The 131,006-nt window shown below is 35.7% G+C and overlaps 4 protein-coding genes across 20 annotated transcripts in view; 3 read left to right on the forward strand and 1 right to left on the reverse strand.

Moving 5' to 3' along the window:
- Positions 1–4,217, reverse strand: part of LOC125648344 (PHD finger protein 21A-like) — a 24,334-nt gene extending 20,117 nt beyond the window's left edge. Inside the window, exons 1-4 of the mRNA XM_048875350.2 lie at positions 4,018–4,217; positions 3,634–3,666; positions 2,877–2,942; positions 2,554–2,760 (exon numbers count right to left, since the gene is read on the reverse strand). Coding sequence (XP_048731307.1) covers positions 2,554–2,760; positions 2,877–2,942; positions 3,634–3,666; positions 4,018–4,083 — 372 coding nt within the window. The 5' untranslated portion in view covers positions 4,084–4,217. The remainder of the gene's footprint in view (positions 1–2,553; positions 2,761–2,876; positions 2,943–3,633; positions 3,667–4,017) is intronic.
- A 415-nt stretch (positions 4,218–4,632) lies between these two features.
- LOC125646846 (procathepsin L-like) lies at positions 4,633–14,581 on the forward strand. Its single transcript, XM_048873403.2, has 5 exons — positions 4,633–4,922; positions 12,155–12,329; positions 13,257–13,456; positions 13,863–14,094; positions 14,274–14,581. Exons 1-5 carry the CDS (start codon positions 4,698–4,700, stop codon positions 14,369–14,371), a joined length of 930 nt encoding a protein of 309 aa, XP_048729360.2. The 5' UTR covers positions 4,633–4,697; the 3' UTR covers positions 14,372–14,581.
- Positions 14,582–30,200: 15,619 nt separating this feature from the next.
- Positions 30,201–107,461, forward strand: LOC125683208 (liprin-beta-1-like). 17 transcript variants are annotated; one of them, XM_048924087.2, is made up of 23 exons: positions 30,201–30,293; positions 34,324–34,535; positions 45,818–46,000; positions 77,952–78,083; positions 83,197–83,305; positions 88,697–88,758; positions 89,166–89,250; positions 90,237–90,331; positions 90,647–90,701; positions 90,794–90,912; positions 91,163–91,343; positions 93,435–93,540; positions 93,675–93,794; positions 94,835–94,849; positions 95,706–95,850; positions 98,533–98,644; positions 100,778–100,866; positions 101,517–101,642; positions 101,909–102,040; positions 102,264–102,452; positions 103,294–103,407; positions 105,242–105,301; positions 105,406–107,461. In XM_048924087.2, the coding sequence occupies exons 1-23, from the start codon at positions 30,221–30,223 to the stop codon at positions 105,457–105,459; spliced, it is 2,568 nt and encodes an 855-aa protein (XP_048780044.2). In that variant the 5' UTR covers positions 30,201–30,220; the 3' UTR covers positions 105,460–107,461. The 17 variants fall into 17 exon arrangements, with proteins under 17 accessions (XP_048780044.2, XP_048780046.1, XP_048780045.2 ...); XM_048924089.2 differs by lacking the exons at positions 30,201–30,293; positions 34,324–34,535 and adding an exon at positions 37,494–37,711; XM_048924088.2 differs by lacking the exons at positions 30,201–30,293; positions 34,324–34,535 and adding an exon at positions 39,683–40,377.
- Positions 107,462–114,153: 6,692 nt separating this feature from the next.
- On the forward strand, positions 114,154–119,893 carry LOC130046962 (toll-like receptor 4). The gene has a single exon (XM_056140829.1). It carries the CDS (start codon positions 114,729–114,731, stop codon positions 116,847–116,849), a length of 2,121 nt encoding a protein of 706 aa, XP_055996804.1. The 5' UTR covers positions 114,154–114,728; the 3' UTR covers positions 116,850–119,893.
- Positions 119,894–131,006: the final 11,113 nt, after the last annotated feature.

The raw sequence follows: 131,006 nt of genomic DNA on the forward strand, positions 1-131,006 counted from the left end.
GTCTCGTCAATATGGACACTATCGAATTGTGTTGATGTCATATCAATGTTGAATCATGACTATTGAGATTATTGTTGATATAGACATCATATCGTGTTGATATATTTTTTCCTGTCAATATAGACCATATCATCTTCATATCGAATCATAATCTTAGTGACCATTACCATCGTGTGTGCCATGCATGTTTAGTTTGAGTCATCCCTTCCTATGTTGTGAATAGAATACAAAATTTGATACTGTTCAAGGAGTGATTACCGGTAAAAGTTTCAAGTACTGGTGCCATATAATGGAACACTGCTAGTGTGCTGGTCCCCATAAATATGGCGCCATCAGAGTAAGGTGGTCCCCATAAATATACCGTCTAACCTTAACCCTAAACATAACATTATATCATTGTCATATATGACCTTTGAAAACAGTCTTGTATATGGTATTTTATAATGTTGTCAATTGACGATATGGAAGTAATACTGTCGATATCAACTTTGTACTTGGTCATTGGAAAACAGTGTGTAGATGGTAAACAATAAGTTTGTTAGATGACGATATCGATACAATATTATCATGTTAATCGACATCACACTTCAATGGTCATGGGAAAACAATGTTGTATATGGAAAACAATAACTTCGTCAGATGATGATATCAACATGATATCGTCATGCTATTGTTGATATTATACATTTATTGCATGATAGTGAGGGAGATATGAAGATTTATTCACCCAAGAAAAATCATATTCCCCAAATCTCTCAAACATTCATGCAATAAATTGTTTATTATACCGAAACAAACTATAAATATGCATTTGAAATTGGAGTCTGCTCATCTATACATTGCATGTAGCTGAGATCGCCCTAACGGTAACACCGCGCCGTTAACGTACGGTATAAGGTACAAACAACGAAATACAGTAATATAATAACCAATTTTTTTGTAGTTCCATTCTCCTTGAATGCTGATTTACTTGCTTGTCTTTGTATCAACCAAAACCAGGCGATTTAACTGTGTATCAGAGACCCGCATATTTTGTGCCTTATGAACTATGAAAGTACAATGACTCTAACTCATTGTGACGCTACAATAAACTACGTCTACCTTGCCGTAAAATATATGGAAAATGAACGAGGTTGCCCAAGAGGTATATATGATGGGGAGATATGATGTTTGAGAGGGAGATATGAAGTTTTGTCATCCCTGGCACGTGACTGTCTAGACCAATCAGATTACGCGTTGCATAGAATTCTCATACTGAGGTATAATAACATCGATATCAACATTGCATATGGTCCTTGAAAACAGTTATGTATATGATAAATTATAATTTTGCAAAATGGTGAGATTGGCACGACATCGTCATGCTATTGTCAATATCGACATCGTATTTGTTCTTGGACATGTATTGGCCTTTCTACTCGATTAACCCTTAATTCAGCTCAAATGGTAGAGCACTGGACTGTCGCGCCAGAGGTCCCAGATTTGATCCTCAGCTGAGGCATATACTTTACTCTTATAGACACCGGGTGGAAAATAACAAGGATGACTTCAATGTTGTGGGTTTCATTGACTCTTTAATGTACCGTAGATCACATTCTATTTGCAAAAACAATTATCTACATGTAATTTTGTGAAACTAACCATTCGTGAAAATTCAGTGCGTGTGAATACACTTTTACACATAAGAGACTTAATATATAATCATTCACAAAAGTTATGTCTCTTGAATAAATACATCATTGTATCCTTGCAAATAAAACTGATCTACAGTATTTCCAGGCATCATTACCATTACTATAAATAATTGTCAAAATTGTCACAATCAGGAGTTCAAAAATTTTTCAAGTGAAGTCTGAAAATTGTACAGAAAATAGCCATATGTGATTGATGAATGAAAGTAAAGATGACTGTATTCCAGAAAAAATATTTGAACATGTTTTGAATTTCATAAACTTCACAATTTCTGTTTTATTCATGCAAACGTCGAAATAGATTGCCGAAGACGCCAATTTGGATTTCTACATTACACTCTATTACAAACCATGATTTCAAACATATGTATGTTTCCGATTTAATGGTGGCGTTAAAATGAGTCTATAAAACTTTGGATTTACAGCTCAACAATTGAAGATCAGATGAAAACAAAGACAATTAGTAAGAGAACAAGAGTGTTTCTCAAACATTAGTGAGACGATCGTCCGTGGTTAGTCTTTAGTAAAACTGTCACTGTGTAATGATGATGAATGTGTATTAAAGAAATAAAAGATTGAAAATTTAAATACTGGTTTTTATGTAGCCATTTGATAATGTAAAATAACAATAATAAATTCTCAAATTCAACCTGGACTTTGATATATCTCAGTGAGACAGGGCAAAAAATGTCCCCTCAAGTCCTGGACTCAGCAGGTGAAAATTTTTTCAACCCCTGCACAATAAAGAAATGATGAAACCCACAAAACCAGAGTCTATCTTGTTATCTTCCACCTACTTTTTTTATTATTTTTGGATTTCCACTTATGTTGTCTGTAAAAAGTGTTTTGAACTTTTTCTTACCTGAATAGCTTGCACAGGCTGCCTCAGAACAATGGGTTGTAAAGGTGGGGCAGGCTGGATTGGGCGGGGCTGAATTGGGCGGGGCATGATGTGAGCTGGCTGAGGCTGAGATTCTTGAGATTTGGTAAGAGTGTTTCTCTGCACTGGGGCCTGTTGGTTCGGCTGTCTGTTCACTATGTCTGATCGCAGTCTCTGGACTATGCCTCTCTGATAAGTAATGAAATTATCCAATAGTAGCAAGATTTCAGAAAGTCAACACTGAAGTATTAGAAGAATGTTTGCAGTTGTATGAAGTAAATCAAAACCATGAACAGAGTACTTACTTGTTTCTCACTTAAAATGAATATTTCTTTCTGTAACTCATGGAGTTTCTTCTTCAATTCCGCATTCTGTAAAAGGTTTATATTCATATCCTTTAAAGAATAACTAGGAAGAAACATGAATTAATACTCATAATAGATTTTCCGATTAATTATAATGCACGTGTATATTGCAGTCAAGAAATATCTAGTATTATAAGAATAAACATCAGAACAGGGATGTTCTCTAGGCCCCTTTGAAGTGGAAGCAAACAACCCAGAATGACAGAGGGTTGGGTTGGGGGGGGGGGGGGGGGGGGGGGGGGGGCACGTCTAGGCCATATCATTATGATATATGTTATACTAGGCTAATAATAATTATTCATGTATTTTCCTGTTTTTATTTTGTTTCGTTTATTTTGAAATAATATCGAAGAGTTTGTGTTAATGCTTGGCTTTATACCCCTATTAGAGATCTAAACATTTGCCATGCAAGTGTCATACAGATATCAAGGAAATGTTCAGAATGAAATGCATTCCAGGTGTATATGCAGGCTGTAAAAGTTTATATGACACATTAGGAATAAGAAAAGAATATTCCCAGATTTAAAGAAATGCTTCAAAAATAAAAATTGAGTATTCATCAGTGTGTTTGTTCATTGATTTTTTCTCTTGATATAGACTCTATGAGTGCTGAAATGTTCCCAACAAAAATCAATACGGGCAAGTTAACAGTTGTGCTATACCATACACAATGGACATCCTAATTTGACCCGCTCACCTGTGGTTCGTTTTTCATGGACGTGACTAGAGCCTAGAAATAACAAAGAAAAATGCAATTTACAATTTCAAAGAATTTATGAATAACAATGAAACATTTAAGATTTTAATAACTCCGAGTTATATAGCAATATCTATTATACGTATGTACTTTGTCAAACAGCCAATCGCTGTGGCGATTTCATCAACTGAACGAACTATTTTAATAAACGCAGATATTCATCAAATCCTGTTGAATAAAATGAAATTTATAAAGAAAGCATATATCTATATGTAATCTATTCTAAATATATTCTAGTTAGCCATTTTAGTATTTTTTGATAATATTTTCTGAAGTGCGGCAAAGTACCAAAAATAGCCAAAAAAGTTGACATGGTTCACTTACCTGATGGTTCTGAATAGAAATTTTCAGCTGCACCTGTATCGAATCTAAATCATTACGGGACATCATTGCAACAGTAAAAAACAATTTCCGACGTAAATTCTATTTTTTCTCAATTAAAATTGTAATTCCATGATCTATTTCATTTGTTTTCCCTATTTCGGCCCATGCGCCGTTGCACAAGGGACGTGTTCTTCCGCTTTTAGCGAACGAATATAATTTTGTTAAATTAAACTTCATGTCTTTTCATAAATATTTGAAATTAATGTAGGAAACAGAAATACCATCATAACCTTTTTAGTCAAAGTTCGAGCGGTATATGTATTTGGTTGCATATGTAAAGTAAATTACTTTGTGTTTTGACAAAATAGTGCAAAAGGCGGATCAAAAAATTTTCCGACAATAGTATGCTTGAAAAAAAAAACAATATTTAATCATGTCGTGTTTTAGGGGCCAAAGGACTACGAAGAACTAAATAGACATTTTTCAACCTGAATAGTTCTTCAGATGCCCTTAATTTAAGGCTTAAATCAAAATGAAAGAAGATGCTTTTATATGATGAAGGGCAGTAACTCTCATTATATCAAAATGTATGCATACTGATACTATCACCAGTCACGAGTAAACTTTCACGTGCCAATCTAGTAAATCTACTAATCTCTCCCAACATCGAACACACAAGCATGATGACGTATTCTAGCTTTCTGTTTTTAATATTTATTGCTCCATTTGTTCTTAGTTCTGGCGATTTTCAAAGATGGAAACTGAGATTCAGAAGGCAGTACAATAGCTCGGATGAGGAGAGGTACAGGTATGAGATCTGGAAGACAAACTTGAACATAGTGGATCGTCACAATAAAGCCAGTGATTCCAGCTTCCAACTGGGAATGAACCGGTTTGCAGATCAGGTCAGCTTTTTTTTTTTCCTCTGAAGGTGAAGTTTTGCTCATATAGGCCTAATTAAGATATATTGGGTGCCAGTCAATGAATATTGGAAGAGAGAGAGAGAAAGAGAGAGAGAGAGAGAGAGAGAGAGTGATGTATAAATTATATATGTTATATAACGTTTGTATTAGAAGACACTGAATTATTTCAAATGTATCAAATAAGTGAAATGATCGAGAATTCAAATTAAAAAAAGACCAGACTAACAACGAATCTGCGGGAATATGCAATATGAGCGAGAAGATGGTTTTTAAAAAAATGGGGGAGCTGTATAGGCCTATATAATGACTCGGACTGACTTTAGATCCATTGAGAATAAAGTAGAAAATGTTACCTTGGAACCTCGTACATACTATATATTCAGTGACAAGTGAAGAAGGAAGTGGATATCAGGAATACACTGACTGTGGTTCTCGAGAGGAGCATTCTACCTGTGCCAAATATACGGAGAACTAAAAGCATCGGTTGCAAGACTAAAATCAAGCTGTTCACAGCACTAGTATGGCTGATGCTACTATGTGGATATGAAGCCTGGAAAATGACAAGGACTGAATATAAAGTGAGATGGGTAGCTTCCTTTTCACGTATCCGAGAAAAACAATAGAGACATGATGGTCGCAACAATTGGAAGAAAAAAAAACAACCCACGATAGGATAGAATAGTTGATGGACATGAACAAGATCAGTGACGATATCTGGATAAAATTGAATTGATCTACGACACGGTTAGGATATCCAGCCCATAGAGCAATTTAAAACCATGAAGTTGCGGGTAGACGATGTGGATACGTGAAGGACCGGAAAACGGAACAGATATGACCAAGACTTGAACAAAAGAAGAGAGAGAGAGAGAGAGAGAGAGAGAGAGAGAGAGAGAGAGAGATCTGAAAAAATGCAACACAGAGCGATTTACCTGTGAAATGTACCTGTAAAACCACTGTTTAACCTCCCCCCCCCCCCCCAATGTATAGATATAAAGAAAGTAAAACATGCGGTGGAGAATCGAAATGTGTGGTGATTTAAGGTATTCAATGTATAACGTCACGATCATATTTCATATCTATTAAATGGATGGTTTTTTGTGATCATGGTATCATTTTGAAGGGTTCATCAAATGGAAATGATCTACCATAGGAATTTTCAAAATTTTGATCGCTGCTTGATTTGTTTCACCTAGAATTTTACATTGTTCAAAGTCTGTGGGAAGAGCTCATTGAATACCAGGTTAAATTCTGGGTAGGGGAATTCAAACGCGATAGAACGTCTTTGGAAGATGAAGCCAGGTCTGGACGCCCACTGGATGCCACCGACGAAGAAATGTGCAAGAAAGGTCGGGATTAGGTATACTCTGATAGGCGAATTCAGGTGGAAGAAATAGCACAGGCATTAGGCATTTCACATGGTAGCATTTCCACAATCTTACATAATCGTTTAGGTATGCGCAAGCTAACAGTCCGTTGGGTCCCCAAATCCCTTAGCGATGAGCAAATGACAACCAGAGCATCAATATGCTGTGTCTTGTTGAAGCGTTTTGGGTATTTTCTTTTGCGTCTGGTGACTGTGGATGAGACTTGGGGTTCATTATTATGAGCCAGAGAATAAAGCCCAGAGTCGTCAGTGGGTAGGGCCTGGGTCCCCGAGGTCAAAGAAGTTCAAGACACAACCATCTGCTGGCAAGGTGATGGCCACAGTATTTTGGTACGCAAAAGGCGTTATTATGTTGGGCCTTTTACCCAAAAGAAGTACAGTAACTTAAGTGTACTATGCAAACTTGTTATACCAACTAAGAACCGTCACCCGTGAAAAACGCCGAGGTAAACTCTCTAAAGGTGTTTTACTGCAACAGGACAACGCGAGAGTCCACACTTGCAAAGTTGCAATGGATGCTGTAAAGCGAAACAGGTATGAATTAATACCACATCCTGCCTATTCGCCTGACCTAGCTTCCAACGACTTCTTCCTATTCCCAAACTTGAAAAAGGATATCCGTGGACGTCATTTCCGGTCTGACGAAGAAGTCGTGACGGCAGTTGAGGAGTAGGTCAATGGAAAGGACCCTGACTTTTTCAGTTTTGGGCTGATGACACTTGAACACCGTTGGTCTAAGTGCATCACACTAGAGGGAATTTACATCGAAAAAAAAGAAGTGGATCTCAACCGGAAATAAGTTAGGCTGGTTACTTATTGACTCGCCCTCGTATGTTCTCAATTGTACAAACAGTAATATGCCAAAACAGCACATTCATTAATTTTAGAATTCCATACCAAATATATGATCTTGTATATGTAAAGCAACAAATACGTATTTAAAAAGAAACAGTGATGAGTAGACCAGTACCAGAAGATTGCGAATTGTATGACTATGGCATAATCTCAAACAAAGATACCACCAAGTGCTGCTGGATCATGCAAAATCTAGCTGTCACAACTCTTCAATTAGTATCTCATAGGAATACGTGGTGGTTAGACGGGTTCGATCGCTAGTGACCATAGAGCACCTGACTAGAGATTTAGGGGGCCCTGTTTCAAATCCAGGTTTGATCCGTTGCGTTTTCTCCCTTCCTGTTACATTTGGTGCCGAAGACCAGGTCCTAGAACTGACAGGTGAAAATGTCTCCCGGGGGATAAATATCCTGGGTTGATATCTTCAAAGTGTGAAGACATTCAAGGAGGAAGGGATGTGGTGGTCAGACGTTTTCGATTTTCGCTGCTGTTCTCTTGCAATGGGTTAATCAGGGTACTGTCAACTCTTCCAGGATTAATGTCTCTTGTTGAGTTTATCACCCCGTGGGGATACGGGTTAGAATAGGTCCCCAGTAACCCTTGCTTGTCGTAAGAGGCAACTAAATGGCCCCGTGTCACAGCAGATGTTGCACGATAAAGATCCCTCCCTCCTCAAAGGCCGTTAGCGCCGAGCATGGGCCTAAATGTTGTAGTCTTTCGCCAGCAATGATGACTTCTCCATATGAGTGAAACATTCTCGAGAGGGATGTTAGACAATATACAATTGAGTTAATCACTGTTTCACTGAACTAAAATTACATCTAAACATTCTTTCAATACTTCACTCGTGAGCTCCTTCGTCCTTGTTGACAAACTGACTATGATGTCCTTGATGAATTTCAACCCATCTTCGATCTTGTGGACAGTGGTGTTGTATGCAGACTATGACTTCCTGTATTTTTGATTACTTTTGCATCTCCTTTCTCAGCATGTGAAATCCTCAATTCTATTACTATAGCATGCAAGGTGAAGATAACGAACAGTGATCAATCTCATAACTCCTACAAGCAATACAAAATAGATAGTTGGGCAAACACGGACCCCCTGGACACACCAGAGGTGGAATCAGGTGCCTAGGAGGAGTAAGCATCCCATGTGCTTCGAATTCTTAATGTATCTTCGTAAAGTTTTACCAACTCTCCAATCCACATGATCTTCTATTTTTAGATATATAACAGTTAGTTATATCTACCCAGACGTTATACATCTAAGCAACCTCTTTCGTCTTTTGCTCACCCCTCGCTCACTTGGTTGTCAACTCCCGTCGTATTTTTAGCGTTTTACCTGGCAACCTTTCTAACTCTACATGGTTCATGACGCCAACTCCAATACGTCAAGTTTGCTATATCGGTTATTTTGCTATTGCCTGAGTTTCCTGTGTTTGAATTCCATTTCACTGTCCCTTGTAGTGCTGGACATCGCGACCATCGGACCGGTATGTTTTATTGTCGCTATGTGATAAACTACCTGATGGCATCTAAGGTTACCCGGTCTCGCTTTATAGGATTCTGCTGCTGTAATAAAACAATTTTGGTAACTGTACTGTATCCTGACCTATTAATACCAGTCATTTTGTTGATGGTTCACCATGAAGAAATCTCGGTTTTCTTTTTTGTAGCTGATTACTATTGGATGGGACTCGTCTGGGAAACGTTAGTGCCCCATTGTCAGTCCTTTTGATTATCTAATTTGGCAACAAAAGGGATATGGTTACTTGAGACAGAGTCAAGTATGCATTTGGCGGAGTCGATCATTTACGATGTTGTTTTCCGCACATTTGTAAGAAGGAGGAAAACTGGGTAATTTGCTCTCGATCATTAGGTTATTGTTCCTGTCGCCTGCATTGAAAACTTTCTTCCATTCCACAATTGTTGCAAACTGAATGGAAGTTGATATTTTCCTTTAAACAGCCGTTTAGTATTCTAGATTTACTTCATTATCAGATTTCCATTAAAAGAATACGGGGAAGTTATACCAAACACGTTTGTTATACCCCAAATCGTCGCCTGTCCCAAATCGTCACCGATTTGGGATTTCCTATGTAACGATTTGGGCATAACCTCACACCCCATATTGTCGTCCCCTTGCTCCAACTATTTGGAAACATCATTTATATACAAACTGGCCCTGTTTGTTAACTCCTTCTCTCATCCTTCTTCTTATTCATCCTCATAAACGTGATCTAGAACATGTGAAAGATGCAGATACAAAATATTAGATAGTGAGGACAAGTGGTGTGGGAACATGTTCTCAATAATATTCTCTCTCAAAACTATTTTTTCACAATTCAGAAGAGAGTATTAAAAGAAACTGTTATAGGTATCCCTATAGCCACACCTAATACACTACATTTTTGCCTTTACAATAACATATCCATGTATTCTCTTCTAGACATTATGAGGACGTCCTCACGAAACAGGTTTCATCGTCGGTCGATCGAGAGAGAGAGAGAGGGAGGATGACAATAAATCATTTTGCTTTTGTAGTAGGGTCATTCTGCTCATCATGGGGTTGTTAGGTCTTGTGCACCGCAGATTTGTTAATAACCTCAGATTTCGCCTGTTAGCCGCCGTTTGGACACTCTCCCGCCGTTTGAACACTCGTGAAAACCTCGAGAAACATCCACCCTTCCTCTTTATTTTTCAATATTTTTAGTGTAACGGGAAAGGAGAAAATGCAACGGACCAGATCGGGATTCGAACCCGGGGCCCCTGAATCTCTAGTCAGGTGCTCTACCAACTGAGCTATCTGGCCACCGGCGATCGAACCCGACTGACTGCTACATTTGTTTGTTTAACTTCTTGCGCTCTCTCTCTCTCTCTTTAAATAAGTAAATGAACGAACAAGCAAACAAACAAATAAATGAAATCTCTGTGCTTAGTCCCATATAACCTGCATACAAAATTTCAGCTCAATCGGTTCACAAACACCAGAGTGATAGTCGAAAATAGTTCCTTATGATTACAGCTCGCGGTGCATTGAGCTCGCGATCAAGAGATTTCATGTTAATGGAAGCACATGCCAGGGACACATGAAACCCAAATATCGGTTCACAAATACCAGAGATACTGCAGAGTTGCTGAAAATTGTGCAAAGCTCGCGGCGCTTTAAGCTCGCATTCCAGAATTCTCATTTTGGGAGAGTCATGTCAGAGGGTGACTTGTAATCTACATAAAAAAAAAATTCAACCCGGTCGACAAATCGACCAGTGAAACCTATGTACCCCCATATAAGAGGGGGTGCAATAAAATAACCTCTGTGTTATCTATCCTAAAAACGTCAATAAAATAATGACGGGCGACGATTTAGGACGGGCGACGATTTGGGGTTTACTATAGTACATCCCAAATCGTCGCCCTTAATGATAGTGCAATCTTGTCCTAGGCGACGATTTGGAGTGAAATGCCATCCCAAATCGTCGCCGGCGATTTGGGGTGTAACACATGTCCAAGATCCATTCATTTATCTGCATTTTACAGCTTGGAAACTTAAATCATTTGTGTTGGGTGAGGTGTTGCATTTAGTTACCTGTGACCTCTTACCTCACATTTATTTCGCTCAAAGTAGTTACCTCCTCCATAAAGATATTAGATCAATCAAAATACAAAACATTGACTCCAAAGATTCTTCTAAGGCAGAATTTATTCAAAAGCTTCTACATGAGAGGGGAAATAAACTCTTGCTGTGGCCTTCAACTCGACATTTAAATATATCGACAACGTTTTTATCTATTAACAATAATCATTTTCATTCATATGTCGATTCAATATTTCCCAGTGAACTCGAAATAAAAGACACCACAAAGTTTTCCACATCTGCTTCATACTTCGATATTTCATTGAACAGTTATGTTAACGGCAAACTAACAACTCAATTTTTGACAAACGGGATGATTTCAACTTCTCCATCGTCAACTTCCCATATCTATGTAGCAATATTCCATTGATATTACCACCTGCATATGGTGATTATTTCTCTCAACTGGTGTTTAGGTCTCGACTGATTCGATACACAAGAGCTTGTTCTGCGTATGATCAGTTTTTAAATCGAGGCAGGCTACTGACAAATAAGTTGATGTTACGGGGGTTTCAACAGTCTCGTTTAGAGTCAGTAATTTAGCAAATTATATGGTCGTTATAATGATCTAATTTACTAATACAATCTGTCATTGGGTAAAATGCTGTCTGACATGTTTCACACCAATGCAATACGCCAGTTTCGAGATTAGAGCTCTTCTGTGTAGGAGGTGCATTTAGTGGAACTTTGAATGCCCAAGTGGGACAGAGTGGACCTAAATCAGTGAGGAAGACGATAAAATATATTTAAAATGGCTTCTCTTTAAATATTTGAATATAGGAATTACAAAATACTATCAAAAGAAATATTTTACTAAAGTGGAAATTTAAAAACAATGTCATATTTGCATGTAATATCCTGGATATGATACATACGAGCAACAAAAAACGTAATATAAGAATTCCATGTATTTTAATAATTATTATGAACGAGAGTTCTCCAAAGGAAATAACTCTGACGTATCTCGACATCGGCGTGTAGAGGTCGTTCTTTGCACACTGATTTTGACTACGGATTACTCCATTTACCTGATCGAGATATATCATGGGGCTCTCGGTGTGACCGGTCGATAGGGGATGCTTTCTTCTCGTAGTCACCTGGCCGCACTTCTTGAGTGTCCAGGGGTCTGTGTTTGCCGTAATCTTAAGTATTCTATAGGAGTTACATGTATGAGATTGATCACGGTTCTTTTTCTTCACCTTTTCATGTAGCCAAACCTCTGTATGCAATCGCTGCCGTTCATTTGAAATAATCCTAAATTATATATTAATATACATTTTGTTTAATTCATGCATTTCTTATATTAAATGTCTTGATACTTTTCTCGTTTTGGAAGGTTCGTGTGGGGAACAGGGAACGCATTCTCCACGACAGAGCGGTGTTGTCATTCGCCTGGGAAACGCCATTTGTTGAAGATGTTCCCGATTCATTTGATTGGCGCACAAAGGGTGCAGTATCTCCAGTAAAAAATCAGGGACGTATTGGAAGCGCCTCAGCTTTTGCTACACTGGGTGTGTATAACCATATCGTGTGAATGATAGTAGAAATTTTACGAATTATCTTAAGTTCTCCGAATACATATTGGACTCTTCACGAATCTGATGTAGAAACGCTTATATTCCTATAACACAAAATGCAGGCATTAAGAATTCTTTTCCTTTCCTTAAACTTACAAAAAAATGACAACCTCTATTGTTTTCCAGTTGAATTAGATATGATTTTTCTGTAGTGGATTATCCTGAACTAGCGGAAATTTTACAGGGTACAATGATTTTGAGTTGCTCGTCGTTATTATGCATGTAAATCATGTATTTATCCACACCGAATTGCTGTTTGGACGACCATTCACTTCTTTTGACCTTAAAAAGAAGTTTGAATTCATACATGTATAACCCTAATAGGTAATCTGTACGATTATTCATATGTCAGTTTTTAAATCGAGGCAAGCTACTGACAAACAAGTTCATGGTACAGGGGTTTCAACAATCTCAATTAAAGTCAGCATTTCGCAAATTGTATGGTCGTTATAACGATCTAGTTTGTCAATACAACCTACCATTGGGTCAAATGCTGTCTGACATGTTTCATACACCGATTGTAGACCGTTCTTGGCACACTGATTTTGACTACGGATAACTCCGTTTACCTGACCAAGATATAGGGCTCACGGCGGGTGTGACAGGTCGACAGGGGATGCTTACTCATTCTAGGCACCTGATCCCACCTCTGGTGTGTCCAGGGGTCCGTGTTTGCCCAACTATCTATTTTGTATTGCTTGTAGGAGTTATGAGATTGATCACTGTTACCTTCACCTTTCATGTATGAGTCTCTATTCACATAGTACACTGTCCAATATGGAAGATGTAGGTAATTGTATGTGGTGTTGGAATGCCTTTTTATTTAGTTGGTACGGCTAATACATTATCGTTTTATTTTAGACTCTATTGAAAGCATGCATTTTATCAAGACTGGAAAACTTGTTGAACTCAGCATTAATGAATTGACACAGTGTTGTAATTCTTCACTTCTAAATGAAGAATTTGCGTGTGTACAGAAACTTGGAGGTCTTTGCGATGCTGCTAGCTATCCAAGTTCATTTGCATCTTGTCAGAGCAGTAAATGTACGCCCGTGGCAAAGGTAAAGCAGTTGGCATGTATTAAATCAATTTAATATTTTTCGTAAAACCTCAATGACATTGATCTTGAAATTTTTGTAGAATCAACAAATTCCCGAATTTTGTAATATTAATCAACTCTGCTATATTAGTGAACAAATACAGGAGTTTATATGAATTATTGAGAATTGTTAGACGGACAGTGTAAAGGGGAGGGGAAGGAAAGGGGCAGGGAGAGAAAAAGCGGGAATAGAAGGGAGGGAAGCGGCTGGAGGAGGGGGAGGAGGAGAGATAGTGGGAGAAAGAAGGGAATTAGACGAAACAGGTAGCTCCCCCTTATGAAATGGTCTTCATAAATATAGCTGATATCTAAGAAAAGTTTGTTAAATTTGTGAATAAAAAAAATTTTTGGTATCGAATTCTTTCAAGGTGGTAGACGTGAAGAAGACAAAACGGGGAGATGAAGAGGCATTGAAGGTAGCGGTGTACAGGCAGCCTGTTCTGGCAGCTATAGACGCCAGCCACAGCTCATTCCAGCTGTACAGGAACGGTGTATACTACGAGAAGAGCTGCTCGTCACAAAGACTAGACCACGCCGTCCTAGTAGTAGGCTATGGATCCCAAGGGGGCAACGATTTTTGGATTGTCAAAAATTCTTGGGGTTTGTTTATTTCCTTACTTCAAGAACTTGATTGCATAAAATTTCGGGGACATTAAATTGCTTCTTACCATGTGAGACTGATATTTTAATAGATTTATATCCAAATGGAAAGAATTTGAAAGTAAAATAAACTTTGAACTTTCATTTTTACGTAAGAACACGCTTTCTACTTTTTTTAGGGGTTGAATGGGGCATGAAGGGATACATACTTATGAGCAGAAATAGGAATAACAACTGTGGCATTGCTACAAGTGCAATGTGTCCAGTCGGCACATAAGGGAAGCGACTCTTGTCGTCGAAACAAATGTACGCTGGTGTGCTTTATGTACTGAAATTACTCGTTATCCATAGGCATTTATTTTTTGATAACTGAATATTTTTGTTTTGCGTATGTAATGGCCAGGAGGGAAAATATATAACATTTGATGAGAAACTATGTACTAATTTCAGTATGTAAATTCACACTCTTATTCATGTTAGTGCGAAACAGACAGAGAGAGAGAGAGAGAGAGAGAGAGAGAGAGAGATACCTACTCTGTTATAAATAATGAACTATAACGGCTACTTAAAATGGATGACTTTGCCTGCAGCACAGTGATCTGGTGATGTAGTGCGTCACAGTATTTAATTAATTCAATTAAAGCATCATGACGTATAGCTATGTTAATGCAGAATTCCTTTGAAGATCATTCAATGATATTAGTTTGCCAATTAATGAATATAACTACACCTGTACTTGTACACTTCTTATTGAATATTGCAAATAAATATTCCCAGAAAGTACTTTTTTAGTATGCATGTTAAATACTTTTTATATTCGATTTACATATATTGTAACACTCATAAAATGTTACCAGTTGGCAAAATTTTATACTCACCTGAGTCACCTTGTTCATTCAATAACACTGACAAATGGTTAATCAACAACAAGCCAACATCTGTTGGACAACTTTATAAACATCTCAGAACGCCTGGATACTGAATGTGCTGCTACTATTGAAATCGTTGGAGCCCCAGTAGCTGTAGACCTCATATTTGCACAGGGAGTCATAATTCAACAAATTTGTATTTATCCTGACAACTCAACTGTATGACAAACGGGATGATTTCAGCTTCTCCATCGTCAACTTCCCACATTTATGTAGCAATATTCCATTATCACCTGCATATGGTGTTTATATATCTCAACTGATTCGATATGCAAGAGCTTGTTCTGGGTATAGTCAGTTTTTAAATCGAGGTAAGCTACTGACAAACAAGTTGATGGTACAGGGATTTCAACAGTCTCGATTGAAGTCAGCATTTCGCAAATTCTATGGTCGTTATAACGATCTAGTTTGTCAATACGACCTCGCATTGGGTCAAATGCTGTCTGACGTGTTTCATACCGATTGTTAGGCCGTTCTTGGCACACTGATTTTGACTGCGGATAACTCCGTTTACCTGATGAGGATATGGGGCTCACGGCGGGTGTGACCGGTCAACAGGGGATGCTTACTCCTCCTAGGCACCTGATCCCACCTCTGGTGTGTCCAGGGGTCCGTGTTTGCCCAACTATCTATTTTGTATTGCTTGTAGGAGTTATGAGATTGATCACTGTTCGTTATCTTCACCTTGCATTTATAACCTTGAAAATATTTTCCCCAAGTACATGTCTCTCTGGTGTTCAATTATTCTCATCCAGGAATTTCTTTTCCATATAATAAACTGGTATTTATATTCTCACAACTTTTCTTCTGTTTGTTTTAATTGTATGTACATGTAATTTATAGACGATCATAGCATCTTGGTGTTCAAAGCAAAAGACATTTAGCTCATTCATAGAGAACGAAGTAGGGGATTGGATCTTATCAGGTGCAATTTTTTTCAATGCAACAGCATATTTTTTTTTTTAAAGTTTGACCTGTACCTTTTGAAAAGTTTATGCATACCACAGGACACGATGTGACACCCCTGTGAATATGTGATGTTACAGTGACACACAGGACACGATGTGACACCCCTGTTAATATGTGATGTTACAGTGACACACAGGACACGATGTGACACCCCTGTGAATATGTGATGTTACAGTGACACACAGGACACGATGTGACACCCCTGTGAATATGTGATGTTACAGTGACACCCGTGTTAGACAGTGTCGTTATTGTGCCATCATTGTGCCTTTGCCTCCCGTGGGGGTCCGGGTTAGAATATAGGTCCTCAGTATCCCTTGCGTGTCCTAAGAGGCGACCACATGGGGCAGTCCTTCGGATGAGACCGCAAAAACCGAGGTCCCATATCACAATAGGTGTGGCACGATAAAGATCCCTCGCTGCTTAAAGGCCGTAAGCGCCGAGCATAGGCCTAAATTTTGCAGCCGTTCAACAGCAATGGTGACGTCTCCATATGAGTGAAAAATTCTCGAGAGGGACGTTAAACAATATACAACCAATTCATCGAATATTCGAGTTGTGACGTAACAGTGTCTTTGTCAGACAGTGTCTTTATTGTGCCATCTTTGACAAAATACATGTAGTGTCTTTACCGCACTCAGTCGCACATTATCGAGTCTTCTAACAAGCGGAAAGAATAACTTGAATGCATTACGATAGAGGATTAATTTACAATGAAGATTTGCTAGAAACGATGAAGATTTCCCATAGTAAGTTTAAAAACATGTTAATATTATGAGAATTAGTGACCTAAACGGTTGGAAGCATCCATTTTACACAAAGAACTAAGCTCGTTAACTCAGGATTCCCGCCTACATTTTTAACTCGTATATCTTAAAAAGCTTTGCAATTTTGCTAATTAGATTTTTTTTATGCAAATAGAATTCATTAGTAATTGATTATTAACTTTGATAGCAGTGTTCATTAATAAATTGCTCTTAATTACAACTCCTTTTGATTATGGGTAGAAAAATCTGTTCCTTGAAATAAGGCTTTAAAACGTCATATATTTTAAAATGCTTATTGATATATGTAAATAGCCATTTAATTGATCAAATTACCTTATATCATTGAGTAAACATTGCTTAATCTTCAAATTTTTAAAAAAGTTTATTTGATAACCTAAAAAAGGCGAGTGAACATTTTCGCCGTGTTTTGGTCTGTAAACATATGTTCCCCCAGGGAAACAACAAAAGTTTTGATTTAAATCTGCTAAAGGACAATTTATAATACCTGTATAAAGGAATTTGTGTTTCACGGGGAGGGGATGTTTTAAAAACATTTTCCGTTTTCCATTGATTTCTACATGTTATATAGTGAGATACGTTATTTTAATACAAATTATAGTTATCTTTCTTTGTTTTGCAAAATAAATCAACACTTTTATGAAAATTCATATCAGTGTCTTTATTGTCTTAAAAATCATTTTTAAAATGATGACTTTTAAAATTTGACCAGAAGGTAGGTGGCGCAGCAATGCTATCGTTCGTAGTTCTTTTGTACTTCCGGTGAACGTAATACATTCGAGGAGCCTTCCCCCAATTTCATTAAAATCAGATCCTTTGATCCGCTACAGTAACACCTCTATCAGACAGTCTCTCTTTGGTTACTGAGGTTCATGTTGCATTGTTAACTTTTTTATTGAGTCCATAATTGAAAGATCTTTTTTGATAATAGATATTTTTTCTGGATATTGAGAATCCCCGGAGTCTCTTTTTGCAGATGTATAAGATTACTGTTTTATCTATCAGATCGCCTGTACACGAATAAAAAATGGGGGTGTTTTCATTTATGCTTTATTCACCGAAATTTCAACAAAAATCCGCATCAAACAAAACTTAGATTTAGTTTTCAAAATAATGTTGACGATAATTTGAGGGAAAACTAAAATGATGACAATGAATTAATTAATGAATTAATAAAACAAACATAATTGCACGTAGATACATCTATTTTCATCACGTTCTATAATTTTCCATATGTTAAACGTTGTAGTTACTTCTGCAGTTTTATATGAATACTGAGAGGATCTGTGTATGACTGAACTTTCCTGATCTCTGCAAATAACACTTGTGGATGGAGCAAGCCTACATCCGGGGCGAGTGTGTGGGTGGGGGTCATTCGATATGAATATGGACACTTTCTCATCCCTTGTTGTGTGTCAAAACATGTTCTGCATCCGTCTGTAGACAGACATACATGTATGCTCTCAAACGTTTATACAAGGTACAAATAAAACCGTATCGTCTGGCATCACCAAACTTACACGCAATTTTCACGTTTTCGGCATTCAAGGGAATACATGTACACATGTGATATTGACCATTTCCCCCTCTACATGCGCGATGGCTTAGTGGTTAGAGGGTTCCCTTCGTGACTAGAGGTCGTGGGTTCGAGTTCCGTTTGTGTCTTGGCCGCTTCAGACCTGCTCCCGCCTCTGGTGTGTCAGGCGTCCGTGTTGCTCCTAATTTTAATTTTGTAAACTTTATAGGGTTTATAAGATTGATCACTGTTCTGACTTAACTTTTTCACCCAAGATGTAAAAATAGATGATAATTGCTTCTCCACCAAGCGCTCGGCAGAAGTCAGAATTGCGAATATTATGGATGAGATCTTTTTCACTAACCGAGGTCCTGTGTCTCGGAAGGAGTTGGCACGTTAAGAACCAGCACTGTTACGGATCTGTGTACCACGCATGGTATAAATTTGTTGCCCTTCACCTACAGCTGGTAACACCTCTGTAAGAGTAAAAAATCTCGAATTGGACATCAAAGAATATGAAATTTACGATGGCCTATTCATATCATTATAACCTAGCGGAAAAATAGATTGTACGTTTTAACAAATCGTACAAACGATTTTAGAAGTCGTTTATTTAAATACGATTTTTAAAATCTATTGTATGATTTAAAAAAAATTTTTGTACAATTTAGAAATATGGTTTGTACGATTTAATACCGAATATTTTTGTTAGGCCCAGAGGGTCTTATGGTTGAGAATGTTAGCTATCAATTTTGTGACATCATGCAGCTATAACTTAATGGAGGCATCCTTTCAAAAAAGCCTAAGTGTTCTCAAGCCAGAAATAAAAGTATGGAATTAATGTAGAAACTAGGGAAAAACCTTCAATCAGAGTGACTGAAGAACTCAGAAATTCCTGCCAAGCTAGGACATCTGAAAATTTACCAGAAGAAACACGATGAACATTTGATGACTGATTATCTTTTAGTTTATCTGGATGTTCCCGAAAAGACCAATGCTGCTTGTCATGTATGTTATAGTGAGTAACGCCTACCAAACAGCATCCTAATCTAAATCCTTTAAAACTACACTGCTTAAAAACATGTGTGCAGTACATACTGGACAATGGCATCATTGAGCAAAGTAATAGTGATTGCAGCTCACCTTGCATTCTCGAACCAAAACTTGATGGTATATGAAAGGTGAAGATAACGAACAGTGATCTATCTCATAACTCCAATAAGGAATACAAAATAGAGAGTCTGGATATACCATAGGTGGGCCCGGTGCCTAGGAGGGGTAAGTATCCCTGTCGACCGGTCACACCCACTTTGAGCCATATAGCTTGATCAGGTAAATGGAGTAATCAGTTTACTAAGAACAATCAGTATGAAACACGTCAGGCAGCTTTTGACCCAAAGGTAGATTGTATTCGCAAACTAGATCATTATGTCGACCATAGATATCTGCGAAATGCTGACTTTAAACGATACTGTTGAAACCCCTGTAACATCAACTTGTTTGCCAGTAGCGTGCCTCGATTCAAAAACTGATCAGACCCAGAACAAGCTCTTGTGTATCATAAATGCAATGGATACGTGCTATAAGTCATTTGAAAAGAGTAAAAACTCAATTATAATGTGCACATATCCACAATTAAATTAATGGAATTGTTACTCCTTATATAAAATCGTTGTGAATAATCAAAGTTATCTTCAATTAAATGAAAGAGATCAAAGAATCATTTATACTGACCTCCAAATTAAATTTTGCGAGCAATAATCCACCATATAGAAGCGCGCATCAATTGAATTGATGAGAGCACTGATTGAATTGATGCGCGCATCAAATCAATTATTGCTCTCATCGATTCAATTGATGTACGCAATAATTCAATAATTGCGCACAATTTGATGCGAGTATGGAGCTGTTACCTACATTATCTGGCCATCATTATAGATATGAAATTTAAAGAGCATCAATTCAATTATTGTGCGCAATTATTGAATTGATGATCTCTTTAAATAATTTAAGACGTCTTCAGTTAGTTTATGTTAATTTGGCGCTCCATGTTGTTTTTAATCTTGAAATTAGTGTATGGATGTTGCCCGTGGTTTCATTATTTTCGACTTTCATTCGATTAGATCACAGTCCTTTCTTTTACTGTATACTTTACCACGCCTACTAATCGATCAATTGCATAACAAGAGATAAACATGTATAGAAATCAAAAGAGATCGATTTCCGGTTATGCAATCGATACCCAAATTTCACATGCATAGATGGTAAGTTGTCTCGATGCAAGCAATTGCTGAGATTTTAATTAAAATGTAAGAATGTGATTCGATGAGTAATTCTATTTTCTATTGTTTTACACTCTTATAAAATGCAAGGGTGATCGATTAGCGACGATTTTTGTTCTGAAGCGAGGGTCGGTAGAGCGAAAACGCTGTCAGAAAATCGTATTTACCGACAGGAATTTGTGTTTATTTGATTTTAAACATAATTGTCAATGCTCACCATTAGTTCGCAATATTTGCGACCTTTGCAGCAAAATTTGGACTTTGATATATGTATTATTGAGCAAATATACGATGAAAATGATGTCGCCTATGCAAGAGATCCAAAAGTTATGAAGGAGAATTTAGGTTATGCATGAGAGTAAGAAAAAAAAGTTTCAAAAGTAATGATTTAAGTTCTTTAAAAGTAACTGTTAATGTTTTTATGAATTAACCTTCAGAGATATTTTTAAAATCAAAGTACAAGAAATTGATATGCGAGTTGAACTTGTGAAAAATTGAAAGAAAAAGAAGATTCATCAATTATTGAAGTAATTCCGCTTTTATTGTGTGTACTTTTTCAGTCCATCGGTTCCAAGTATACTGTGTACAATGAAGGCAACATACTTTATTCATTTACTTTTTACTTCATAAACTGTATTTATTTTTGGTAAAGAACCCTATGAATTCTCGGGCATGGTATGCAGTTAGTCTTAGCCTTTAACCTCTCTGATCATCATTAACGGTCCAGGTAGTAATAGCATGTCAAAGAAAGAAAAAAGATCGCGATCACGATGCACATAAAAGGTGAAAAAACTTAAACTTCGATTATATGAAACTTTTAACTACAAATTGTCGAATGAAAAAGAAATATTATGTGGTGCTAAGATGTGAATCTACTAGGTTATAAGCAATACAAAATCCTTTTGCGGTTTCTACATGTTGGGCTGAGCAGATCAACTCTAAACAATTGTACTGTTAAATTTTGTTACAGGAAAAGTTTAAAATTAAAGAAATCTGACTGTCTATAACAATAAAGATTGTTATAAAGTTTAAAATTCTTAAATTTAGCAGTATGATTTACATCCCCCCATCTTAGTACTAGTATTACAGCAACAAAGGAAACCTGATTTTTAGGAAACTTAATGTAGTCACACATAAAAATGAAATGAAGAAGCATGATTAATGAATGTTGTATTTGTAATCAGAGTAAGTATAATTATACGCAAGAATGAATATTGCCAATATCTGTTAAGGTTTCAAAATCCACAGACCTTATATTTCAAACATCATTTATATAAGTATCAATATATCGATTAGGATGCGATATATCAACATCACTACATATATAGTAATACCTACTTAAAGTATATTTCACTTAGATTATCTTTACTAGCCAAAGTATATTTAAGAACAAAAGACAACTTACTTTGAAGTGTCATAAATGATGAAAATCCTTTATATACATTGTAGAAGTATTGAGTGTAAAATAATATGGAATTTTAGTTTCATTCACTAGACTTTTTGACATCATAGACAGTTGAAATAAAAAATATACTAGAGTTCCTCATTGACAATATCTTCGTGGTCTTCGGTGATCAGGTCTTCCAACAGTCTGTTGAAATTCCCATGGGCACGAATTGTGCTCCTTTGTTAGCTGATATGTTTCTATATTCATATGAAGCAGAATTTATTCAAAACCTTATACGCGAGAGTAAGAAATATCTTGCTATGGCCTCCAATTCGACATTTAGATATATCGACGACGTTTTGTCTATTAACAATGATAACTTTCATTCATATGTTGATTCGATATATCCCTGTGAGCTCGAAATTAAAGACACCACAGAGTCGTTCACTTCTGCTTCATACTTAGATATTTTATTGAAAGTAGACATTAACGGCAAACTGACAACTCAACTGTATGACAAACGGGATGATTTCAGCTTCTCCATCGTCAACTTCCCATATTTATATAGCAATATTCCATTATCACCTGCATATTTTGTTTATATCTCTCAACTGATTCGATACACAAGAGCTTGTTCTGCGTATAGTCATGATCAGTTTTTAAATCGAAGCAAGCTACTGACAAACAAGTTGATGGCACGGGGGTTTCAACAATCTCGATTGAAGTCAGCATTTCGCAAATTCTATAGTCGTTATAACGATCTAGTTCGTCAATACAACCTATCATTGGTCAAATGCTGTCTGACATGTTTCATACCGATTGCTAGGCCGTTCTTGGCACACTGATTTTGACTACGAATAACTTCGTTTGCCTGATTGGGATATAGGGCTCACGGCGGGTGTGACCGGTCGACAGGGGATGCTTACTCCTCCTAGGCACCTGATCCCACCTCTGGTGTGTCCAGGGGTCCGTGTTTGCCCAACTATCTATTGTGTATTGCTTGTAGGAGTTATGGGATTGATCACTGTTGGCGGAATGTGGTTACAAATATGAACTGAAGCAAATACTAGAAAAAGTAATTGCCAAGAGTTAGATAGTCTCAGAAATGATTTATGTATATGACATAAAACTTTTTTTCTTACTCTCATGCTTAACATAAATTATCCTTCACAACTTTTGGATCACTTGCATATGAGACGTCATTTTCATCGTATATTTGCTCAATAATACACATATCAAAGTCAAACTTTTGCTGCAAAGGTCGCAAATATTGCGAACTAATGGTGGGCATTGACAATTATGTTTAAAATCAAATAAACACAAATTCCTGTCGGTAAATACGATTTTCTGACAGCGTTTTCGCTCTACCGACCCTCGCTTCAGAACAAAAATTGTCGCTAATCGATCACCCTTGCATTTTATAAGAGTGTAAAACAATAGAAAATAGAATTACTCTTCGAATCACATTCTTACATTTTAATTAAAATCTCAACGAGACAACTTACCATCTATGCATGTGAAATTTGGGTATCGATTGCACAACCGGAAATCGATCTCTTTTGATTTCTATACATATCTCTTGCTAATCCTATGCAATTGATCGATTAGCAGGCGTGTTTACACCTTTATGTTTTTATTACTCATTACAAAGACAATACCCTGTAAGCACATGGCCCAGTGCAGATAGTGGTTGTGTGCGAGAACAAAATATATGTAATGTGTTGGTCCACAGCACTTAAATCATTCTAGCTTCTGGGAATGTTGTTCTGGACATAAGTAGAATAAACATCATAATCTATTTACTGTCAATTAACAAATGATTCATCGGTAAACCACAGTATAAAGGGTAGAGAAATATGTTAATTTTTTCCTTTCATTCCGAGAGAATTCAATTTGAAATAATGGTATAATTCTACAACGCCAACAACTTCTTACACATTGAATTTGCTACATGATACTCACACAATAAAAATGGATTTGGTTTTAAAATATGATGCTAGCGTTCTGTATTTAAACATTAATTCAGACTTCGTGTCGTCTTTACGTGCTGTTGCTCTTTGGGTATGGTAGTTCTAATTGGTGTCACGACATTAATTAATGATGAGATTTGCGTGTATCCTTTATAATTTACTAACTAACTACAGACGATATACTTTCGTCCCCTTGAAAAAAGAAGAAGAATATGATCAAAAGTGCAAACTCCCAATTAGTCTTGCCAAACTATGCTTTCAGTAAGAATGCAGTAACTTTTTAAGTTGGATACGTGTTTATTCAAAGAACCGCTAACCTGTTAAAATATGATGATTCTGATAATTAAAAGCCCTCATGGGGAGTTGTATCCGCAAGTATCTTATTGAAGTGCGCTAAAGGTGAAACAGACGATACACGGTATTATATATAAACACGAGTGATCTGGTTCAGCATCGAATTTATACAAGAGGTGCCCTAAGATACAGCGGATATCAAGCAATGGTTATTTTTTTATGCAAGACAGAGTTCACTGCAGTACGCATTAACATCGCCTCCCTCTGACGCCCCTTCGAATGGTATAATGGTTTCGAAAATGAACGGTATTTCAACTTATCTTTTCTTATCCTGTCAAAAATTTGTAACACCCCGTGGAAGGCCCCTGCTTGGGGAATAATCACTAATCTACGAATAAAATATTGTTTATCAAAGTATGTTTTTTTCTGAATACACCATTTTCTAGGCCGCTTTATCATTTATTTGTAGGAATAAAAACTGTGTAAAATAGCGTAAGTATTGGTTACGGTTATTATGAGATTATTACTAATAGCGTAGACATAATTATCCTGTTAACAGACTTTGAGAAAATTTACATTCGTGTCCAATTCCAGAATTATTGTGGTCCGTGGACATACCATTCTACCTCTTTCTTTTATTAGTGCATATATTTGTAAATTGAAATTTATAACCTAATCATTAAGTTTGACCTACATTTTCCTTTACATCTATTTCAACATCAACTCGAGTTTGTCTAAATATTAGAAAAATGAACTAAAAAAATTTTAGGACCACAGTAATGGTTAAAAATTTCAAAATATCTGAAATTTTGTGAAAGAAAAGTTGGGAAATTATGAATTCTTGTACAAATACCCTCATTTAGTGGAGACCCTTGTGTTCACATGTGGTCCCAGGGATCAGAATGGGACATTGGGAGTGGAATGAGAAAGCATAGAGTAGGGGTCCATAGTTTAAACTACGCCAGTAAGCAGGGAAACTTTCCGTTAAAAATAAACAACATTTTTATAATTTGAATTTTATTACAACCGTGGTCCTTGGGAAATGTCTGGAAAGCAGTGTAAAGGAATAAAATATCTTTAAGAACTTCTAAGAAATAGTTAATCTTTTAAAATATGTCAAATCATCATATATGCATGTATATATTCAAAGTGACTCGGGTTGTTGTTAATTTCTCTGTGATCCACACATAATCTTTCAGACATTTGAATTTTATGCAGATTTCTCGGGTAAAGGATCAATTTAGAGTAAAACAGACCTGTAGGGGAGAAAAATTTTCCGGAAAAAGTCACATTGTTATTATTACTTATATCAAGTTTTTTAAAGTCATTTTCTGTCGTACATATAAATATGAATTTTTCATTTTGAACCTATAACTTATTATCTACAATGTTGAAATTAACCTTCGAAGTTGGCGTAAACATCATTTTCCCCATTTAAGCACTGATTTTGACATGAATTTGGTTTAGAAGTCCTTCAAGGCAGGCCTGTCCCTTAAGCCCCTTTCACACATTCACGGATCAGGAGACGATCAACACCGGATGCAAAATTCTAGTCATCCGGGGTGACCCGGCGTCTTTGGTTTCTGTGACGTCGTAATGCCAGTGTCATCCAGGGCTGCGTTCTAGATCGTAGCAGCTAGCCTAGATATCTAGGTCTATTGAACGCCTAGCTGTTAGGCTAGATATCTAGGTCTATTGAACGCCTAGCTGCTAGGCTAGAAATCTAGGTCTATTGAACGCACTATATGAATTAACGCTTGTTATTCCTACGTAGCCCTGGGCCGCGTTCAAGATCGGAGATACGCGGATGCCCACGGATTATCACGGTCTTTCTCCCCTGCGTTTATCGTGACTGTCCGTGTAGTTACCGGAGCTGCGTTCAAGATCGTAGCGGCTAGTCTAGCTGCTAGGCTAGATATCTAGGTCTATTGAACGCACTGTATTAAATAGCCTAGCACATCGTTCAAGATCGTAGAGCTACCGAGACATACGTAGCCGCTACGATCTTGAACGCAGCCCGGGAACAATCCGTGTACAAACTTCTATTTTGATTTACTTTTAAATGGAACTGTAAATATTTTTGATTGTATATTGCTTAACGCCTCACTCAAGAATTTTTCACTCATATGGAGACGTCACCATTTCTTGTGAAGGGCTGCAAAATTTAGGCCTATGCTCGGCACTTACGGCCTTTGAGCAGGGAGGGATCTTTATCGCGCCACACCTGCTGTGACACGGGGCCTCGGTTTTTACGATCTCATCCGCAGGACTGCCCCATAATTTAGTTGCCTCTTACGACAAGCAAGGGGTACTGAGGACCTATTCTAACCCGGATCCCCACGGGAATAAGAGAATGGAGGTTTATACACTTTTATACTGGAAGTAGAGTATATAATGCTTAAATATTCTTTTTCTCTTCTGGTGTTCAATGAAAGATGAATACACTTAGAGGAGAGGATACAGCTGTCTACCAAAATTACAAATATTTCGGAGGGGGGGGGGGCGCAATTTAATAAGGGCTGATTTAAATGCTTCAAACTTCATATGTCCTTCTGTTGTAATTGAATGGGAATTGTATGCATATTTAGAAAGATCACAAAGCTGTGCACAAACCGAGGCTTAATGCACATTTGAGACTCCCTAACAGGAGCTATGAATGGGCTATAGTACTCAGGTGACCGTTAAGGTCTGTGAGCCTCTTGTTCCGCATTTTTTGTATGAACATTTTATCCACTTGTGCTATATAATGATATACGTACCAGATAATGATATATTTACACTCCAAACGTTTTGGTGTCAATGTTTTAATTAATGATAGTTTCTTATAAACATTTCACACCAAATAATTTTGGCAAGCCGTTTTACTATTTATTTTAAAAAAAAGGGGGGGGGGAGGAGACATATCTTTTGATCTTAGAGAGATGTCTCTTTAATGAAGTAAGGTATCTCTGAAGTGTAAGGAGATATCTCTTTAATGAAGTAAGGTATCTCTCAAGCGTAAGGAGACGTCTCTTTAATGAAGTAAGGTATCTCTCAAGCATAAGGAGATATATCTTTAATGAAGTAAGGTATCTCTGAAGTGTAAGGAGATATCTCTTTAATGAAGTAAGGTATCTCTCAAACGTAAGGAGATGTCTCTTTAATAGTTGTAAAAGAGAGATATCTCAAAAATAAAATAAAAAACCAAACATATCTCTTACAGATTGTCACAGAGATATCTCTGAAAGGTAAAAAAAAAATTATTTTTTCCCTACTACATTGATGTCTCCAATACATGACCTTTGCTATTTATGTGACGTAATTTACTAATTAATGCAAAAAGTGTCGGGAAAGTTTGAAGAGGTCGTGGGGACGGCACTAACCAGTTGCCGCTAGGCTGAGCCAGTGAGTTGTATAACAATGTACATGATCAGAAATTGAATTCCTTTGATAGTTTTAGGAACTGATAGAAACTTACATTTAGATATATTTCATACACATGTATTGTTATCTCCCATACCCCTTGTTAAAAAGGGAAATTAAGCATATATTCAAAAAGAAAGAAATTATCTTTTGTACTTGAATATATTTATGAATATTGCAGGGGCTTCAAATGTGCCTGTAGATGCATCAAATTGTACTTCAGCATGATCCATTTTGAATCACCATAATTTAAAATTAACAGTAACTGCCTCTCTGACTAATGATATAGTGTCAATTTTAACATGCGTTCATATGACGCTTTGAGGAGCATTCGACCAGAATTAAAATACAAATGTACTAGATTGAGAGAAAGAGAGAATTTCTCTTTTTAAAACCTAGAAAGATGTCTCTTTTTGATTGAAAGATATCTCTTTTAGACACTTGAAAAGATATACATGTATCTTTTGTTTTTAAAGATATATTTCGTGCAAATTCTTATATACTTCAAGTTAAAGAGATATCTTTATAACTTAAAGAGATATTTCTCTAGGTGATATATCTCTCAAAGTAAAAGATATCTCTCTGAGTAAAAGATATGTTTCTAATGTAAAAGAGATATCTCTCTAAGTGAAAGAGATATTTCTGTCTTAGAGAGCCATCTTTTTAAAATAGGAGGTGTCATTAAATCAGCTTTTCATAAATGATTTGCAGAGAGAGTCTATCAAGTTTCATGTCAAAACAAGCTGCAGCACAATAAAGGATTACTTTGGACGCAAATTTTAAGTTGAAAATGCCATTAATGTTGTGTAATATTATCTACAAATAATATAATTTGATATAATTCTATTCTTACAATTATGCTTCTTTCTAACAACAATAACTCGCTAAGAGAACAATATTTTGAACATGTTAACAAATTTAAGAATATGAATAATACCAAGTTCATTTGTACAATTTATTTTATTGAAATTTAAGTTTTGTTTCAATATGCGAGATCCAGGTACATTTAGCTCATCTGAGCTGAAAACTCAAGTGGAATTTTCTGATCACCCGTTGTCCGTCGTCTGTCTGTAAACTTTTCATACTTTCGACTTCTTCTCCAGAACCACAAGGCCAATTTCAACCAAACTTGGTACAAATCATCCTTGGATTCAAATTCTTCAAATGAAGGACCATGCCCCCTTCATAGGGGAGATAATCACAAAAATGCTTAAAAAAAGAGTGGGGTCTTTTAAAAATCTTCTCAAGAGCTGAAATTTACACGAAAGCTTCCTGACATAGTTCAGATTGCAATATCCCCGGGGTTAGGTTAGGACCACAATAGGGATCAAATTTTTATATGCAAATATATAGGGAAAATCTTTTAAAGTGTTCTCAAGAACCACTAGGCCAGAAAACTGGAAATTTTCATTAAAGCTTCCTGATTAGATCCAAGTTTGTGCAAATCATTGGGCCAGAGAAGTTTACATTTACACGAAAGCTTCCTCAGATGGTGCAGATTCAAGTTTGTTAAAATCAAGTCCCCCCCCCCCCCCCCCCCCCCCCCCCCCGGATGTAGGTTGGGACCACAATAGGGGATCTAAGTTTTAAACACAAATATTTGGGGGAAATCTTTAAAAATCTTCTTATTAAGAACCACGGGACCAGAAAGGTTTACATTTATATGAAAGCTTCCTGACATAGTGCAGATTCAAGTTTGTTAAAATCATGGCCCCCGGGGGTAAGTTGGGTCACAAAGAGATCAAAGTTTTACATACGAATATATAGGAAAAATCTTTAAATGTGGGCCAAGGTGATTCATTTGAGCGATGTGGCCCATGAGCCTCTTGTTTGAGTTTTATTTTATTGGAGATGATTGATTTTGGCACCCGGAAACAAACGACAACAGACTTTTCGAGGAAATGTGGCTTGATTTAAACAATAACAGTGGACTTAGTACAATTAATCACAGGACTCTGAAGTTTTATCAATTAAATAAAAATAAAAATCCGGTAAAACAAATCCAATCCGGAAAAAAATTATCAGAAGACGGTGGATATTTTTTCCGGATTGGATCCCCCGCCTCCCCCCCCCCCCCCCCCCCCCCGATTTTTATTTTTATTTAATTGATAAAACTTCAGAATCCTGTGAATGTCTGTGTGCCCTAACAATGTTATTCAACCTATGTATTTCTATCTTTTAACATTTTGGGAACAACGAAAATCCCCGAATAACGACTTTTAAGCTCTAATGCACAACTCAAGTTGGAAAGTTTCCATTCTATCTGTTGGGTATTCAATTGGCCTAGTTCGACCATCAACCATAGTAGATGTCTAGTTGACTTCCGAAACTTAATTGCGCATGCCTAGCTTGCTTCCAGACATTCAGTGCGCACGTCTGGTTCCTAAAGTTTATCCATTCTGTAAGCATAGGTTGCTGTTTGGTAGACCAGACATGCGCAGTAACACCTTCCGGTTTCGACCAAAGGCAGGTAAATCGTACTATGGTTCAACTCTAGCTACTATAGTTGATGATCAAACTAAGCCCATACATTACATTCACCTCAATGTCGACATGTCTTTTTCAGGGTCTCGGTTGGCTAGATTTCTTTCCATGGCGACCCACTCTAAAGATGCCAGCGACATTTTGTCTGAGGCTCTTCTACAGCTAGACAGTGTCCTCAATGGTAGATGTCATTTATGATCAAAAGCACGCAGACCTACACACAATGCATGCAGCTTCACTTTAATCTCTTTATAACATAATCCTTGTAAGGTTCTTTTGCCAGAAGCTTCTGGTGACGTCAACGAAATTTAAAAACATTTCTCAAAGACACTGCTTCTGACGAAGTCAATGGCGTTTAGTGACGATTCTCCCAAATACTGTTTCTAGTCAAGACACAGAAAACGATTGTTTCAAGCATTATTACTCGACATTACTCCCAAATACCGCTTACTGTGACAACAGCGGCGTTACTTCTAAATAATATCAGAGGGGCCTAGCGACATTACTACCAACACTGCTCCTCACCTTGTGGAGTCAGAGGCATTTACATGACTACGGAAGCCCATTTAGGACCTATCAAAAATATATTTCTAATTTGAAATAACGAATTTCAGAATTCGTTATTTCGATTTTAATTCGTTATTTCAAATATCAAAATTCGTTTTAACGGATTAAATTCGTTATAATGAATTTATAAACTTCGTAATAACGGATTTCAAAATTTGAAATAACGAATTCAATTTGAAATAACGAATTCCGAAATTCGTTTTATCAAATTGCATAATTCGTTACAACAAATTTTTAAAAACTTGTACTGATGAAAAGGTGAAAATTACGAACAATCTCATAACTCCTATAAAAAATACAAAATTAAGAGTTGAGCAAACACGGACCCCTGAATATACCAGAGGTGGGATCAGGTGTCTGATCTTGCGACATCTTCATCCAACTACGTTTTATTAACTACTCATTGTAACAAATTGTATTAATTTGTTTTAATGAATCAAAATCCGATAATCTTTAATTTCAAATTATTTAATATATTCTTACTAATTTTGCAATTCGTTATCACGAAACGGAATTATTTACTAATTTGATATTAACGATTTTATAAATCGTTATATCGAATTTGACAATTTGATATAACCATTTCTAAAATTCGTGTTTTCAAATTTAATTCGTTAATATAAATTTTGAAATTTGTTGTAACAAATTTAACAAATTTGTTATAACAAATTTAATCCGTTATAACGAATTTAAAAGTTTGAAATAACAAATTAAATCTGTAATAACGAATTTTGGAATTCGTTTTTTCAAATTCAAAAATATTTTTGATAGGTCCTAAATGGGCTTCCGTACATGACAAACAGTGCTTCGTTTAAAATCCGTGACACTTGCACAATAGCGAATCACGTGACTTTGGAACGTGACCTATAACATATGTACCCGGAAAATGACGACGAAAGAATTCAAACGAATAAGTAACATCAATAACGAATTGTCACATCACTTATATCTACATTTGAAGAACATTGCCATAGTTTTGGCGGTCGGAAAGTTTTTGACTGAAAACAAAAAACTGTGTCAATGTTCTCTGCTTCTATCGCACGTAGTGCTACCATTTTAGTATAGATTTGTTCCTAATAAAATCCTTCAAACATTGATATAAGTTATGTGACAATTCCTTTTTGATAAAGGCGTTACTTATTCGTTTGAATTTTCCCATGTATTGACTTTTGTCGTCATTTTTCCAGATAATAGGTCATGCCAAAGTCACGTGATTCGCCACCGTGATTTGGCGACATCTCAACCGAAGAATGCTTATTTATGTTGTAAAGTCAGCAGCATTTTACGACATTTTCCAAAAACTGCTCCTTGTAAAGTCGGCTACATCGGACGAGCTCTCTCTCAAATCACTGCTTGTAAATCCAGCGGCATTTAACGACATTTCTCCCAAAGGGTCGGAGGCATAATTCGGTGCATGACCTTTCTCCAAGACAATATAAAGTCAATCACAACTGGCAATATTGCTTCGGGTAAAGTCAGCTATGTTAAAATCAACATTTCTCCAAGACACTGTTTTACCAGGCATTATGAATCGAACTCATGTACCTGTGTAGTGTGTATGTATGAGAGAGAGAGAGAGAGAGAGAGAGAGAGAGAGAGAGAGAGAGAGAGAGAGAGAGAGAGAGAGAGAAAGAAAGAGAGAGAGAGAGAGAGAGAGAGAGAGAGAGAGACATTAATAAGCTGTGTTTGGAGGAGTGTCGCGAAATACCAAGACTTACCAGGAATAGTACTAATAAGAAGAATGGTCGCGAAATACTGCTTACTTCAACAGATTAAGATGTCGCAAAATGTCGCTGACTCTACCAGACGTAGTGTTCGTGAAAAACCTTGCTATTTGAGAAATAAATATTATAAATGTTACTGATTTCTTTATGAACATTGTCTGCACAGTGTTCGGGACATGATGCTGACTTTACTATGAACAGTGTTGTGAGCAGTGTTCGGGACATGTCGCTGACTTTACTATGAGCAGTGTTGTGAGCAGTGTTAGGGACATGTCGCTGACTTTACTATGAGCGGTTTTTGGGACATATCGCTGACTTTACTATGAGCGGTGTTTGGGACATATCGCTAACTTTACTATGAGCGGTGTTTGGGACATGTCGCTAACTTTACTATGAGCAGTGTTAGGTACATGTCGCTGACTTTACTATGAGCAGTGTTGTGAGCAGTATTAGGGACATGTCGCTAGTTTTACTATGAGCAGTGTTGTGAGAAGTATTCGGGACATGATGCTGATTTTACTATGAGCAGTGTTGTGAGCAGTATTTGGGACATGCTGCTTACCTTACTATGAACAGTGCTGTGAGCAGTGTTCGGGACATGTCGCTGACTTTACTATGAGCAGTGTTCGGGATATGTCGCTGAATTTACTATGAACAGTGTTTTAAGCAGTATTCGGGACATGTCGTTGACTTTATTATGAGCAATATTGTGAGCAGAATTCGGAACATGTCGCTGATTTTACTATGAGCAGTGTTGTGAGCAGTAGTAGGGACATGTCGCTGACTTTACTATGAGCGGTGTTTGGGACATGTCGCTGACTTTACTATGAGCGGTGTTTGGGACATATCGCTAACTTTACTATGAGCAGTGTTAGGTACATGTCGCTGATTTTACTACGACAGTGTTGTGAGCAGTATTAGGGACATGTCGCTAGTTTTACTATGAGTGGTGTTTGGGACATATCGCTAACTTTACTATGAGCAGTGTTAGGTACATATCACTGACTTTACTACGAGGACAGTGTTGTGAGCAGTATTAGGGACATATCGCTAGTTTTACTATGAGCAGTGTTGTGAGAAGTATTCGGGACATGATGCTGACTTTATGAGCAGTGTTTGGGATATGATGCTTACCTTACTATGAACAGTGTTGTGAGCAGTGTTAGGGACATTTCGTTGATTTTACTATGAGCAGTTTTGTGAGCTGTGTTCCGAATATGTCGCTGGACATGTCGCTGACTTTACTATGAGCAATGCTGTGAACTGTGTTCCGGACATGTCGCTGACTTTACTATGAGCAATGCTGTGAGCAGTGTTCGGGACATGTCGCTGACTTTACTATGAGCAATGCTGTGAGCAGTGTTCGGGACATGTCGCTGACTTTACTATGAACAGTTTGTGAGCAGTGTTCGGGACATGTCGCTGACTTTGCTATGAGCAGTGTTGTGAGCAGTGTTCGGGACATGTCGCTGACTTTATTATGAGCAGTGTTGTGAGCAGTGTTCGGGACATGTCGCTGACTTTATTATGAGCAGTGTTGTGAGCAGTATTCGGGACATGATGCTGACTTTACTATGAGCAGTGTTAGGGACATGTCGCTGACTTTACTATGAACAGTGTTTAAGAAGTGTTTAAGCAATTTTGAATTGTTATAAATTACTTGCAGTATAACTTTTACTTAAAACATTTTGCCTAAGAAGAGGCACTATTGTACTATGATAATCTGCATACAACACGCAGCCAACAATACAAAATATTACATATAGACGTGGAGGTATGTTTAAAAAAAACCCAAGAATTTATAAAATGGAGATTTTATTAAGAAATTCAAAAATTTCAGAACGACAAGCTGTATAACTTCTCCATGAAAATTTCTGTTGATTGGTATAAGTTACATTTCACAAAACTAATATTTTCCAGCTTCACGTATTCACAATCCTCATGCCAGCCATATTAGGTCTCGTAGCTTGCCGTCCACCATCCCTAATGTCGCCAGTTTGATGACAGACCTCCATGCTGCTCTGCAGAAGTGTGACGATAAAGAGGGTATGAAGAAGACAATTCCACATGACGTCATAGCTGGAATACAACAATGGCTTCATGCATCTGTTGAAGATTATCGAAGTTCAAAGGTTAGATTAGTAATTATGAACCAATGAATATATTTTGTGACATATCAAAGAAATTTCCGACACGAGTCTGTCCTTCATTTATGGTCACCTAAACTGACGTAATTATACATCTATCTCTAAATATTGGATCAATACGCCGCTTTCTAGATACGTCCGAGTTATTTCCCTTTGGAGAACTCTCGTTTATAATAAGGCGCGAAACAACTTGTTTACATGGGGGAGTAGGGCAAATAGGAAGTTTCTCATATCGAATTTCATCAACCGAATTCGAATGATACAAGTATAATTAAGTAAGTGATAAGTAATCAGGGAGTAATTAAATACATGTACTTATTATATCACGTTATTTTGTTGCTCGTGCATATCATGCCCTAATCTCGGTTGAGATTCGGCTCGGCTGAATATTTGGACTGACGCCTTCACCGAATCTTGGAGCAGTCCTTCATAATTCATGTATGGAAATTTACTTTCAGCTTCGACCGGTTCTAGCAATTAATGCGCACTTTGATGACACTGCTGTTCGCTTCAAAAAAGAGATTTGACTATCAAACTAACTGTCTATCACTGTTAATTCTAGATTACTTACCGTCTAGGTATAAAAATCCCAAAAATCATAATAGGCACTAAATTTTCTGTTCAAATGAAGACTTCCACTGCACAATATTTTATCTCCTGAAATTGAAAAGTTCCTATAGTCTGCTTTATTTAGTTAATGATACTTTATATCTCTATATACCTACTTGCATTTTGCTAATTTAAAAACAAACTATAGGAACTCTTCAATTTTGGGAGATAAAATATTGCGCCATAGAAGTCTTCATTTGAACGGGAAAATTAGTGATGGTTTATTTTATGGAATTTACATACTTATACGGTAAGTAATACAGCATTAATAGTGATACAGATTTGGTTTAATAGTCAAATAACTTATTTGAAGCGAACAGCAGTGTCACCTAAGCGCACATTAATTGCTAGAACCGGTCGAAGCTGAAAGTAAATTTCCAGACATGAATTATGAAGGACTGCTCCGAGATTCGGCGAAGGCGTCAGTCCAAATATTTAGCATAGCCGAACCTCAGCTGAGATTAATCATGCCCAGGATATTACTTACAAATATGACATATGACATTGTTTTTATGTTTCCATTTTAGTAAAACATTTCTTTCGATAATATTTTGTATTTCCTACATTTGAACAAAAGCCATTTTAATATATTTTATCGTCTTCCTCACTGACTGTATGTCCACTCTGTGACAGTCTGTCCCACGTAGGCTATCAAAGTTCTACTAAATGCACCTTCTACACAGAAGAGCTCTTATCTCGAAACTTAAGGATGTATGTTACACCAGAGAATTTTGATATGGATGAAAAGTGGAGGATATGTACAACAATATTTTGAAAATGAAAACTTTCAAATTTACTTTATTTAGTCAAAAAATGCAGTTTTAGTTGAAAGCAATCTGAGAAAAATGTAAAACCCCTGCGGGACTCGAATACGCAATCTACAGTTCAGCAGTCGACGTGCTAACCTACTGATCTACTTAGCTAGGCGAGAATTTTTTAAATGAATAGACAAATATTGCTGATATTTATACTTTCATCCATCTTTTAAAAGGAAGTCAGCCATTATGACGATGTAGAGTACCTCCTTAAATATATTTCATGTCTCGTTGAAACACCTCGTATGAAGTATGATTTTCACCATCGAAAGAGTGATACAAACTCTCAGTTTTATCATATGATTTTTTTCCCGAAATGATAAAAAAAGGTGTTTTGTTTGCAAATAAAAGATTAGAGATTTTTGAAAATATTAGTCTAATATTTTTTTTTTCCAAATGGCATGTTTCTCGAAGATTTTAGTCGTAGATTTAAAAAAAAAAATGCACCCCCCTTCCCCCAAAAAAACACGTTATGATTTTATAGATATTTTTTATTTCAAAATTTATAACATTCGCTGGTTTTATTAGATATTTGTATCATGCGTCAAATAAAATCGAAGTTTGGATTTTAAAATCTCTTATTTGCAAACAAAACGCCTTTTTTATAATTCCGGAAAAAAATCATTCAATAAAATCTTAGTGCAATGAGCCACCTTAATTTGTTGCATTATAAGACTGAGAAGTAAATATATATGTAAATTCATAAACAGATAAAAACATATAAATAGATTAACCAGTGAAATGTTGACATACTTACTATGATATATATTTTGCCTCATTTCCCGACATTGATTTATTTATGGACGTAAGAATGTTTAGTGCATCAACTTTATCACAGAATTGGCACCTTTCCCCAGTATCTTATAGATTAAGAAAACAAAGATTCTCAGATATTTTGCTTATCTGCTGCAATGCTTAATTCTTCATGTGCACTCTTGAGACGACTGAGAACGTTTATTCAGTAATATAAAATCCATTTATCTGCTTCACGCGCCTTCTTGTTGTCGGCCTTGTTGCAGGTACAAGTTGCCAACTCCGTGGTCGGTTGAGTTAAAGGCTAAATGTCGAAGCTTACATATTAATTAAAATCTCTTCCCTTTGAATTCACAACTCTTACGCCTCTCTAAGTATTTATACACCTCTATAGCTTTCCTTTCTACTGTATTTCCTTTGATGTGTTGATATACTATATATATATATATATATATATATATATATACCTTGAACATGTTGAATACACCACCTATCGCCCTAACTTGTAATCCATACATTTTTCATTGAAAAGTAGTCTGAATTTCACTCATAAGAAATGAATTTGTATGATCGCAATAAACAATGAATGGAGCATTTTTCGTATGGTTGATTTTCTGATATGGACCACATGGCGGGAAATTTCATGAGGTCTTACTCGATGAATTAGACCTGCTTCCATTGTTTACTCACCAGTAATCAAATGTCAAGGAAAGTATATTCCCCTACCCTTCCTGACGTAAGGTGCTAATTCCCTGGTTTTCCGGAGTATCTCGACTTGACACGTCTGCTGTTGAGCCTAATAAAGCTGGACGTGCCGGTGTTGGTAGGAGCTCGGACATTCTCGGCGATGCCAAAAACTTATTTCGACTTTCGAATTTACTTTATTTCTGGGGGATATAAATACAAACGTGTGTCATGATGGAGTATGACATGTATCTAAGAGATGTGTATTTTCAAACTTTGCCCAGGCGGCGATTAAGAAGGGTGAGTGTGTTTCTTCCTCCATCCATCTTTTTCGATGTTAAAAATAAAAATACATTGTTGAAACAATTTTGCTAAAGAGAATGTCTTTTTCTCGGATAAGAATTGGTTATGTGTTTCGAAAGTCTGATTTCTAAAACACGAATTGCTCGAGAGAAATATTCACTGACAACACGCTGAAGCAGCGATCTATAATACTATTGTATATTGCATCTTGGATTTACTGACAGGGTGTAAAACAAAATCTGCAATCTGAAAATTTGGCTGAGTGTATATTCATTTCCAATTGGACTTAAAGAAAAGAAGGAAATTTCTAAGGCGCTCAGTTAGGTACCTAGTGATTTCTACAATACCGTAGAAGGGTGAAAGTAGTAGAAACAGGTGTAAGTGCGCCTATATCCTGCTTTTCCTTACATACTACACTTTGTGATTGTGGTTCAGATCTCTTGGTCCATTTCATCTACCTCTAAGGAGGAAGGATTGGTAGTTGATACTTTCTTGTTAGTTTTCTCTCGCATACTTTAATATTACTGGTCAAGATAAAATGCATCCAATACCAAATGCGCATTAACAGTCGGCCCCTATACACTATTTTGATATAGTCTTATTGGAATGTTTGGTGCAGTAAAATTTTAGCGTGGCATACATATTTTGACTTAAGCAAAACTAATTGACCAAAACGAAGTACTATCCATGATAGCTATTTTTGAGGTTAGATTTTGATATCCATAACATGCTATATGTGAAAAGCGAGACCACGATACAACAGTCACACTCATTTCAAAATTGAGATGAATGAGCTTTTTATACAAATCGTTAGCCTTGAGTGTGTGTAGCATGAACTTCTTTCTCTGTTCCTGGTTTCAATTCCTTACGAGAATCTATGCGTGAAAATCAATTAAAGCTAATAGGTGCAATTTGAAATCAGACCTCGAGATCTATGCATTCTTTTAAGAGTCTTTACAGTATTCATTTCATTGCACGCAAGAGGTATATTTTTGTGATTAATACACGGGTGTTTCTCCAACTTGAGTTTATTTTCTTTTTCAATCTTTTAATTTATGAAATTAATTGGTAGCTCAGTGGCGAAGCGTTCGCTTCGTAACCGGGAGGTCGTGAATTCGAGCCCCACTCGTGCCATGACCACATCAAACCTAAGATGTTAACATAGGGATTGGTTCATGTTTTTTGAAGAAAAAAGTTTTTTTTTATTTTTTATTTTAAACTTTAAAAAGATAACTCATCTAATGTTGACAGCCAAAATTTTGACCTTCTGAATGCAAGGATAAGAGCAATATTTTAGCCTTAACTCTGTGGTATGTAAACAAAGACTCTGGTCTTTTTATAAAGCATCCTATTTTTGCACAGTCACCTTAGCTTTTAGATGACAAATTTTACCTAAAGAATACTTGTAATGTGATAGATATAATAAACTTAGATCGATATTCATTTCTTTGGAAAACTTCGTAAACAATAACATACCACAATCTTTGTTTACAAAACAAATAATAAACTCTTTAAAATGATCTGTGATTTTTTTGTGAAACATTTTAAGCACATTAGATCCTGTGTCGCGGCAGGCGTTTGCACGTTGTTACAGAACCCTCACTGCTACGGCCCTGAGCGCTAAGCATATCGCTTATGGTACTTACGAGTGAAAAATTCTCGACGGAACGTAAAACAATTATTTGTGTGTGTGTGTGTGTGAGGAAGGGAGGGGGTGTGTGTTCTTAGATAGTTATTTTGCAAATCGTGCTAATCAGAAATGATGTTTAAGGTAATATACATACACTGTAACAGTTGGTAAATGTTTACATTCTTAACTCTCGGCATGATGGGTACTCGACCATATGTTCTCCGGTGTGTTATATATTGTGTCTACAAATAAAGCTATGCAAAAACTGGAGCCATGTAAAAAAATTAAGATTATAAATTACAAGAAATCCGCGTATGTTCGAACTGACTGAGGGAGCTGAGATTTTTCTCTAGACTTTGGACAATAAATCAGGGAGGCTTGATAAGTTAATCTTGTCAAATCTTAGTTTCCTGACTCATTGCAGTTGAATTTTATCGTCATTTCACGCATGTTTGACCGACTTTGTTTCCATGTATATTTGTTTTTCGATTGGAGTGAAAACTTTTTTCTAAAGAGATGCTCAAATTCTGAAAGAGAAAACCGTTGTATGTTCTGTGTTTCGTCGTCCTTCGGAGAGATTTATGATAACCCTGTGCTTTATTCGTTGTACCTGAAGGATACAAGTAGTCGAACAGGGGGTCGTTAATTAATGATAAGGGCTGGCGGAAACCTGCAGAGTGCTCACCTATGCTTTGTATTCTCGTGATTTTGACAGCTGAACATCCATAATGGCGTAGAATCAGCATCTACTGCGCCGGATTGCATTAAATTGCGCTGATCTGTGAAAAAAATAAAAATTAGTTTCCATGGCGCTTTATTAAAAGTGAGCATTTGAAAGGCTAATAGATTAGATAATAAAGCGTGAGGAATGCAGAATTCTGGCATACGTGGGGATGTTGTCAATATTACGATATTCTGTTGTATAGCAGAACATGTGTATGAATGGGAGAGGAGGGTCACACACCAAACCTTACAGGAACCGGACATTAACGCTGATCCCCATAGCTTAATGGACTTTAGATGGAGGTCGGAGGTAAATTTGAATTTGTTAGTTATACATTTATCCAGTGTCTGTCGTTACACTGCATAAAACTGTGTATATGTGTACTAATTGTTTTTCTTTGTTTAATTTGTTTTTACGTCCCTACAAGTACTATTTTTTACTCGTATTGAGACTTCACCAGTGCTATAGCCCACGTAAAGCGCTTGGTGTTTTCTTTTTCCAATCGTGCCAACGAATGCCGCGACACAGGATCTCGGGATTTTTAAAAAATATCATCCGAATGACCCGTAACTCTCACTTTTGGGTGTTAATGGGAATTTAACGCGGCCAAAGGGGCTTAAACCCCCGGCCTCCTGGCCATGAAGCGAATCCCCTTTAGAATCACTGAGTCCCCATATAAAATATGACGAGGCTGAAGCTAGCAGCATGCGCTCCTTTTGTTTTTCTTGCACAATGTTACACTGAGAAAGTGTAAAATCGAAAGTAGTTTTATTAGATTGTTGTCAAGACTGTTTGAACTCCTCTCTGTTATCAAATGATACTACCGAGGGGTAATTATAGAACCACTTAAACAATACACACCTTTTCAAACCCCTTTGCTTCTTGAATTACACAAAGATATTTGAAAACGCAATCTGAATGATATACAGTGTCGCATCCGAACGCTTCATATACCAATATACTACTAGTAACTGTTTCTGATCCGACCTATAACACTTTCTTATATATATATACCACGGTGACCAGACACCCTGGTTGTTATTCTTTTTTGAGTTAATAACAAAGCCTGCAACATGTAATCCGCTGGAAAAGTGTTTAGCTAGTTTTGTAGTGTGGCTTTAGTGCTTATTGTTAATTATATTTGCGTATTCTCCATAATGTAATCCTTTCACGTCCTGACGAAGGGACAGGTTGTCCCGAAAATTTGACAATTCCAATTGTTCATGTCGTTGGTCATTCTAGTGCTTTATATGTATATATATATATATATATATATATATATATATATATATATATATATATATATATACAAAAGCACAAAAACCCAACAACACCCTACTTTCTTAAAGTGTCGGATCTGAGAAGATGCAAGGCCAGTAAAGAAATTTATAAAAGCACTGAAAAGGCCACGACACTGTTGAGTTCCTTGTTTAGCCATAGCGAGGATTCCCAGGATTGCGATTGTTGTTTGACCTTCAATACTTCCTAATTATGTTAGAACATCATAAGAAATCATTACAATTATGAAATTTTATAGCTCTTTCTCTCTCTCTCTCTCTCTCTCTCTCTCTCTCTCATTTTTAAAATTTTAAAATAAAAAAAGGGGGGATGATAATAAGGAAAAAATGTATTGACCTTGAAGACTAGTATTTTATTAATATATCATCTTAAGACCTCTAAACTATGGTAAAACATTATTCTAAATCAACATAAATTCAGATTCGCATAGCTCTTTATGTTGGGATATCAGAATTTCTAGAATGCGGCTTCAATTTGTCTGACCTTGAACAATATATTACCTTGAAAAATAAAAATATTATTGAATCTTTTTCCTTAGACTTCTCTCCCATTCACCTATTCGATTGTTGATTTTAATGCTAGATCAGTGTCCTTTGATTGACTTTGTTTGTTGTTTAATCGTGTTCTTCTGGCAATCATTATTTTTCGCTGTTCACCATATCCGAATCATCAATGGTACGGACTACCTAATATTGTTTTGAACTTAATCACTCCATATCATTATCTTCCCACCATTTTATTCCATAATCACATTGTTTTGTAAGATTTCCCTCTAAATTTTTCTGATTTTTGTAATTTTTCAAGAATAATTTTATTTTCATCCCGACCCGACCATGGTACAAACTCTCTAAACCATAGTCAGTAAACACGCTTTACAACGTAACCACCACCATTTTTATCACTCAGTACAACAGTGTATCACTCTTCTCACCAATGTAGTTTATCGATACTTGTCGTTTTTGTGTGTTATTTGTTTATGTAATTTATGTCTCTTGATAAAGACGCGGGTTGCGTCGAAAATTTGAGTTTTAAATAACCAACAGTGTCGTGGCCTTTTCAGTGTTTTTATATATATGTATATATACATGTGTGTGTGTATACATTGCACTAGTACATATACATATACATGTACGTAGATTATCACTGATTGTACACATGTACGTAGATTATCACTGATTGTACACATGTACGTAGATTATCCCTGATTGTATAAGATGTTTTATGGTCGGCATTATATTGTACCATTAGTTAGGTCACTCTGACACATATTTTATTGGTACTGAACAAAGCTATACATGCTCTACCCTAAATGCTAGACTACTGAATAATGCCAAAATACTTGTGTTTACAATGATTCTTATATTTTCAATCGACTGCAATGCAGTTCATTGTCGTAAGAAATTTCTACTTTGCAGTGATAAGAAAGTTCTATTAATATACAAAAGCAATGAATTATCAAATAAAAAGACCTTGCTTCTAGGAGTCAAGAATAATAAATCTTCCGTTTGGCATTTTTACGTGTTTCACGCTGACGCTTTTACCAAGCTCGATCAAACTGTTCCCATTTCTCCTGCCTTTATATATAATACCTATCTTGATAAGCAAAGCCTGAAGTATGATTTTCAAAGGAATACCTAATCCGAAATTCCCCCGATTGAAATCTATTCTCAATTTTTTTCGGTCTTCAAGATGAAGAAGATGAACGGTTGATCCACTACGGTTGTTATCTGCAATGGCGTAATGAAAAGCATCACATCTGCCACGCCGACCTACCTGAAAAGCTTCTTCATAACCAAGATCAACAACACGATTAGATTTAATATTTTCGAGTAAAAACAACAACATATTCTTGGTAGTATATCGTATTAATGCTATTGTCATGACTTAGTTCAATGATCCCTGTTCTATAACCGTCAAAACACCGAGTAGGTAATATCCGGGTCTGGAATACTGATGTTCTGTAACCGTCAAAACACCTAGCAGGTAATATCCGGGTGTTCTGTAACCGTCAAAACACCGAGTGGGTAATATCCGGGTCTGGAATACTGATGTTCTGTAACCGTCAAAACACCGAGTGGGTAATATCCGGGTCTGGAATACTGATGTTGTGTAACCGTCAAAACACCCAGTTGATAATATTCGGATCGGGTCTGGAATACTGATGTTCTGTAATCGTCAAAACACCCAGTTGATAATATTCGGATCGGGTCTGGAATACTGATGTTCTGTAATCGTCAAACACCCAGTTGATAATATTCGGGTCTGGAATACTGATGTAGGGAATGAAACCTCTTTCAAATAAAGGTTTATATTTAGTTATGTTGGTGTTAAAGGTCAGGTGTAAAAGGTCATGGTCCCTGAAAGGGAAATTTCTAGAAGCACCTTTGATACATATGGCTCTGAGTCAAGTTTCTACCAAATGTAGAAATCTTGGTTGTTGTTGGTTTTAACAGTAAGGGACAAGGTCTCAGGAAGCACTTTTGAAATATGTCATGTTTATGGAGCGCCAAATTAACATAAACTCAAATAATTGAAGATATCTTCAATTATTTGAAGATATCTTCAATTCAATTATTGCTCTCTTTAATTGAATTAATGCGCGCATTAGATAAATTATTGCTCTCATCAAATGAATTAATGCGCGCTTCAATTCAATTATTGCTCTCATCAATTGAATTAATGCGCGCATCAATTGAATTAATGAGAGCAATAATTGATTTAATGCGCGCATTAATTCAAATATTGCTCTCTTCAATTCAATTGATGAGAGCATTAATTTCGTAGAAATATTGCTCACAATAATTGATTTAGAGCTCGGTTTAAATAATTTGATGATCTCTTTAATTCAATTGAAGATATCTTTAATTATTTACAATGCTTTTGTATAAGGAATTAATGCGCGCATCAATTCTTTTAAAGAGAGCAACAATTCAATTAAAGAGATCATTAATTCAATTGTGGATATGTTGAATTGAATATATCTTTAATTATTTAGTTGATCTCTCTAAAAGAATTATTGCTCTCTTCAAATGAATTAAAGATATCATTAATTCAATTGAAGAGAGCAATAATTGAATTAATGCGCGCATTAAATCCATTATTGCTCTCATCAAATGAATTAATGCGCGCATCAATTCAATTATTGCTCTCATCAATTGATTTAATGCGCGCATTATATCAATTATTGCTCTCTTCAATTGAATTGTAGCGCGCATCAATTCAATTGTTGATATCATTAATTCATTTGAAGAGATCATTAATTCAATTGTTGCGCGCATCAATTCAGCAGAAGAATTAATGCTATCATCAATTCATTTAATGCGCGCAATAATTCAGAATTGAAGATGACATTAATTATTTGAAGAGATCTTTAATTAAATTGTTGCGCTCATCAAATGAGTTGATGATATCTTCAAATAATTGAAGATATCTTCAATTATTTGAGTTTATGTTAATTTGGCGCTCCATACATGTTGCGAGGGGATGTCTCGTTTTGCGGACCCCCCTGTTGTTCGTTTACCTTATTACCATGAGAATGCTGTAATGAGCACACAAGTAGCCTCTGTATCACCGGGCAGTAGACAGCTTGTCTGAATTCCTGTATTCCAGCATGTATCACTACATCAGTGCATTATTAGACAGAAATGTACTTGATTATCATTTAAAGCTACATATCCGAATTTGTTCTTTGCTTTCGTCCATTTGACTAATTTGGGTAATGCCAATAATGTGAGTAATTTGCTTCCCTTAATACTGCATGATTAATTTCAACCGGAGATCACTGAATGCAGCAGATTTAATGAAATTACTCTAATGCATGGTTTGTCTCAAATATACTCTTAATTACAAATAAAGCATTCTCGGTTAAAAGGATTTGCTTTCTTTTTACCCGGAGAACACTACATGTTTATAAGCACTGCAAATTTACGCGGGGATTATCGATTGTAAAATTAGCGTTGACTTCGAGGAAAACCACCTGCAGTCGGAAAACATATTTGTATTGTACTTTTTCTCGAGCACTTTAAATTCGGATCTGTTTTGCATTACTGTCAAACTCCCTGTAATACAAAGAGCGGTGATAACCGTATCTCACATTGTGTACTATACCTTGTAATTAATTGAATTGTATTTCATGAAGCGGACTCACACCAAGAGCACTTCAATGAGTTTTGATCATTGTTGTATATTAACGAAATATCGCTTAATTACCCCTTTAGAACTGACTTGCACTATTTGACCTAAAATTGCCTTCTGAAAAATTCGATATACACTGAAAAAAATCAAATATTTGTGTGTTTTATCTGTGTATTCACGAGATGATTTCATTCCATACCTGAGATAAATCAGCAAATGTTTGCATAGTTCAATAAAGAATGGTTTAATCGAGGAGAAATTGATTGGAATTGTTTGGCTTCCGTTAATGGTGGGGATATACTCTGTGTCGTTACAGGATACGGTCAGGGACAACGGCTGTGCCATTCAGCGCCTGGAGAAAGACAAGCAAAGCTTGGCGCTTCAAGTTTCGGTGCTGTCGGATCAGGTCGAGGCACAAGGGGAGAAAATTCGAGAACTTGAGTACAACAACAACGAACGCCGCCTTAGGCTGCAGGCAGCAGAGGAAATGCTGGAATCAGTAGGTTCCCCTTTTCAAATTTTTAATTTAATTCAAAATTTTTACAGTAGCTGCAAATGGGCCCTAAATATAAAAATATTCAGGAAAAATAGCTAAATTATTGTTTCTCCTTTGTATGGTATCGCATGAACCCATTTCAACTTTACTTTTGTATTCGATTATTTTAAACCAGAATACTCAACCAAAGTCGGCAGCAATTAATCAGTAGTAATTAGTCTATGGAGTGCAGTTGTACTATTTATCGCTTATTTCCTGATATTGATAAATACAGTTGTAGTTTTTGATATCAAGAATTTGAATCCCTGATATCTAGAATTAACATATCATCTTCTAAAAAAAAATAGATGGAATACAAACTTTTAATGGGGTTGGTAAGATAGTTAAGCTTTGTTATTTCACTGAAAACAATATTTTTGCTTTAATTGAATCAATGGAATGTATGATTATGTAAAAATGTTTCAATGTCATTTGATATTGTGTTCTGCCTATATCTGTCGTGTATGAATTTGGCGGAACAAAGTGAGGGGCTGACTTGTTTTCCCTATATTCTCTCTTGAATTATTGATATTAAACTTAGATTTCTTTCTATCAAAATACCTTTATATATCAATAAACTGGGTTTTTCATTTCAATAATCGAGATATCAAAATCTGAAAATCAGTAATTCAATAAATATCAACCACTTTCATATTAAGAAATCGATTGATATAAAAAATTAAGATTGTATTCTTCATTTCAAGAATTTTCTATATCAACAATCGATGTTTTATATTTTGTAAGAATTCGCATTATTCACATTGATAAATGTGAAGGAAAATTTGATCAACTATTAGAATTCCCAACATCAAGAATTATTTATTGATATAAATAAATAATGATCAATAAATAGACCATGCTAGAATCCATATCATATTATATCAGCCCGAGTGGCCTATATCTGATCGCCCGAGGGCTGGAATGACACGGTATGGAATTTAGCATCTAATCTATTTATCACATACTTAAATAATACATATACACACACACAGCTCATACATGTATAGTATAGTGCTTTCGCTTGATCAAGTAAACTCTGTTCAAATATTCATCAAACATATGGGATCCGCACCTTCTGCACAAATATGATCCTATGGTAAATCGTTTTACTATATTCATTCAAAAAGATGCATGTATGTATATTTGACTTAGAGAGATATCTATTCAACCTAAAGAGACACCCTTGATTAAGTGTAAAGTTAGACATATATTAACCTAGAGAGATATCTCTCTCCTAACCTTTAGAAATTTCTAAATATCTCTTTGCGGTAGGGAGATATCTTTATCGATGTAAAAGAGATGACTTTCAAAATTAAAGGAATATCTCTTTAAAAAATTTCCGAAAGATATATTTCTCTATCTTTGAGAGACATCTCTTAGAGCTAAAGAGATATATTTTTCCATTTGACTACAATGATGTCTCCCAAACATGGCCTTCACCACTTTTGTGACGTAATAAGCAAATGCAAAAATTGCGAGAAGGATCGAGGAGGTTGTTGGAACCACAGACACCTGAAGTACATTCTCTCACCAGAGGGCGCCTTACGCAAGCTTCACATAGAGAATGACCTGAAGTATGGACACTACACCCCCCCCCCTTCTGTTTTTTGTTTTGCAGCGATAGTATCTCCAAAATGTGTGGATTCTCTATCCCATTCCAATTTCGATTCATGTAATCGTTTTATGCTTTTTGTAAGCTTTAGAGATTGGTCTTCTATATCCGCATAATAAAAATACGCATATCGATAGAAAGCCAATCTCTAAAGCTACAAAAAGCGTGAAACGAAATACATAAATCGAAATTTGGATGGGATAGATATGGAGTCCAGACATTTCGGAGAAATAATCGCCCATAAAAAAATCAGAAGGGGGGGGGGGTAGTAGTGTCCCTACTTCAGGTGCCTGTGTTTGGGACGGCATTAACCGCCTAGCGAGTTGAATGATTATTACTTCAGAATTTTGATTCCCTTGATAATTTAGGAATTGATAGGAAATTAAACTTACATTTAGATATATTCATATTTTTATACCCCATGTAACTCGACAAAAAACGGGAATATATTCAAAAATAAATTTAACAAAGGTAAGCATCAATTATCAGCTAAAATTTCAGATATCTTAAACCATTTTTGAAGAAACGCACGGAAATTGTATATGAAATATTTCATTTAAAAATCGAAACAAAATTATGAAACAATTCTATTTGAATATTCACTTAAAAACCCATTAATAATACATGTACTACCAGTTATGTAAGATCACTTTGAAAGAGTTTATTAAAAAAAACTATGTGTATGAAATATTGTTTTTTAGGGTTCGGTATTCAATGTTTCCGGTTAAAATGCAGCAGAACTTAGAATAAATCATTTTAAAATCAGCAGGTGCGCCTCAAAAGATCTTAAACTTACAAGTGCTACAACATGTATATCGAGGAAGTTCAGAGAAAAGATAAAAAAAGACGGACGTCACCCAAGTCTGTCAATGAAAGAGATGCTAGACACATGAAGCCATCAGCGTTATCAAACAGGATTGGATGAAGTTTAAAAACTGAAACATTACTCATCCCAAATTAAATTGCAGCATGTGTACTCAAAGATTCTATTAGCTTTACACCAGATTTCATTTTTGAAATATAGTTAACACGGGACGTTCCGGGGGCTTCGCCCACTGGACCCCCATCAGGGCGAACTGGGGACCTACAGCGACCAACATCCTTGTCTCTCGGATTTTTTTTTTCCACACTCCTCTAATCCGCCCATTATGTCAGCAATATTTCTCTATTCCATTTATATCTAAATGCATAGTCCAGCTGAGTAGCGCAATGGTTTAGCGTGTCAACTGTTGATCTGTAGAGCACTGGTTCGAGACCAGCAGGTGTTTTAATTTTTTCTTCTCCAGATTACTTTCTATTAGAATTGCGGGTTTTTGGTTGTTTGTTGTTTTTTACCACATAAAGTATTTGAAGGTTTTCAATTTCAAAATATTGTTGTACATATCCTCCACTTTTCACCTAGCATTTCTCTGGTGTAGTGTTCCTCCTTTATGATTTATAAAATGATGAAGTGCCATCATGATGGTATGTAAATGAAGCAAACATGAATATTATTAGATTCTGAGTTTCTACCATGTTTCAGAAATGCACGTACATGTATTTGTGTCATAGTTCATCCACTTATGTCACGTGATGATGACGATATTATTTGCTGGACTGATTATACTGTACCTGTCTGTCACGTGATAATGACGATATCATTTGCTGGACTGATTATACTGTACCTGTCTGTCACGTGATGATGACGATGTCATTTGCTGGACTGATTATACTGTACATGTCTGTCACGTGATGATGACGATATTATTTGCTGGACTGGCTATACTGTACATGTCTGTCACGTGATGATGACGATATCATTTGCTGGACTGATTATACTGTACATGTCTGTCACGTGATGATGACGATATCATTTGCTGGACTGGCTATACTGTACATGTCTGTCACGTGATGATGACGATATCATTTGCTGGACTGATTATACTGTACATGTCTGTCACGTGATGATGACGATATTATTTGCTGGACTGATTATACTGTACATGTCTGTCACGTGATGATGACGATATCATTTGCTGGACTGATTATACTGTACATGTCTGTCACGTGATGATGACGATATTATTTGCTGGACTGGCTATACTGTACATGTCTGTCACGTGATGATGACGATATCATTTGCTGGACTGATTATACTGTACATGTCTGTCACGTGATAATGACGATATCATTTGCTGGACTGGCTATACTGTACATGTCTGTCACGTGATGATGACGATATTATTTGCTGGACTGATTATACTGTACATGTCTGTCACGTGATGATGACGATATTATTTGCTGGACTGGCTATACTGTACATGTCTGTCACGTGATGATGACGATATCATTTGTTGGACTGATTATACTGTACACGTCTGTAACTCTCATTTGCGCGTCACGGATTTTAGACAAATCAACAATAAAAATATAAATATTTATAAACATTTGTAGCTGTAGCATACTCAAACTGAAATAACTTTTGTTTTTATCTATTCGTTTATTTGATTAATATCCGGAAACCCATAATGAATTGCTTCAATAGCTTACACACTGCCATATCGGGGAGTATATACTTGTAGTAAAAACTTCTGATAGAATCATAAATTCATAATATTTATTTAATGATGAATAAAAATTAAACATTAATTACAGTAATCAAGACTTATATTTATATATTTTTAGAAATATTTCATTCAGAACCTTTATACATATTATTGATAATATATAAGGAATTATTATACCGAAATAATAGAAAAAGATACCTCCTTTCCCTATGCACACTCTCTAACACAACTACAAATAGATCGAATACGCCTGCAGTCGATGATAAATTATCTATTGTATTTAAATATATCTAACGTCAAATGTGTCTGTAGATGCACATCAAGTGGTACTTTAGCAATATCCATTTTGAATTACGGACACTATATCTAAACTTAGGAATAATTGCTTCCCTGACTAGTAGTACAATGTCAACTTTAGCAGGGCTCATATAATACCTGTATTTGTAGGGGTAGCAGGGCTCATATAATACCTGTATTTGTAGGGGTAGCAGGGCTCATATAATACCTGTATTTGTAGATTCCCCTGTCTCTGAATCTTTGTACGATTTTGGCGGGTTTTCGTTTTGGGGAGCATTCCATGTGCATTCGACCAGAATAAAAATAATCGAGAAATATCTCTTTATTAACTTAGACAGATATCTCTTTTTGTTGAGAGATAGATATCTCCTTTGAACGCTTAAAGAGATATCTCTTGTTTTTTAAAGCTATCACTCATTCAAATTCTCTTGAAGATATTTCTTGGAGATACCTCTCTAAGAGAAAGAGATATGTCTCTACATGAAAGATATATCCCTCTGAATAAAAGAAATATATTTCCAAGTGAAAGACATACATCTCTAAGTGAAAGACAACCTCTCTAAGTGAAAGACATACCTCTCTAAGTGAAAGACATACCTCTCTAAGTGAAAGACAACCTCTCTAAGTGAAAGACATACCTCTCTAAGTGAAAGACAACCTCTCTAAGTGAAAGACAACCTCTCTAAGTGAAAGAGATACATCTGTATAACTTAAAAGAGAGATATCTCTTTAGAATAAGAAATATTTTCAATGAGAGATATTTTATTTTCCGAATAGATAGTTTTAAGGCCTTGTCATATGACCCTTTAAACTTTGAGATATCTTATAATGCATACGAAATTTCTAATATGTTTTATAAGATATCTTGTAAAAGTAAATTTATATGATATTTTATAAAGTTTATAAGATATCTTATGAAAATTCATATATGAGATATCTTATAAGATATATAAGGTATATTAATAAACTTTATGAGATATCTTATAAAACATATGATATCTTATATGTTTTATAAGATATCTTATAAAACATGCGAGATACCTTATAAAAGTTATAAAATATCTTATAAAAGCCCTTAAGGTATAAGATATTGTGTAAAGCTTATGAAATATCTTATATCAAAATCGATAATAAGATATGTTATAAAGTTAATAAGATATGTTATAAAGTTAATAAGATATGTTATAAAGTTAATAAGATATCTTATATACTACATTAGTATCTCATATATTTAATAAGATATCTTAAAAAGAAAAATATATAAGATATCTCATATCTTTTATAAGATATCTTATAACAGATATAAGATATCTTATAGAATTCATGAGATGTCTTGAAAGAGGAATAAATGTAAAATCAGCGTGCCATATTTATAGCTGTGAAATTGTACATGTAAGCATGAAAATGTCCAAAGAACACGATAACAAATAAATTACGTATTCGCTTGTTTAAGTTTTTACCATGGTAAATCAATGTATCAAGGTTTTACTGTATAAATCAATGTATCAAGGTTTTACTGTATAAATCAATGTATCAAGGTTTTACCATAGTTAATCAACGTTTTTACCGTTATTGTAATTCAATGAAACGATATGATAGATTTTGTTTATGATAGTAAATATTTACCATAGTGAATCAATGTGTCAGAGTTTCAATGTCTCAAGATTTATACCATAGAAATGAACTGGCCTTCGACCCTCGGGCTGATTTAGGGGCTCTCGGCTGATATGGGGCCTCTCGGCTGATATGGGGCCTCCGATATGGGGCCTCTCGGCTGATGTGGGGCCTCTCAGCTGATATGACATGTGATATGGATTTTAGCATGTGATATTCTCTATCTAATGCGCTCTATTTGGTTTTTTGTACACCGTTCCGTGTTAGTATTAATTGTGCAATAGATGTCAAAAATAATCAATCAATGCTTTTAAAGTCAACGGCGCCCCATAAAAATCTTGCCCAATCGCACTATAGAGCATGTCTATTTATATAGTAAAATGAAGATTTTTCTGATACATTGCAAATGTTCACAAACATTTTCTGTTGTGCATCTTTTAAAATCTATAAATTGTTAATAATTTGAAAAGTGCACTCCAATACTTCGCTATCCATGTTGACCATCACCTGCCGTGTTCATTTAGGAGAGACACTGCGAAAATGATTTCTAGTCCTCAAGTCAAAGTTCTTTAATTTAGGATGATGATACATTCTAACTGTAACGACAATGATCGGAGAAAGATCCTGACTGTCGTGACTGTGTTAGAGAGATCCTGACTGTCGTGACTGGATTAGAAAAATCCTGACTGCCGTGACTGCATTAGAGAGATCCTGACTGTCGTGACTGTGTTATAGAGATCCTGACTGTCGTGACTGGATTAGAAAGATCCTGACTGTCGTGACTGGATTAGAGAAGTCCTGACTGTCGTGACTGGATTAAAAAGATCCTGACTGCCGTGACTGGGTTAGAAAGATCCTGACTGTCGTGACTGTGTTATAGAGATCCTGGCTGTCGTGACTGGATTAGAAAGATCCTGACTGTTGTAACTGGATTAGAAAGATCCTGACTGCCGTGACTGGATTAGAAAGATCCTGACTGTCGTGACTGTGTTATAGAGATCCTGACTGTCGTGACTGGATTAGAAAGATCCTGACTGTCGTGACTGGGTTGTAGAGATCCTGACTGTCGTGACTGGATTAGAAAGATCCTGACTGTCGTGACTGGGTTATAGAGATCCTGACTGTCGTGACTGGATTAGAAAGATCCTGACTGCCGTGATTGGGTTAGAACGATCCTGACTGTCGTGATTGGATTAGAAAGATCCTGACTGTCGTGACTGGATTAGAAAGATCCTGACTGTCGTGACTGGGTTATAGAGATCCTGACTGCCGTGACTGGATTAGAAAGATCCTGACTGCCGTGACTGGATTAGAGAGATTCTGACTGTCGTGACTGGGTTATAGAGATCCTGACTGCCGTGACTGTGTTATAGAGATCCTGACTGCCGTGACTGTGTTATAGAGATCCTGACTGCCGTGACTGTGTTATAGAGATCCTGACTGCCGTGACTGTGTTATAGAGATCCTGACTGCCGTGACTGTGTTATAGAGATCCTGACTGCCGTGACTGGATTAGAAAGATCCCTGACTGTCGTGACTGGATTAGAAAGATCCTGACTGCCGTGACTGGATTAGAAAGATCCTGACTGTCGTGACTGGATTAGAAAGATCCTGACTGTTGTAACTGGATTAGAAAGATCCTGACTGCCGTGGCTGGATTAGAGAGATCCTGACTGTCGTGATTGGATTAGAAAGATCCTGACTGTCGTGACTGGATTAGAAAGATCCTGACTGTCGTGACTGGATTAGAAAGATCCTGACTGTCGTGACTGGGTCATAAAGATCCTGACTGTCGTGACTGTGTTATAGAGATCCTGACTGTCGTGACTGTGTTATAGAGATCCTGACTGTCGTGACTGGATTAGAAAGATCCTGACTGCCGTGACTGGATTAGAAAGATCCTGACTGCCGTGACTGGGTTAGAAGTCAGTTGGTCTAAGGTTAACAGCACAAGAAGGAGTACAAGTACACCCAGTTTGATGGACCTCGCGAAAAATAATGGGAGAGGGGATCTGTTTGTCGTCATCGATTATCAACTTACCTTTCAAAGTATCATACAGATACAAGTAACTGTAAGCTGCAAAACTGTAGCTCTCTGGTAAAAAAAAAGAAAAAAGGAAGAGATAAAACACCCCCACCCGATCATCTCCACCCTTCCCCCACCCCCAAGGTACAGCTCTACAGTTAGGCACAAATATTCCTTTAGTGGTCCCGAGTTGTTACGCTGTAGAACAATTTGAATTACACACTGCCATGGTTTCGAATCACTAGAAATTGAATTTTTCTTGAGAACAATTCTGTGCCTGTTACAAATTTGATGGTCTAAATTATGGCGCGATTACCAGTGATGCCATAGTTTTGACTGACCGACAAAAATTCCGTATTTTTCTCAGAACCACTGCTTGTTGAGTTTTGTTAAAGGGACATGGACACGATTTGAGCTGAAAATTTTCAAATTTTATATTTCCATTTTTAATGTTTATAATGCTTAACTAAGGTATCTCTAATGGTTAGCAAAAATTTGAATGTCAGTTGTCAAGATACATGGGAGATACAGAGCTCACAACTCTTTGTTAGGTAAACAAGGCTCGTGTCATGTTTCTGTTAACATAGATTAAATATACTAGTAAAAGTTGGTTTAAGCAGATTTTTCAATTTACAATTCGTAACATAATTAAATAGTTTCTAGCGTTTAGCACACCTCATTTTGTTTTAAACAGACTTATTTTCAATTAAGCAATCTATTTGTAAACAGAAACATGGCACGAGCATTGTTGACATAACAAGGAATTGTGAGTGCTGTATCTTACTTGTAACTCAAAAACTGATATTAAAATTTTGGTTGACCATTAGAAATACTTTAGTTAAGCATTGTAAACAATAGAAATGGAAAAATAAAATTTTCAACTCAAACGTGTCCATGCCGCTTTAAGTTAATCGACCCAATTGAGCGACTAGGCTCTTGAGGACCTCATTTGTATTTTCATTATCTAATATTTACATAATTTACTCCAATGTTTCTGTCTTTGATAGAGCATGTTCTCCGTACGATTAATTTTTTTTCAATCAAGGCAGGCAGACTTGTTGATGTTACAAGGGATTCAACAGTCTCGTTTAAAGTCAGCATTTCGCAAATTCTATGGTCGTTGCAATGGTCTAATTTTCGGGGAAAAAAAGCTATCGCTGAGTCGATTGCTGTTTGACGTTTTTCATACCAATCGTTAGGTCATTCTTTACATACTAATTATGCATCGAAGATCGGGGGAATATTGTTTTTGTCCTGTCTGTCATTTTGTAATTCTGTCATTCTGTCTGAAACTTTAACCTTGTTAATAACATTTGAACAGTAAGTGCTAGAGCTTTGGTATTTCACATGAGTATTCCCTGTGACAAGACATTTCCGTGGGTACCAACATTCCCTGTGACCTTGACCTTGGTGTTTGACCTACTTTTTGAAAACTTTAACCTTGCTAATAACTTTTGAACAGTAAGTGCTACAGCTTTGACATTTCACATAAGTGTTTCTTGTGACCTTTCCTCGGGTACCAAAATGTTTGACCCCGTGATCTTGACCTTGGAGTTTGACCTACTTTTTAAAAAAATTGACATTGACCTTGGCGTTTGACCTACTTTTTGAAAACTTTAACCTTGCTAATAACTTTTGAACAGTGAGTGCTACAGCTTTGATATTTCACATAAGTTTTTCTTGTGACAAGACCTTTCCTCGGGTACCAAAATGTTTGACCCCGTGATCTTGACCTTGGAGTTTGACCTACTTTTATTTTATTTTTAATTGACCTTGACCTTGGCGTTTGACCTACATTTTGAAAACTTTAACCTTGCTATTAACTTTTGAATAGTAAGTGCTAGAGGTTTGATATTTCACATAAGTATTTCTTGTGACAAGACCTTTCCTTGGGTACCAAAATGTTTGACCCCGTGATTTTGACCTTGGAGTTTGACCTACTTTTTACAAAAAATGACATTGGTCATAACTTCTAAATGGTAAATTTATATTGGAGCATGGGCATTTCTTGTGACAAGATCTTTCTACTAGTACCAAGATATTTGTCCTTGTGACATTGGCCATCTTTGGAATTGGCCATTATCGGGGGCATTTGTGTTTCACAAACACATCTTGTTTTTACTATGGATTACTCCGTTTACCTGATCAAGATATAGGGCTCATGGCGGGTGTGACTGGTCAACATGGGATGCTTACTCCTCCCAGGTACCTGATCCCACCTCTGCTATGTCCAGGGGTTCATGTTTGTTCTTCCATTAGTTCTTTATTCTTTATAGGATTCATCTGTATTTATTATCTTCACTTGTTTATCTCTACAAATTGTAATGAGAGCCATTTCCTCATGATTGCGTTGCAGTTGTGAACAATGTGCGCTTGAATCTTGATTTATATAGTACATCTGCTTTAGGAGCAGGGTATTCCGACAGATAAGAAAGTAGATTTTGAATTTCATTTTTGAAAAATACGTGAGAGTATGAACTGTAACGCAGAAGCGTCGCATCTACATGTATACTCTCATACATTTTGAACTCTTATAACAACAATGCAAATACGCAATAAGTGCATGTGTCGTCTGATAATACTACTAATTCATTTTTAATTGGTATGTTGGGGCTTTTTTTACATAGTGAAACAGTACATGGAAAGAAATAATGATAAATAATAGGCTAGGCTGGCCATTTAGAGAAATTTATTATCCGACCTCGCGGTGAGGGGACGATTATCAAAACCGGCGTTTCAGTAGGTGTAGAGCAAGTGTACATGTTTTCTTTAGCTGAGACCTAGGTGCTGATTAGTGTTATTCAGACATTGTCCACTGGATATTAACATTGACAGATTGATCGTTCTTCTGCTGCACAATTTGCGTGTTGGAGATGTACCAGCGTGATCTTTAAGGCGCATTTTCCAATACAGCTGTCTCCACGACACCTTCTAAATAATCGTGCCCTGTTAACATCCTAGATTGAGTCTGTCCTGTCTTCTAAAGAAGGATTCAAAACTGCAATGTTGCATTCCTCCATCTTACCTGGCTTGACTTTCAAGTTTATCCTGAGTGGCAAATATTACCAAAAGGGCTGCGAGATGTACGAATAGACTGGTCCCCCCGGTGCTTTTTGTCTATAAAACCGTATTCTTAGCTTCCTATATTGTTGCCGTTACCATTCTCGTCTGTATACGAGGATTATCCGTGGATGCTGCGTAATAATCGTACACTGCATGCAGGAGTCTGTGTTAGAAGTCGTGGTCTGTTCCAGAGAGCAGGTTTGTCTGCGAGGGTCACTTTGCTAAGTTGTGTCCATACGTACAAACCCATAGTTTGTGAACATCCTGCCAGCTTATGTCGTTAACATTCTCTATCTTCATGTCTACCTGACGCTTGGAAAGTTCCATATAACAAGGTTGTAAGTTTGACTTTTAATTTGCTTTCATCAAATCAATTTTTTTTTTGGTATAAAAGAAAATAGTTCATATGTTTTATATTATTCTTGTGTTTTATATTATTCCCATATTATTCTCCATGTTTTAATTCGTGTAGAATTTAATCTTTATCTGAGATGTTCATTTGATATTAATATATAATTATGCAATTGTGTTCTGGGAGCTCACTGTCATTAAAACGTCTTCTACATAAATGTCACTACAATATTTATGAATAAAAGTATATATTCTTTATGGATATGGCATCTCTTTTGTTTGACATTCTTATACTGGTAGGTCTTTTGAATTTTGATCGACAATTTATGTTTGTAATTTTAATAATTCTGGTAAAATATGCTCTCCGAACAAAATGTACCTACACCATACATGTATATGCACAGAGTGTTGATAACCGATTCTATAGCTAATGAAATTGTTTTTCTTAGCTGGTTTAAACATAGCAAACAAACAAAAAGTGCCCTTGGGGCCGTAACGCTCACATGACCTTTAAGAAGGATTGAATTTCATAAAACTTAATATCTTTTCCTGCGGTTCAACTCTGGTGTTAAGGGTCGCGGTTTAAAAAGCTTCCACTGTGCGCTACATAAAAATGTCGACATGTTGTTCTGATGAAGAAGAATTTTAGAGGGCTAGCTTCCTTAATAATTTAATACCCCCAGAGTCCTCTCTGATTCTTCGGGCATGACTTCAAAACTAGAATCTCTTTAATGTAAATAGAAGTTTTGTACAGCGATGTTTTATTGACCACAGAATATTACTGTTAACCCTTTATTGAATACTTTGTGGCATGTCGGTTTGCGAATATGGTTCTTTAGAAGAGAGTGTGTTCGTTCAGAAAAGCTCATTTTCAAGAGCCTTTGGCTCGGATGAGAGAAAATGTACATTTGTTGTGCTGAGTTTTGAAAATATATATGTTTATACCATTTTCAGGGTTGGCGCTTTGTGCGTTTTATGTCCTAGTTAAAACATTGATTCTCAGGTTTAAAAAAAAATTCTATATGGAATGAGAGTACCAAACCCCCGTATGCGTAACCCGGACGGAGTTTACCCAAGATTGAGCGGAGATATAAATGTCTAGGTGTTGCGTGATTGGCTAATATCAAGAGTGAAATTATTTGGAATTGAAAGAAATATTATAGAGGTTCAAATTAATTGTCAGGATGAAAAATTATCGTACAAAATCGAGAAATGACTGAGGAAATTACCATGGTAGGGGTGTGCTTAAAATGAAGTGTGTAATTTACTGCAGATTGCTATGTGTTTTAAAAAAGTACAAATATGGCCTATAAAAGGCACGGGACCCTATATATTTTTTGTCATTTTTTATCAACACTTGGAATGAACATTGAAATGTTTGTGGTCATTTATTTAAAATCGATATAGTTAATTAGTGAGAGGGCCAAAGGTTAACATTGAGGTCTATGGGAAATGAATTGGTACTCTTTTCCCATATACATGCATGTTTGAAATTTATCCCTCCGTCCATGGTCAAAGAACGGTAATTCTTTTAACCATGATGATAATCAACGAGTAATCCCTACAAGTTCTTAAAGATTATACGGGGTTAGCGATTGCTAGATAAAAAAAAGGACAACAAATGATTTAGGGTTTAAAACTATTTACAATGTGAGACATAAATCAGTATTGATGAGGTGAAGCTGAAAATGCTGCTTTGAACGACTCATCTGAGTCGCTCATTATCAGCAGTGTCAAAAGGGAAATGACTCCACTTTTTTTTTTATAAAGTGCGTTGGAAGAATTAATTTTGCCTACTATAGTAAATTGAGTTCAACAAGATGGAATTTGGAATGAGAGTGTTTGCATGTTGCGTGGTAGTCTGAGATGGGGAATGGGTCTGTTTTATGTTTGGCCACTAATTCTTGGACTATTTTATGTAACATGGTAAGTCGTGTGTCTGTTCGTCTGTCTCCTAGGTTTTTTTCCCCATTGTAGGTGTTGTATCATGTCACTGACACTAGAAGTGTTGCTGTGTTTGCCATTGATATAACTAGCAGCCCATCTCTGAACTATTTCAATTGTGTTTATTTCTTCGGTAAAGATTTGTAAGCCTGCTCCCAGTTGCGCATTTAAGGGAAACACGCGCCTCCTAAAATTTTCAAATATAAGGTAAATTGTGCATATATGATCTCTTGTTTAAAAAAAAACAAACAAACGATAAAAGAAGCAATCATTTTTCCATTCCCAGAGAAATAAATGACAAGATATTTTGATTTATTGTTACTTTTATTGGGAAAACTTTTATTTTATTTTTTAAAAACTCATAAAATTTGTGTCATTTTCATTTCTCCTCATTAAAATTGACAGAAAAGAGTTAACGTGACTACATAAGAGACATATTTCAAGCCCTATATAAAATCCAGGAGCTTCCGGTGGCTTCGCCCCCTGGGCAATTACCAAGCTTCGCCCCCTGGGCCCCTCACTTGGCTTTGCCCCCTGGGCCCCCACCAGGCCTAAAGACCATAAACTGAGAATGTACAGACTTAAGTCTAAATTTGAAATCCAGCTAACTTTTTAAATAATTTTCATAAATAAATAAAATTTTCAGTATATGTTTAAATTTGATTTTTTTTTATATACACCAACATTTTTTTTTTTTTACGACTGTGCTAGATAAATCTTAAAATATCAGTTTATGGTATTGAGGACCCAATATATATATAAATATGTTGCTATATTATGTTATTATTAATAAATCTGCCTAGTAGATAAAGAATTTCTTCTTTTTTCTGAGTTGAGTAACCAAACTAATTTTTGTTCATTATCTAAAGCGGAAAGTTTTGGATCTTTCTTTTTTTTCAGTAAAATTAATTATTTCTTTTCTTTTGTTATCATATTTTTCACATGTTATTGATAACTGTATTTCATTTTCAATGGTATTAGATTTACAATTAGTGCATATTCGGTTCTTTCTAGGAATGTTGGCAAATCTACCCATTTCGATTTTTAACCTATGAGAAGAAATTCTCAACTTGCACACTGAACTTCTGTGGTCTAAATTTCTGACTATAGATAAATAATTTCCATAACCCCAGTTTTGTTTGAGTTTCACTTTTGCTGATCAAAAGCAGGTGTTTTCAATAATATTTGTATGCCCCCGAGATCGAAGATCGGGGGGCATATTGTTTTTGTCCTTTCTATCATCCTGTCTTAAACTTTAACCTTGCTAATAACTTTTGAACAGTAAGTGCTAGAGCTTTGATATTTCACATGAGTATTTCTTGTGACAAGACCTTTTCATGGGTATTAAAGCTTTTGACCTTGACATTTGAACAATTTTTTTAAAAAATTGACATTGGTCATAACTTCTAAATGGTAAATATTAGAGCTCTCATATTGCAGATGAGCATTTCTTGTAAGAAGATCCTTCTACTGATACCAAGATAGTTGTCCTTGTGACCTTGACCATCTTTGGAATTGACCATTATCGGGGGCATTTGTGTTTCACAAACACATTTTGTTTCAAGATTACTTTCTTCTAAAAACTGCATTTTTTTTAAGTGTATAAGGTAAAGTTGAAAGATTTCAATTTCAAAATACAATGTATTGTTGTACCAGATACTTATCCTCCACTTTCTATCCATATCAAATTTTCCTCCTTTTTATAAAAGGATTGGCTTTTTCTGAAGTGTAAGATTGTAGGTAAACCTTTGATGCTAATATGACCGAAACTAATTTTTGTGGGATAACATTATATTGAGACAATTTTGACATTATGTTTGTATTTCAAATTTTACTAGCTTTGTGAAACACTACATGTATGTCGAATTCTAACTCTACTGCGTACGACTTATCTAACGCATAGTAAACTTAAATGACCTTGCCCTTCACAAGGAACCATATTCAGACAAAAAAAAAATAATAAAGAGAAGAAACGAAGTGGAAGGATAATCTAGCAAACATTGGTTTGCTTGTGATATTTATACGGTAAGTTTTTCCTCTCAGATATCGGAACGTAGAGATACAATATATTTCCTGTACTGAGAAAGAAACAGTGGTATTGTAGGGGTTGTTCATTTTAAAAATATTTCAACTATTTCAAACATTGTCTTAGAAAAGTTTTCTTGAGTTGTAAACTGTCAAAGCTTTTGCTTAGAAAGACATTACCCTAAGCATGTGAATGCCACATCCTCTCTTAAGCATTAGGCGACGCACAGTGGTGTGATGTTCAACATGCACTGTGAACTGTTCCCCCGAAAACAAAACAAAGACCAGTCTCTTTATACTTAAAGCAAATTTATTTTAAACTGTCAGACCTATGGGTAAGATTGTTTTAGGTGTAATGGAAATCCTGATCCTAATATCCTTCGGAAATATTTAGGTTTTATCATTTTCGCTCTGTTGAATTTTTTTTATTATGTCCCACACCTTACTACTATTAAATAGTGATCGAGAGGGACTGAGGCTCTTTCAGTCTCGGTTAACGTCCCTATGCTTCTTAGAGACTTCAGTAATAAAAAATGAATAAATGAAATAAAAGTATATAAGATGAAAATAAAATGTAATGAAAAATAAAACCAATATATATATATATAATACACGTATCAACACTTCGCGAAAGTTACGTCCCTTGTCCGCCATCTCCCGGATAAAAATCGTATTTCCCTACGTTGGCTTTGTAATTTTCCTCTCTGTAGCTTTGATATCTGTTATTTTTCCATCAATTGCAGTCAACTACAATCTACAATATGCCCCAGATTGGGGCAACCCATTAACTTGTATGAAAACTTGGTAATTGGCTAAAATTCAAAGTAATAACATCTTACATTTGGTAAGGTAAAGAAGGAAAACTTGGTTTTTCACCGATTGACCATTGGTTGACCCCGCGAAGGGACGTAACTCGCGGCGAAGTGTTGATACGTGTATACATGTTATCAGGTTATCATAGAATAAGAGAGTTGCCAGTTAGCCTCTAGCTTGCTGAAGTACCCCACATCTAAGTCAGGGGTAATATTGCATAGTGTTTTACATCCATACGTCCCACTTAGGTACATGATTTGTCCTACAGATTTCAAACTTGAAATTTTTATATAATATTCTTCTAATGTTTTCACAATGTCTGATCTGAACTTCAGAGCTTGAAATTGACTAAATATACCACATGAAATGCTCTCAAAATTGAAGTTGAGATTTCCATTTAGTGAATTAAAAACTTTTTGAGCTAATAGAATAGCAGAATTCTAGTCATAGAACTCGTAGTTTGGTGAAATGATGCAGACAAGGTGTATGGTTTGTATTAACTCCAACAGTTTTCAATCTAGAACTCTTGCATTACACAGGATGCTGAGTATTAATGGATTTGATGATATTGTGCCTATTGTCAGAATTTTGCTTTTCTTATAAGATTTTCATGAGCGACATGGTATTGAACTTTTTTGGTAACTCCTTCCCACAGATTTCAAGCTAGAACTTTCATATCATGCATGTAATTCAAAAGTATGCCTACATTTTACCAAGGTTGTGTATATTTTTGAAATTCCTAATTTAAAATTGAAGGTACATGCAATTATAATTTTATCATATGCATAATGCTATATTGAATAAAATTGTAAATTTCTGTTTTTAAATTTTAAAGAGTTGCAACAAATTAACTATTTAATAGTATTTATGCCCTGACAGTAACACACTTGTGTCTGAAGTGGGAAAATTTAATTCAGAACAATTAAACTATGATTTTATGTATGTCATACTATAATCCGCAATTTCCGAGTTGCCCTATAATTGTTTCCCTTTGTTGAAACTTGTGTGGTGTGAAGTAAAATAACATTTATTCATGTGTGAGAAATTTTAACGAAGATCGTGCAAATATTTATTGCCACGAACCAGTGTTTTATGGTTCTTGTATTTGTTTTGAAAGATGATCTCCATCATGAAAATCAGTCGCCACAAACCAGTTTATCGCTGGTAAATTGCAAAATTAAGTCGTTGCAAATTAAAATTGGTTTACAGTATTTAATTCAATGGCCAAATTCAAACATTTCTTCTTGATACAGTTAGTTTAATATATACCACTGGTTGAATGATTTACAAAATTCACGCTTTTATAACAACATTTGGTGTCATCTACAGTCACTTCAGTCAGATTACATAACCAGTCTACAATACCTGTATACCCACCCAATCAGTTTATAGAATTATTTTAAACATCATTACATGTATCTCCAACACAGAAGAGCTGGTATCTCAGAAATTTCATATTGAAAACAGTGTTCGAAATTGGTTTAAAACTTGGAATAGACCTCAGGTCTATGCCAAAACAAGATGACATAGACCTCATCGAATTGGCATAGACCGCAACATTGAAAGAAAATACCACAAATTTATAACATTTCCTTTACTTCTAAAATACTTAGAAAACATATTTTCTTTCCATTTCCATAACAATATCTTCCTTTCTTCATGAAAATTATCAAACATGGACTGACCATGCTGGGTCCTTTGGGATAACTTAACTGCTTTAAAGGGACTGGTTCACGATTTTTGAACAAAATATTTTTTATTTTTGATGTTAAACATTAAAAGTATAACTCATTTAATATTGACAACCAAAATGTTAACCTTCTGAATGCAAGAATAAAAGCAATATTCCACACTTAAATCTTTGTTATTTAAACAAAGACTCGAGTCTTTTTATGTATATGAACAACATGGTGAAATATTGAATTTGTTATATATAGCATCTTAATTCTGCATAGTCACAAAATTTAACTTTTAGATGACACATTTTACACAAAAAATACTTGAAATGTGAAAGATATAATAAGCTTAGATCGATATCCATTTCTTTTGAAAATTTCGTAAACAATAACATACCGCAATCTTTGTTTACAAACAAATAATGAATTCTCTAAAATGAGCTTCTGTGATAATGTATAACCTTAATTTTTATGTGAAACATTTTAAACATGTTAAATAGTAGATTTGGATCATTAAAAGTGAAAAATAAAATTTTGGGGAAAATCGTGAATCAGTCCCTTTAAATCTAGAAAATCAGCATAAACAATTTGGTCTATCTCAATTACAATTGGCATAGACCAGTGTCATTTGACATAGACTTGGTCTATCAGTCTATGGTTAATTTCGAACACTGTGAAAAATAATCCTCTTGGTTTCGAGATATTCTTGGAAAATTAAAACCTCAACTTTTGAGCTCAATTTTTATTTGTTTTTCAATGATATCTTGAAACGTAGGAGATTATACTACAACAATTCCTTACGTTGTACATGTTACAAACATCGCTCTCCTTTGGTATTTTCTTAGACTATAGATAAGATAAGATAAGTTTATTCCAATTTTGGGCCCAGAGGGCATAACAGTAAGACAGTTTATAAAGAAGGAAATATACAGGAGAGAGTGGACATTTTAAATTATTGATTCATATTTTTTACAGTAGTTATCTTTTAAATTGATGAAAAACATATTGCACACTAAATCTTGATATAAATCCTACTGTGGTGCACTCTCACTGTTGTTAAGAGGTTTTATGGCCAAGTAGATGTGATCAGAAGTATCTTGTATGTTAAGTATCTTAGACGTGAAGTATCTAGGGAAATTTTAAAATGGTTATGTACTGATATATTAATGGCAAGAAAACAAAGTCTTTTAAAGAGAAAGATCATAAAGATGGAAAATTCTTGATTTGATACTGTTTTATAAGTAATTTATCTTTTGAGCAGTTGATGGATGCCATCTATGCAGAGTGCTTACATTTAGTTTGAAAACAGTGAATTATCTCTCTTTGTACAGATATTTGATAAACACATTTAATAAATAAGTAAATGAATAAAACAGCCAAGAGAGATATGAATTTTTATTATGATAAACGAAGAAAGAATATGGTGTAAAGAAATACCAGAAGTAACATTTTTAAATGGATGATGCAAAATTTAACAAGTAAACATGTAAAGTAGTTCTCTTCAGAGACTAGTGAAAATTTTAAAGGACAACATGTACTTAATCATATAGACTGTGGTCAGGACAGATTGTTCCTATAAAATGAAGACGTTATGGAAAGTGCTTTGACCGACAATGTGGAAAACAAATGCAGGAACCATGCCGTAAGACTGTCTGATATGAGGGCATCCTGTTTTAACTGTATTCAGTTGTCCTTCATGAAACCAAACAAATAATGCATGTTGCCCTGCTCATTATTATTTGATTTTAATTTCCAACCCAGTGATGATTACAAATTATTTAAACATTCACTGTTACAGTAAGAAATTAAATGGGTACTAATGAGATATTGAACATAGATGACATGTTTATTTAATATGTTAGATGGTTATAAAAATACCTGAGGACCTTATCTTTACAATGCAGGGACAAAGGGGAGACAATTAGATTACCATACTCTACACTGTCCTCGGGATGAATATAGTTGTACATGGGATAACTTCCTTTACTAGTGTTTGTTTTTTTAGTTTTACTTTCCTTTAAACATCAAAATGGAAGGTTTGTCAATTTCTGTAAGTATTGTGGCTTTATAAAATCTAAGTATAATTTTGATATCTCTGAAGGACAGTAGCTTATTCAGCCTTATAAGATAATGTTGAAATTTTTTCTGATTTATTTATCTTGAATTACATAACAGTTTGTGCATTCATGTGTGTGGCTTGATATTTTTTAATCACAGAGTGTACATGCACCTTCAAATCCTGACAAGGATCAAGTTATGAATCTATTAGATTGTGAAACTCAACTTACTGAAAACATTTAGAAGAAGGCAACATCCAAAATGAATGCTGTTGCATTAGAAATTTCCACTATTTAATTTAGTTAGTTAAAAAGAATACCATTTATTAATGTACATGCCAGCTAGATTATCAAAATCAGAGCCATCTTATCCTGTCTTTGACTTCCATGCAACAGTACATCTCTGTGCCTGATATAATCATTAGTGATCGATACCGACATGTACCTAGTGTTGGTGAGAGACAGACAATGAATTGTCAGTGAGTGCACAGTAGCTCATTCTTTACTGGTTTGCACACTCAATTTGTGGGCAGTTTTCCAAAACTGAAAGTTAACAAAGATGTATGATACAGCTAAGTCTTTTTATTGAGGAAGACTCACATTTAGCAAACATTTTGGTGATCTTTACATGTTTTGTTTTCCTACTGTCTTTGATGCTTTGAAATTTGTCCATGCCTTGGGGAAAATGAAAAGGATGAGGTAATTTGAAGTGACGGAGGGGCAGGTTATATTTCTATATTAAAGCCATCTTTGATGAAATTAATGTGTTTGCTAATCAAATTTGACATTCCTCCCACAACTGTGCGTCTGCAAATAATGATGGATTTCTATGGATTGACAAAATGCAAATCTGTTTGTACAGGTATAGTGCTCATTGCCAATAATGAATAATCTGGATCAGAGTTTACCAATACTATTTGCTATGTAGTTCAGAAAGATATAAGGTACTTGATACAAAAGATGCATAAATAATAAGTCTAATTTGTGTTGATGACGATGAGATGTGCACAAGTAATCCGATGATCTGTGTTACACATTGCACTGACTAGCTTGGTGTGTTATTTTTGGTTGGGGGCATAAAACACCTGCCAAATATCTGCACACGAAAATAACAATGAACCTAAACCAAGATCTCAACACCAGCCCAATTTGTTAGTGTTTCTCATTTGGTAGCAGTGCTTTGGACACAGGGATCTGACATCTGGGATCCCTGATGTGTTCCACTGGGGTTCATTGATGGCCACACATGAATGAAACACAGAAGAATGATTTTGTTTTTCCCCTTCAAAAATAAACTTTTTTTTTTTTTTTAAATTAATTTTAGATTTGTACTTTTGCAGACATACCAAAGAAATTTTCAACCAAAAAAACAAAACAAAAATTATTAAGCAGTCATTGGAAATATGGGGCTTACAAGAATCCAAATCTCTTTCTTATAATTTTGCCAAAGACAAAGTTTCATAATTTAGTAAACCTACATATATACTAACCATTTTCAAACAAGTACCAAAAATTGGTATCCGTTGTAAAGTGTAAAGCATAACATAGACAAAGATGATGACATATGGACTTTATTTTACATAGACAGACTTATATGTAAAAGTTATCTAGAAACCTTGGTTTTTGATGTATGTGTTTTGATGATTTCAAGAATATGATTTTCAATCAAAAGAAGTGACAATAATTGTTACTCGCACTCATAGCAAAACCCTTTGAGAAAAAGCAGTGTTGGGTAAAGATGCTTTCATCGAAATGTTAATGTTTCATGCACCTTTTGATAATCTACATTGTGAGGTCACTGTGACTCATTCAGATTGTTAGATTTTGTGAGAAAACACATTATTGTAAAAACTTAGTAGGGTTCACATGTAATGCCCGTGTAGAAAAAAATCTTTCTGTACAAGTGCTTTAATTTACAATTTCTAAAAGATATTTTGTAAATGTATGAGAGTAAATTTGTAATTGGAGGATGTTTTGCAAAACAAATCTCTGTGTTGTTTATCTTATTAGCCTTAACTTGGGATTACTTTGGGTGTTCATGAAACAGGAAACAAGATAATGATTGATAAAAAGATTCAAAATTCTTCTCTCTATTAGTGGTAAATCTCCAGAAAGCATGAATGTGCTTTCCACAAATAAACACATCTCCTAGGATCAAATCCCAGTGCTGTTCATCTGGGCGTTCTATTTTTATATCAGAAACTCATTAAACTTGCATGAAAAATTGACTTTTCACTTATAATGTTGAAACTTAGGGCTCCCCCATCTTGTAAAACAATATTTCTAGACAGTTGCATGTACCCTGACTTGTGGTCTTAGTTTTGCTGAAGGTTGAAATATGTTTTAGAAATACCTCTCTGATGGGAATTTGATTAATTAGCTTGATTATAAATTCTCATGGGTTTGAAGAAACACTCAGATTACTTCCAACTTATTTATTGTGTGTGCTAATTTACATTGGGTGAATGAAAGTCCTCTGAAAGATTTATACTTCCACCAAATATAAAATTCTTTAAAATCTGATTGTCAAAGTGAATACTGAATGGTTAGATCTTAAGAACAATTGGATTCTTTGATTCCTACAGGAAATGATAAATCTATATGGGCTAATGCCTGAGACTTGTATAGCTTAAATACACCAATACCTGGAAAAAGTAACCTATGAAATATGCTATGTAATGATGCAGAAGGAAATAGGAGAGTGAAAAAATTATATTATATACTGGAGGAAGGCCTGAAGATTAGATATCCAAGGACATGATGTAAATACGGAGTCTGAATGATAACTGCTTGGTGTACTATCCTGATCATCATGAAGAAACAGATGTTATTGGTGAACATTTGATATGGCACCGAATTGCATGGGGTCTCCCTCAGAGCTGGAGTCCTTTTGTATGTGAGTGATGTAGGTGTGTATTCATGTTATAGCCAATGACTTTGCAGTGCTGAAATCCCAGGAGGAAGCTTATCTTTCAGGCTAGTCACACTAAAAACCTTAGTTATCCTGACTGTTCTGCCAGCTTGCATTCTAACTGCTACTTTATCAGTGGTGTTCTTGCTCAGACGCTGTGATTTTTTTTATTTTTAACTTTGGATTCTTTCTTTGGAATCTCATCATCAGGAAATAATTAAGAGGACATCTTTGAGTGATAAAAGGATCCATCTGTTTTTGTGTAGGATGAGATATTAATATGTTAAAGATTTTGACAGCTTTCCTATTCTTGAAGTAAGAATTCTTGTGATCCTCTGAATAAGGGGAAAAAAAATCATTTTTGAAGGATTAGTGAAATTTCAATTTATATTAATTCTCTAGAAAGGAGTGCATTGAATTTATAATTCTTGGAAGGATGATAAAAGCAGCTGTTATGTATCATATTTATTCAATTTCATGAATTTTTTACTTTTTAATACTCAAAGTGTTAGGTTATATACTACAATCAATAAGGACGCTGTTTTCAAGTTAAATTCAACCATCACGTTGAATTCAACAGTCAATATAGGTTTGAAGGATCTGATCACAACTATGAACATTTAACTTGTGTATCCCTTGTGTGAAACAAGAATCAATTTCACAAGATCTTCATTACCCAGACATGGCCATGTGACATACTTGGGATTCAGACCTGTTGCATGTATTGCATTGACAAGAGCATGCATAAGCAGACATCAAGGATTGCAAATTCAGAAGACAGAAAATGTGAGGATGTCAACTATGCTGACCACTGCCATGGGAATAAGGCCATTTCCACGACAAACTCAATGTCGTCCAGTCAGAATGATGAGTCACAGGGACAATCGGTTTTCAGTAGGAGTTGGCATCATGGTCTCTCTAATTCTGATCATCCCGAGTTGAGATTTGTGAATGACTTTGACAGTCATAGGAGATTATCTCATGGGTCAAGGACTGCTCTGCTTGGCAGCCATGACAGTCATCTGCGGCTAAGAGATCCCAAGTTTGCATATACATCAAGTAGTCCAGAAAAAAGTCCTGGGATTGAGTCGGATGATTCTCTTTCATCTGCTAGCAGTGGTGGCCCAAGACAGACCACGGCTTACAGAAAACGTAGCTTGAGACATAGAAGGAGTGAGGACAGGGACTTGAGTAAACTGTTGGCCAGTAGTGTGGAGGAGTCGGAGTCGTACCAGAAGTTACAATTGGGTGATGATGATGGTCGAAGCAGTAGGCTAGGTCAAAGAAACGGCCATCGTCCTGCGAGCGTTTGTGGTTATAATGTGCTATGGGAGAATCGCGTCCAGGAATTAGTAGTAAGTACTGAATAAAATTCATGATGAATGTAGATTAAATTCAGGATAGAATATGCAGTTTACAGGTATTACTTTCTAAATGTTATCTGTGCAGCTGCTGTATCTGATGTTCTGATTTTTATGTTTAATGCTGTGTACTGTTGGTCAATGAACTTAACGTTCTAATTTAGTATAATGCACGTATTATGCCGTTGTGTGCTATTTGAACGTAAGGTGTATTTTCAAACAAAATCATATTAGTATACCAATTAATACATGTATAGTCTAGAATTTTTTCTTACTGCCAAGATCCGATGTACAGTTGGTGATTGGTGAGTGCTAATGTGATTTTCAAATCAGACACCAAAAAGTTATAGAACAGTCTCCGGTAACAAGGGCCCCAGGGCAGCTTCCATTGTTTGGGAAATGTAACATCCGTAGATGAAGTATATTGAAATGACATATTTATCAGCTCCTTTTTCATCTGGATTCCCCCAAACAATAACTGTCAGCAGGGGCAAACCTTTGATCAGGCATAAAACAGAATTGGCTTCTGATCAACATCACTGTTGCTAATGGCCCTCATTTCTGTTATAGTGCTACAAATCTCCTTAATGTGGTAGAAAAAAAACTAACAAACATAAATGGGGTGTGTGTTGCTTCAGGAAAGAGATTCATCAGGAGGATAAAGCATACAGTTTGTGTTTAGTGTCTCTGGTCAGTTACCCTGGGGGTTCAGAAAGGGGGGCCTAATTCTCATCAAACATTAATTTGAATTGTTGACATTGTATCATAAACAATGCTTATTGGATATACATTGTATATTAATGTGGAGTGGTCAAAGTAAACAGGAGAATGAAGGGAAAGGGAAGGGGAAAAAAACAGAGAGAGATGGGGGAGATGTAGATTACCCACCATTAATTAACCATCATGTTCTAATGATTGTTAATTTGAAATTTTTACCCGGTAGATTTATCATACCATAATGGACATTGAACTGGATAAGAGTGATCCATTAATTCCCCCCTTTTACTCAGTATATATGTCTTGCATTTTTCTATTGGAGTTACAGTATTGTTTACAAAGTGTTCTGGAGAGAAAATTCCAAATTATTTTCAGCACTATAATCAGGCTTGTTCATATGGATATTGTAGTTCCTGTATTCAGTCTTTTGATGCAAGAGATTTCATGTAAACTGTAAATGAACTTGTGATTTTAAATGTCACAATACTTTTAATAGTAATTCAACTAATATCAAAATTACATGATACTTCCTTGTTGGTGCATATAATAGAGGAAATATCAGCATTTGTAGAATTCAGAAAAGAAGAAATATTTGAAGATATAGAATTCTTTGCATTGCACAAACTTTGTAGGTTTTTCTAAAAACCATTCTTCTGGCAGGCAGTAATATACTTCTAGCATGCTATGATTATGCCAAATTACCCTTTTAATTACAAACCTGAAAAACAAGCATTCATTTTACTGGTGGTCCCATTGATTGTTATTAGTAAAATAACAAGGAATTGATTGAGTTATAGAAGGGGATCTGTTATTGAGGTTCTACCACAAATGTCAGTAATTCCCCATACATTTAACATGTCATGTGCTCATTAGGTTTCTAGACCTAATCAACTTAATACTAGGATGAAGTTTGTATCAATTGACCCTACCAAATTACATGCATTTAATAGGGCTGATGTAAATTTTAAGGCTTCATCTTGGAATTGTTTTGGAAGTTGGTGAGTTGCTTCCGTGTCAGACCACTATTTGAACTTAGTGATAGATCATTTGAATGGGACATCTGATAGTCATAGGAGCATCTACAGTGTGCATATGTAATCCTGGCATTCATCAGATTCTATGGGAACCTATATGTGTGTATGGCAAGCAAATGAATTACCATTTCAATATGAGTTGGATAGAGCAAATATTAAATCATGCAAGTATAGGTGTTCTAGTTATCTCAATATCACTTTATACCACTTCAGTTTTGAGATGATCCCCAATACAACAAAACGGCTGAATCAAATCATTCCCGAAGCTTCGTTACCAACAGCCATGCTTGTTCAGGTTTTGATGCGAAAAAATAATAATAATGCGATGAATAGCATACAGTTACCCCAGTGAATGAAATTTGTTTTAAAAGGCATTCAAATAATTAAATCTAGTACTTAATTATATCATTTTTTATTAAACAATTATATTTCTTTCAAAACTCTTTACCGAGTATGTATTTTGTTTGACGTAACATCTTTGACGTATACTTGAAAAAGTCTTGGTTAAATTGCTGCAACTTTTTGAAATCGATCAATGACAGTGGACTAGTATTACTTGAATTTAGATCGAACAGTGATTTTAGCGAACGAAGTGTTTGTTATTAGAACTGCACAATATTTTTAAATTTCACGTGTTTTCTTGGATATTGGAGGGGGAGAATGGGACTTCCTACAATCGAGACACTTTGATGTCAGAGTAAACATGGTAAATATGCTGTGACATACTCATTACGTGATCTAGAATGGCTCCAGGGAGGAGAGACGTAACCTGTTGAATACTTAGAACCTGCTACTGTAGCTGGTCGAGTTGCTGGGCCGTCTCTTGGCTGGACTGGTTCCTTGTTGACAATAAGTGTTGGCTACTTTTCTTATCGCAATTTTGGAGGATTAGTTTAGGTGTGTACATTTCTATGAAATATGACTTGCATTTTATCAGTAGGTGCAATGTTATTCTCTTGCAATTTTTGTACACAATATTTCCTGTTACTTTTTAAAAATAATTGGCCTAAATACAGTACCGCTTTTCTGATCATTTTTCCGATTAGCTTTTGTTTGATAAACCAATAAACAAATTTAAGTTAGTATATATCGTTTATACTTTAAATTTGATAAATATCGTTGAAAAGATTTTTTAAGAATTATTTAATGTTCTTTTTATTCGCATATTCCATGATCTCGAGTTGTTCGGACCGGAAGTGCTATATACAATGGGCATTTGATAGAGCTATGGTTTATAGCGATATGCACCACACGAATGAGATATAGACACACACAGTTGAACTTGTATCTCGAATACTAGGGATATGTCAAAGTGATTCGGAAGTTCCAACCATTTATTCTTTTTAAAAGTATTTTACCCTTGATATCTCGAATCCTGAGATATCGTATGAAGTTTTTCTCGGTCCCATCGACTTAGAGATAACGAGGTTTGACTCTGTGTGTGTTTGTGCGTGTGTGTGTGTGTGTATATATAATATCCAGAAATAAGTATAGAAAAATCTACACAAGTATGATAAAAATATCACAAAGCCGATTGAATATACTAGACAAGCTTCGATATCTTTACTTCTTCAGGAGTATAATGAATATTATATATAAATGTACTGATATGATATAATAATATTGCTTTGTGATATTTTTGTTGTACTACTAGTGAAATTTTCTGAAACTGAAAACTAAATAATGTGTGAATATTGGGAATGTCTATCAAGTAAAGCATATGTATTAGTGTTTTATAACACATAGAACTCCTTCAATTTGAAATACTACCCTGGTGGTTTTTTTTTATCAAGTTAGTAAAACCAAATAGTGTAATAAGATATATATATATACATGTGCATGTGTGTGTTGCATAAAAAAAAAACACAAAAAAAACTCCCATTAATTTTCAAAGTGTATGATTAATTCCTGGGAAAGGGGTCTGATTTTAGTATGACTCATTCTCCTCAATATGTATTTACATCACCTCTGAGGAAAGATCTCTTGCCAGATACCCCTGTAGTAGATAGATTTTCAACCTAATCTCTTGACTCCATCAGTTGCTTTGGAGTTGTACAGAATAGCACCTGCCCTTTTTGTAATGATGCTACATCAGACATGTGTGGTTATTTATCTAATTTTTGGTAATTGCAAAGCCTGTTATATCTGTGTATATTCTAGGTTGTGTAATTAATTGAGTTAATGAACATGATGCAGATCATATAAGTACTAATTACTGAAGGGTCAGAAATGAAGGAAAAGAATGGGTTTTAATTAATAGTCAACATATTTTAAGTGATGTGTTTTGAAAAACTAGTGTTTAGAGCAGTCAACAATATTATAATTTACCTGAACTATAAGCTCATGTGAACTTTTCTGATCACCCCCAGTCTGTAAAACTGCAAACTTTACTGAACTTCTCTAGAACTACTGAGCCAATTTTATCCAAACTTGGTACAGAGCATCCTATAAAGAGTCATGCTCCCTTTAAAGGGGAGTTAAATTTAAAACTAGGGTTGGGTCATTTAAAAAACTTCTTTTCAAGAACCACTAGGCTAGAAAAGGTGAAAACTCGGTGAAACCTACCTGATTAGTGCACATTCTAATTTGTTCATACTAGCATTACCATTCATTTAATATGTGAGGCATTGTCAAGCAATGTTGGAGCGTAGGGTATGTGAGCTTGCATGCTCACTTTTGCTTTCCTTCATCAATTTACAAGTGACATAGTTTTCTTGATGGTGTGCTTGATTAGGGAAATGCTGCAAAAAGTGTACTAGACCGCTTTTATATAATGAAAATAGGAAATCCTGTATTTATGATGTTATTGTGAGATAAAACACCTCAAGGTGGGAGAAGTGGTGTCTTATTTGTGATATTAGCAGATCTTTGGTTTTCAATATTCTGATGACAGTAAATGATTTTCTACCGTAGTGTATTAGATTTATGGCTAAGGAGCAAAGTGTGTGCAGGTGACTAGGGGTAAGAAACAAAGGGTACTTATGATTACAATAACATTACAGGAACACATCAGTCTGGTTTGATGTTGGACTGGGCCATGCCACTTGTGACTTGTATATATACAAAGTATTTATACTGATGACACTTAAAGTATTGTGTATTGTTTGATATTTGTATACTTACATTTTCATGGCCTATATTAAACTGTTATTCCACTCAACTGCTACAGTTGTTATTATTCCCCTACATGTTTATAAAACCGAAGGGGACTATAGCTTTCTTCTCCATCTGTCCATCAGTCAGTCTCAGTCCCATTAGTTTTCCAGACTTTTTTCCACCATGCTTGTGAAGATTCATTTGAAACTTGCAGTGTAGTTTCAGAGTGGCGAACTACAGATCAAGTTTGAATTTTGTAACGTTTGATGGACAGGTGTAAAGGAAATTAATTTTATATTGTTACTTTATATATATTGGGTTCAGGATTGAAGGCTGTAAAAGTAGGACATCTGCATAAAGACAGTCAGCGAAACTTGGTTGCTGATTGTGTAAATAATTACATTGTATTTCCATTAATCTCAAAAGGAACATATCAATGAAAATATATATAAGATCTTTTAATTAATCATGAGAGTAGTTTCTTTGTAATCAGTGGGTGAAGTCTGATCAGTCGGTAGACAGTACTCAATTTTCTGCATTCATGTGATCCGACTGAAATCGCTTGTATTCAAAATCAGCATGGAGATGCTAGATAAACAGGGTTCAAAAGTCCTTTATAAGTACATTTAATTAAAATGCAGATATGAATGTTATATCAGTGTGTTTTGTGTTGCATATGCACAATAATCCCCACCCACCACGGATATTTTTTTGCACAAACTGTGACCCAGACCAGATTTGATGCTGTTTGAACTGCATCGAAACTATAGGCAAATGTTATGTCACACAGTTACTGAGTATAAAATTTTCTGGGTTGTTTTTATGATTATAGTTATCAAACTCAAATTTACTATGTGACATTTAAGATATATGCTATATGTTTATGAATTGAATTTCAAATTTATAGAGTTAATAAGACTATTTCATCCTTGATAGAAACTACATGTGTCAACTGTGTGAACAACAAAACATCAAACTATAATTTGATACTGGTAAAGTCACCATGACTTGGTACCAATGTTTTAGGCCACAGTTCAAGGTCAAACAACATTACATTGCATTCGTCAATTAATGGGAGTGCTGGTAGGGGACATGTATTGCTTATGCAAGACTCCCAGAATGCTTGTTATAAAGAGAAAAATATTGTGTCCATGAACTTTTTGGACAGCCCTTGTATATACTAGGTGTAGTGTAATGTCTAGCAAATATATATGTGGAAGTCATGAAGATCTTGATCAGGTTTTTTATGCCCCCTCCATGAATTGGCTGGGGCATTAAGGGATGTTACTCTCTTCAGTGAGTTTCCATTCTTTATTTCTGCTACAGATGCACACATTCAACTAAAATTTGGTGTATAGATACATCATGACAATGTCCAGGTCAAGTTCTTGTTTGGTTGTGGTTGAATATAATTTTTGTCCCCCACTGCAACGCGGAAAGGGACATAGAAATACCGGTGTTCGTGCATCCGTCCGTGTGTCCATCCGTCCCATTTCACTTTGTGAACGCAACTCCTTAGAAACCGCTGAACAGATTTTGTTCATATTTTGTAGGATTGTTAGTCACACTGTGTAATTAATCATATTTCGCTGCCATTTTGAATCGACAATTTTGACAGGAGTTATGGGACTTTGTTGAATTTGTACATGCTACACTATAGAAACACTTTGTGGACGCAACTTCTCCGAAACCGCTCAATGGATTTTGTTAATATTTTGTGGGATTGTTAGTCACCATGTGTAGTTGATCATATTGTGCTACCATTTTGATTCGACAAATTTTATAGGAGTTATTGGACTTTGTTGAATTTGTACATAGTACACTACAGGAACACTTTGTGGATGCAACTCCTCCGAAATCGCTCACCGGATTTCATTCAAATTTTGTGGGATTGTTAGTCACCATGTGTAGTTGATCATATTGTGCTACCATTTTGATTCGACAAATTTTATAGGAGTTATTGGACTTTGTTGAATTTGTACATAGTACACTACAGGAACACTTTGTGGATGCAACTCCTCCGAAATCGCTCACCGGATTTCATTCAAATTTTGTAGGATTGTTAGTCACCATATGTAGTTGATTATATTGCGCCGTCATTTTGATTTGACAAATTTTGCAGGAGTTATGGGACTTTTGTGCTTCAACTTTTTTTGCGGCGGTGGGGGACATGGCTACGTGTAGCGATCTTGTTTAAAGAGTTGTGCCCCTTGGACTTAGAAAATTTCAGACAATTCAGTTTCTGCTCATTATCTCAGTCAGACATGGACATTTTTTATACGTCAAGAAAATGTCGGATGTTCCATGTACGTGAACCCTGTATGTTCAATTCAAGGACACAGTACTTATCATTGTAATTAAAGCTGTAAATGATTTTCTTTTATAATGGTAATTTTTTTGGTTTTTGAATGCTTAAAACTTGCATCATGTGCATTATAATTAGAATTATCGGTATTCATTCTTAATTTTTCTATTCTCATTGAAAGTGCATAGTTAAGATTTTCTGTAATACCGTATGGATATCATTCACTGAAATGAAAATTATCTATTACACACATGTATAAACATGATAAACATGTCATTAGTGTTAACAATTTATCTAATTTCCATATATTTAATTGATGTAAATACATACATGTTTATGCAAAGTGGGGTTTGGAGAAGTTAAAAATGAGTTGTGCATAGATTATGATAAAATATACCTGCCTGGATTATGACAAATGACACTTAAAACTTAGAACAAAAGTAGGAAATTTCAACTCTGTTTTACAGGAATTGCTTACAAGGACATCCCTAGAAACTCACAAGCTCGACTTGATGGCCGAAATCTCCAGCCTCAAGATCAAGCTAGCCTCAGCTGATAAGGACAGACGGGATCTGGATGACAGACTCAGGCTGTCTCAGGTGAGATATTTCTAGCATTTCAATGCCTGATAACATCATTAGGTCACCTGAGTTACTCAGGAGACCTATTGCTATTGGTCTGCGTCCGTCGTGGTGCGTCGTCTGTTAATAACTTCTTCCCAGAAAGTACTGGGTCAATCTTGACCAAATTTGGTGTGTAGCATCTGTAGGAGAAGACCAGAAATTGTAAATTTCATGACCGACCCCCCCCCCCCCCCCCCCCCCATCCTTAAGAGGTCTTAATTTTGGGGTAAAAACTGTAAAATTTATGTATTTCTTCAAAAATCTTTTTCTTTACTCATGGGCACCTAGCAGAGAAAGTGAGTACATAGCAATGATGAGCAAGGAAGCTTCTACCAAAATTATAAATTTCATGACCCCTGGGGTAGGGGTTCTGACCCCTGGGTGGGGCCAAACTTGGTATATAGTGTTTGTGTAAAACTCTTAAATATAACATCTTCTTTAGTGCTATTGAAACTAAATGAATATTTAGAAAGAGCAGATAGTCCTTTACTTAAATTGTAAATTTATGAACCTAGGGGTAGGGGTTTTGGTATCAGGATGAGGCCAGAATGGTCAGTTATTTTAAAAATGTGTGAACAATAGAAATCAAATTTGGTTGAAGCATCTTTGGGACAAGGGGAACATAAACTGTAAATTTCAGGATTCCTGCACCCCTGGGGCCTTAGGAACAGGGCAAAAACTGCCAAAAATTTAACTATTTTCATCAATCTTCTTCTCTACAAACGCACATGTTTAAGAAAAACTAAATGCATAGTGATGTAGAGCAGGAAGACCTCTACCAAAGTTGTAAATTTCATGATCCCTGGGGTAGGGGTTCTTCTGACCCCAGGGCAGGACCAAACTTACTGTATAGTGGTTATGTGTAAAACACTTAAATAACATCTTCTTTAGTGTTATTGATACTAAATTGAAACTAAATGGATTTTTAGAAAGAGTCCTTCACCAAAATTATAAATTTTATGATCCCAGAGGTAGGGGTTTGGTATTAGGATGGGGCCAAAATAGTCAGTTAGTTAATGTTTGAACAATAGAAATTTTTAACTTTTTGATAACTATCTCATTCCAATTCTTTTCAAATTTCGTATGAAGTATCTATGGAACAAGGGGGACAAAAATTGTAAACAGGATTCCTGCACCCCTGTGGCCTTAGGGGCAGGGCAAAAACTGCCAAAAATTTAACAATTTTTAAAACACTTTCAAAAATAGCATCTTCTTTAGTGTTATTGATACTTGGCTAAAACACACTCAGGGTGGACTATTTTGAGTCACAATGAGATATCAAGTGTTACACTTATTTTCTTAAAAGTGGATATATTTTGAAACCTATTAATGATTCTTTTTGTTGTTATGAGACAAATTAAAACTTATTTCATTTATAATATAACTTATTATTATTAACTTCCTTGCAAAATTAGTTTTGTTTTTAAATCCTTGTAATGGTAATTGAAATTATAATATCATAGAAATCATTATATATTGTGTTTTTTAGTCTGAATTTCATACCTTCAGTGAGCAGTTAATTGGCTTATTACATAATTCTAGAAAAATTGGGACAAGAACAAAGTTTCTGAATATTGTAATTCATTCATTTAAGTTTATATGGCTACAGACTCTACTCTGTACACAATATTGTGATTATGTTTCTGGTATTTTACTGTTCGTCAGTTTTCTACAAAACTCTTTGTAATATTACTTTTCTAAGTCCTGAAAAATAAAAATTAAAATATATTCTTTTTCATCAATTAATGTTTTCAAAGCCATCCTTCCTAAATAATAGGGCTAAGAACTCTATAAAAAGTGAACACTTTGGCACACTAAGTTACAATTATCTGATACAAAGGAATAAATATTCAATGGAATTAACTTGTTGATAGATGTCATACCTGAAATATACTTGTAAATTGGTTGCCATATATATGACCATATACAATATTTTAAGCAAAGTATACCTTTAACCCTGAAAAGTTTTAAAATATCACGCTTAGGTGCTGATACGATTCTTCTGTTATTTTGTTATTTTTCAACCAAATCTGAAACTGTTCAGTAAATTTCAAAAGAAAGTGTATAAAGTAGTTTTTGATACTAAGGTAAGAATTTGAATACATGTTAATTCTTGTGTTTGACCAAGCAAATAATCTGTACAAATACATTCAATCAAATTTGACACAAATCACACCCTCAAAATTATGTATAATTTTCAATTTAACCAACTTTTTTGGTTACAAAATGATGCAAAGTACTTAATGTTATACTGTTTTGGAAAGCTGAAAGTGTCTACATTGCAGTGGTGTTATTCTTGAAACTGTATCTATTAAAACAAAAAAGGTATCTGCTTCCATATTAGGTTAGTAGTAATTTCCACCCTGATTGTGTTTTAGCCGACTAAATTGAAACTATAAAATGGATATTTAGAAAGAGCAGGTAGGATGTTACCAAAATTGTAAATTTGATGATCCCCGGGGTAGGGGTTCTGACCCCAGGGTGGGGCCAAACTTAGTATATTGTATTTATGTTTAAGTTTGCTGATACTTTATAAAATCTAAATGCATACTTAGGAATAGCAGAAAAGGATGTACAAAAAATGGTGAATTTTACAACCCAGGGTTTTGACTCTAGGATGGGTCCAAATTAGTCATATCTTTTAATGTTTTAATGTTAATACACCTATTATATTATGTAAAGCCTTTCATCAGTGTATGCAGTTTTGAGGGCATTGAAGTTTTAAGAACACATCTTGTTTTATACTGTTGCTGAACATTAGAATTTAGCTTAGATATTCAGAACAGGAAATTTTTTCTAGATTTCATAGCCCTTGGGAGTAGTGATACTTTTTCGCTAGTACTCAGGTGACTGATAAGGCCTGTGGGCCTCTTGTTCCAAATCTGGGGTTTCCCTCAATTGTTTTGGATAAGTACTGTATGATGTCATTTTGAATAAAAAAAAATATTTTAGAATATGAATGTGTGATAATAAGATTTTTGGACAATTTGGTTTGTACAAATAAAATTTCATCACCTGGAATGCATTTTGGGTTAGAATCAGCTGATTCGGGTCTGAGTTACATTTATGGTTAAGTGACTGGTTTGGATAGCATTTGGGTCTGTTCCCAGCTTATCACAAGCAAAATACATACCAAACTACATCATATGGTACATCTATTTTTACTATGTCTCATGGATGGTCCAGATGCTATATTGTGTCCCACAGAGAGTACTCTAAATGTTGGTTGCATTACATTTGTCATTGTATTTTTATGTCCCCGGAATTGAAGACCTAGTTTTTGGTCTGTCTGTCTGTGGCAAAAAAAACCTTTAACCTTGGTCATATCTTTTACACCATAATAGGTAGACCTTTCATATTTAGTATGTATTATTCACTGTGGCAAGACCTTTCCATTTACACCAAAATGTTTGACCTGCTGACCTTAACATTGACCTTTGACCTACTTTTAGAAAAGTCTAATTTAAGCCACATCTGTTAAATAATAAGACACTGCTTTTATATTTAGCATGTGCATTTCTTTTGAGAAGACCTTCCCATTGGTACTAAAGTTGTTGATGTAGTGGCCTTGAAATTTACCTCTGATATTTACCAAAATGTTGTAATCCAGAGGCATAAGTGTTTCACAAACACATCTTGTTCTTAGCTCTCTTATTGAAATGGAACTTCCAGTAAGTCAAGTATATCACTAAATTCTTGCCAAATGTGTATTTGAGTTCTAGTTCATGTATAGTAATGAGCAAACCGCTTAATGTGCTTACAGTGTCAGTCCCATTAGGACAGCGGTAGTTTTCTACTGTGTGCTGTTTCTGGTGCACATTTAATGGGCTAATTAAGAGGCTTAATGCATGTACTTGCAATGTGATATTAATTATCAGGTAAACAGGTGTGCTCTGACAATTTTGTTTCTCTGGATCTTTTATACCACCTCATAATAGGTCTTGTAATGGTGTGGCACCTCTCTCTTACTGGTCTGCTTCTAAAGGCTTGATCAATTAAACATCTTGTTCTTAGGTGATTGGTGACAGACTTTATAGCTTTTAATAGGTCACACGAATCACTCAGGTGACCTATTGTCGTTGGTCTTTGTCAGTCAGATCATCTTGCATCGTCTGTTAACAATGTTTCCTTTTTTAACTTCTTGAAAACTACAAGGCCAATGTTTCCATTTGTGGTGTGAAGCTTTTTTAGGATAAGAGGAATGTAAAATTTACGATCTTAGCTCCCGTAGGGTCTCATGGGTGGGGCCAAAACTGCAACAACAACAACAATAACAAAAGCCAAATTTTTAACATAATGCATCATTACAATATCCATGAAGTCCTTTACCAAAATTGTGACTTTCAGGTCCCCTTGGTCAGGGTTTCAGTGTCTAGGATGAGTCCAATATGGCTCTCTAGTAAAAATGTATTAAATCTTAGAAAAATCTGCTCTACAGTACTCTCAGACATGGGGGAAGGGTGGGGGGATTGAATTAAGGATGATTTCAATGCTTCAAACTTCATCTTTCTTTCTGTTGTAATTATATGGATATTGTATGCATACATGTATTTATAAAGATCATAAATCAGTGAACAAAAGACTCCGGAATGAGGCTTAAATGCAAATACGAGACTCCCTGACAGGTCTATGTATGGACTATGGTATTCAGGTGACTGTTAAGGCCTGTGAGTATTTTCTTTAAATCCAACGTCTTCATGACTCAGGTGAGCAATGTGGTCCATGGGCCTCTTGTTCTTGAGTTATTTTAATCCTGTATCTTCATGTTCTTCTTAAGTTGTTTTAATCTTATGTCTTCATGTTTTTCATGAGCTTCTGAAAAAATTACATATTTATGATTTTCATAGGACTTGCAATATTTTTGTCTATACATCTTAGAATGGCTTTGCTATTAATATTTAATTGATAACACATTGAACAAGATTCTACAAAGCAATGTATGCTGATCAATGGATGCAAATTCTGCATCTTTAGATGGATCATAGCATAGCATGTTATATTGTCATGAAGCAGACCAGTGTCAAAACAATGTGAAGATTATTCTTGTTCTAGATAAACAATGAATTAATTATTCCTGGTTTATTTCCAGAGACATGCAAAAGAATTAGAGTCCAGATTAGCTGTGAAAGATGCAGAAATCAATGAGCTTAGACAAAAGCTGTTGAAGAATGGTACAATTTCAACTCCTGATTCAAGTGGTTAGTTGAACACTGGAATATCTTGCATTTCTTTGCTTACTTTCAAACAGTTTTGCTACTTTGTAACATGTATGTTAAGTATTAACAAATAATATTGATGGAAATGTTTTTTGGGGTCACTAGTATATTCTATACTTGCACTAAATTTGAATTTGCATGGTACTTTTTTAAAATTGTTCCTCCACCAAGTTTTCATGAAAAAACAGCCATATTTTATATCACATACAGTTCTTCTAATACACACTACACATTTTGCATTGTCGAATGATCCAGAATAATCAAGCTCTTTGATTAAACATCTCCACAGAAAGCTAGCTTTTGAAGTTTGTTTGCAGGAGAATCTTCAATATGCCATCTAGAGAAATCTGTAGACCGAGAAAAAACTTTAGATAGACTTATGCGCAAACGTAAGACATCACCTCTTCCATTTGGTTTACGGTTCCTAAATTTTTGTCCAATAGCAACTGCCATCTGTTTATCTTTGAGTTGGTTTATATTGCATAATTATCTTTTGAAATCTGATTCTTTTGGATATTCATCAAAAAGCTGAATTTTTGTCATGATTAGTTTTTAATCATACTTTTTATTATCCAGACAAGTGGCAGTTGAACTGTGGGTATTTAGATTCCCTTTGATACTTTTTTGTCCACACTAACTGTTTTTTCATTGCTAACACAATTTTAGTTTGAGACCTCTTGAGAATTGGTCCACCAATGGACAGGGTAAAATTTCAGCAGCTGAAATTCAAACTCTTGAATGGTTTTAAAGCAATTAGTGTTTAATGGCCATATTGTGCTTCTGTTGCATGTAATTATCATTTGTTAATCATTATTATGCACAGTACTGATTACCAACGTGAAAATTTTACTTCAATATTTAATGATTCAATTGTAATTTTGATCAGTTCTGCACAAGGAAGTGGTATTATTGATAATTAACACTGAACAAAAGTCCTCAGGAAATATCACAGTATGAGGTGTAAGGGATGGCACAAATGAATTTATAGTAGTGTATTTATAGCCTGCTTTAAGATACATCATGGCACAAGAGGGAATAAATTCAGTGTAAAAATGGCTGTTCTTGAACCCATTAGATTATGTATACGGATAAGTTTCTATATCTCAAAATTCACATACCCATCACTCAGACAGGCAGTTGTGTTATACACAGTTAAAGCTCTGGTAATTCCTTATCCTCTTGCTTGTCAGGCCTATCTGTAAAAAACTCATCTTTTTAAGCAGGGAATGGAGTTTGTTATGATATCATAAATTTTCTTACATAGATCCTGCAGACATTTTCTGCTGTGTGATAAGCTACAGCTTCAGAAGATTCTCTAAGGTTGCCGTCTTTTTACAGGCAGGAAGTCACGACATCTGTTGTTATCATTATGATAACCTCATCAGTAGACATGTTCTTTTTATCTTCTATTTCACTAGTTGACCTGCATTTTCTGCTTTTGAACATTACTGATGTTTTGAAAATGTATTTTGTAGTTTGACATTGAAAGGAATCTTTTGTTTTTTCTTTATCTTTTCCTGTATAAGATACCGTGGAAGATATCGTGAAGATCTTTCTTTGTATATATGTCTATCAATCCGCCGCATTCTCTGATCAAGTTTTAATGTCATGCAAGAAAATTACGTGCATAATTTGCTGTTTTGTTTAATAGACATCCAATGGCTTATCATTGTGATGAAGCAATCACCATGGAAACAAAACAATAGTTATTGCAAAACTTGCATTAAACTTTTACCTAATGACATCTCTAGATCTGACACATATATTATACATGTAAATCATGACATCTCTAGATCTGACACATATATTATACATGTAGATCATGACATCTCTAGATCTGACACACGATAAACATGTAGTTCATTTAAAACAGAATCTTCACTGTTTGTTTGCTGTTGTCTGTTATTGAAAGTCATAATCCTTTTTCAAATAGACAATTTTTTCTATGATATTATAGGATTAAACATTCTTTTTGAAGAATTTGTCAATGTGTAAACTCTGGACATTTTACTCACAAACTAAATAAAAGTGTGAAGCACTTTATGTTAAGTTTGTGAGTAAAATGTCCGGAGTTTACATATGAATGCTGATTCTTATAATTCCAATTCGTTCCCTGTATTATCAATTATAGAAAATTGAATAGTTTCCCTGCACTATGTTATTATGCCCCCCCCCCTTTGAAAAAGAGGGGGCATATTGTTTTGCACCTGTCGGTCGGTCAGTCGGTCTGTAGACCATATGTTGTCCGCTCAATATCTTGAGAACCATTCACTTGATGATAATGATATTTCATATGTGGGTTAGTTATGAGTAGAAGAGGATCCCTATTGTTTTTCAGGTCAAAGGTCAAGGGTCAATCTACTCTGGACATAGGAATATAATGTCCGCTCAATATCTTGAGAACCCTTTGCTTGAAAGACATCAAACTTGGCACACTGGTACATCCTAAGGAGTAAATGACCCCTATTGATTTTGAGGTCATAAGGTCAAAGGTCAAGGGTCAAACTGGGCATAGGAATATACTGACCATTCAATGTCTAGAGAACCCTTTGCTTGACAGACATCAAACTTGGTATGCCAGTACATCTTCAGAAGAAGATGACCCCTATTAATTTTGAGGTCACATGGTCAAAGGTCAAGGGTCAAACTGGACATAGGAATATACTGTCCGTTCAATATCTCGAGAACCCTTTGCTTGACAGACATCAAACTTGGTACACTGATACGTCTTCAGGAGAAGACGACCACTATTGATTTTGAGGTCACATGGTCAAAGGTCAAGGGTCACACTAGACAGGAATATACTGTCCGTTCAATATCTTGAGAACCCTTCGCTTGACAGACATCAAACTTGGTACACTGGTACATCTTCAGGAGTTGATGACCCCTATTGATTTTTAGGTCACATGGTCAATCCACTCTTGACATAGGAAGATATTGTCTGCTCAATATTTTGAATTGATGATACTACTCTCAATTAAATGATGTGTGTGTGTATAACCCTTTTCAATTTTGCACCATGGGGGGCATATGTGTTTTACAAACATCTCTTGTTTGTTTTCAGGTGCGTATATATACAAAGTCATAGCATTTTTGGATTTATTAATGCGTAAATTCTCATTTAGCTTTATTTTTATCCAATCAAAATAATTGTAATAAATAAACATTGGAATTATATATATATAGATAATAATTACTTTTCGCAATGATCGGTAAAAGTATAGGTAAAAAAGAAAAAAAGATACACAAAGACATTTAGTAAAGCTTTGACGCTTTCATTTCAAATCTTCAGAAGATTTACATTTTACAAATGTAAAGCTTCTGAAGATTTGAAATGAAAGCGCTAAAGCTTTACTAAACGTCTTCGTGTATCTTTTTTTCTTTTATATATATATATATATATTTCAATGTTAAGCTTGGAAGGAGGGAGGGTCTGTGGTCTCATTCACTTACATGTGAACACATAGTGGATTGCAGATTGCACCTTTAAATCTGTGTCTGACATGGTGACACTTTTTGGTTATCCTGAGATGTGACTGAGTCGAAACTCCATTTGTGATGTGGAAATGACATGTTCAATGAAGATAGCTAGTAAACAGAAATTATACTGCTTAATTTGCAGTGGTTGAATTTCATCTGTGAATGTTTAAAAGGCTTGAAATTATTAGGAAAAAACATCAATTCTCTGTATTTCTGTTGTGGATGATGATCACAAACTCGTATTCGGGTCAGGATGCACTAATTGAAAGGTGCCCATGGAATGGATTCCTGAAATTGTAGAAACAAATTCATTTAATGACATCATTCTTAGATTGAGTCTTTTGAAGCTTGATTTGGAGAAAAATGTTGTCAAAGATGGACTTTTTTGCCACATTTTGTCAATGAATAATAAAGAAAAACTGCATTATATGGTGATTTTTGATTGTCAAGCAAATGAAACTGATCTTGATTGCTCACAGGTTTTATGTAAACGAGAACATGGGAATGTTATTGACTTTATAATTAAAAAAAATATCAATACTAGGCATACTTTTCACAATTTGGAATTAAAAACTCTGAAAATGCTACACTTTTTAATGTACATTGTAATTCACTTGACAGCTTAAAGGTATATGTGCTATATTAATCCATGTTTTGTTCGATGTTAAAAAACCAGACCAGAATTTTTGTTAGTATGAAAAATGATACAATTTGACAATTTCAACAACTTATATATAATATATATATATATATATATATATATATATATATATATATATACATATATCTATATCTGCTCAAAGGATCAAAGGAAGGCAAAAACTATCATTAGAAACACCATGGGAGATGAGGATTTTGTTTACAACATGTAGTTGTACTGAATGGTGATTTCATGTTAAACATAAAATTGAACTCCCTCTCCATTGCTCAAAGTGGTTCTCTCTACCCTGTCTGACTGGTCTTTTATCGCTGAATGTGTCCCGCCAACAGCCTGCAGGCCGTCCACGTTTTCATGTCGCCATGTAATTGTTGACATTCGAAATTCCGTGTGCAGCATCATGTGATCATGAATATGTCGAAATGGGCGTTCACTATCCGACTCGGAGAATACATATTTAAAAAGGAAATTAACAAGATTACTTTTAAATCTGATTGAGTTAAATTGCATAATTTGCATTAAGTGTTGAACTTGTATGGCTTGATATAAAACACGTTTTTTATTCCCACGTTAATATCCAAAGATTAGAGCATATACATGTACAGCTTTAAAGTAAGAAAAAGAATAATTCAATACAGCATCTTATTGAAGTTAGACTTATTAGATATTGACTTTAACAAATGCAAATAGTCATTTCATTGGTTCCAAAATTTAAGGTTGATGTAACGGAAAGTTTCAGCCATGATTTTAGAGGTGTAAAGTATCACCGTGTAATTGTGGGGAGCAGACTGAGAGGAATGAGACATTTATGATGGCATGCATTTTTTTTTTTTTTTTTTTTTTTAATTCTTTGCATGACTTAGTAACTAAATGTGACATATAATATTCCTATTCCATGGCATGGTTTTAACATTTACTTGCACAGACGTCTAGAACGCTCACAGCACAGGGTTTCTTCATTCTGACTTGTTAGGAAGGTTTCACAAAAGTTTTGCTTGCCTGTAACTTGACATTGAATCATCATGTTTATCCAAAGGAATTGTAAGCTGTATAATGCTTTATTTGCTTCTGTTAACATTAACAATCACATGGTATCTTAATTTGAACTTTTCTGTGTGAAGTTTTAGCTTCGGTGACTGTTTCCAGTGAAGGATGAGATGGAGCTGTCAGTGGGGAATTCTCCTGTCTTCTTGATTGAATTGTATAGCACCTTTAGATGTTGTTTTTGTTTTCAGAACATGAAGTTGAAAAATTAAAGAAGGCAGTGGAAGCTTTGATGTTCTCTAATCAGGAAAAGGTGAATGATGTTGAATTGTAAAAGCCTGTCAAATACAGTGCTACTGTTCAATAGTACTTTGTTTGATCTGTACTGTAAGAGGTAAATTTTGTAACCAAAGATGCTTAAAATGGATAATGATTAAGACACATGAAATATGAATGATGGAAATAGAAGAGGTAAACAGATGATTGTTATTGTATATTAATTGTAAGATCTAAGATTGTGATTGTAGGAGACATGGGTAATTTGACAAAGTATTGGATAAAGTTCAGAAGTTGCAGAATCAATTTGATAATGACAGCTTTGATTAATTGTTACTGTCATGGAAAATGCATTACAAAAGATCTTATTTTAACCTCAGGGACTTTAAAGAAGCTTAGCCTAAATTTACGCATGTGATTACAAGAAATTATTGTATTACACAGGACAAAAGAATTGAAGAATTGCGAAGGCTTTTAAAAAGATACAGGAAAATTGAGGAGATGGTGGTCCAGGTCCAAGGTCGTAAGGGTAAGGGTGGTTCAATTTCAAGGTCTTTAGGATAGGCAACTACCACCATTGTTAACATCTAACGCGATCAGTGTGCATACTCAAAATGGTAAAGATGCAATGGCATGCATTCAGTTTATTTTTTTTTTATTTTGGTTTGTTTGGATCAAGATTGTTAGAGGAGGTAATTTATGCTGGGACAGATTGCAGCAAACTTAAGTCATAGTTTGACAGAATCCACAAGTGTTTTAACCATTAAATTTGGCAGCTTCAACATTCTCTGTCAAGTGATCTTATTTCTTGTGAGTTCATCATGGAGCTCTTCTGTCAGGATTGTACATAAGGAAGATTTTCCTTTGAGTAACAAAGCAAATGATGGTATAGAAAGATTACTTTGGGAGATGGAGACCCTCTTGGTTTTGTATTGCTATTGGAGTTTTGTCAAATCATTAGTTCTGATATATAAGTCAGACCAAACCCAGCATCCAATCCCAAAAAACAAACTCCAGCATCCAATCCCGAAAAAACATGTATGTAACTGTGTACATCTGAGAAGTCTACTCTGCATTCATGTCTAAATAATTTGCACAAATGTATATCTTGTATCTTATATTGCCATAGAATTGTCAGATAAACAGAAATATTTCTTATATCAGAAGCAGTACATCTAGGTTAATTTCACATTGCTTATCAGCAGAAAATAGAGTATAAAAACTCCTACTCATGTTGTATTTATAAAGACTCTGAAAATAAAGTTTTTAAAATTTGATAGGTTTCATATGCATCATGTATTTTCAAATGTAAAATAAAACTTCACGGTTTTGGTGAAAATGTTGCAAGATGTGATAATGAGCGTAGGCACATGATATGTGAGCTCAGAGTGGGAGTTGATGAATACCATTTGATAATCTCATTAATAAACATCTGAAAAATGAGCTTTCTCAGAATGCTTTGACGTTTACTAATTAGTCATATTCAATATATATTTTTTTTTTTATTATTGACAGTTTTGGAAGAAATGATTTTAAATGCAGAGGATGACACCAGCTCGACAAGTTCCACAACCCCATCACTGAGTGACAATGTGCCTAGAGATCAACAAGTAAAAAAATATATAGGACTTTTGTTAAATGTTGAAAAAAAATTTAACTTAGCAGTAAAGATTTTTTTAAAAAATATTAATCATCTACTGAAGCTAGTATTTGGTTTTTAATCAGTGAAACTGAAGCAGATAAAAACTTGCTAAAATCAGAGTTTATTTTGAAAAGCGATGTTTCCCATATGATAAGGATTTGAAAATTTCTAAATGATGAATCGCTCTTACTTGTTGCACTGTAGCTGATTTTATCAAATCAAATAAAGATTAAGTAATTCGTAGGGGAAGTATTTCTCACAACAATGTTTTTCTCTTCTGCAGAGTGAAGATGGAAAAGAGAGGCCTTATCCGAATCCCAGTGCAACAAGCACCCCAGGTAAAATGCAGAAATCTGAAATTTCTTCTTTTGATAACTTCAGACAAATGCAACATATGTACTCATACTTAGTCACAATTTACTTATATCAGTGCACTCTTTGCCAGAGAATGGCATTGGCACAGGAAATGTTACCGTCCTATCTGGGTCATCTCGCCGAGCTCTACAACGCTCCAACAGTGCTGAGGATGTCACCCCCAACAATCAAAAAGTAGGTCATTATTATGTCACAAAAAGATTTCCAAGCACAGGTGTTATGCTTTTGCGGTTACCTGGCATGTACATTTCTGCATATAATTTCTTTTTACCAGAAGCATAATATCTGTCTTAATTGTGTAATGTATTGCATGATTTAAATGCAGAATAATCATTGAATGAAAATATGTCTTGAAATAAGAGAAGATTTCTACAAAACATGCCGTATTCATGTAAATGTTAAAACGTGTCAATTTTTTTTCCAGAAAAAATCCTCAATAAACAACAATGAACCGGAGGGTTACCATAACGGAGGGAGTACACTTAGCTTTGGTACGTTTCCGGGTGAGGGTAGTGAGGTTCGAAGGTCTCGGGGTTTCCCTGCACTTGGAAAGGCCCTTCTACGTGTCAAAACAGGAAAACGGAGCACGTCTGCTCCTAACCTAGGTGATGGGAACATGAGTATTATGCCTGAATTTGTTTATCACTTGGCATGCTCTGTTCTCACTAACAATTACTCTCCTAGTGTATCAGGATCTGTTCCATAACAGAACCACACATAAACCTCCCTCAAACTGCCTGTTAACTGGTGCCAATTTGTAAACCCCCCACCCTAGTAACGAAGTTGTGGATAGCATACACCAGATCCATTTTTCAGTAGTTCTCTAGACGATACAGGGAGTCAGGACAGGGTTCAATGTCTTCAGAAACGGTATACAACCACACTTCTATTTAAGTGATGCTGCATTTGACCTACATTTTATGCCTCAATGACTTTGTTTTTTCCTGAAATATTACAAGGATTATGGCAGCTCATACTGGACACAAAGGTTTACATGAGCTATGGGTGTATAATCACCCTGCACTAGTAAAGCTAGTTTCATTTCAACAAGGTCAGAGGAGTTAGCAGTACACAATCTTATCTGTGCCATAACTTTAGAATGCGTAGGTTGTCTAAGTTTATGCTAGATACAGGCTCCTTATGACCAAAGGGTGTATCATGACCCTGAGCCGTGGGCATGGTCAATGTTATAGGAATCGTTAGTACATGTTTAAATATGTGGAGATTGTTGAATCACTTACCTGGTGCATCACTCGTAGGTTAAAATTGTTGATGAGGAGAGGACCTGAATAAAAGAACTTTTGGAAAATGGAAATGTTACTAATTATTCATACATCAAAGGCTGTTTTAATAATACCAGTGGTTTTGCCATGACTCGGAATCAAGGTGATTGTGATAAGACCATTGGAGTTGGAACATGAAAATCTAATTTGGAAAATAGTATATCTGGAATTATAGGAGCATGCATTAATAGGTGTCGTGACTCTCGTGAAGGTTGTTTTGGGAAAGTCATGGTCACAGGGATTGAAGGATTGAGGAAATTATTATTTAGACAAGGTGTCATTTTACAAATTTTAGTACTGGAGCAAAGGAGATTAAGTTGTAAGAATGTTGACTTAAAGGAGTATTCTTATGTAGGAATTGGCCCCATATACTTGAGAGTTTTAGTTTAAAACCTTTTCAAAAATATTTATTTTCATGGATACTTTCCATATCGTGTGTTAACAATTTTTTGGCCAGAGATAAAGTTTAGATATTAGTTGGATAAATAAGAATTTTGAATTAAAATTTAAAAATTCAGTATTCTTCCAGATGATGCATGAAAGGTACCACAATTCCAATACATTTCTTTGTATATACACATATACACACAAATTCCTTGAAAAATCAGACCATCGCTTTATCAAAGACTAGGAAATGTCCTGCAGCATGTGCCAGTAAATTTGATGTAATAACTATATATAACTTAACATCGCCCAGGTTTCTAACCATTAACAATATGTATCTGTATGTATGCTGTGATTCTAGATTCCTCAGTGGAAAGGTCTTTGTTACCAGAGCTTATTCACAAGGACAAACTGGATAGATCTCAGTTATCCTGCAGAAATTTGATCTGTTGACCTGTTTTATTTAAGAGAGGGATGCTTATATTAATGCAGTTATCGGTAATCCGGGAGATTTAATATGCATTGTTTATGTATCAAATTACAATATCAATTATTGTTTGATTTTTAAACTTATTAATTTATCACAGAGGACCTTTATATTTGTGTACATGGTATATTCAGTATAGAAATATGATATCGTGTATTGAATGTGTAATCAATAGATTTGCATGACCTGTATCTAGTAGTAAACATACACTCAGTCACTGTTTGAAATATAAATAAGTTAAATTTTATGCACAATTTGTTTCAAATTATTTTACGGAAATATAGATTTATGATGAATATTTATATTAAAGAGGAAAAAAAAGTTATTTAATGAAATCAAGAAATTATCTAATGAAATCATGGATTTTATAATGTTTTACACACCAGTACTCGAGTACTAACATAGGGCAGTAATATCTAGGTGGTATAAATGCAGATCTGAATCGAGTATGTAGAAAATACAGGCGTGAAAGAGGATTATGGGAAGAACTGAAATCATTTGTACACTCTGACTGACTTTGAAATTTGATATTTTAACAACAGCCAATACCGAAATTGTGACAGATGATGAGGATGGGTTACAGCATGTTGGATCATCTCGACCTCCGGATGTCAAAAAGAAAAAGGGCATCAGGGGACTATTTGGAAAGTAAGACATCACTTATTTACATGAATGTTGGGTGTAAGCACATTTCATTCTTTTGGTTTACTTGATTTCTGACATTATATATTCACTATAAACTAATAAGTGAAAGATGAAACATCTGGTACATGTATTAACAGATTAAAGAGGAGTGGATCACAAGATTTTCATGAACGTGAGAGAGACCAGTTCAGGAGGGGAGGTGTCAGAGCTACTGCCACAGCACGACTTGGTTGGTCTCGAGATGTGCGGAGCAATGAGTATGTGGAATTTGTTCTAACCTGATCTATAATTGGTATTATGTTGTGAAATATTTTCTAGTCTTTGAAACAGTACTTTTATTTCCCTTGTAGAAGTTGTGTATGTATAGAATTATGTAAGTTATGTAAAATTATTAATTTTTGTTGTTTTGTGGTATGAACATTTAAATCCACCATACGCAATAGAATCTGAACCACAATATCAAAAGAATGTCACCACGAAATCAAGTTCCCAGAATCAGGCCTTTTTTTTCTCCATTAAAGTTTGACCCCAGTAAAATAAGAATTCTACAGTAGCTTAGGGATTGATGATTTTGAATGCAAATGCTGAGTAATAAATACTTGAGTCAAAGATAAGAATGTTTTATTTCTTTAAGATAAATAGCTGAGACATATTATACATGGTCTATCTGTTTGCCTGTTCACATCATTAGACCTGACCATATATTTGAACTATGTGTATTTTAAAAAATGTATAAGAGGCAGAGACTTTCACGTAGTAAAGGTTAAAGCATCACATCATTCTCCGAGGTCAAAGGTTAATTACGAGTTAGCTATCATGGGAACCTTTTGTTTCATAAAGACAATGATTGTTCACATCAGTTTTCATTTTTAAATAATTATGTTGTTCATTTTTCCCCCCAAAGAATCAGTTGGTCCTTGTGTTGCTTTAGCATTTTTACTTTATGTAAAATTAAAGTCATAAAATGTCCCACATATCAGAATTTACAAAGTCGTATCAATATAATGAAGAAATTAGAACCGTTACTTTTATGTCATAGGAGTTTCTCAGATCAAACTTAGTTGACTTACTAATAATAATATTTTACCATATCAGATGATGTCCTAGAAATGTGATACATGTGTTTTCATTTTTGATCTATTCTTATTTTTTGGAGTGGGGGGGTGGGGGGGGGGGTGTAGAAGTACAAAATCCAGTTTCACTTTATGGACTATATATAAATAAGGATGAAGTTTCTTTTACTTGCAGCATATACAACATGGCTTGTAATTATTCAGTCCTTTTCTTCTGATTGTAGCTTATATAACAATAGGTAAAGTATCAACTTGAGGTTGCTACTGGTGTGTATGATATTTGTGATGTACTAACCAGTTAATGAGTGTATGCCAGGACTGATTCACCCTGTATATCAGTGTATAATGACATGCTTGTTATAGTACATGGTTTTCTGACACCAACTCTACCAATGTTCTACTAGATAACTGCCTAACTAAAAAAATCAGTGTACAGCAGGAATTGAAATAATTCATCATAAATAGCCATCTGTCTTGCATTTGATATCCGTATGATCAAGGCCACCTCTAAAGAGATTTTTGTCTGCCCTTTCCTGACTCTATATTGATAGATTGGATCTGAAACGTACAGCAAACTTTTTTTTTTGATGATGTTCTACTTTATGCTCATCTGCTTCTCCAAATGGTCTCTAAACTGTGTAGACAACCTGTTTGCTTGAAACTGAAATACAACACAGAGATAAAAGTACCTACTAATTCTGGATAAGTTTGGTAAATGAAATCGTATGATTAAAGGATCGGAGAAAAGCTTTTGAGTTTGGGAGATTTATTTCACTCTGACAGTAGGGGCAAGGGCAATCAAAGATCTCTTTAATTTTGGTCCTATTAAACCCCACGGTATTTTCAGTGTGTATTTAGGAACTGAGTGGAGAATACATGTTTGTACAGTTAGGTACATTGTACTGTGATGTTCTATTTAACCACATATATACATTAACCTTTTCTTCCACTCTGTTTCCCCTACAAGTATATTCTTTATTTAGTTAGACTTTTTATGTCTAAATGTTGAAACGTGAAATTGTTTTGTTTATCCTGGTTATTTCATAATACAGGTTATAGCATTTCAAAATTGAATATTTTGTGCCTATTTTTCAGCGAGATGCCTTTCAATCGATGGGATTGTGAGAGAGTGTGTTTATGGATGAATGACATGGGTCTCAATATGTACTTAATGGACTGTCGCAGATGGGTCAAAAATGGGGAACAACTCTTACGGGCCACTGCACATGAATTAGAAAAGGTTTTACATTCTTAACATTAAATGTGCTGATTTCTTTTTTTGTTATATGTAGCTCTTCTCTGGTGAAGGCTTGAATGAAGTTTTCTGATCAAAGTTATGTGTCCTGTCTGTATTCAGACTTTTTTTCACATCTTCAAATTCTTCTCAAACACCACTTGTCCTATTGTTAATCAAACTTGGGATAAAGAATCTGTGGGTTGATGAACACACCTGAATGCCCTCAACCAAAGTAAAATAGATAAGAATTCGGATAGGATCACTACGGAATGTTCCTCTGTAGAAATGTTTGTTTAGAAAGAAGAAGATACTGCTGCTACTGGGGGTTCGGTTCAGAAATATCAAGATGGTGTTAAAAATGTCAAACTGTGGATTTCGAAATAATGATGTTATTTGATAATGACGTTATAAACACAGGAATTGTGATTTGATGAAAAACAAGCGTGCTCAATAGTATGGATATATGTATTCATAGATACACAAATTATAGTACTATAAATAGTAATCACTAATATTGAGGTGTATTAATCAAAATATTCCGGGATTACTGACGTAGTTGAACTTGTAAGTTTCATCCCTGTCTCTGCATACTCAAACTTAGAATGACTTCTGCGATTCAAATTCAGGGGATTGAGATCAGTCCTTCTTGCCAATGAAAACCTCGTACATACAGTGTATGTAGATACTGGATGGCAACATGTGCAGCTGATTTTTTCATACAATGGAAATAAATTAAAGTTTCTCTAGTGAAAAATGTGTAATATAAAGCATACATGTCAAAATGAATAATTGAAATGATCCCCCTAAGTATTGCAGTAATACACATGCATTGATATATGACACATGTGGCTATAAATACAGTGTGAGTAATTTTTGATATTTTTATGCCCCTGGAATAAGAAATTCTGAGGCATATAGTTTTTGGTCTGTCAGTTTGTCTGCTGAAACTTTAACTTTGGCCATAACTTTTGAATGGATCATGATATGGCTGTCGTATTTCATATGTGTATATCTTGTGACAAAACCCTTCTATTGGTACCAAAATGTTTTGCCTTGTGACCTTGACCTTGGGGTTTGACCTACTTTTGAAAATCTTTAACCCTGGTCATAACTTTTGAATGCTTTCATTTTCAAAATTTTTGACCTCATGACCTTACAATTTGATTAACTTTTGAAGAACTTTTACCTTGGCCAAAACTTTTGATGAAATGTTCTAGGACTTTCTCATTTCACATCCTTGTGACAAGAATTTTCTTTTGGTACCAGAATTATGTTGCTGCCAAATGGAGGCATCAGTGTTTCACAAACACATCTTGGTTTTCATATAAGCCTCTTTGTTGCATACCAGAAAACTTCTCAGCTGATTGAAGAAATTAAAATGAATGCCACACAGAAATTTCATGCTCTTCCAAAAAGCATAACAGAACCTAGATAGAGTCTAATGTCTGTTGTAGGAAGAGACAAGTATAGGAAAAGCCGTCAAATATTTTTCTCAGGAACTTGTCTAAATGATGTGCAAACATTACCAGATTCAGGTTTCGAATCATGGCTCCAGGCAATGGTACAGTTCCAACACCTTGCTAGTACATGTAGTACAAAGTTTTACATATGTATAGAAATGATTACTGGGTAAGACTTTTATGAAGAATGAAAAATACAATAGATAGTCTTAACTGATATGCAAGGAGTCAAGGTCACAATGGGGGGGGGGGGGGGGGGGGGGGGGGGGGGGTCTAACATCTCAAATTTGAATGGACGGTCTGAATTCTAATCTAAATATTTATTGATATACATGTAGCTTAGGTATTATAATCTCCGGATTGTCAGTCGGATACAAATGTCACATATAACGAAATAATTTTTAGGTTTGAACTTGTCTTCCCCCCCCCCCCCCACCCCCCCCCCCCCCTTAATTAAAATGACAGTTAAAATGTAATTCCTTACAACAAAATTTGTCTTATGACAAAGTAAAATGTAAGTTCGCTTGTACAACATGTTATTGGATATGATGAAATCTGTTATCACCACAGCTGATCTCGCATGTCCATATACAGGTAAAGCCCAGGTAACACTGTGCCCCACCAATTAAATGACTAGAACAGTGTAATGGAACCCTAGTTGTTTTTATGTCATTCTATCCCAGCTTTAAGAGCTATGGCTTTGGAAAAGAAAAGGGCTATTATCTAGAACACAAATGTGACTAGTCTCAACAATGTTGATCAATTGATTAGATTAAAAGCTATGCACCATTTTGTTGTTTGTTGACAACTTCCTTGCTTATGAATTCATTTAGGGTTTGAAATTTCCTCCCCCAGATTTAACTTAGATGATACAGCAGTTTAAGAATTTATAACACTTTGGTGATTCAGCAGTTTAAGAATTTATAACACTTTGGAATATAGTGTAGCGTTAGTAGATAACTTGCTGCAGAACACATACAACAATGATAACAAAAAAAAAAAAACAACTTCGCAAATTCAATGTATGAATACTGATGCTGAAAACGGATTGATGATGGTATCACCAACACAATTCACAGTGAACTTTCGGATCGTTATTAATAAGATACAATGAATGATGATATAACAAATTATTTCTGAGATCCCTTGCATTATGTTGTTAATGGAGTCTATTTTATTACTTATACATAGGCTTATCATTAATTTTGAGACATCTCTCTGACAGGAGCTGGGTGTGAAGAACCCTCTGCACAGAAAGAAACTTCAATTAGCCTTACAACAGATCAGCAGCACTGGCAAAGTCAAGAAACAGGACCTTGATCACCACTGGGTCACTCGTAAGTTATATACTACTGAGTCACTCGTAAGTTACAAATTACTACTGTGTCACTCGTAAGTTACAAATTATTACTGGGTCACTCGTAAGTTACAAATTACTACTGGGTTACTTGTAAGTTACAAATTATTACTGGGTCACTCGTAAGTTACAAATTACTACTGGGTTACTTGTAAGTTACAAATTACTACTGGGTTACTCATAAGTTACACATTACTACAGTGTTACTCATAAGTTACACATTACTACAGTGTTACTCATAAGTTACACATTACTACTGGGTTACTTGTAAGTTACACATTACTACTGGGTTACTTGTAAGTTACACATTACTACTGGGTTACTCATAAGTTACACATTACTACTGGGTTACTTGTAAGTTACACATTACTACTGGGTTACTTTTAAGTTACAAATTACTACTGGGTTACTCATAAGTTACACATTACTACTGGGTTACTTGTAAGTTACACATTACTACTGGGTTACTTTTAAGTTACAAATTACTACTGTGTTACTTGTAAGTTACACATTACTGCTGGGTCACTCGTAAGGTACAAGTTATTACTGGGTTACTGGTAAGTTACAAATTACTACTGGGTAACTGGTAAGTTACAAATTACTACTGGGTTACTGGTAAGTTACAAATTACTACTGGGTTACTGGTAAGTTACAAATTATTACTGGGTCACTCGTGAGTAACAAATTATTACTGGGTTACTCATGAGTTACAAATTACTACTGGGTCACTCATAAGGTATTCATAATCACTGGGTTACCCATATGGCATTGACCACCACTAGATTACTCATAAAATATTAATCATAACTAGATCATTAATCACCACTGGGTTACTCACACAGTGTCAATCATCTCTGGGTTACTCGTAAAGTGTTCATCACCACTGGGTTACTCGTAAAGTGTTCATCACCACTGGGTTACTCGTAAAGTGTTCATCACCACTGGGTTACTCGTAAAGTGTTAATCACCACTGGGTCGCTCGTAAAGTGTTAATCATCACTCGGTTACTCACACAGTGTCAATCATCTCTGGGTTACTCATAAAGTGTTAATCACCACTGGGTCGCTCGTAAAGTGTTAATCATCACTCGGTTTCTCACACAGTGTCGATCATCACTCGGTTACTCACAGTGTCAATCATCACTAGGTTACTCACACAGTGTTGACCATCACTGGGTTACTCAGTGTCAATCATCACTCGGTTTCTCACACAGTGTCGATCATCACTGGGTTACTCACACATTGTCGACCATCACTCAGTTACTCACACAGTGTCGATCATCACTCGGTTACTCACACTGTGTCGATCATCACTCGGTTTCTCACACAGTGTTGATCATCACTAGGTTTCTCACACAGTGTTGATCATCACTAGGTTTCTCACACAGTGTCGACCATCACTCGGTTACTCACACAGTGTCGATCATCACTGGGTTACTCACACTGTGTCGATCATCACTGGGTTACTTGTAAGTTGACCATCATGACTTTGTTACTCTAAAAAGTGTGGATTACCACTGTGTTACCTGTAGATTGTCAGGAAATTCTCATTTTTGGCATGAACCAGCTAGTTATTGTTATGCCCCCATAATTGGAGATTCAATGGCATATAGTTTTTGATCTATCTGTCTGTCTGTTTTTTTCTGTCCGCATAAACTTTAACCTTGGCCATAAGTTTTAAATGGATGGTGATAGGGCTTTCATATTTTACATACATGTGCATTCCTAGTGACAAGACCTTTCTTTTGGTAGCAGAATTTTTTACCTCGTGACCTTTACCTAGGGGTGTGACCTACTTATGATAAACTTTAGCCTAGGCCATAACTTTTGAATGGTTACTGATAGGGCTTTCATATTTCACATGTGTATTCCTTGTCACAAAACCTTTTGGGTGGTACCAGAATTATTGCTGCCATATGGGGGGCATCAGTGTTTCACAAATACATCTTGTGTTTTATGTTTTCTTTGAATTTATGTAGGAAGTGTGTAAACATTTGAAGATTTAAAATCTGTATAAAATTGTTCTCTTACCAGGTATCTGTAGTGTATTTGAAATATTATTGATTGCAATATACCTGCATCGTGACTATGTGTGTCTATCATTGCTTTTGCAGGTTGGTTGGATGATATTGGATTACCGCAGTACAAGGATAATTTCTATGATGGCAGAGTGGACGGACTGATGCTGCACTATCTAACTGTGGTAAGGTTCAGAAGAGGACCGAATCTGTGTCATTGAAGAAACGATTTTTGCTTGCACAGTTATAGTTTCCCATCAAAGTGTGGTCAAGACAAAGTAATTTTGGCATTTCCCCTTTGGATTTTGGCATTTTGTTTTGAGACTGAAGCTCTGAATCTTATCTTTTCTATGATGAATAATTGTATGTCAGTTTTCTGATTATACCAGCTGTATACAGATAAGATATGTGATAAACCCTTGTTGCGCTGTATGTATATAAAGAGGGGTTATGATTAGGCCAAAAGTTGGATTTCATGCACCAGCTTGATTTTCAAGGTTAACAAACTTGCTGGGTTTTTGGGATGACAGTGTGTTACATGTATGTTACATTAAGGTTGAGGAAGAATTGTATAACAAAATATGAATAGAAATTTAATGAGAAGTTCTTTTTAAAAGAATATTTTGTATGTAAGTTGTCCTATGTTTAGCAGAATTGATTATTGATGAGCAATTTTTACATAGCTTACATAATGTAGCCCATTGTATATCAAAGTGTTTGTATATGTCAAACTAGTTTGTAAAGTCAAAAGTACCTTTTAGATAAATGCAAATTTTATACTCTTTATGAGCAATGTAGCAGAAACAGAATTATTCTCACTCAATATTTATTACAGGAGGATTTACTGTTCCTGCGAGTGACCAATGAACTTCATCACATCAGCATCAAACGGGGGATTCAAGTGCTACACGCCCACGGATTTAATCCCCAGTGCCTTCGAAGACGACCCTCTCCTGATGAGGTGTGTAATTAATCAGGTTAATTACATGTAGATGCTGTTCATTGATATACAAGATGTAAGGGGGGGGGGGGGGGGGATAGTGTTAGGTTCAATGTGTTGTGTACTTGAAAATGAAACATTTAGCTAGATTAAATAATGCATAAAATGATCATCCGTTGAAGAGATTACTTAAATCAAGGCTCTGTGTTCATCCTTTGGAAAATAAATGAAGATTGAAGAGATCTGAGAGTGTAAGTGTTTCCTAACAATATCAATTTAAAATTCAGGGCCAGTTGCAAAATATCCCAGCTGATGTTTCATTGTGGACAAACCACCGAGTGATGGAGTGGTTACGCACCATTGACTTGTCAGAATATGCTCCTAACCTCAGAGGCAGCGGTGTTCATGGAGCATTAATTGTAAGTTATTGACATCCTTTAACTTGTCCAAGTACTTAAACTTAAGAAACAGTAAAAACAAAACTTATTTAGGAGTATTACTTTCAATTTACTTTCCAAGATGTTTTGCAAAGAGATATGAGTAAATAGCTGCAGTAAGAAGCAAAATAAATCACAGGGTACCTGAATACAATTATTTTAGACTAGAACACTATACAAATGTATTTTTAAAAATGATTTTCAGGTCTTGGAACCCAGGTTCAATGCAGAATTGTTTGCCCAGATTTTATCAATCCCTCAGAATAAGACTCTCTTACGGCGACATCTGAGTACTCACGTTGTGGCTCTCATCGGCAACGAAACACAGCACAAGAAGCGGGAAGCCGAGTCCTCGCCTGGTTATGTGCAGCTCTTACCTAGTGCTAAAGTCAAGGTAATACAACGAATAACTTGTACAGCACTCCAGTTATTTCAACATAAATGATGATCTTTCCAATATTCATAACTTTGTGGCATATACAATTTTTAAAAATATATTGTTGTGGTTATTAAAAGTTACAAAACAAATTGAGCCCCCTTGTGACTAGATCGTAATCATATTTAGTCCTAAAGGCGGAGTCGGACAATACCTTGCTTTTGATAACAAAATATTTGACATCATACCTTGACCGTGAAGTTTGACCTACTTTAGAAAAGTTTTAATCAAGACTTATAACTTTTGAATACTATAAACGTACCTTTTTATGCATACTACTTGTTTCCACAAAGTCTGCAGTCACGTAAAATCCGCATAATATCAACAGCGGACCTAAAGTATGTATAAGCTAATTTCATGAAGCCATACACAACTTAGTGGAATTTCATACCAGCGGACCAAACCAAAAATGACAATGTACGAAATTATTACTCTGTCAGATAAAATACATTTAAGTAGTTAGCGATATGGCTTTCATATTTCACATGTGTATTCCTTTTGACAAGACCTTTCTTTGCATACCAGAATTACTTTGCTTCCATATGGGGAATCAGTGTTTAACAAACATGTTTTTTTTCCATTTTTTTTTCTCTCTCGTTTTATTTTTGTTGTTGTTGTTATTTTACCTTGTCAAGTTGACAAATGTGAATTCAGAAATTGAACTTCTACTCAGACTGGGGCAGTCTGAGTAGAAGTTCAATTTGAAAAACAATGCTATGTGCCTACCACAGTATAATTGATATGCCCAGCATTTACAATGGTTCCAATTAAAAAGCTCTTTTTTTCAATTTCTTCTCAGAGTAAGAAGTTTGGAATATTTGGTCATAAAAGGAACAAGTCTGATGCTGATCTAGAGGATTTTATTTGCCCAGACTTCACAAGACGGCAGAATGGGGTCCCCCAATCAAAAGAGGTACAGGTTTTGTTTTTTCTATAACTAAAGGGAAATCAAAGAAATGTGAGCTGTATTTACATGTGAAATACCTGAAGGTGTATGCGCAAATATTCTATGAAAGCTTTATTCTTTATTCTCTGAAACTTTATTCTTTTTTGGAACCATAACATTAATTTACAAAAATGTGACAGAGTTGAAGGAGCTGCAGAACGGTACCTCTCTGAGAAAATATTGGGATAGATCTCTGATCTATCCCAATAATTTACCCAATAGATCTCTGATCTATCCCAATAATTTACCCAATAGATCTCTGATCTATCCCAATAATTTACCCAATAGATCTCTGATCTATCCCAATAATTTACCCAATAGATCTCTGATCTATCCCAATAATTTACCCAATAGATCTCTGATCTATCCCAATAATTTACCCAATAGATCTCTGATCTATCCCAATAATTTACCCAATAGATTGCTGATCTATCCCAATAATTTCCCCAATAGATCTCCGATATATCCCAATAATTTTCCCTATAGATTGCTGATCTATCCCAATAATTTCCCCCAATAGCTCTCTAATCTATCCCAATAATTTTCCCAATAGATCTCTGATATATCCCAATAATTTCCCCAATGGATCTCTGATCTATCCCAATAATTTCCCCAATAGATTGCTGATCTATCCCAATAATTTCCCCAATAGATCTCTGGTATAACACGATAATTCCCCCCATAGATCTCTGATCTATCCCAATAATTTCCCCGATGGATCTCTGATCTATCCCAATAATTTCCCCAATAGATTGCTGATCTATCCCAATAATTCCCCCAATAGATCTCTGATATATCCCAATAATTTCCCCAATAGATTGCCGATCTATCCCAATAATTTCCCCAATGGATCTCTGATCTATCCCAATAATTTCCCCAATAGATTGCTGATCTATCCCAATAATTTCCCCAATAGATCTCCGATATATCCCAATATTTTTTCCAATAAATCTCTGATCTATCCCAATAATTTCCCCAATAGCTCTCTGATCTATCCCAATAATTTCTCTAATAGCTCTCTAATCTATCCCAATAATTTCTCCAATGTATCTCTGATATTTCCCAATAATTTCCCCAATAGCTCTCCGATCTATCCCAATAATTTCCCCAATAGATCTCTAATCTATCCCAATAATTTCTTCAATAGATCTCTGATCTATCCCAATAATTTCCCCAATAGATTGCTGATCTATCCCAATAATTTCCCCCAACAGCTCTCTAATCTATCCCAATAATTTCCCCAATAGATTGCTGATCTATCCCAATAATTTCCCCAATAGATCTCCGATATATCCCAATATTTTTTCCAATAAATCTCTGATCTATCCCAATAATTTCCCCAATAGCTCTCTGATCTATCCCAATAATTTCTCTAATAGCTCTCTAATCTATCCCAATAATTTATCCAATGTATCTCTGATATTTCCCAATAATTTCCCCAATAGCTCTCCGATCTATCCCAATAATTTCCCCAATAGCTCTCTAATCTATCCCAATAATTTCTTCAATAGATCTCTGATCTATCCCAATAATTTCCCCAATAGATTGCTGATCTATCCCAATAATTTCCCCCAACAGCTCTCTAATCTATCCCAATAATTTCCCCAATAGATCTCTGATCTATCCCAATAATTTCCCCAATAGATCTCTGATATTTCCCAATAATTTCTCAGAGAGGTACAGTTCTGCAGCTAGAGTGGAGGAAGACCGAACAAGCATAGAATTAACATTTGCAGATTCATATAATGTCGGTAAATTACATTGATTTCTTACTTGGACTCCTTTCTGTTCATGATTTTAGAGGGATGAAAAGGCTGCTAAGGAAATAGGTGCTTACTCCAAGGAGATAAATACTTTGACAGTAAGTATAGTCCTTCTCTTCCCTGTATATTGTGAAAGATACTGCCATGGTTTTAAGACTTAGAATATTCCTTCTTACATTGAACTGAACTTTTCCTCTTGCAGGATATGCTTGCTCGTGACAAGTTTCTGGACAATGTCCCAACATCCAATGTGTGAGGACAATGTTTTCTCAACCAGCGTGTGAAAATACTTCAGACCATTGTATATTCATATTAACAGAACGAAACGTGGATCAAAACCTCCCCTGCCATTGAAATCAATCATGGAAATCATGCAAATGTAATTCCTCCCACGATCCTGTTGCGTGGATGGATTTGTTATTTTGGTTGTGATGGTAACCGAATGTGCCTTCCTGGTGGCTGGCCACTATCAAGTATCTCGCAGATTACAAGTTTGCCAAATGTTTTTTTATTTTGTATTCATAATTTTACGGTGTTTTACAGAGGTTGTAAAAACATGAATGAGTGAAATTGTATAAAAATGCAATTGTGTATAAATGAAATTATGTTCATAGTTTGTAAATATGAAAATATTTAGTTAGCATTTGTACAAAGAAGGTTTTAAAAAATCGTTGGAACTGTAAAAAAAACTTTCATAATCACCCTTAAGTTTTTTATAGTAATGAAGAGCATGTGTATCATTATTTTGGTTTCTTTCATTCAAGTCTGTCATACAAAAACAAATGCAACTTCTTCATACAAGGACCATTCATGTTTATTTTAAATTTTTAAGACTACAAATAAATGAAGTAATTTTAATGTGTATTTTATTGACTAGGTTTATAGAATTTGCAAGTTTTAGTGCTAATGTTGAAATGCATATACTTTTGTTCTTTTAGCCTTGTATAGTTGGGTTATGTTTTCTTAATTTGGTAAAAGGAAAATTGTTTCATATCTAAACTACCTTTTGTTCAGTCTTGAATTTGCAGGTAGAATATTTCTTTCCATAAAGTACATGTAACAAAGTTTCAGTTTTCATTGATAGTTCATTGTAAGTTGTCACTTGACATTTCGTGATCTTAAAAAGGACATCTGGACATCAGGTCTTGCAGGTTTTGTTGAACAAAATCAAAAGATTGCATGAAACTTCCTTCTCTTGCCATTGATGAAGGACAACTTTTCTAATTCTTAAAGGGATTGGGTTCACTGTTCCTTTTCTTGTTATACAGAATTTTTTTCCAAGGTAAGTTTTCCTTCTGTCAGTAATATACAATGTTTGTATTGTCAGTACAAACAGCAAAATTTTGAATACAAATTCTTTTTCATAAAAATGTCTCTGGTTGACTTAAAACCATATTCTTCAAAAAATTAAAAACAGTTTACTAGTATATTGCACAATCTTGTGAACTTGGTTAAAGACTGATAAAGAAAGTTTTGATTTTTTTATGTTTTGGATTCTGCATGTCTTTAGATGGCATTGAAATTTTAAAAAAACCCAGCTCTACCTTATTTTGGGAGTCATATGATGAAACTTTCAATCACTACTGCTTAAATTACTTATATACTCCTTTGCACAACAACTTTTGTGATAATGCATGAGTATTGTTATTCTTCAACACTGATGAATGTCATAATTTCAGCTCCCACCAAATAGAAAACTTTCAAGGAAAGTATTGCCTTCATTAGATTCAGCAAATTTTTCTTAATAAGAATGTAAGTTACCAAACAATATAAACATACTACAATGTATTTTATAAGCATTTACACATGCAATGAAATCTTTGCTAGATATCATTCATAATTTTAGAAAATGTAAGTGACTTTAAAAATATTTAAAGTGAATTTTGGGTGTCTAATTCACTCCTTTCAAATAAAATATGGAAAATTTTCATTGTCATTTTCATCACTTTACACATTTTAAAAAAAAAGATTCTTTATATTTCTTTTCATATACAGATCTTCTTCAAAAGGTTGGTTGGACTGAGATCAGAATTTTTAAGGGCCTTTTTTTGTAACTATTTATTACAAATGCCTAAATTATTATAAATTCCTAGAATAACTAATTTTGGTTTATTTCTACATCAGCATGTTTTTATGGTGTATACATAACTGTATGTTATTTTTCATACATGTGTATTTGTATGAAGGAATTATGGTCTACATTTTATTCATTAAACTGCGTTTTAGATGCAAACCAATAAAATCTATTTTAACCATAATAATCTTTCAATTTTAGAGAGGAAAAAATCCATTATATGAATACCAGAATCTGTAGAGGTTGCTACTGTTGCTTGTCTAGTTGCAACAAAGACTCGAATTAAGGCCAGACAATTGTCCTTTTACTGGCTAACAGACTGTGTAATATCTTACATTGTCCTTTACTGGCTAACAGATGGTGTAGTATCTTACATTGTCCTTTACTGGCTAACAGACTGTAATATCTTACATTATCCTTTACTGGCTAACAGACTGTGTAATATCTTACATTGTCCTTCACTGGCTAACAGACTGTGTAATATCTTACATTATCCTTTACTGGCTAACAGACTGTGTAATATCTTACATTGTCCTTTACTGGCTAACAGACTGTAATATCTTACATTGTCCTTTACTGGCTAACAGACTGTGTAATATCTTACATTGTCCTTTACTGGCTAACAGACTGTGTAATATCTTACATTGTCCTTTACTGTCTAACAGACTGTAATATCTTACATTTTTCTTTACTGGCTAACAGACTGTAATATCTTACATTGTCCTTTACTGGCTAACAGACTGTGTAATATCATACATTGTCCTTTACTGGCTAACAGACTGTGTAATATCTTACATTATCCTTCACTGGCTAACAGACTGTGTAATATCTTACATTGTCCTTTACTGTCTAACAGACTGTGTGATATCTTACATTGTCCTTTACTGGCTAACAGACTGTGTGATATCTTACATTGTCCTTCACTGGCTAACAGACTGTAATATCTTACATTGTCCTTTACTGGCTAACAGACTGTGTAATATCTTACATTGTCCTTTACTGGCTAACAGACTGTGTAATATCTTACATTGCCCTTTACTGGCTAACAGACTGTAATATCTTACATTGTCCTTTACTGGCTAACAGACTGTTATATCTTACATTGTCCTTTACTGGCTAACAAACTGTGTTATATCTTACATTGTCCTTTACTAGCTAACAGACTGTGTTATATCTTACATTATCCTTTACTAGCTAACAGACTGTAATATCTTACATTGTCCTTTACTGGCTAACAGACTGTGTAATATCTTACATTGACCTTTACTGGCTAACAGACTGTTATATCTTACATGGCTAACAGACTGTAATATCTTACATTGTCCTTTACTGGCTAACAGACTGTAATATCTTACATTGTCCTTTACTGGCTAACAGACTGTAATATCTTACATTGTCCTTTACTGGCTAACAGACTGTGTAATATCTTACATTGTCCTTTACTGGCTAACAGACTGTAATATCTTACATTGTCCTTTACTGGCTAACAGACTGTAATATCTTACATTGTCCTTTACTGGCTAACAGACTGTGTAATATCTTACATTGTCCTTTACTGGCTAACAGACTGTAATATCTTACATTGTCCTTAACTGGCTAACAGACTGTAATATCTTACATTGTCCTTTACTAGCTAACAAACTGTGTAATATCTTACATTGTCCTTTACTGACTAACAGACTGTAATATCTTACATTTTTCTTTACTGGCTAACAGACTGTGTAATATCTTATATTGTCCTTTACTGGCTAACAGACTGTGTAATATCTTATATTGTCCTTTACTGGCTAACAGACTGTAATATCTTACATTGTCCTTCACTGGCTAACAGACTGTGTAATATCTTACATTGCCCTTTACTGGCTAACAGACTGTGTAATATCTTACATTGTCCTTTACTGGCTAACAAACTGTGTAATATCTTATATTGTCCTTTACTGGCTAACAGACTGTGTAATATCTTATATTGTCCTTTACTGGCTAACAGACTGTAATATCTTACATTGTCCTTCACTGGCTAACAGACTGTGTAATATCTTACATTGTCCTTTACTGGCTAACAGACTGTGTAATATCTTACATTGTCCTTTACTGGCTAACAGACTGTGTAATATCTTACATTGTCCTTTACTGGTTAACAGACTGTAATATCTTACATTGTCCTTTACTGGCTAACAAACTGTGTAATATCTTATATTGTCCTTTACTGGCTAACAGACTGTGTAATATCTTACATTGTCCTTTACTGGCTAACAAACTGTGTAATATCTTATATTGTCCTTTACTGGCTAACAGACTGTGTAATATCTTACATTGTCCTTTACTGGTTAACAGACTGTGTAATATCTTACATTTTTCAAAATTTTTATGCCCCATAATCAGAAATGTGGGGCTTGTAGATTTGGGTTTGTCTAACTGTCAGGAAAAACTTTTAACCTGAGTCTTAACTTTTACATGGATGGTGATAAGGTTTTCATTTTTCAGATGTCTGGTGACTGACAAGATCTTTCTTTTGTTAACAAAATTCTTGACCTTGGAGTTGTACGAACTTTTGAAAAACTTTTCAACCTTTACCATAAGTTTTGAATGGTTAGTGCTAGGGCTTTCATAATTCACTTGTGTAATTCTTGTAACAAGTCCTTGTAGGGGGAGGGGGGGGGGCAGAATTATTGCTGCCATATGGGGGCATTGCTTGTGAAAAGACCTTTCTGTTGGTACCAAAACTGTTTACTTCATGATCTTGGAATTTGACCTATACTTTTGAAAAAATAAAATAACATTAGTCATTATGAATTTTGCTGCCATACGGGGACACCAGTGTTTTTGATCCCCATGTAATGTCAGATTTGATGGCCTACAGTTTTTGGTATGTCGACACCAGTGTTTTTGATCCCCATGTAATGTAAGATTTTATGGCCTACAATTTTTGGTATGTCCCTTTGTTAGTATGTTTGTCCACAAATTTTTTTTTACTTTGGGCCATAACTTTTGAATGGATGGTGATAGGGCTTTTATATTTCTCATGTGTTTCTTGTGACATGTCCTTTCATTTGGTACCAAAATGTTTGACCTTGTGATTCACCTGGGAGTTCGACATACTTTTGAAAGCCTTTAACCATGGCAATAACTTTTGAATAGTAAGTGAGAAGGCTAGCTGCACATCTGTAAGATGGATAGGTGAAGATAATGGTGATCGGTCTCATGAAAGGTGAAGATAACGAACAGTGATCAATCTCATAACTCTCACATCAAATACAAAATTAACAGTTGGGAAAACACAGACCCCTGGACATACCAGAGGTGGGATCAAGTGCCTAGGAGGAGTAAGCATCCCATGTCGATGGGTCACACCCACCATAAGCCCTATATTTCGATCGGATAAATGGAGTTGTCAGCGTTTGAAATCTGTGTAAAGAATGCCATAGTCGAAATCTGTGTGTAAAGAACGGCCGAACATTTGGTATGAAACACGTCCTGAACAGCATTTGACCCAATGACAAGTTGTATTGGCAAACTAGATTGTAATAACGGCAAAAGAATTTGTGAAATGCTGACTTTAAATGACTGTTGAAACGCCTGTACCATCAATTTATTTGTCAGTAGTCTGCTCGTGCACAAAGTCAGCTCTTGAGTATCGAAGAAGTTGTTTATACATAAACGTTGATATAATATATAAATGTGGAATTGAAGGCTACTTCAAGAGATTTTTGTCTCATGTAGAAGCTTATGAGTAAATCCTACCTCGTAAGAATATAAAAACAGGTCAACTAATAAAGGAGCACAATTCATGCCTATGGGAATTCCAATAGACTGTTAGAAGACATTTTCACGAAACACTAAACATTTATTGTCATTGAACTTCAGAGTACTTGTGCATAGAATCAGAGTCGTGTTTATCAATAACAAAGTAATCTTTTGAATGATATGAATATTTCCTTTCTTCATTTTCATTGAATAATAAACTGTTTATGTCAAAAAGTCATAATGGTTATAAGAGCTTTATCTCTAGTCACCCATTGATGAAATGGTCATATAAGGGTTACCTCTGGTTTGCCCATTGATATAAATGTCATATAAGAGTTATCTGTGGTCACGAATTGATATAATGATTATATTATAGGGTTACCTCTGGTCACCATAGATATAATATTTGTATAAGGGTAAATGTTGGTCATGGTTTTATGAGGGTCAACTGTGGTAACCCATTGATGTAATAATTTTAATGTTCGTCCATCGAAGTCCTGGTTACCACCATTTATTTAAGCTATGGTTAACACTAAATTATGTGGATACTAGTACCCGTTACCAATTGCGCACTTGCAGTTTTTGGGGACAGGGTATAAAGATGTATTTTCATTCAGCAATAGTCTCGTGGAGTTTCAGGTTAGAATAGGTTCTCAACACCTCTTTCTTGTCATAAGAGGCGTCTTAATGGGCAGTCCTTCGGATGAGACCGTAAAAACCGAGGCCCCATGTCACAGCATGTGTGGTACGACAAAGAACCCTCTACTGCTCAATGGCCATAAGCGCCGATCATAGGCCTAAATTTGAAGCCCTTCACCGGTATTGGTGACGTCTCCATATGAGTGAAAAATTCTCGAGAGGGACGTTAAAACAGTTATCGATACAATCAATCATACTTGCACAGTGTATATTAATAATTAATAACTGCATAACTGGCAATATTGTGTCCAAGTGAAATAAAAAACGTCTTCAAAAAACTTGTACGTGCATTTCATGCCATGGGAAATGCGTTTCTCATCACAGTTTATGCTTTTGCTACCATTGCACGATTTTCACAGAGGCATTGGTGTCTGATTCTTTCTAAAATTTCAAACTCACTTGAGTGTTTACACTACGTTTATCAACACAATGCCCCCTCAACGTGTAAGGCGTCGCCTGACGACAGAACAACTGGGCAGATGTATTGGAATGCTTGACGCTGGCTATTCACAACGTGACGTTGCAAATGCACTAAACGTCAGCCAGAGCGTTGTAAATAGGGCCTGGAACCGACAGCAAACTTTTGGTACAGCAGCACACCGACATGGGGGTGGTCGTCAGAGGTCGACAACCCAACGCCAAGACCATTTTGTGGCTGTTCAGGCACGACGACATCTCTTCTGGACAGCAACCAGCCTACGTAACGACCTCCTGAACGCCTCGGGGGTGAATGTGTCCACTCAGACGATATGGAATCGGCTTCACAATGTCTCAACTCGAGAAGGGAATGTGTTCGAGTCCCTCTGACTGTTCGACACCGGCGGGAGCGGTTGGAATGGGCTGAAGATCATGTCACTTAGACACAGAACGATTGGGTTCAAGTTCTGTTCACCGATGAGTCCAGGTATTGTTTGGACTTTACAGACAGGAGGCACCGAGTGTGGCGACGACAACGTGAACGTTTCCATGATGCCAACTTCAGTGAACATGACCGTTATGGTGGTGGTTCCATCATGGTCTGGGGTGGAATCAACAGGGATTGAAGAACAGATCTTCATGTCCTGGAGAGAGGAACAATGACGGGGGTGCGGTATCGGGATGAGATCCTCGATGTTTACGTCAGACCCTACGCTGGTGCTGTTGGCCCTGAGTTCATCCTGATGGATGATAACGCCCGTCCTTATCACGCCAGGGTGGTGGAGCAGTACCTTCAGCAGGAGACAATTGTCCGTATGGACTGGCCAGCGCGCTCGCCGGACTTGAACCCGATTGAGCATGTATAGAACATGCTGCAGGTTGCCCTTTCACGCCGTAGAGCACAACCCACGACTTAAGCAGAGCTTGGAAACGCCCTCGTGGAAGAGTGGAACAACCTTCCCATTGGAAACATCCGGGTGCTTATTGATAGCATGGCTCGACGTTGTCAAGCCGTCATTGATGCAAGGGGAGGCCATACCCGGTATTGACACTTCATCGACTAAGTGTAATGATTGACTATCCCCAAAAACAGTGTAATTCTTTCTCTGGTTTGCTGTTAACTTTTTGTAATGAAATGCTTTTTGGTGTTGTTATCAGATTTCAAGCATTCCGTATTGATAAAAGTTCATGCCGTTCATGAATTTTCATTCATAACCTGAGTAAACACGTTTCTGAGTCAAATTTATGTCTTTTGTTATGTTAGTGGTAAATTACACACATATAACCTAGTGATCCTTATCAAATTTTGAGTATATATATATATATATATATATATATATATTGTATTTAGTATATTTATACATATTGATAGAGTTTTTTCCCCTTCTATTTATATCTATTGATCAAAATTCAGATACCTGTGCTTCAAGTCTACAAAGGTGTGTTGTGCGACGCCGTAATTAGTTGTGATTGGATGAACGCCACCGTACAGTATTTCTATTGGTTAACTCCTATCATGTGACACTATGTACAGAAAAACTATAAACGCGAGAGCTAGTTCCCAAGGGATCCGAGGGTAGACCACCATCGTCGCCTCGCCGCAACAAACCTAGTGTAGCAGAGCCCGTACTGTGCAGTCTGCACAATAAATCTTTACCATTGAGCTTCAAGCGACAGATAATTTGTCAGTTGCAGAGCGCCAAAGTTTGAAATCAACGCTTACAGAGCTACACCAGTCAAATTCATACTGGGTGAGGATATGTCAAGACAGTTTCACAGTGCAGCGCGAGTTATGTCCTCCTGAATACAGGGGGCGCACAATGCGTTGCGGTCCTCGGTTCATATCGTCATATCATGAGGAATAGGTAGAAAAATTACTATTTCTGATTGTAATGAAGTGCCAGTTAAGAATTTTTTCTAAAAATAAAAGGGTAACTACTGACAAATGATATAACTGCAATAATTTTAGTCATTGAATATATTTAGATGTGTCCCATGTGTGATTTTTTGCAGGCAATGTTGGGTCATGGTGTAAAATAGTATTCGTTAGTCCTCGACTTCTTTAGATCAGGACATTCGTGTCTTTAGCATATCAGCAATTCTTCATTATTAATTTTCATCGATCTTTTTGACGACCAAAACACAATACATATACAACCAACGATTGTACATTATCATCATTAACTCCGGACACAGGATTGTACATTATCATCATTAACTCCGGACACAGGTTTCCATAGTTCTTTTCTATCTATTGTTTTTCCTGGGCGGTTTCTTTACAATTTTGTTCATACTCAATTCAATACTTAGCTGATCCAGTTGTCGTGATGTGTATATGTGTCATACAATGAAACGCCAACTTCCCACCAAGCTTGCCTGGTAAACAAAGGATTGCATTCACAAGGGTATAGATTCCAATCTTTTTCAACATACGCGGAAATATGACATTTTTGTTTCCTGTTGAACTTGGCATAATGGTTACGAGAAATGGCTAATTACTGGTTAGTCAGGTGGAACGTTTTCCTTATTCCTAGGATAAAATTGCCTGCATAAGAGGAGGTGTACCATTTGGAGAACAGTGTTGAATAATAATGGGTATTGTGATTTTCATCGGAATTCTATATTTCGGGTGGCTTTATAAAAGTGCAATGTGTCGCTATATGGATGAAAATGTACCCTGCTGCAGTGTGAATCAGTCGAGAAACGGCGTGGTTGTGAATTGTCGTTACATGGATAATGGGACTGAATGTGAGATTCCCCCCAACGTAACGGACCTAGTCTTTGTCAAGAACAAATTGTTAACACCAGCGACTTTAGACTTCCTTTGCTTTAAAAATTTCACGAGATTGAGTTATATAAACGTCTCGGACAACGATTTAAGGGCAATTCCCAAAGGATGCTTTGGAACATTCCCAGTGCTCCAGACGTTGGATATTTCTGGAAACAACAAGTTGGGCTTACAAAACTTATACAATGCATGTGTTGGTTTGAACAACACAAATATTACAATTCTCAAAGCAAACTTCATTAACAACGTAGACATTTTACTGCCTGTATACCATAACCTATCAACTTTACTTTCCGACACTTCCCTAAAGGAGATTTACTTTGAATATGATGAAATCAGTGTAATAGAATCGGGAGTCATTAAGACTTTACCTAAGTCTCTTGAGATTCTATCTGTCAGGGGAAATCGTCTGAGCTTTAGTATCAAATTGTTGGAATTAAGATTAATGACGAATTTGAAAAAACTGGATATAAGTTTCCAATGCACGCAACTTTTGCGCAGGAAGTATGCTCCGGCGTGGAAGGATACCCACAACTGCTCAGTTTTCGGCGTAACGGAAGGAAACGTGTTAAAAGTTCTTCCTCCAAACCTGGAGGAATTGATTTCAATAGAAACTGGTTCTGGATCGTTCTGTTTCCCAAAACTTAGCCCCAAGAACACGTCTTTAAAATATGTGGATTTATCTGGTTCAGACTATTTTTCATGGGTGGGTCCACTCAACATCAGCAAGGACTCTAACCATTTGGAAACACTTATCCTATCCAATAACAAGTGCAGCAATATTTCGGACGGGTTCTTTGCGAATCTAAACCAACTAAAGAAATTGGATATTAGTCAAAATGTCTTGGGGACATTTTTCCCTGGGGTGACAGGGGGCAGCGTCTTCAAAGGACTGGTGTCCCTAGAAACTTTAAACATGGCAGAAAACTTAATTGACAATCTTCCATCCGATCTGCTGAAGTACCAATCAAATCTCAAGATTCTCGTGGTGAGTTACAATAACATGGAGTCATTGACTCTCAGCGTCAGCCATATGAAGAATTTGCAATCCATAGACTGTTCTTACAATAAGCTTGTTTCCCTTCCAAAATCTCTGCAGACAGATCTCGATGCCATTGTTCAAGACCACCCGGTGCATGTTGTTATGACTAACAACAAAATTATCTGTGCTTGTGATAATCTAGAATTCATTTCCTGGATGAGTGAAACAAAAGTAAATTTTTCGATGCCATATATAAAGTGTTCACAAAGCAACGGGGCTTCTATTGATATTATGAACGCTTATGAGGACCTAAAGATAAGTTGTAAAAGAGCAGGATGGATTTCGGCGGCAGCACAAAATACCGTCATTGTTGTTACAACATTCTTTATCCTAGCTTGTGTGTCCGGCGTTCTGTTGTACAACAAACGTTGGACCATCACTTATCGTTGGTACTTGTTTCGATTACGTCACAAAGGATATTCCCCAATCGATGGCAAAAATGACGAATTTCAATTCGACGCTTTTCTTTCCTTTGCCGAGGAAGATTTTGAATTCGTCAAAGACGTCATCGAGGAACTCGAAAACCGGTCAGAGGATAGATATCGTCTTTGCTTTCATCACCGTGATTTTATTCCAGGTACATCGATTGCAAGCAACATTGTTTCTGCAATTCATCACAGCAGAAAAACAATCATTTTCATGTCACACGCGTTTCTGAATAGCACGTGGTGTAAATATGAACTGCAAATGTCAATCACAAAAGAGGTTGAAACGAATAGTGATGTCATTATCATGATCGTTCTTGATAATATACCCAAGAATAAAATGTCTCTCGAGGTCTTGAGGTACTACAGAAAAAACTGTTACCTTGAAAAGCCTGAAGGAGCGCAAGATCGGACTTTACTGTGGAAAACACTGAGAGAGTCATTGAAAGACGCATGAAAAAACGTCGATTAATCAGTTGCAAAACTTTGCGATAGCATCATTTTACTTAGAAAATCATCACCTTTATATCATGAGTCTATATTTTCTGCAACATAACAGTTTTACTAATCACTAATATCAATTTGATTTTCAAAACGTAGCTCGCGGGTTTGCTAATTTTCCTCGCGTAAGCAAAAAGACGTACTTGTGTTGCACAAGTAAAGTTTAGATTATCTATCCAATGCCAGTATTTGATTAAAACAATCTCCGATTTAATTCCAAAGTAAAAAAAAAAAAAAAAAGAACACGTACACAATTATTACTAACCATTTGTTTTAGTACTGTAAAATATTATTCAAAATCATAGCAATCAATACTCATTTTCATTGATATGTTGATTCAAAATACGTTATCTTCACCTTTCAATATATCCATTAGATTCGAAATAGAAGACATCAGGGTCTTTCATATCTGCTTCACATTTCAATATTTTATCAACGGGAAACTAGCAGCACAGCTTTATGACAAGCGCGATTACTGCAGCTTCTCCATCGTCAAATTTCCATATCTGTGCAGTAATATTCCATCATCACTTGCATATATATGGTGTTTAATTAAGTCTCTCAATACGCAAAAGCATACTCTGCGTATGAACAGTTTTTAAACCGATCCAGGCTATTGACAAATAAGTTGATGTTACAGAGGTGTCAACAGTCTCGTTTAAAACAAGGATTTCGACAAAAATTATGATCGTTATAATGATCAAATTTGCAATTACGAGCCAACACTGGGTTGAATACTGTCTGATGTGTTTCATACTAATTGTTAGACTGTTCTTTACATACTGATTTTGAAATTGGTCAAGCATATGATATTTTAGATCTTAATTCTTGTTTACATTTTTTAATAATGCATATTAATATAAACAATAAAATGCCTTTCTTTGTTGTTTCATCGGGTGATGAAGGTAGCAATCATTGCAACAACAAAAATTGCATAAGCCGCTTACGAAAGAAAGCATTCTACTGTTTAACGTAGTTCCACACTCCTGTGACGTCATAAGATTTTGCAAAGTCAATGATTTACTGACCGGAACACAAATTTTGCTGGAGTCCTTTTCAATAGGTATTGTGAAAAATCTTGTTAGCCGTAAAATATTTCAAAAGTCTTAGTTATATTTGAATAATCAATGATATGTTTCAAAACATTGAATCCAAGGACAATAGCTCTGTTTTCAGTAAATTATTTATCAAGTCCATTATGCCATAGATTTCCTTTATTTTTCACAAACATTTTACCAAGGTGATAAGGAATTATTTGTGTCTTCTCATGAAATTACATAAAATTTTAATCCATAAGTGAATTTTAATAGCTCAACTGTATGGTGTCAGACTTCGTTTTTTTTTTTTTTATGGGGGTATACATACTCTTTAAGCTGTAGATTTGAAATTATTACGGAAAAGAATGGATTTTTTCATAAATAACTATAACAGATGTACATCTAATATAAACAGTAAAAATGATATGTAAACCATTCTATAAAGAAAATGTGTCCACATTTGTTTGTTTTTTAATATTTTGGAGAATAACGCTAATTCAATAATTTTGCACATATTATTTTAAAACTTGATGAACATTTTGAAAATGACATGTGTTTTAGTTATTGACATGTTTCCTGATAAATAAATGCAATTTAAAAAAATATTTTGTTGTTTTCATTTTAAGATAACAACATAAAACTGTTTCCGATGAATTTCATAAAAATCTACATAGGGGTACGTGACTCCAGCAGTGTCTGTAATGAAAATTGATATGGAAATCCTTAACTGTTTTGCCTTTTTTCATTACTCTGAATGTTAATTTATTGATTACAAACAAAAAATGCTACCTAAACCCCATTTTTTCATCGATTTTCTACAAAACGAACTTAAGTACACCAAAATTCTAAGTACATATAAAAAAAAAAAAAACCCAGTTTATTTCGTTTACTATAAAGATTGTCAGAGTCACATGAATTGAACACTATCCGTCTGTTATCAAAGGTGAAGATAACGAACAGTGATCAATCTCATAACTTACAAAAGGAATACAAAATAGAGAGTTGGACAAACACGGAACCTTGGATATACCCAAGGTGGGAGAAGGTGCCTAGGAGGAGTAAGCATCCCCTGTCAACCGGTCACATCCATCGCGAGCCCTATATCTTCATCAAGTAAACGAAGTAATCCGTAGTCAAAATCAGTGTGTCAAGCCGGCCTAAGAATCGGCATGAAATTTGACCCAAGGATAGGTTGTGTTGGCAAACTAGCTCGTTATAAAGACTATAGAATTTGATAAATGCTAACTTTAAACGAGACTGTTGAAACCCCTGTAACATCAACTTGTTTGTCAGTAACCTGTCTCAATTTAAAAACTCATCATAAGCAGAACAAGCTCTTGCGTATCAAATCAGTTGAGAGATATAAACACCCTATGAAGGTGATAATGAAATATTGCTACACGGATATGGGAAGTTGACGATAGAGAACTGACATCATCCCGTTTGTCAGACAGTTGAGTTGTTAGTTTGCCGTTAATATCAATTTTCAATAAAATACCTAAGTACGAAGAAGATGTGGAGGACTTTGTGGTGTCTTTTATTTCGAGTTCACAGGAATATATTGATCGAATCGACAACGGAATAAAAATGATTACTGTTCGATAAAACGTCGTCGATTTATATATATATATATATATATATATATATATATATATATATGACGAGTTTGTTTCTTCTCAAGGGGGCTTTAACGTTTCTTGTTACCTTTTGATATTAAATAGCTGAATTTCAATACAGCTTTATTCTTACAAAACTTTGGTAATTGAAAAGTGTTATGTTAAATTTCCATTTGTTGTAAAGATTCATTTTCCTTTTGTTTTCACAATATGATAACTGTCAATATTTGATGCTGATATATTTAGCTTTGTCTACCTTCAAAATGATAACAGCATGTATTTTCATCACGTGTTTTCTGTAGATCCAAATTTGAAAAATAGAGTGTGCACTTAGCCTACCACTGATTTAACAATAAAATGCATCATTTGAACCGCATCTGGTTATGCCGTAGAGACGAGGTACGATCTAGGAATATTTCAGAGGAAATTGGAAATTCACGATTAATTGTGCTCCTTTGTTAGCTGCCCTGTTTCTATATTCATATGAAGCAGAATGTATTCAAAAACTTCTACGTGGAAGAAAAAATCTCCCGCTGTGGCCTTCAATTCGACATTACGATATATCGATGACGTTTTGTCTACTAACAATAATAACTCTAATTCATATGTCGATTTGATATACCCCTGTGAGCTCAAAATAAAGGACACCACAGAGTCGTCCACTTCTGCTTCATAATTAGATATTTTATTGAAAGTAGACATTAACGGCAAACTGACAACTCAACTGTATGACAAACGGGATGATTTCAGCTTCTCCATCGTTAACTTCCCATATTTATGTAGAAATATTCCATTATCAACTGCATATGGTGTTTATATATCTCAACTCATTCGATATGCAAGAGCTTGTTCTGCGTATAGTCAGTTTTTAAATCGAGGTAAGCTACTGACAAACAAGTTGATGGTACAGGGGTTTCAACAGTCTCTATTGAAGTCAGCATTCGCAAATTCTATGGTCGTTATAATGATCTAGTTCGTCAATACAACCTATAATTGGGTCAAATGCTGTCTGACGTGTTTCATACCGATTGTTAAGCCGTTCTTGGCACATTGATTTTGACTCCGTTTACCTGATCATGATATAGGGCTCACGGGGCGTGTGACGGGTCAACAGGGGATGTTTACTCCTCCTAGGCACCTGATCCCACCTCTGGTGTGTCCAGGGGTCCGTGTTTTTCCAACTATCTATTTTGTATTGTTTATAGGAGTTATGAGATTGATCACTGTTCGTTATCTTCACCTTGCATAAATGGGTGCGTGGGTGTTGAAGTACAAGAAATAACTTTGCCAAGTCCGATTCTCTTTCAATGTGAAATCGTTCTCTTCAATACTCTATGCTCATAGGTAGCAAATAATCTTTTTACAAGATAATCTAATTTAATATTTACAAGACGAACCATGGAGCAATGTCACTGAAACTCTTTCCTCATGTGTGAAACGTCATCCTCGTGTGTGAAGCCTTAGGGAGGCTTTGCGAATAAGTCATAAAAGATATACATACTAGACATGTTTTTTTAAAATGAAGGGCCATGCCCCCTTGAAAGGGGGGGATAGTCACGAAAATATAGAAAATAGGTTGGGTTCATTTAAAAATCTTCTCAAGAACCACTAAGCCAGAAAGGTTGAAAATTAGATTTTCCAATTATGGTGCAGATGGCCCGGGGGTGTGGTGTGACACAAAAATTGATTGAAAAGTTTTACATGCTAGTATATAGGTAAATATTTAAAACACTTCTTCTCCAGAACCATTAGGTTTAGAAGCAACTATGTCAAGGTTTTATCTCTCGCATCGTCTTGTTGAACTGGAAATAAAGTCCATTTATCGGCTATTAAAATCAACAGTCAAATATCGTCTACTGTTTCTTAAATGTAACCTATTAAATACGAGGGGGAGTCAGTAAGTAACCAGCCTATCCCTTTTCCGATTGACAGAGACGGTCACGATTTTCATGCCTTGTTTCAAAACACGTTTTATACCTGAGTACAAAATTGTACTCGTATCGGGTCATTCTTTAATAAAATATTGAATGTCAAACATGGGTAGTGATGCAAAGCCATGGTTTTCATCTAAAGTTGAGTACCGTGCTATAATTTGGTACTTGTATTTAAAACGTAAAACAGGCAAGGAAATACACGACGAGATAGCCGATGTTTATGGGTCCTCTGCACCATCTTATGCTCAGGTTAAATTCTGGGTAGGGGAATTCATACGCGGTAAAACGTATATAGAAGATGAAGTCAGATCTGGACGCCCATTGGGTGCCACCAACGAAGAAATGTGTAAGAAAGTTCAGGATCTGGTATACTCTGATAGGCGAGTTCAGGTGGAAGAAATAGCGCAAGCATTAGGCATTTCGCAGCGTTTCAACAATCTTGATCGTTTAAGTATGCCCGTTGGTTCCCCAAATCCCTTAGCGAGGAGCAAATGGCAACCAGATCATCAGTATGCAGCGCCTTGTTAAAGCGTTTCAGGTCAAAAGATGATTTTCTTTTGCGTCTGGTGACTGTAGATGAGACTTGGGTCCATCATTATGAGCCAGAGAATAAAGCTCAGAGTCGTCAGTGGGTAGGGCCTGGGTCCCCGAGGCCAAAGAAATTCAAGACGCAACCATCTGCTGGCAAGGTGATGGCCACAGTATTTGGGGACGCAAAAGGCGTTATTATGTTGGAATTTTTACCCAACAGAAGTACAATAACTGAAGTGTACTATGCAAACTTGCTAGACCAGCTGAGAACCACCATCCGTGAAAAACGTCGAGGTAAACTCTCTAAAGGTGTTTTGCTGCAACAGGACAACGCGAGAGTCTACACTTGCAAAGTTGCAATGGATGCTGTAAAGCGATACGGGTATGAATTAATACCACATCCTGCCTATTTGCCTGACCTAGCTCCTTGTGCTTCTTCCTATTCTCAAACTTGAAAAAGGATATTCGTGGACGTCATTTCAGGTCTGACGAAGAAGTCGTGACGGCAGTTGTGTGGGTCAATGGAAAAGACATTACTTTTTCAGTTCTGGCTGGTGGTACTTAACACAGTTGGTCTAAGTGCATCACACTAGATGGCAATTACATCGAAAAAGAAGAGGTGGATCTCAACTGGAAATAAGTTAGGCTGGTTACTTATTAACTCGCTCTCGTATCTCTATTTAAGCAAGGGCTTTCATGTTTTCTGTAAACTTTCTATACGGCAAGACTTTTCCTGTGATTCAGTGGTGTGTTATCTTATTGTCTTGACTTTGGAGTTTGACATGCGAATAAAATTCCGACCAATGCATGGTAGATCTTTAATATTTTGTATATAGATTTCTTATGGCAAAACCTTTCATTTCATGACCTTCACCTACTTTTTAAAAAACGTAACCTATTAAATATATCCGGAACTATTTAAGGTAGGGTTTTCATATTTTGTAGATAGATATTTTATGGCAAGACTTTGTGACATAAAACCATTTGATCTTTTGGCTTTGGAGTTCGAAGTACTTGTAAAAATAACCCTGACCTATTCAATATCTCCAAAACTAAGGTAGGCCTTTCATATTTTGCATATATATTATTCATGGTAAGACCTTGTTATAACGTGTTGTTAAAATTCATGACCTTGGAGTTGGACCCATTCAATTAAAAGGTGAACATAACGAACAGTGATCAATCTCATAACTCTTATAAGGGATACAAAATTTACAGTTGGTCAAACACGGACCTCTGGATATACCAGAGGTTGGGATCGGGTGCTTAGGAGGAGTAAACATCCCCTGTCAATGGTTCACATCCGCCGTGAGCCCTATATCTTCATCAAGTAAACGGGGTAATCCAAAGTCAAAAGACGGTCTAATAATAATAATAATAATTTGTATGAAACACGTCGAATAGCGATTGACAGGTTGTATTGGCAAACTAGATCGTTATATAACGACCATAGAATTTGCGAACTCTGACTTTAAACGAGACTGTTGGAACCCCTATACCATCAACTTATTTGTCATTACCTTGCCTCGATTTAAAAAACTTACCATACGCAGAACAATCTCTTGTGTATCGAATGAACAATGAAGGTGATAATAATATTAATAATAATAAAACCTTTATTTATCCAGGACTATATATTTAGCGATAACGCTAGTTTTCAATATGGTCCTTCATACAACATACATATAATAGTAAAATAAACACAGCTTAAAAGAAGTAGAGTACATATAAACTTAAGAAATAACAAGAGATGTTTATAAAACACATATCCCCCCCCCCCCCGGTGAAAAATTGAAAAGGATTATATATACACACACATCATTTAATTGAGAGTAGTATCATCAATTCAAAATATTGAACAGACAATATCTTCCTATGTCAAGAGTGGATTGACCATGTGACCTCAAAATCAATAGGGTCATCAACTCCCGAAGATGTACCAGCGTACCAAGTTTGATGTCTGTCAAGCAAACGGTTCTCAAGATATTAAACGGACAGTATATTCCTATGTCCCGTTTGATCCTTGACCTTTGACCTCAAAATTATTAGTAGTCATCTTCTCCTGACGATGTACCAGTGTACCAAGTTTGATGTCTGTCAAGCAAAGGGTTCTCAAGATATTGAGCGGACAGTATATTCATATGTCCAGTTCGACCCTTGACCTTTGACCATATGACCTCAAAATAAATAGGGGTCATCTTCTTCTAAAGATATACCAGTGTATCAAGTTTGATGTCTGTCAAGCAATGGATTCTCGAGACATTGAGTGGTCAATATATTCCTATGTCCAGTTTGACCCTTGACCATGTATGTGACCTTAAAATCAATAGGGATCATCTACTCCTTAAGATGTACCATTGTACCAAGTCTGATGTCTGTCAAGCAAAGGGTTCTCAAGATATTGAGCAGACAGTATATTCCTATGTCCAGAGTAGATTGGTCCTTGACCTTTAACCTGAAATACAATAAGGGTCCTCTTCTTTTCATAACCAACCCACATATGAAATATTATTACGATCAAGTGAATGGTTCTCAAGATATTGAGCGGACGACATGTGGTCTACCGACCGACCGACCAACCGATATTGGTGCAAACCAATATGCCCCTCTTCTTTGAAGAGGAGGGGGGGGGGGCATAATTATGAATGTAAGATAAATAGTAACAAAATGAAGCTTAAACAGTATGATGATAATCTCTAAGATAATTTATCTTAAAACACACAACACTTGTTGAGTTTCGTATATATCTTCACTTCAGACATTCCACATTGTGCTCCCTGAAACGCGGAAAGATCTAAAATATTCTGTTTTTGCCCTGATTATATACAATATATTTGAATTAGAATTTCTAGTTTGCCTCTGACTGACTTCTGATACATATTTAGAAGTGATGATGGAATATTGCTACATAAATATGGGAAGTTGACGACGGGGAAGCTGAAATAATTCCGCTGTCATAAAGTTGAGTTGTTAGTTTGTAGTTAATATCTATTTCGAATAAAATATTTTAGTATGAAGCAAAAGTGGACGAATCTGTGGTGTCTTTTATTTCGAGTTCACAGGGATATATCGAATCGACAAATGAATGAAAATCATTATTGTCAATGGATAATACGTCGTCGATATATCTAAATATCGACTGAAGGCCACAGCAAGAGATTTTTTCTTCTCATGTAAAGGTTTTTGAATAAACTCTGCTTCATAAAAATGGGTCAGCTAACAAAGGAGCATAATTCGTGCCCATGGGAATTCTAACAGGAAGACCTGATCACCAAAGACCACGAAGATATTGTCAATAAGGAACTCCAGCTTATGTTTTATTCCAACTTCAGAGAACTTATTCGTGGAATTTGAGTGGTGTTTAACAAAGTATTTTTTTTTTTTTTTTTTTTTTTTGATTACTGATCACTAGATTTGAATATTTCCATTTTTGTTGAAGAAACAATTGTCTATGATGTCAAAAGTCTAATTTTTTTTGTTGTTGTAATTTTTCGTGAGGAATATACAAGATATTGAATATACATCACAAAATTATAGAATATAGCAAGGTTTAACACGCCATACATGTACATTAACACTCAAAATTTCCATGGTTAAAATATTTAAAATAAAATGTTTATTCGGTGTATACAAACATACATACATACCCAGCATAACCCATGAGAGCTCGAAAGCTTTTTTCCAATGGGGTCCTTTGATGCACGGATGTTTGCGCTTGGGGTCATTTATTAAAATTTTCCCATCAAATGATTTGCCCTCAGCGTTGATATATTTTACTTACCCTTCCCTAAACATTCTGTGGTAGAAATTTTTGTCTTTAGAAGTGCTTTATTAGTTATCCAGATCCAATTAAGGGAATATAGGGGATTGTATTGCACGCACCTTAAGGTTTCAAGGTGTATGGAATGCAACCCGGGGTAACCCCCGCACACCCTTGAGTGGATATGATAACGAATTTATTTCCTATGTAACCAAATGATACTGCATACGAAATTCACGGTAAATATTAAGCCGGTTGTAAATAACTCAGGTCACAATTATGGAGCGCCATATTAACATTAACTAAAATAATTGAAGATATTTATTTAAATTTTTTTGAAGATATCAATTCATTTGATGCACGCAACAATTCAATTACAGATTTCTTCAAATAACTAATAATATCTTTTATTATTATACTTTCATTTAAAATACTCGAATCTGATTGGTCGAGAAGCATTTGAAAAAAACATATTGTTACCCTCTGAGAACAGAAAGCACGCGCCCCAGGGTGATAATATCTAGCAACGGGTAACAGTACTTGACTACGGGTGATATTATAAAAAATTATCACATGCGTCTTTATGCACGAACGGTTCGCCGTAGATTGTTAGACGACGCCATTTGAGCGTTTGTAATCAACAGGAATACCCGCATTGATATACGAAATGTCGTATGACAGTGATTGATCAAATGTCAACAGACGTGAGTTTTTCTGCTTTCCTGTTTACATAACATTCAGTATAATGCAAGGTGAAGATAACGAACAGTGATCAATCTCATAACTCCCACAAGCAACACAAAATAGATAGTTGGGCAAACACGGACCCCTGGACACACCAGAGGTGGGATCAGGTGCCTAGGAGGAGTAAGCATCCCCTGTTGACCGGTCACACCCGCCGTGAGCCCCATATCCTGATCAGGTAAACGGAGTTATCCGCAGTCAAAATCAGTGTGCCAAGAACGGCTTAACAATCGGTATGAAACACGTCAGACAGCATTTGACCCAATGCGAGGTTGTATTGACGAACTAGATCGTTATAACGACCATAGAATTTGCGAAATGCTGACTTCAATCGAGACTGTTGAAATCCCTGTACCATCAACTTGTTTGTCAGTAGCTTACCTCGATTTAAAAACTGACTATACGCAGAACAAGCTCTTGCATATCGAATGAGTTGAGATATATAAACACCATATGCAGGTGATAATGGAATATTGCTACATAAATGTGGGAAATTGACGATGGAGAAGCTGAAATCATCCCGTTTGTCATACAGTTGAGTTGTTAGTTTGCCGTTAATGTCTACTTTCAATAAAATATCTAAGTATGAAGCAGAAGTGGACGACTCTGTGGTGTCCTTTATTTCCAGCTCACAGGGATATATCAAATCGACATATGAATGAAAGCTATCATTGTTAGTAGACAAAACGTCATCGATATATCTAAAAGTCGAATTGAAGGTCACAGCGAGAGATTTTTTCTTCTCACGTAGAAGTTTTTGAATAAATTCTGCTTCATATGAATATAAAAACAGGTCAGCTAACAAAGGAGCACAATTCGTGCCTATGGGAATTCCAACAGACTGTTGGAAGACCTGATCACCAAAGACCACGAAGATATTGTCAATGAGGAACTCTAGCATATTTTTTATTTCAACTTCAGAGTACTTGTGTGTGGAATCAGAGTGGTGTTTAACAAAGTAAGTTTTTGAATGACTGATCACTAGATATGAATAAACAAATATTGCATGTAGTTGAGGGTAACATTGAAATTTTCACCCCTCGAGAAACCATTGTCAACCTCGGCTACGCCTCGGTTGACAAAGGTTTTCTCGGGGTGAAAATTTTCAATGTTACCCTCAACTACATACAATATTTATATAATATCAATTCAGAATTATTGCGCGCATTAATTGAATTGCATTATATATTGACTTGGAAATCTTCTGATTTAACAACTGAAAACCAGATCGACCACCTGACAATCTCACGGTGATGGAGAAGGACCTTGAGTATATAGAGGTGCTGACCTGGGATCGGACCACTTCTTGGTGGTTGGAAAACTGAGAGTGAAAATCCAAGCAGTGACGAAGAATGGTTCCAAAAGACGCCCAATGTTCGACGTCTCGAAACTCAAGACACAAGCCCAGAGGGAGGACTTTTCCATCTTCCCCAAGAACAGATTCCAGGCACTGGCTGATCTGGAGAAGTCAGCGGGAGAAGAAGTTAGTGGGAGCGAGTGAGGAGCACCTTCAGAGAAAAATCCAGCTTCAGGAAGAGAGAGTTTAAGAGCTGGCTATCAGAGGGCACAATCACACAAGCAACAAACTCAACAAGAATAAACCCCGAAGAACACAAAGGTGAAGAGAATTGCGAGAAGAGACAAGAGAAGTTTGGTTGATGGATTGGCTGAAGCAGCTGAGAAGGCAGTGGACATGAATGATATGAGGACATTTTACAACATCACCCGACAGCTGTCAGGAAGTAAAACCGACCAGTACGGGGCAGGAACGGAGAGATCCTCAGCAAGGCCACAGACCAGCTAAAAAGGTGGAAGGAGCACCGTAGCAGCCAACTCAACAGCCCACCAGTGGCAAACCCACCTGTCATCGAAAAAAGGGCAAGATCTGAATATCAATCTGGGCCTCATTAGCAAAGAGAAAGTGGTAACGGTCATCAAGAAAAGGAAGAGTGGAAAAGCCCCAGGACCCAACAGCATACCTCCAAAAGTTTTAAAGGCAGACCAAAGGAGTGGAGGATTGGCTACATTGTGAAACTTCCAAAGAAAGGAGACTTCAGCGACTGCCAGAATATAGCTTCTTTCCTTGCCTAGTCTTCACCAGGGTGATTCTGGAGAGGAAAGAAACTGCGATTGACACTACTCTGAGAGAAGAACAGGCAGGATTCCGGGCCGGGAGATCATGTGCCGACCTAAATCTACGCATCATCATTGAACAATCTCTGGAGTGGCAGTCACCACTGTATGTCAACTTCGTCGACTTCATGGATGCATTTGATTGATTGTATATTGTTTAACGTCCCTCTCGAGAATATTTCACTCATATGGAACTATGGACACGTCACCAATGCCAGTGAAGGGCTACAAAATTTAGACCTATGCTCGACACTTACGGCCTTTGAGCAGGGAGGGATCTTTATCGTACCACACCTGCTGTGACACGGGACATCGGTTTTTGTGGTCTCATCCGAAGGACCGCTCCATTTAGTCCCCTCTTATGACAAGCAAGGGGTACCGAGGACCTATTCTAACCCGGATCCCCACCAGACTGAAATCATTTGATCAGTTAACAATATGGTGAATCTTCAAACACTACAGCATCCCTCAGAAGATCGTCAACATCATCCGGAGACTATACAGCGACACCAACTAATCCACAACACCAACCAGTCGCCATCATTTAAGGTCAACATCGGAGTCAGGCAAGGATGCATGTTATCCCCTCTAATCTTCTTACTGGTGATAGATCGTTTGGCTGGATACTTCATCGAATCTAGGAGCAGTCCTTCATGTCTGGAAATTCACATTCACATTTGGTCGGTCCTCACTCTATCACTATTAATGCAGCTTTGCTTACCGTTTTGGCATGAAAGTCCCAAATAAAAAGGTCACTACACGTTCCCTTCAAATGAAGGCCTCCATAGTGTAATTGTTTATCTCCTGATATTGAAGGGCTAATTACATAGAACACGTGTTCCACGTGTTAAAACCCAGAATTTACGGGCAGCTATAGATATCTGATTTTTAATTTGCAGTATACCTTTTTTTTTTTTACAGTACACCTTTTTTATAGTACACCTTTATTTGTTTTACTTGAGGACATCATTGATAAAGCTTATACTTTTGTCTTATCAAATAGAAGATGTGACTAGTTTTCATTCACAGATAACACACAGTTCACACATGCCCGATCGATCGATATAGACTCGACTATTTTAAAATAAATCCTCAATAGGACGGCGGACAATACACATATAATAGCGTTGATTAAAATAGCTTCTTTTCCATGACAATGCACGGGAAATTTTGTGTTCTCAACAGTTTCCGTAAAGTCACGCGGTAAAAATTATTCTAAATAATTCAAAATACTTTGATAATTTTTTAACAAGAGGTCCATGGGCCACATCGCTCACCAGAGTTACCTTGGCTCATATCTAAAGATTTTCCTTATATATTCTCATGTAAAATTTTTGATACCTATCGTGGCCCCATCCTCCCCCCGGGGGCCATGATTTTTACAAACTTAAATCTGCACTATGTAAGGAAGCTTTCATGTAAAGTTCTTTGGCCCAGTGGTTTTTGAGAAGAAGATTTTTAAAGATTTTCTCTATATATTTGTATGTAAAACTTTGATCCCTTATTGTGGCCCCACCTTTCCCCTATCCGTGGGGATCTGGGTTAGAATATGTCCTCAGTACCTCCTTGCTTGTCGTAAGAGGCGACTAAATGGGGCAGTCCTTCGGATTCAAGGTCCCATGTCACAGCAGGTGTGGCACGATATAGATCCCTCCTTGCTCAATGGCCATAAGCGCCGAACATACGCCTAAATTTTGCAACCCTTCACCGGCAATGGTGATGTCTCCACATGAGTGAAATATTCTAGAGATATACAACCAATCGATCAACCTAACGGATTTATAGTGATTCGGTCTTTGCATTTATAAGATATTTAGTCAATCAACCCCTGAGGGGCATAATTTTAACAAACTATGTCAGGAAGCTTGAAACATGTAAATGTAAACTTTACTGGCCCAGTGATTTTTCAGAGCACGATTTTTAAAAGGGATTTCCTTATATTTTTGTATCTAAAACTCGGATCCCCTATTGTGGCCCCAATCTACACCTGGGGATTATGATTTTAACAAACTTGAATCGGCACGATGTCAGGAAGCGTACATTTAAATGTAAACTATTCTGGCCCAGTGGTTCTTCATCAGAAGAATTTTAAAGATTTCCCCTATATATTTGAATGCAAAATATGGATCCCCTATTGTGGCCCCATCCTACCCCCTGGGGCCCAATCTAATTTAAATCAGATCCTAGAATACGTATGCTCACAATCGCTATAATTCTTACGCTGAGTATACGGCGCGGATCTAAGAAGTCTGATTTTATTTAGATTGCCCTGGGGCCATGCTTGTAACAAACTTGAATTTGCACTGTTAAGTAGCTTTCATGTAAATTTGCACTTTCCTAGCCCAGAATCTTGAGATG

The sequence above is a fragment of the Ostrea edulis genome, chromosome 6 (genome assembly GCF_947568905.1).
Source record: "Ostrea edulis chromosome 6, xbOstEdul1.1, whole genome shotgun sequence".
In the NCBI taxonomy this organism is placed as follows: Eukaryota; Metazoa; Mollusca; class Bivalvia; order Ostreida; family Ostreidae; genus Ostrea; species Ostrea edulis.

Bases quoted from the DNA above. Each gene is read 5' to 3' on its own strand.
- LOC130046962 (XM_056140829.1), top strand. From the start codon at position 114,729: ATGGGTATTGTGATTTTCATCGGAATTCTATATTTCGGGTGGCTTTAT.
- LOC125646846 (XM_048873403.2), top strand. From the start codon at position 4,698: ATGATGACGTATTCTAGCTTTCTGTTTTTAATATTTATTGCTCCATTT. The intron at 13,457-13,862 runs GTAAAGCAGTTG...AATTCTTTCAAG, and splicing joins AATGTACGCCCGTGGCAAAG to GTGGTAGACGTGAAGAAGAC. The intron at 14,095-14,273 runs GTTTGTTTATTT...TACTTTTTTTAG, and splicing joins GATTGTCAAAAATTCTTGGG to GGGTTGAATGGGGCATGAAG.
- LOC125683208 (XM_048924082.2), top strand. From the start codon at position 69,691: ATGTATTGCATTGACAAGAGCATGCATAAGCAGACATCAAGGATTGCA. The intron at 88,759-89,165 runs GTGAATGATGTT...TGTATTACACAG, and splicing joins TGTTCTCTAATCAGGAAAAG to GACAAAAGAATTGAAGAATT. The intron at 105,302-105,405 runs GTAAGTATAGTC...TTCCTCTTGCAG, and splicing joins AGGAGATAAATACTTTGACA to GATATGCTTGCTCGTGACAA.